The sequence below is a fragment of the Podarcis erhardii genome (genome assembly GCF_964252035.2).
Source record: "Podarcis erhardii genome assembly, chromosome: 11".
NCBI lineage: Eukaryota > Metazoa > Chordata > Lepidosauria > Squamata > Lacertidae > Podarcis > Podarcis erhardii.
This window is the reverse complement of record NC_138501.1, coordinates 41,739,271-41,870,113: the sequence shown is the minus strand read 5'-3', so window position 1 is coordinate 41,870,113 and position 130,843 is coordinate 41,739,271. Positions and strand designations below refer to the sequence as shown.

Here is a 130,843-nt window from a genome sequence, read left to right as displayed (position 1 = left end):
GCCGCCGCACCAGAATCTAGTTTCTCATAATGCAATTTTAAGTTGCACGGTTTGTAAAGTTGTGTGCGACTATAAAATTTCCAGGAACCCGAAAACAAAATCAGATGCAACGTGTTTGTTTTAAATTGTTATGGGAAATGTTAGGATCCTTCTGCCTTGGTCAGACCATACTGGAGTGCTGTGACCAGTTCTGGGCGCTCCAAATGATGAAGGATATTGACAAGGTGGAACGTGTGCAGAGGAAGGCAGCCAAAATGATCGAGGGTCTGGAAGCCCAGCACTAGGAGGGATGTTTGAAGGATGTGGACATGTTTAGCTTGGGAAAGAGGAGACTAAGAGGAGATATGATAGCCATCTTCAAATATCTGAAGGGCTGTCGCATAGATAGAGGATGGAGCAAACTTTAGTTGAGATTTCTGCATTGCAGGGGGTTGGACTAGATCACCCTTGTGATCCCTTGCAACTCTCCCTTTTCAGCCTGGCCAACCAACATCTATGGAAAGCCCACAAACACAATGTGAGTGCAAAAGCATTCTCGCCACTTGTGAACACCGGCAGGGGAGGTAGAACAGCCTTATGTTGCCCTTCAGGGTGCAATAAGGATGCAAATCAAAGCAATAAGAACAAAACCACACACACACACACACACACACACCAACAACTACATTCCTATTTAATGATATCTATACTGCTCTTCCATAGGAGTATTTCCAGGGTTGTTTGCAACAACTAATAAGCACTTTGCAATAAACTGAGGAAATAATCATGTCCCACCCCCGCTGCTGTAAAGTGCCAGTTGAAAAAATTATGTATAGCACTCAGAAGGGGGCCTCTAAGATTTTAATGCTGTATGTTGGCAGGTTGATAATTGCAGGTGCTCATTCAACTACTCAGGTTGTAAGGCTGCAACTGCCACCAGCTGAGCTTCCAGCTAGTATGGCCAATAATTATGGAAAGCCGTAGTTCAACAATACCTCAAAGGTCAAAGTTTCTCCATCCCTAATCTAGGGGGTTAATGGTAAGTAAATCAATTCTGCTTGGAAATAGAAGTCTTCTAGCCCAGGTGAGATGTGTTTGCAACACCTGGTCCCAATTAATAGCTCAGCAGCTGATTAATTTTGAGTTAATTGCCCCAGCTGTTTAGAAGGTTGTTTGGGAGACTTGCAGCTGTTTGGGAGTGGATAGGATGTGTAAGATGTTTTCACTTTTAATTAGAAATACAAAGATTGAATGTCACCCTGTTGGCAAAGAGCCTTTGTAAAACAAATTATCAATTTATGCAAAAGAATGAAAGTTTGCTACCACAACCTTCTCTCACTTTCTCTCTCCCTACTTCTCTTCTTCCCCAACCTTGTGCAGTCTATAACAATGTCTCTCACTGATGGCCAGATGATGGGAATTGTAGTTCAACAACATCTGGGGGAACAAAGGTTTTCCACGCCTGCTTTATATACTTAACTCTAGCAGGGATTTTGTATGCCAGACATTGGAAGAGTTAAAAAAAGAAACCAACCAAGAAAGAGCCAATTAGGAAGTTATAGGAACAGGAAGGAATACTTAAAGTAAGAACAATCATGGAAAAAAAGAAGACATGTAACAGAATTTTTAAATAATTTGGTCCCTTGAGTGATTTCATGATGCTCAATATATTAAGGAAAAGCTAGGTGTTTCATGTAGAGGGACACGGGTGGCGCTGTGGGTTAAACCACAGAGCCTAGGACTTGCTGATCAGAAGGTCAGCGGTTCAAATCCCTGTGATGGGGTGTTCCGTCCCTGCTCCTGCCAACCTAGCAGTTTGAAAGCACGTCAAAGTGCAACTAGATAAATAGGTACCACTCCAGCGGGAAGGTAAATGGTGTTTCCGTGCACTGCTCTGGTTCACCAGAAGCGGCTTAGTCATGCTGGCCACATGACCTGGAAGCTGTACGCCAGCTCCCTCGGCCAATAAAGCGAGATGAGCACCGCAACCCCAGAGTCAGTCACGACTAGACCTAATGGTCAGGGGTCCCTTTACCTTTAGGTGTTTCATGTAGTTTATTAAATGGTATTATCAAACATGATACTGCCTGTCTCTGCTGGGGTTTTTTGTGTTGTTCTGGCACTACAGTGGTACAGGATTTGTTGGGAGGAGACAATTGTGTTGGATAACAATCTGACCCTAAGTAGCACTAGGAAGAATGACAGAAATCATAAATATTAAGCAGAGTTATGAGTACCAAGAGCTGAGTCCTGGAATGTGTGCAGTAATACACCCGATTGTATGCAAATTCCTTTCCCTCCAACAGGTAAAGCTTTTGTATCACAGAATATGACCACCTGATAAGACTTGCACCATAGTGCCTCATATCAAGCAGTACATAATAGCATTGTAATATTATTATCAGATATCAAGCCTTTGTTTCCTGAAAAGCAGCCATTATGTCTGAAATTGACTTCTTCATTAAACTGGCAAGTAAGGAAAGTCAAAGTTTTACTCAGGTAGGATTACTTAAAACAGATGAGGTCTTGTTAACTGGAGAAATTTATCCAGCAATTAAAATAGGTTAATCACCTTGAAAATCTTGTTCTCATTCTATTGGAATTTGGAAACAGCATACTTAAGACTTAGGCTACAGTCCTGTACCCTTACCTGGAGGCGAACCCTGTAATGTGGGCAGAGTATACCAGGGCACATCTCCTCTAGAATATACAAAGCACAGAATAGTCTCCATTTCGCAGGAAGATGCAGTAGTTAACACCTTGATAGTCCATCATCTAACCTCCAAAAGGTTTCAGTCCCCCCACTTGGATCAGAAATAATTTCAATGATCACTGCCCGACTGTCCTTTGTCCTTCAAAGTCCCTCAGCTGACCATCTATTCTGCAACATGAGACCAGAAGTTTTTGTAAGTAGATGCAACAGTATAGGTTCTTTGCATTTTCTTGAAGCAACATTTGGCCTCCTCTTGTTTCTTCCGTCTTTTTCATCATAAACTAGGCTGTTGCAGTTACAGATAGGTAGCCGTGTTGGTCTGCCATGGTCAAAACAAAATAAAAAAATTCCTTCCAGTAGCACCTTAAAGACCAACTGAGTTAGTCCTAGGTATGAGCTTTCGTGTGCATGCACACTTCTTCAGATACACACTGTGTATCTGAAGAAGTGTGCATGCACACGAAAGCTCATACCTAGAACTAACTCAGTTGGTCTTTAAGGTGCTACTGGAAGGAATTTTTTTAGGCTGTTGCAGTCTTGGGTGTTCCCTCAGTTGACATTCCCCGCCCCACCTATGCCTCAAATGACTTGGTTCATGCTATGTGTGGGGGGTTTGACAGAGTAAAAACAAGCTACATTGGGCTCAGGGGACAGCCAGGTAGGCTGGGTGCTTTCAGCCTTCCCTCCTGTGTACGGTATTTGCCTCGGATTCCCAAAAATGCTCCCATCTGGGGGTAGAGGGAGCCCAAGCTGGTGTGTTGACAACCTACTTAAGTGTCTCTGCCACAACTGGCCTACCCAGACTGGTAGTCATGGGAAGGAATACAAGGCCCATTAAGCACAATGGGATTTCCCCCCAAATGGTCATGTAGAAGATTGCACTGTTAATTATTGCTCGGGTTACCAATGCTGTCTTAAATGATGGGCCAATGTTTAGCATACTCTGTTAAAAATAAACAGAACTTTGGCCTAAAATCTAAAGGCTGTGCATAAAAAAACACTACAACCTGCATGTATTATTATAGCGCACGAGTGTTGGAAAAAATCATTTAAAAATGTTACTCCATTGTTATAATGCTGAAGCAGCTGAAGAAACAGGATAATGTGAAGGCCAAAAAGAGAAATGTGAAGACATGGAAATATGTGACCACAGATTTTTTTTTTGGGGGGGGAGTAGCAACATGTTATGTGGCCTAAGATAGAAAAATGCCCCATGATTAGAAAAGTTGTGCGCTTCTAAAAACATCCCAGTCCCCTTACACTCAGATCACAACCAGCAGCATTTGAAGTCTCTGTGCTACCAAAACTGACGTCCAGGTACACTCACAACAATCTGCTAGCCAATATGATGCATCAAATCCTAAATGAGAATAAAATTTAATATTTTAGGTATAGTCATCATGGCTCAAAAGATTCAGCTTCGATACTTCCCCCTTTGTACAATATACTGCACTTACATGTCTGTTAATGAATGTTAAGAATTTAGAACAAATACAGCCTGAAGGCTTTGCAATTATCAAAAATTGAAGAGTGCCAGAACATGGCAGTCTCTGATGAAATCAGTCAACCATTTACAATTTCCTATTTCTCAAGAAATTTTAGGAACACCGGGCAACATAAATATCACATAGGTTCCCACTTACTGCAACCTCCTCTACAGTCTGGTCTGGAGGGTCCCCCTGAACTCTACAGAATCATATTTTGTACGTTGGAAGGGACCTCAAGGGCCACCTGGTTCAACCCCTGGCAATGCATCCATTACAGATGGCCATCCAACCTCTGCTAAAAAACCTCCAAAGAAGGAAAGTCTACCACCTCACAAGGAAGTCTGTTCCACTGTTGAACAGCACCTACTGTCAAAGTTCTTCCTGACGTTTAGTCAGAATCTCCTTTCTTGTAATTGGTTCGGATGGATGAATCTGTAGCAGATTTAGGGGGGAGGAAGGGAGGAAAGGGAAGCTGCCACTGTGGAAATATATTCCATTGGTGGACGGACACCACTGGTTGCCAGTGTTAAATCTATGTGCTGAAAACTAGCATAATCCACTCAGAAAGACAAAGCAAAGTGTATGTTCTCAGTGTATAATGAACGTTAAGTCATTTAATAGATTTTAGTTTTATTTGCAGATTCCACTGTAGTGTTGTAACAAATCACATCTGTGTACCAGAGCATACATCAACAGCCAGATGTAGACCTGAATTACAGCACTGCTATAATATTTAGTTGTTTGAAGGAGACATAAGCATACACTATGGCCACAAATAATTTTCTGCTATTTTCTTTAACAACCTTCAAATTTCCAGAAATATTGGTATCTACATTCAGGTTGTAGACCTAAAATGAAAGTTACTGAATAATTTGGTAAGGAAATAGCAAAAGGAGCAATCTCACAGGCACTGATATAGCAAACAATTATTTTAATTCAGAGCTACCATACTGATAAGCTCTCTGAAAACAAGTAGCCAACTCTTTCCCAAAGGGAAAAATGCCCTCTTAATGTTTTCGGCAAAATTTCAGAAATTTATTTTTTGGCCTTGCTATATCAAAGTCAATCATACAAAGACCTAGGCATGAAACCTAAATTGATACTTTTTTAAAGCCCTTCTATTAAAAACAAAGTCATGCAATTTTTAAAATCAATTATGCAGTTGCTAAAATTGCAGCAAAACCAAACTGTGTATGTTCAGCATTTATACTGCTAATGCATAACTAACAACAAACCTGATTAGAGTAACACAAATCTGTCTTAAGTACACCATTATATCACTAAAGAGACAAATGCCATGGATTTGGCAGAAACATTTAATTGAAAGCACTTAAATAGCAGGATAAGTTTGTGTTAACGCTTCACATTTAGGAGAAATAATATTGCAGACCCACTTTACAAAAAGTGTTCTTCTATAAAATATTAAGTGAAGGACTGTATTTACCATTTTCTAATACAAAGCAACTTACAGCTTGTGTCAATGGTAACTTAAAATTCTAAATAAAAGAGCAAAATACACAAAGCAACTGAAGCACAAAACACTGTATTAAATACAGTGGAATTTAAGTATACATTGTACTACTTAACGTAAAGAAGAGAAAACAAGAATCATACATTAGAAGTTAGAAACTAAACAATGAGGGATCCGCTAGAAGTCAGAATAGTTTCCATTTGTGATCTCTTTCTACCATAATTAGTCTGCACATCCTAAAAAAAATGGTGTGAATGCCACACAAAAAGCAATTTTTCTAACTTTTTTGGATGTATTTAACAGACATTGAGAAAAAAATCAGAGAACAAATGGCCTCTGTTAACACCAAACACAGTTTTCTTTTCTTTTTTTAAAAGTTATCATAATCTTTCTTGTCTTTCTTCCCCTCAGCTTCAAAGCCATCAACTCCATCACTGTCCCTTCTCCTTTTACGATTGTTGTGAATATTGAAGCGCTGGTTCATCTGGGGCAAGGGATCCATTCCTAAAACTTTGTGTATTTGACGGAATGCAAGGAGTCTCAATGCAAACTGTGGAGGAGGAAAAAGGTTATCAGAGTTATTTAAACTTCTAAAAATAGATGCATGTTCATTTTAGTAAGACACTTTCAAGACCATACGTATGAGTATTTAAGACTCTTCTATATATACCATACAGCTTTACCAAATTTTAGTTAATGATATAGCTTCTGAAAGTTTATTGAAAACAAAATGTTAGTTGTATAGTGAAGCAAAATTGGTCCCTGTGTAGAATATGTTGCAAAATGCTGTATTTCGTCTGCCTTCAGAAATGAAACTATCTAGAAGAGTAATGAGAACTTCTGCCCCACAGGTGGCTCACATGTGACATTGGTTTTTGGGCAGGTAAAAACATGGCTGCATACTGCAGCTGGAAAGGACTGAAGCAATGAGTTCAATCCTGCTTGGTTTGTGTGTGTAAACCAGATCAGGTGTGTTGGTGCACCCAAATCCTACAGGAAGCAAGAATGAATTTGTTGTGCATCAGCCGATGCTTGACAGTTTGGCTGCCTCATAACATCAGTGCTTGAGGGCCTCTTGAAACAGAACACGGAAATCCAAATGTCTATTAAGCAAGGCCAGCTGTGCTTCAGTAATCTCCTGGCCTACAGAAGAATGTGGGCTGGTTTAATAATTTACCTCATGAACTCATTTTACCTGGCGAGGCCTTTGATGCCAGCAGAGCCCCTTGCTAGGCACTGAAGGCGAAGTCTCTCGATTGGATCTGTAGTTTTGGCAAGGTCTCTTTTGGCCCGAATTGCCATCTCCCGGTCGTGTCTCGCTGTACCAGGCATCTAGGAGAGAAAAAAATGGCAAAAATGTTGGCAAGCGTACTCATAAGAAGGAGCTTCATTTACTAGAGTGAAGATGTTCTGTTTGTATGTCCACAAACATACATAAAAAGTGCATATACATATCTGAGTCTGGTTGCAAAGGCTTTTGCAAGGGGAGTTTTAAAAATAAAACAGAATGGATGAATGTAAAAATGCAATGGATGAATTCTGAGATGCAATGTGTGAGTCAGTCAAGTGAAGAAAAGGATTCAGTCACAATATTCGGCCACTTTTCCAGAATGTATAAGTTTTGTAGAATTTTATGTGCGTCGTTTGTCAGGCTTGGAGGGCGGCTTTCTCAAACCTGGCCGTGTCTCTGCAGCAACGGAGGTTCGGTGAATAGTAATTTACAAAGTATACAACCAGAGCTTCCGAATGTTTGCTTGAAAATGACTCCTCCTATATTTCACTGAAGCTTATTACCAAATCTGTGCATTATGTTGCAGCCTAAATGATTTAGGATCTCTTCACTTGGGAAATCTCTCATTTGGCACAGGACGGATCTGGCATAGATCTTTTCCCATCCATCACCAAGATTCCCTTTCGCTAAATAATCCAGAATATAAATCTCTGTGTGTGTTGGAGTGAAAAGAAAAGGAGGATTTCTTCAAGGTGTGTATGTACAACTCAAGAATGTTTGCAAAATATGCAAAATATGTTCTGCTGTTATATCTAGCTAGCAGTGAAATGTAGATTTCTTTTCCCCCCAAAACAGCCAATTAATGAATTCTCAGAAATGGTTTTGCAACCCTCTGATAGTATCAGTGCAAAAGGTCATTGTGCTAAACTGGAATTTCAACCTTCCCTTAAGAAGAAATACAAAGATCTACTAAGAACATAGTACAAACATATTAGGTTTTGAATAATGCACACATTTTTTCCTCAGTGTAGCAACACATCTTAGACTTGGAAACCCAAGACGCTGCTGTAAGTAGTATTTAAAAAGTGGAAATCTTCTCCAAAATGCTAATTAATAATATATACATATAATTTATAGGTTAAGATAGCCCCCCCCCAAACAGAAATGGACTGGACTGGCAGCTGAACCTTACTTCAACACTGGTGATGGAGCATCCTCCTCCACAAAACCTCAGACAGTAGGCCAAACAAGGGGTGCCAGGGCAAACCATTTGGGAATAGAAAGGGGGGTTTTCTACCCTGACTCAAAACAAAACATAATATTGATTTCCCCCCTTTCATGTGAAATTTCTGTGCTCCACAGACTCTTTTCACAGCACATTTAAAAACATCTTTCTTTTTTTACTATGTCCCTAGTCCATGTCAACTTCATTGTCAGCATACTCTCTTAAGTTTGTCAAATAATAATAATATTATAATAATTTATTACTTATACCCCGACCATCTGGCTGGGCCTCCTCAGTCACTCTGGGCAGCTTCCAACAGGATATTGAAAACACAATAAAACATCAAACATTAAAAACTTCCCATAACAGGGCTGCCTTCAGAGGTCTTCTAAAAGTCAGATAGTAGTTTATTTCCTTGACATCTGGTGGGAGGGCATTCCACAGGGAGGGCGCCACTACTGAGAAGGCCTTCTGCCTGGTCCTCCCTCATATATTTCTCTCTGCTTAATTTCTCCTTGGCCCAATCTTTTTCATATTGTGGAAGTCTCATTTTTCGTTTGTCTCTTGTATATTTTAAAAAATATTTATATTGTTCTTTTTTCTTTATACGTTTCTTGGACAAGACTTTTCTGACAAAACGTTTAATGTTTAAAAAGAAAGTACCATACTTTTCCATGTATAAGACTAGGTTTTTTTACTTTAAAATAAGGTAAAAAATCTGGGGGCATCTTATACACAGAGAGTGCATATGCCCATTTTCTAAATTTGGGGTCCCCAGAAGTAGGGGATGTCTTATACAAGGGTGCGCCTTATACACCGAAAAATACAGTAGTTTCCAAAGGGATTGTGCATATAATCCTGTGGCAATTTTTAAAAGAAAAGAAAAATGTTCAAAGCACTTCTGCACCTAAGAAACTTAACAACAACCCCATCCTTTTTTGTTGGGGTCAAGGGTTGATTTGGGCCGAGATGTTCCTTTGCTGAGCTTGGCTGGCCTCCACTTGCAGATTGATGCCAGCATCATTCCACTGGTGCTAAGATCCTGCTTCCATCCACTGAAGTTGCAGGTGGATCGAAGGCAGCCAGTGGAAAACCCTGAAATAGGATGTTTAGGGGTAGGGGTGAGAGCAGCAAGACAGCATCAGGCCTGAACTGGGTTCAATCACTATGCCAGCTTCAGATTGGTGCAGCAACCTGCCTGACCAGCTTCCACCACTACGTTAACCCACGCCAAGTGAGGATTGTACCCTAAGAAAGAAACATGGGAAGCAGTCCTATTCTGAGGCAGGCCTTCGGTCCATCAGGCCTAAGATTGGCTACTCTGGCCGTCACTCTTCAAGTGAAGATGCTAAGGACTGAACAGGGGAACTTTTGCATGCCATGCATGTGCCCTATCACTGAACCTCCTCTATAACAATTTGTTGTTAGTTTTTCTGGTGTCACAGTGTCTTTCTTGACTTTGCCTATACATGTCTATTCAGAATGAATTATGTGGGACTTACTCCCACATGCATGTACATATAGGACGGCAGCTTCAGTGGCCACGGAAAGCTATTAAATTTCTTCAAATGGAAACCTTCAAAAGCTGCGTGAGAGAGGCTTGGTGTTGCTTCCTTTTTTAAAGTTTTGTTTCCTAGTCAGTTGTTCCGTGGAGACGTTATTAAAGAGCATGGCCACCTAGGAAAGCATTTCCAAATGTGTGGCGAATAAAATAAAACTACTTATGGCCTTCAGGTTCTGATACTTCTGTTTTTAGAATGTGCATAGCTTTGAACACTGATGAATTTGCAGGAAATGTAGTATATAAATTAATTGATTAGTACTACAACTGGAATAGGGATGCGGGTGGTGCTGTGCATTAAACCACAGAGCCTAGGACTTGCCAATCAGAAGGTTGGCAGTTCGAATCCCTGTGACGGGGTGAGCTCCCGTTGCTCGGTCCCTGCTCCTGCCAACCTAGCAGTTTGAAAGCGCGTCAAAGTGCAAGTAGATAAATAGGTACCGCTCCGGCGGGAAGGTAAACGGCGTTTCCGTGTGCTGCTCTGGTTCGCCAGAAGCGAGTTAGTCATGCTGGCCACATGACCTGGAAGCTGTACGCCGGCTCCCTCGGCCAGTAAAGCGAGATGAGCGCCGCAACCCCAGAGTCGGTCACGACTGGGCCTAATTGCCAGGGGTCCCTTTACCTTACAACTGGAATAACATGGCCTCCAAGTATACGTAAGTCAGCCATTCCTCCTTTAAGTTTTGGCTCAGATGCACCAAAAAGAAAAAAGTTCCAGAAAGTAGATCCTTACATGAGCCATCTCACTTAATATGGCACAATTGTGCATGCCTTTACTTCTGATGTTTGTCTTCAACATGTGTTATCCATAGAGGCGCTGCCATTGAACATGGATGTTCCATTAAGTCATCATAGCTAATAAAGGGGTAGCACAGACCCTCTGTTTATCCATTCTTTAAAGCCATCTAATATTAGTGGGCATCAGCATATCTTGTGGCAGTGAATTCCGTAAGTGAATCATAGTTGAGGAATACAGGAGCTGCCTCAAAGAGGCCCCAGCTCTTAGTTCTTTGCTGGTTGATACCATTGGTCAGCATGGTGTGGCAGCATCTAGGGAACTGATGACGTGCTATAAATAAGTGAGTCTTAACTCCGTGATTTGGGAACAATGCATTAATAACCCAGTTGAAAAGGACCAGATTCATTGTCCTATGCACCAGCTTCTTAAATACTTATATAACAGCCGAAACCACATGGATGGCTATTGCCAGAAAGCAAAACTGTTTTGTCGAAAGAATCCCGTGGGAAGCTGCTGGCCTTGGCTGCAGCTATTTTTACTGTTCCAACACAGCCTCTCTTTTTGCACTGGCATGGTGAAAATCCCGAGTCGTGACAAAACTCTTCCAAACACCTTTCTACATAGTGCTGCACAACCCCTGACTCAACAGCCCTTCGAACGCCAAGTCTGATTTAGACAGATGGTCAATCAGGATGAACAGCTGCCTTTGCTTTGTCCCCCGACAGTAAGTCTGGTCTTAAATGAGGAAGCAGAAATGGGCAAGGTGGAAAACGTCTTTCTTTACACAGAATAATCCTGTGTACTTTCTTGTGCATTGATTTCCAAAAACATGCCATAAATCTCCCACTACATGGTCATATTTATTTACTGCTAATTCGACAGCCTGTTTGTTGCATTTTATTGTGTTTTGTCTATTGTATTTTTAATCTGGTCTTCACTGCTTTGGAGGCCTTTGGGCCCAAAAGCAGAATTCCAATGAAGTTTAATAATAATTTGGTGGTAAAAAAAGTAGAGATAAGCACACTCACAAACTCCGAAGGCAACATGAGGAGGTCCCATTCAAACCCAGCTTGGTTTCCTCCCCTAGCGCTAGAGCCAGATCGGTTCTTCCTCCAATTTTGTTCACAGAGCTTATTCTGTAAATATAAACAGCTTCCTCGCCCCAGAAGCATACCCTACTATATGCACTAACTTTTAAAATAGGTAGTATCTTTAAAAAGTAAAGAGCAGGGGAAAGCTGGATTATATCAACCTAAATTAAAGGATACTCTTCCTGAGCCAATCAATAAAGGAATGAAGAAAAAACCATTTACCTTTAATTTGTTACCTGTTGCTCCTAACCTGAAACTACAGACGCTCCCTTGTACAGTTTGGGGAAAGTGGGCCTGTCTCTTCCTAGCATCTCTTCCCGCCCCTGGTCTACACCTCCCCCTTCTGATTGGACAGACTGTGGTAATTAATGCAGAACCATGGAGAGCACCGAAGGGTGACTGGAAGACGGGAGTGTCCGTCCATCTCAGATTACTTGTTTACATAGTGCTACCCTGCCTAGAGTTTATCACCTTGTTTCCACGGAGACATGGCTTGCTGTGAAAGGCCTAGTGCAACCTGCCAGGGATTTCATTGTTCCTGCGCTTGCGATGCTCCTCCCAGCCCTCTCCCTTCACTTTGGCTTTGCTGTATTCAGGAAGAAAACGCTTTCTCTGAAACACAGGGGCAAAGCAGCGGAACAGAAGCCCTTGTGTGCTTTTTGTAAGAAATGTAGTATTGTGCTCAGGCACAGAGAGAGCTGGAGAGGTTTAAATGATCTATCCACTGCAATCAGACTGAACAAGTGTACAGAAGTACAGAAACTTAACACTGCTCCTTAGCACATTCCATATCTTATGTGGAAGTGCTTTCTTTCCCATGGGATGTCTGTCGGTAGCGAGTGTGTACAAGTCCAAATTTAGTACAATAGAGCAAAACACAAGTTTCAGCGATGTAAAAAATGAGTTGAAAGTGAGCTTCTTAAATGATATACAGTCGTACCTTGGTTTTCGGACAGCTTAGTTCTCGAACGTTTTGGCTCCTGAACACTGCAAACCTGGAAGTGACTGTTCTGGTTTGCAAACTATTTTTGGAAGCCGAACATCCGACGGGGCTTCCGCGGTTCCAATTGGCTGCAGGAGCTTTGATTTCTGAATGTTTTGGAAGTCGAACAGACTTCCGGAACGGATTCCATTTGACTTCCAAGGTACGACTGTATTTGGCTGGTACCAGTATGGCAAAGGGAACACTACAGATTCTTAAGAATTTACTGAGCTTGAAACATTGACAACTGCCAGAATACTCCTGGGAAGCAACAGGCGCAAAGAGAGAGAGGAAGAAAGGGTATTTAAAAATTTCAGTGTTAAGAGGTGGATATAGGTACTCTAAGAGCAGAAGAAGAGCCTTCAGGTCAATGGCCCATTTGTCTAATGGCCCACAATGGCTGACCAGATGCCCATGCAAGCAGGATTCAAGCTCAAGAGCAATCTCCCCTCCTGTGGTTTCAAGCAACTGGTATTCAGAAGTATTGCTCCCTCCAGCTGTGAACGCAGAACGCAGCCATTATGGCTGTTTATAGCCATTGACAGCCCTTTCCTCCATGAATTTGTCTAATCCTCTTTTAAAGCCACCCAAATTGGTGTCCATCACTGCCACATGTGGGAGCAAGTTCTACAGTTTGCACTACCCTGAATCTTTCATGCCCATGATTTCTAGCACTATGAGGGAGAAAAACTTTTCTCTATCCGTGGTCTCCACGCCATGCATAATTTTAAGTTTCAGTGGAATTCTGGAAAGCTTTTAGGTAACAAGTGACTAATAAGATGTAATAAATAATAATAATAATACTTTCATTTTTTAAAGTATTTAAATCTTGAAGGAAATGTTAGCATGAGAATAGCAAAAATAAAGATTATAGGTTGTCACCTGAATCACCTGTTAGACTTGATAGGAATCTTTACTCCCCTAAAACAATGCTTATTTCACTATTACTTTGGCTCCCAAAATATAAGCAGTAAGAATGAACAGTGGCTGGTATTCAACAAAGTTTTACTCAGAGTAGACCCATTGAAATTACTGGCCTAAATTTAGTCACGTTCATTAATCTCAGTGGGTCTACTGAGTAAAACATGAATACCACCCAATATTTGTCTGGTGATATTTTCAACACCCTTCAACTTGCAAGCATGCTAGAAGAAGAAGAAGAAGAGTTTGGATTTGATATCCCGCCTTTCACTCCCTTTAAGGAGTCTAGAAGATATTCATGTTACAAATGACATTCAGATAGGTATTCTTTGGAAGCATGATGAATAAGTCTCATTTTTTAAGAGTTTGTCTTAACACTTCCAGTCATAACGGAAGAAATATATACACCTGCTAATAATGACAAGTATATCCATATTTGTGTGAAGATTCTCTTTGAATACTGACAGCTATATACCCGAACTGCAGAAAATGTGATCTTTAAAACAGCTACAGTGGTACCTTGGTTCCCGAACGGCTTGGCTCCCGAACAAATTGGTTCCTGAACGCAAACCCGGAAGTAAGTGTTTCAGTTTGCGAATGTTTTTCAGAAGCCGAATATGCCCCGCAGCGTCTGATCGAGTGCAGGATCAGGACCTTGCAGGACCTTGGTTTTCGAACGGTTTTGGGAGTCGAACGGACTTTCAGAACGGATTAAGTTCAAGAACCAAGGTACCACTGTATTCTTTTGTCTGTTTAAAAATCAGCAATGTAGGTGGGGCTTAAGTTGAATTTATCTATACCATTTGGTTTATCAATAGGACCTTTTTTTTTATTAGGACAGCAAATATGTTCGTCCTATTTCTTTTTTTAAGGAAAAAACAAAAAAGTGCATGGATCCTGCTCATGAATACGACTCTCATTGCATCTTAAGACTATATGCTCTGCTAATTTACTGAATTATCTGTATTCAGTCCTGATAACCTTTCTGGCATTTCACAATTACACAGCAAACACTGACAAGGGAAGCATGATGTAATAAAGTTAATTTTAATTTCAACCAATATACAGCATTACATTTTAATTTATTAAGATAGTGATTCATATATCCCTTGTTAGATATAAATAATTATACACTGGCAGCAAATATACATCTCACTGTTCATGACTCCAAATCCTAATGCTGTTTACATAGCAGTTATTCCTGTTCCCAATAGGAGATCAACATGTACCTTAACCTATGAATGAGGCATTAACAGGGAAATAAATCAGTGACAGTAGCAAAGACAAGTGTTGCATGATTACAGAAGCTAAGAAAACTGTATTCTCGCTTATCTGAATTGAAACAAGAAATCTAAAAATTCTTATAAACACATTAAGTGTAAGGTTCCAGAAAAATATCACAAGTTCAAAAAAATTGGTCAGCATCACAAATATGTACACCACCATAGAATCTCAACACAGTCACATCCAAGTACCACTAGAATTTTTAGAAACTGTGACTTGAAAAACTACATTCCTGTGCATTATTCTGTTTGGTGGCCTGTTCTGCTACCACCAGTGTAGATAGAGAGCTCTAAGCAAAAGCAAGAATGTTTTCAAAACTTAGGTTTTGGTTTAAAGTTCCACAGCGGTGTATAAAGAGGAAGACACTAGAATCTTGGAAATATTAGCATCATGCAGTTTAAATCTCAGGGACATCACCCAAGCAGCCTTGGCCTCACTCTGAAAGTGACCTCAGACACAGGGCTGCCTTAGTATCACTGCCCCCCCCCCCAAGCCCCAGGCAGCTCCAGTGAGACACAGTGTGTTTTGTGATGTCAGTTCATCTCACTTGTATTGAAAATCATCCCATATCAACCAGTTTCAGAAGGACTTGCCCATCTTGCAGATATCCAGTAAACCTCTGCTTACCTTCCAAAACATGAGAGGTAAACTACAATTTGGCATTTCACCCATCATCGTCATCCAAATCAAGTACCAGGGAGCTTTCAGAAGTATCAATGCATGTGTTTTCTTATAACAATGTTTCCATCAGTTGAAAGTTGAGTTGGGGAACCTGTGGCTCTCCAGATGTTGATGGGCCCCCAATCTGCATCAGCCCCAGGTAGCAAAATTATTACTCAGGGGTGAAGGGGCTTGTCCAGCAACACCTGGAGGGTTAAAGGCTTCACAACCTTGTTCAAAATAAATGAACTATTAAAACATGACATCTCTGGTGCAATATTTCATATATCCCCCATATCGGTTTGCTGATTAGCACTAGTTAACAACATCATTAAAAGTCCCAGCATTTTCAACACATGAAAATCCTTTTTAATATCATAATCCATTATGTTTTCCATCAGTGTTTTGGAGAAATAAAACATTTAGGGCTTTTTATATTAAAAAAAAATATAGATTAAAAATATGTTCTGTGCCATGTTTAATGGATTATACAAACTTAGGATATATGAGGAGCCCACTGATTTTCAAAGAAGTGCATGCACTGGGATTCAGCATCAGACCACTTATTGGATCGAATTCCAACATTTATGAAAGTGAAATCACAGTTAATTGAAGGGACAGATAACATGCTTTCAACAGTCATTCACTTTCAACATATGCATTACTTAAATGACACTTCACTGAAGCTACTGTGAATCACATTAACACTGATTTCACGTACCCCCCCCAAAAAAACCCCCTAAATCCTAAAATGCTTAACTAAAATGTTATACGAGACATGGATAAATACCACTACTGTTCCCCCACTCCATTCCTTGTAACATCTGTGCATGACATCACATAGTCGTGCCATGCCTTGTCCTCGTGGCCAAGAGCCAATGGTGCAAGGCAGGACTGGAGCAATGCACAGTAATGGCATCACACATTCTTTGTTTAGGTATGAAGAAGGAGAAAGCAGCAGAGTCTACCCATGCCTAATAACATCTAGTTTAAGGACTGCAATCCTGCAGTGTTAGGCTCCTTAAGTCCTATAAAAATCAATGGAATTTGAACAGCCTGTCTGCAGGATTACAGCCATGCTATTCAATATACAAAGCACTCAAATCCTTTGCTTTCCTAAAATACCCAAGTGTCTTGTAATATGTTAAAAAGCTCCTCCTCATATATGAAACATGCTGGTAAGAAAGAGTGGATATCTGTCCTCGTAGCTTTACAATATATGGTCACGGCCAACCATTAGCCTTCATTTTAAGAAAGCAAGCAAGTGCAGTCCTATATGTGTCTACTCAAAAAGTAAACCCTATTGGGTTCAAGGGGACTTATTCCCAGGTGTCCTACGATACTGGCAAACATCCCTCAAAATGACATTTGCTTTTTATTTCCTCCAGCCCCATTTACAGTCACATATTTCCACCCAGGACTGATGAAGCCCGTTATGTAACGCATTCGCTGGCGTTTCCTGACAGACATTTCTGTTTGGAAAGAGGAAGCATTTTTTTTCTTTTGCAGTGAAAATCTGCGCTGAGTGCAAAAAGCACATGTATCATGAAAATGTGGATTCCTTGTAAAAGGCAAAAGAACTAGGTTGCCACTAGTGCTGTTCACTATTAAGGAATCTTACTCTGCAGAGAAGCTCACTTCTTCAAAAGGAAAGGTGCGGTTTCATACACTTCAAGAACTATTTGTACAGTGCATTATTTTTGAAGTGATGACTTTGCCTCCAGTAGAAATTAACACTTTGCACAGACAGAGCCACTAAGTGTGGTTTAGCTTAAATAGATTTTCATCTGCAGCTATTATACATAAAATCTCTGGTATATTTTTTCCTCTTCATTAAGCATGTGCCAGTATCTATGAATTTAAATCAGTGCTAGTGAACATTTAAGATTCTATTGGGTCTTTCCTATCATGCATGCTAATACCATTCAAATGCATATAAGGTGCTGACAGAAATCATTCTCGATTCAGATGGTTGATGTGCAGGCATTCCAGATGATGAAGGTATTTTGCAGAAATTTGCCCTTAAACCTCTCCAGCTTTTCCCAAACTTGAGGTGAAGGCCAGTCAATGATAGTCTATGACCTGACCAGAGTGGCTTATTTAATCACGCCCATGGTTTGAATTGAAGGTAGGCCATGCAATTGCATCAAGCTATGACTAAGTTGCACTTACAATGACCCAGCTGCACTGCGATATTTTTTTAAAGGGCAACATCCTTAAAAAAAGAAAAGAAAAAGAAAAAGGTAACAAAGGAAAGGGGACGGAAAGAAAACCCAAATAACCTTCAACATGTAAGAATGGTAACTCCAGCTGAGCCCTACATTTGTTTATTTAAAACTGAATCTACAGTGACGATTGACAGACTGAGAATTATTTCCCTGATTCAATTGTAAAAGACCCAACAGAACGCCTTTTTGTATCAGTGGCTGCCTACACACAAGTGAATCCAGCAGAGGATTCTAAGCAAAATCAACACAAGGTCTTCCAGTTCAGAGCAGATCATACCCAGAATAAGACTGACCCCCAATGGCTCACTGCCTAGCATCCCATTCCCACCCTCCAAATCCCTTCATATCCTTCCCTTCTGGGTCACTCTCTCTGTTGCCATACTGCTCTCTACCTATGGCTCACAATTCCCATATTATTGGGGGGGGGGCGGTATTCAAGGAGCAGGCAGAGAAGATGGGCAAGGCACAGCTGAGGTGGTTCCAGTTTCAGAAGCCAATGCTCTAGCCCAGCACATACTGGGCAATTAATTACACAAAGTGCATTTTTAAAGGGGGAAAGTTTCTTATTTCCCACATTCTGTTTTCTGTTTGTAAAGTGAGGTCATGTTGGTTGCAGAATACATTACTGAAAGGACATTCACCACAGCAATGGATGCAAGACTGTTGGTTTAGACATCGTCAAATATTCTGCTTCGCGACATCGACAGGTATCTTCCACCAGGCTGGTACCTGTAGAGTATATAAAGAAACTATATGAAGAACCTGTGTTAAACAACTGTAAGTTAGGAAACCTGAAAAGGAAGAACAAGCTATAATCTCTAAAAATTTATGCTCTAATTTTGCCTTATAAAAGATCCTAAATATAAGTTAGAATAAAATGATGGCTGGAGAGAAAGAATAAGATATTTATAGTTATGTGATCCCTTTGTATTTATTGCTGAATTTCTCACCTTCCTGAATCGGAGTCGAGAGGATCTTCACCAACTGAGTCAGCATTAAAGTCCAAAGGTTCTGCATCTTGAAGAAGCTCAACTCTGTCCCTTTCATTCCTTCCATTTGATCTGGTGTACTTAGAAGCTACTGCTGAAAGAAGAAAAATATTTTTAAACAAACAAACACATAAATAAATGGTACTGTCACTACGTCATCAGGGTTTCCAAAGCTTAGAGCAAATGGCTTTGAGGGGTTAAGAGCAGTTTTTTTCTCTTCTTCTTCAAAATGAGAATGTGTATTTTCCAAAATCAGCACAGCATATCAACTGGCTTTAAGGCAGCACTCAGCACTGGTTCATAAACTTATTTAATGATTTTCAAACTTGATTCCAAGTTGCTCATACCCAAGTCTCATCAAAATCTCTAGAAGGAAGACTAATCCACGTATAGCTGATTGCGGGACCGGAACCAAAATACAGAAGACTAGCCATGATCCTCAGATAAATAGAGGTGGTCAGGCCTGAACTAGCAGGTCACTCCTCACTTAAGAAAGAGAAGAGATCATTTGCCAGGAAAGAGGTGAAAATGCTCTTGTCTCGGTTGCATGACGTTAATACAGAATGTACAAGCGAGGAAAAAAGCTAGCAGGCAATGGCCCTATCTGGGCTATCCATTGAAAGCAGTATCACACCACTTTAAACAGTCAAAACTTCCCCCCAAGAACAGCATTAACTATACTTTCCAAAGGTGCTGAGAGTTGTTAAGAGACCTCTACTTCTCTCATAGAGCAACAATTCTCAAAGTTCCCTAGGAAGAGGGAATTGTGGCTCTGTGGGGGGGGGGCATAGAGGTCTCTTAATGACTCAGTACCCATTACAAACTAGTTACCCGGATTCTTTGGAGGAGGCTATGTTTGTTTAAAGTGCTAGGATGCTGGTTACACAATGGATAGTATAGATGCAGCCCAATTTACTGCAGTGCTGGAAAGTACCTAAAACTGAAATATAGAGGAGCACCATAATACCAGTACTACTTCTGTTAAGCAAAAGCCATGGCAAACAAGATAAGCTCTTACATCTAGTTGTATTAGTCTCTGTGAAGCTAGACTCTTTTTGGTCTGCTTGAACATTTCTGTTTCTAGAAGAATCTTCACGGTTGTTCCCATAGCGTTCTTTCCACTCCTGGTCAAAAACCAAACACATACAACAGATTGTATACATCCTCTAACACATGTAATAGCAGAATAATATTGTTTGACAATTATTCTTATTGCAATGATATTAAATCACTCTCTCCCATCTTCTGAAATCTTTATAGATCTCCGGGATCCTTATTAGAGATTAGTGGAAAGACTGGCCAGCATAACAGAGGGGTAGACCTGCCTGCTACAAGTCTAAAGCCTTTCCTGTTCCTTAAGTAGGCCTGTGGTTGAACTCTGTGGGGCACAACTTCAGCTGATAAAAAAATAGCACCGCCTTATTTTAAACCACAAAAGGTGAGCAACTGATGTTCTAGACAGAATGCAAGTTTCAAATGTGCAGTAATAACCTGGCGCACTCCTAAATAATATAACCAAGGCAGCAATCTTATACAAAGCTAGGCATGCCATCGAGGATAAGGCTACCTATGACTATAAACCACAATGGCTATGTTCTACCTCCAGTGTCAGAATCTGCACAATTCTAAATACCAGTTGATGGGGAGTGTCAACTGGAGAGAGGACTGTTGCACTCAGGTCCTGCTTGCAGGCTTTCCATGGACATCTGTTTGGCCACCGTGAGAACTAGGCAGGACACTGGCCTGAGCCATCAGGGCTCTTAGGTTTTTAAGTTTAACTCTGCACGTAATTGTACTGTGTTTCAATTCTGACGCTGTCTCTTACTGACTAGGGAAAAATAATGAGCTGTTCATATATACCCTTCTCCTGTTTTCACCATCTTCCTGTCTTTGCCGTTTTCTTTTTTCTAAAGAGAGAGAAAATACTTTCATTTACTTTTTATTCCTCTGTAGATTTAATGTGAACTTGTACTTTTTTTTTTTACTTATTTCTATGGATTCATATAAGCTTACAGAATTTCAAACAACAATGGTGGTTTTTGCTGTTTTTTCACTTTAACAGTGAAAAAAGACAATCAGAGAAATGGGCGGCAGAGAGAAAACACAAACTTTTATAAAATTCACTGCACCTTTGATTTCCAGTGTACAATATACTCATTTTTCCATTAATGCATTATCAGCCTGTCTTCTTTCCCCAACTAACAAAATTAAATAATTAAATCATGCACAAAATGTTTCAAATTTGCAGTAGCCCTGAAAAGTTGTTGGTTTATCTTTCTTTTCTCCAAATTTTGCTTGCAGAGGTACATATATAGTATTAGGTGCCATATTAGGTTACATTCCTAACCTCACTTGTGTGGGAGTAAACTTTATTGCATTCAATAGGACTCACTTCTGACTTGACATGGTTTGGACAGTGGTAATAGCTTCCAACTATTTCCCTACAGTCGCTTACAACAGTTTAAAAAATTAAAAACCATAAAATATTTTTTCTTCTTTTTACCTCTTCTGATTAACTCTTTTCCTTCATCAATTAAGTCCGAAGTCATCTCATTGTCTCCCATGAACTGCTGGAATCCCAAAAGATTCAAACATCGAGTGCCTAAACTGATAAAAGCGGGGGGGGGGGGGGAGGAGTTATTTCCATTGCCAAAAAATAAAAGCATAGATATCAGCCGCAAGGTGAGATGTGACCTACTGCCTTTTTGGGGGGTTGACTTCAAAACTGTTTTGACCTCAATCCTAGGGTGAGATTGGAAGGCAGCTGAGCTTATGACTTCTTTTTCCTGACCCCATCTCTGCTCTCTCAGCCAGAAAAAGAATAATATAATGAATGAAGGGGGGGCACTCCTATGTTAACATGAATGAAAATGCACTAGGTGATCTTTGGGGTTCCTTCCAACTCCACAATTCTAAAAACTGTGATTTGGGAAATGTGATCCCCTAACTGTTTCTCACTTCTAAAACGGAAATGAACATAAATTAAGTGAACATATATGGTGCATGTGGGGAAACTGTGGGGTTTTTTGGGGGAAATCTGAAGTCCAGTTGAATATTAAGAAATGAAAGGTGAGATCCTTTAAAATCCTTAAAATACATTTTATGCTGAAGTGTCTGTACCAAGAGCCATCATCAACTTATGAATACCTACAATAGAATACAACTGCTTGAGTCACAATTCGTAAAATATGGGAGAGGACACCAGTTATGGGGTAGGTAGAGTATAAAAGTAAAGGTAAAACGACCTCTGACCACTAGGTCCAGTCGTGACCAACTCTGGGGTTGCGGTGCTCATCTCGCTTTATTGGCCAAGGGAGCCGGTGTACAGCTTCCGCGTCATGTGGCCAGCATGACCAAGCCACTTCTGACGAACCAGAGCAGCGCACGGAAATGCCGTTTACCTTCCTGCTGGAGCAGTACCTATTTATCTACTTGCACTTTGACGTGCTTTCGAACTGCTAGGTTGGCAGGAGCTGGGACTGAACAACGGGAGCTCACCCCGTCGCGGGGATTCAAACTGCCGACCTTCTGATTGGCAAGTCCTAGGTTCTGTGGTTTAACCCACAGCGCTACCCGCGTCCCTAGGTAGAGTATAGCTTGCTCTAAATTCTATGGTACAAATTCATTCTGGTCACTTATTACCTGACTATGAGCTTGTCTTGCATCCTATCTTTTTCTACCCACGCTAACTCAGGAGGCTTACTCTGCTGGTAAACACTAAACCTGCTATCATAAACGAACTAACTGGAAGCAGTGTTACAAAAACAAAGGAGCATGGGCGACTAAGCATGTGAAGGTTGATGCTAACAAAGAAGGTTGGTATTTCTATTACTGTGCAAGGATGGCACCTGTTTAATTAAGTTTTCCCAACCTTTTTGGAAACACCCAAATATACAGGTGAAGGAATGGATTAGTCATTTCAAATATCCCAACAAACAAAATAAATCTGAATTACTTGTTACTTACCTAAAGTAAGTAGCAACACAAAGAATGACAACCAGCATGGGATAATAGATATAAAATCCGTCTGCAATGAAGGACAACACTTTCATGGATCCCATAATCTGGAAGGCAAAAAGCAACAGAGGTTTAATATGGCGATTTTGAGCACTGTTCAGGTGTTTTCGTTACTGCAACTTTTAGGCATTAGAACTTATATTGTACTAATATACATCATGCATATATTCCATCCTTCCTATGAAAATCACAGGGCAGGTTACCCTTCAAATTAAATCCACAGCCAACAAAAGCAAACAAAGCAGTAACAAAATCAGTAATTAAAACCCCAGATTGCCAGTGTAATTAGAGCTATGGTAGGCTAACAAATATCCTTCAAAGGCTTGGGCTAACAGGTATGTTTTTACTTGGCGCAACAGTGCTAACAATGCTGGTACCTGTTGTGCAATTCCATAATTGGGACATTGTAGTACTACTGGCAGCTACTTACCAAAGAACAAAACTGGATTATAATTTCCCACAGATGACAACCAGCAAGGTTGTTGGTTTTATGGTCTACTTCTTCATGAGCTTGTACCAATAAAATCAACTGGAATGGGAGGTCTGATGCCCATTTTAAATACACCAACTCAAAGTACTATTTTTTAAAAATATCTTTTTTATTAAAGATTTCTTGGTTTGCAAAAGTGTGTGCAATGTCTCTTTTTTTAAGTTACATTTTCTACAGCTCAGTTTCATTTGTTGAGACATTAGTGTTAGATTAGGAAGAAAAGGGGGGTGGAGGGGGCCATGGTGGGTGATCAACTTTTTTAACAGATAGCTTTTAGATACAGATCTAACAACTTGCTCTGTGCTGCCACCTGTTGGCAGAAAAGTGGCATGTTCCGTTTCCATGGCAGTCCCGATGCAGTTCAAGGAGCTGCTGCTAACTACTCAATGCCTCAAGTAGGTGGGGGCTGCATATTTCATTGCAATGACCTTGATCTCCTGCAAGTGCCATTTCATTATTCAGTTTAGACTCAAGCTGTGTACAACAAAGGTGACAAGAGGGGTGCTTTTGGTAGTTACTGTCAAACCACAGGACTCTAGAACTAGAATACATTCTTTTGTGGGGGCTGACCTTCAAGCAGGAAGGATAAGCTGCCATGGAGCCATTTTGCACATAGTATTTTATTGCACTGGTTTTTATTAAGAATTGGCAGGCTAGAAATCTATGATTATGCTAGATGCCTAATTAAATACAGCAAAAAGCGGTAGAGCAATCCAAATCATTGCACTGGACTTGGTGTTTGTGTTTATATTTATGTTTATAGGCATTCCTCCACCCAACTCTGCTGGCCTCTTGCCAGCCAGTAACAATGGAGTGATGCCGGCATCACTTTGCTAATAAAGGGCTCTCTCTCATGCTATCCAGGACAGGTGTGCCGCTGGGAGATCCTTTCAGGTGGCATTCCAGAGGTGGAGAGCGGCTGAGCTAGCTCAGGATCTATTCAGCTGCCTTTGTGTGGTAAGACCTGGGTGAATTATTGCACCAGCTCCTGGCTGGTGCAGAGATCACCCTCCCACTGCCCCATATTTCATTCTGCCACTATGTACAGCAGGGCTGTGTGCAAGGTCCTGTTGCTCCAAAAAGCCGCACAAGTCAGTGGCTGGGCTTTGGATTGTAGCTTCCCAGTTCATTCAGTGGAAGAGTTGGGCCTCTTCTATTGAGATTAATGCGATTTAAGAGCTTCGCTGTGGATGGATGTAATATTATGTAATGTAACGTAATATGTCAGTTACTGCTAGCAGAAACAATGTCCAGCGTAGGGGTACACATATGTGAACTAAAGATGAGCTTCTATCTGGTATAAAGCAGCCAAAAGAGAAGTCAGATAAAACCCAACAAAGTTGAAATCTTGAGCTGAAATCAACAATATCCAATTGCAGCATTCTTCTTGTGCAATGGACTTCCACGTGTGCAAAAGGAATTTTCCAAGCTTCTCCTTCCCAGTGGGGAGGCCTTCCAAAGCAGGATGGGTGTGTGCGCAGGAGGCAAGAAAGGACAGGCAGAACATCACTTCCGGAAAGTTGACTCTTACCCAATGAAACTTTCATTTTTGGCAAAACACTTTCAACTTTGATCTGTGAACACCATTTAACATCTACTGTTGGAACGCATTACAAGACATATTCTGTTTACTTACAGATGTATATGCAGTTGGCTGTTCTAAACTCTTTGCAATTGTTGAATCCATATGAGTCAAGCCCAAGAAATTCAGACACAGTGGAGGAGTCAAACGGCAAAACAGCCTGCATGAAAAGAGTTGGCAATTCTGAAGCATTTTCTTCTGCATTTGGCATCTCCATCTTCCTTCTACATTACTAAGATCTTATCAACCAATGCTAACTATCAAAACATCTAGGAGCTGTATCAATATTTTTCATGTATACCCATTGCATGTTTTGAGTACTCTTTGTCATAGATTCTTTCAATGCTTAGTAGTAAACAAAATAGCCAACATTTGTATCTGTTCAACATGCAATTGTCACCAACTATCAGCATTCATATATTGGGGTGGGAATCGATTTGGTTAGTTGGCCTGATGTCTAATTGAGGTCAGGACACTCATTTTCCTTTCCATGGAACTTTATGGATCCTGGTGATCAGCTGATTGGCATCGCCTGCAAATCCTGCTTTTAGCAGGAAGCTGTGTCTTCACCTGTCTCACATCTGACAACATACATGACATCTAGTGTAGGACAGGTGGGTGTGGCTTGGCCAAAATGGTATCATGGGCTAAATGGGAAGGCCTGGCAGACCTAATTAGGCTAATGGACAAGAGACTTCCCAACACTGATATACTGTATTTGAGGTGAATCCAAATCAATGAAGATAGTGTTCTCTGGATGTACCTGGGTTATGAACTAAGTATGTTATAGTGTAATTTTTGCATTGCCTCACCTCTATTTAAAGCTATCCAAGAAATGCATTAATTAACTACTCACATGCCACTGAAAAGCAAACTATATGCATCCGTCTGATGGTGAGAAGCTAAATAGTAATAGTTGAATACACGGATCCTGAAGACAGTAGAGTAAACACAGATACTGAGGAAAAAGATGGTCAAGAAACAAGCCATCTGCAAAACAGACAAAAATTGCATTCACAGTCAGGTAAGTATAATCTGATTTGTTAGCTGCTTTATAAACTGATCATGCATTCTTTATACAAAGAGTTATAGCATGAGAACAGACTGCAAATGCAAAGGTGTGAATAACACTGTTTGCATGGTGCACAAAACAAGGGCCTACCAATGACATGCTCTTTGGACTTATTCATACTTCTACAGATGTATCTTGGATCCCAAATGCCCTGGAACTTGGACATTTTTGCTCCCGAATGCCACAAACCCGGAAGTGATTGTTCTGGCTTGCAAACGTTCTTTTGGAACCCGAACAGGAGCTTCCTGCAGCCAATCAGAAGCTGCAATTTGGTTTTCAAACATTTTGGAAGTCGAACAGACTTCTGGAACAGATTTCGTTTGACTTCCAGGGTACAACTGTATATTTCTCTGCAAGGTCCCAAGTCACTGTACTTGATTGGATGGAGAAAAGTTAGTGAGAATAAGCCTGTACCATGGGATCAGCTGCCAATCAGCTGCCTGACCATTCTACTTTTTTCCGCCCAAAAGAAACAGCTATGAGATTACTATGTACAGACATTTCCTCGCTTACATGGGGGTAAAATTCCTGTACCACACAGATACATGAAATCACGTATTGTGAGGAACACCATCTGAAAAGCCAAACTCCACCCACAAAAATCCCCTGAACTCCACCACAATTGCTCCCTCCAAACGTCCTTTCTCAAACTCCAACTCTAAAACTATCAGAAGATACAAGCATTTAAGAAACAAGCAAACTACTCTAGAAGTCCCAAATGTCATTAAGAGTTGATAAACTGACCTCTATGTAGAAATAGTTGTAATTCTTCTCTGCCAGTTTTATGAAGACTGCAAACAGAGACAGAACTGGCCTTGTGCTGAAGAACGTGCATTCCGACCATACGACAATGATAGAAAATGTGGCCAAAATAATTGCAAGGATTCTGTGAAACCATGGCCTCAGCAGACACTCCCAGTACCACTCTGGAAAAATATACACGATTACTGAAGAAGTTATTAAACAAGGAAATAGCAAGGGAAGGAAATGTAAAAATCATTTCAAAGCAGCTCATTTCCTCTAACAGCTGCTGTAGAAATGAATAACTACTATTATGATGAGAAAGAGGACTTTAAGTTGGTGAAATGAACAGACATCCTTTTCTCCCGCAGCCTATTGTAACTGCTTGTGCATGGAGTGATCTGAGCAGTGTGCTGTGATGGACTTTAGCTTTTACTATTTGTTTTCTAGCATTTTGTATCCTATAATATGCAGAACAACACTTACCAACAGTTGGTGTATAAAGATACCGAGCAATCTTGTTTTCAGGTTCTTGAGATGGAAAAGTATGAACAAACTGATGAGTTGCACTGGTTTCATTTTTTGCCACATCCTCCAGGTAAAAGGCTTGCTCTAAAAGAATTCTCCACTGGACCTGGGTACGACGATGCCTTTGAACAGAATAAATTACCTACAGAAACAAAAACAACATTCCAATTATCTATGGCAATAGTTCCAGGGTGGCGGTAGAGAGATAAATAAACAGAACAAATGGCTCAAATATTCCACCAAATGAGGAAAGTACTCCTTCCTTAAAAATGCACATTTTATTATTATTCTATTGCCTTACTCATATATCTCAAAGCGATGTACAACACACACACACACACACACACACACCAAACTAAAACTGAACAGTTTCCCATGCACAGCAATGTCTATGGCCACCAGTTATGTCTTATGAATTCACAGTCCAAAGTTGCAAAGTAGAATTTGTGACATGCCATTAAACGCAGAGATTTCTCTTTCACTGTCAATTTTTTTGGATTTATTAGTCTTTGATTAATTTTCTACTGCCTCCCCTGCAGCACAAGTTTTTTAAACCGCATTGGAAATATTAAAAAAAAAAATTCAATTATTGGTTCAGATGCACACCAGCTCTATTAGAAAAACAAACTCTTTTGGAATGAGTATACAAACCACGTTAGTTGACTGCAGATGTGGATTCACCTAGAAATGGAATAGCTCTACATAAATTTAATACACATGTTTCAGTTAAGCTATCTAGTTACCTGCTTATGAAGTTTAGCCAGGTTTTTCTCTGTCGGATAAGTATTGGGCCTTTCTTCAAAGTCTTCATAGTCATCCATATTCCTACCCATTCTTTCCTGATACTCAACAGGACACTGAAATGAAAAGATAATAGTCTCAACACATATTAACAGCACTACACATCACCACAGCAAAGCTAGACTGAAACCCTCATAAACAGCAGCTGAAAGGACACTCGCCTCCTTCCTCTTTCTAGGTCAAGACTTTCCAGCCAGAAAGAGAGTAGGGGTTGCCTCTCATCTTCTCCTCCTGACCCTCTAAAGTGGCAACAGGAGCCAGAATAGCTCCCTGTGGAAAAGAGTGTGTTATAGGATAACACCATTTCAGCCAGAGAAATTGCTGTGATGAGTGCTGCAGCACTCTTCTTGGCTACAAGTGTTTGCTGCTGAGATGGGGTAGTAACAGGTAACAGCGATGCAACAGCTTTTTTGTGATTTGATTTTTGCTGCAAAAGCTGTTGGGAGGGGGACAGAATATTAAATCAATAAATGGAAAAACTACCTTCCATTCTTCCACACATTTTCCATGCATCCCGATTCCCCCAAACTACTTCTGCTTCTGCACCGTGACTGACTGACTGACTGACTGATTGATTGATTTAGGACAGACCCCTGCCAGTCAAGCAATGTCATGGCTTAAGGGACAATGGCTTAAGGGACAATGTCATGGCTTAAGGGAAAGAGGAGGGAGCAAACTCCTTGCCCTGGCAACTAGGCTGATAAGCCTTGCCATGCTGAGTGGTATTTTCATTACCCATGATAAAATGTAATATTCAATAATACTGCAAAGATCAATTTGTTACCTTTTTTAATATTGTGTCCACACATTTTCTTAAAGGGTGGTTGTATTTGAAGCTTTCATTAACTTTGCGAACCTCCTATTTAAAAGAGAGACCAGAAACACTTTTTAAAAGTATAAGGTGTAGTTGAGTCCCCACCACCACTTTCAATTCATGTGCAATTCAGCAAGATGCAATGCTGCTAAAGTTAAAAATATTTTTGAAAATAAGATTGCAGTAGGACTTCTATCAAACTGCCAGCAATGCATTCTTATTTATGACTTCATTTCATCCTGGCGGCAAAAAGTGGTGGAAAAAATGGTGGAGAATAAGGGCAGGGGGAGATGGGGGAAGACACAACTTGGCTGCTTTTGGCTTATGAAACAAACTGGAATATCAAACCATCGGGGAGCAGGGAATTCCCCTTGCATAAGTAAAGCATAGAATATAATCTGAGATATTTTGTGACTTTTTTGCTCTAATGTACCTTAATCTCCAAAGCAAATGAGGGTCTTATCTACCATCCACACTTAGGTTGCAGAATTAACTTGCCTCCATTATATCCTCCAAGTTTTCTTCTGCGTCTGCCTTCTCAGTCATCAGTTTAGCAGCCTTGAAATAAGTCTTCATAAGAAGGTAACCTTTCTTTGCTCCATTCCAGTGAGAGCGTGGAATTTCAACCAGGCCATACCCTAACAGCAGCACCAAAAGGAAAAGGCCCCAGGTGTTGGCAGCAGCTATTCCAATTGTCTGAAGTTGACTCCTAACATAGAAATAAGTACTAATGATCTTTATGCAAACAAAGCTCACTCATATATTTAAAAATAGAAATTCACTCTCTCCCCTTTGTTTTTTAATTTAGATATACATTTCTTTTGCAGATGACCCTCATTATGTGTGAAGCATTAAATCAGAGATGGGGACCCTTTTGCACACTAGGCCTGCCATCATTGTTGATTTGATCTGTGAGGTAGTTTCCCACCAGCTGTGTCCACCTGCTCCACATTTGAATAATAATAATAATAATAATAATAATAATAATAATAATAATAATACCCCACCCATGTCATATGTAAGGCCACAGACTTAGAGGAACAATTAGGAGCCTTATAATGCGTTTTTGAGTGTTCTTTTGTTTCTGGCTTGAATTACCACCCTTTGATTTTGGCAATGCAAGCCCTGCTTGGATTGGTTCTACTTGCAAACATGATTGGAGCTCCTGAGTGGAGTCGATCCCTGCTGAAAACAGAGCATGCCGTCAGCACTGAAATGAAATTTCAGGGGCAAGGGGAGTGACAAAACTTTGGCAATGCCCAAATTAGCTTTTGGTTCCCAGTCTGACAATTTCTGGAAAAATCCAATTTTATGAAAGTACTATATGTATTTCACTATATGTGACATAAAATATGTCCTCTAAATATAACCCCATAACATAGATTTAAATCAGCTTTGTACTAAAACAAAATCTTCAATATATAAAGATATAAAAGTGTATAGTAAATCTTACCATTGCAGGTTGAACTTTGGATTTATAGCCACATATATTAAGAATGCTCCAAATATCAGAAGGTATGTCCCATAGTAGATTGCATTTTCAATTAGTGCTGTTTTAATCTTTCCAGTAATGGAAAAGCCTCCTGACCTAGCATATGACTGCATAAAGGGTAACAGAATCCTAGAAACAAACAACAAAATTAATGAACAAAACCATTTCAACGTACCTATCCACTATTCATTTGTAAGCATAACATGCCTGAAACAAAACATAACTGTAGGCCTTGGAAAAACAGTGGCTATAACTTCTGAAATCTGAACATCTCCCATCTGCCCCAGCCAGCATGGTCAGGGATGTTGAGAGCTGTAGTCCAGCAACATCTGCAGGGCACTATATTGGCTAACCCTGGATTAAAGTAACCAAAAGTTCTACATTGAATGGTCAGCCACCTAGTACTACATATTAAACAATACTAAACAAAATGTTGTTCCTTTGAATGTATTCATTTGAGCTGTTTCAAATATTCCAGAAATTTCTCCAGTTCCTTACCATGTTAAGAACTGTGATGTCCAGTATACCACCCGCCAAAATATTGGCATAATTCCATCAGGAATATAACTCCATGGTTTGAAACATTCATGTTTTCTGTAAAGAAAGAAGGGCAGATTTACGTATAACAAAGAAGAAAGCATGGTTTTTTCTCCTAAAGTCATGTTTAGTTGTTTCAAAAAAAGATTATGTTATTGCAAAGTAACATTAATTATTTTGTTCAGAAAATCTCAAATTAGTCAGAAACGGAACACTGTGATATTCAGAAATCCATGCTGCTTTGTTTTTTAAAAAACCCCAGAAACAACAATCATAGAAGCCCTTTTAAAAAGGCCGAAGTAATTCACATAATGGGCACTATTTAAAAGTCATGAAAGCAATACATGCAAATTAAATTGATTTCTCTGAGTCAAGCTGAAGCTCAGAATAACATCTCGGCTATAATTATTCCATCATCACACATGAATGCAAATTTCCACCCTTCTCAATATGGGTTATACATCATAACTTGTGGATTACTCAGACTTTACAATGATTCTTTAACTTCAATCTTCTTCCTAAAATGCATGCCTATCATGTGTCATACGGCAGAGGAGGAATCAGAGAAGAAATTTGGTTCACAGTGATCCAGTGCTTACTCTGGCTTCCCACAGGTTTGCAGGTAACCTTACTAGCCAACTAAACCTACAAGCAACTGGTGTCAATGAGCTTCAACGTGCCAAAGGCTTTGCAGGCTATAAAAATTGCCTTCCCCCCACTATATATCCCATCACAATCATTAAGAATGGCATTTTGCCGCCTAGATCTCTTAGGTGCAGAGCATTTTCAGTAGCTACTCCACAAACTATAAACTGACTCTTCCTAGAGGGACACCAAGATAATCTTAGGCATTTGTGAAATGCTATGTGATACCTTTCCACTTTAAGATGTGGTAGTTAGGAAATAAGCCAGGGGAAGAGGGAAGGGATACTCTGACTAAACGTTCCCCCCCATCCAAATTTTCCAGTTAGAGCAGTACTTGAAATAATACAACTTCTAAAGCACAACCAGATTTTAAAATGCATAGAAACCTTTTAAAATGAGAGGTTTACCCTTTTCTCATTTGTGTACTGGTGAGTGCCCATGCCACACAGAAAGTGAACTTTAGAAAAGAGTAGATCTTTTACTTGTTTCATAAAGTAACTAAGGCATTTTCTAGTCACAGAAAAGAAGTAGTTTAAGATTGCTGTGCATAAGAACATAAGTACCTTGGAGCGGGAGTAGTGTATGAAACATTACTGGTGGTACTTTCAGGTGGACTAGAATTCAGATTAACCTTGCATCGATTGTATATAGTCTAGAGGACAACAACAACAACAAAAAAGAGTCAGCCATTAGAGAAAAGTGAAATGATATTTCTGGGTGGGGAGAAGGTTATAAAGAAGTCTGCTAATTTAGTTGCATATTTAAATCTAATACAGGCAACTCCCCATTTATGCATGCTCTATTTGCACGTGACTATGCACACATGCAGTGTTGGGATCCCGGAAACATCTTGGAGAGGAGTCCTAGCTTGTAAGGAGACTTTTCCCAGAGGACATCCTCTTCAGGCTATGGGGAGGGTCTTCTCGCAAGAAGGCTTCCCCACCTAACTGCTGACATGTGTGGTGGCGCAGCAGCAGTCGCTTCCCCACTCATCAACTGTGTGAGAGACACAACGTCCGTCCGCTCACACGCAAGAGCCAGGGGGACAGGGTGGCTCTCACACAGCTGATGGGTGGGAAAGGATCTTCTGCACTCATCAGCTGAGCTGATACAGGCAACTCCCCATTTTACGCGACTTCGCATATGCGCATGGGGGTTCGGAATGTAACCTCCATGTAAATGGGGAGTCACCTGTACTCATTTTCACCATAAGGTCACATAAATTAGCTTTACTTATAATGCGCCATTTCCAGGTATTTAATATGCAGCCATGTATTAGCATAGAACAGGCAAAGGCAAACTTGACACTCCAGATGTTTTGAGACTACAATTCCCATCATCCCTGACCACTGGTCCTGTTAGCTAGGGGTGATGGGAGTTGTAGTCCCAAAACATATGGAGGGCCGAGTTTGCCTATGCCTGGCATAGAAGGAATCCACTGATCAGAGCAGCAGAGTAAGGGTCTGCATGTCCAGACCCGGTCCTGTTTACTGTGAATCATAACCATCAGCAGTCATGCTCATGCTGGGGAAACCTCCTACATGCAGGCAACTTGTCAGAATGGGGAGGGTCTCAAGATGAGTCAAGGCCTTACTATAGGCCATGAGTGGCATTTCTAGGACCAAGAGAGCAGCTGTGCTCCTCCAGTGCTAGTTCAAATTAGTCCTGGCAAAAAGAGGGTACTGAACACTGCTGGAGAGCTTCAAAGAGGTAGGGCTGAGGGAAGCTGGTGAATTGTGCCTCATTTTAACCACTGTAACTTTTGTGGCATACAAGCTACAAAAGGGCTGGGGGGCTGTAAATACCAATGATCAAAATGGAGCCAAGCTCAAATTTAATTCTAGACAGAGCAATGGCATATAGTGGATGTCCAAATCCTCACTCACTTTTTATTTTTAATTGTTTCCAATATTGCCTGCTGACAAAGGATTATTTTGAAAATCAAAGCTTTTATGCAACTTGATACAACTTTTTATAAGCATCAGTACTGGCCACGTAATAAAAGAAAATCTGCCACTCCTACCTAGAACACTTTATGCATAATAATCAACTTTCATGCAAAGTGGGGAAATAAAATGAAATTCCTTACCGTTGTGACATCCAAAGGCAATATAAATACTATGAGAAAACAGAGGTGCCAAGCAAGTAGGGTAGCTACAATCACAAGCTTGTGCTGTTTTTTGAAGTCTCCATACCGATGTAGTATGATTAATGCCAGAAAGAAGACAACTACTATCTCAATGCCCAAAGCTGCACCACTCATTATTGTCCGTTGACTCCAACCAGGTCGTATAGCTCATCTATAATAATGTCATAGCTATAATAAAAACAAACAACGTTTAATTAAGTTCTCTGGTCGATGATTTGCAATAAACATCCTGGCTGCATTGAGAACACAACCTGGATTAATAGGTATGAATGAACCATAAGGCCATGCATGCAGTCACTTTGCTACTCCCTTCACACAAACAAACATTGAAGTCTCCCGTTACCTATAAGTTCCCTGTTTTATCAGAACCAGAAAATTATGATTAACAGCTTTAGATATTAAGCCGACTGCAAACCATGGCTTAATATCCTGGCTTGTTCTGTACCTGTTAATCATCACTGTGTGCACCCACCACAAAATACAGGTCTACTTTGAACCTAGCTATATTGTAGCATTTCAGATGAAATGCTAAGGAAATGAAGAGCTGATGGCCATAAATACATCAAAGTATCCCCAAACCCTTTACAGTTAGTAGATTTCATTGTTTGCCTAGTATTTAGTTTTGGACCACAATCTAAAGTGCTTTTTTTTTTTAAGGCTTAACTCATAGCTCTTGCCAATTTGACTTTGGGATGTGTATGATTGTGCTCTTAATCTGCATCTTGGCTGTTAATTCTCCCCCACGCTGCTTTACAGCACTTTAATTTGATTTCAAGTCACTTACATTATGATGAAACAGTAACAATGCCTTCAGAATGGCATTAATAGCCTTTAAGTGAAATTTAAGTCTCTAAAAACACTCACCCTGTCTATGGAAGTATGTTTGAAAATAAGCAGCATCACTAGAAGTCCCCTTCTATACATGTTTATTCTACTTGGCTTGGGGCACATAAGTGAAGTACCTTGCAATTCCCTGTCAGCTGAAGGAGTGGCCAATTTAAATGATAGCAAGGCAGAACAGAAGGAACATGCACTCTCTCCCAGTTTCTTACTCAAACCCACTTATTTTTAAGCTGTTTTTCTACCAGCAAGGCTACTGCCTGTTTAATAGCCCAGCTAGAGGGGGAAAGGCTTTCTACAAAGCAAGAGGGGTGTATAGGTTAAGCAAGGGTTCAGATTCCCAGCATGGTGTGCTCCAATCATTCCTCACTGCTTTATTTGGATTGTGGAAATAGACTTTTTTCTATGTTCAGAATGTTGCCATCATATCCAGGTTGGCCCCCAAAATGCTGTATAAACCTGAGTGGCTAACCTGTGGCCACCCAGATGTTGTTGAATAACAGCTCTCATCAGCTTCAGCCAACATGGCCAACAACCAGAGATAATAGCCCAACAACATCTGACAGGCCACAGGTTAGTCATCCCTACTCAGAACTTCAACACTGCAGACATACATGAGAGCGGAAAGAGTGGGAAATAGTTCACCTAAAGTGTAATGCAGGTTGAAGGCAGTACTGGAAGTTACAAAGAAAGCAATTCTGGACAATTTCCATAATTAAAATATGGTGTCCAAACATTTTCCAAACAGCTTCAGACCAGGATACCTAAAGAACTGCTTCCCACCATAGTAGCATGTTTACTCTCTGAGATTGTCTAAAGAGGCCCTATCACATATCCTGTTAATAGCTGAGGCTCATTTGACAAGAATGTGTAGTAAGGCTTTCCCTGCTGCTGTGCTCAGGTATCAGAATGCTTCAGGAGATCCATTTGGCTCCCTTCCCAGTGATATTCTGATCAAGACAGAAAACCTTTGGTCTTTTAAGATGCTTCAATTTCTGTTCCTGACTTTTTGCCTGTTGTTATTTGCTTTAGATTTGCAGTGGGTTTTGTGTTTCTTTTTAATGTTTACATTTTATCGAATTTTTCAACAGCCCAAAGTTGCTTCCACCTGTCAAAGCTTATTAAGTCATTATGCAATGACTGCAAATTGCAGTCAAATTATATAAACAAGGCATACTTGGGTTTACAAAGGCAGAATGGACATGAAATATTAAAGTCTGGTAACATATTTTTACTCTACCATTTTTACAGCACAACGAAAAGGTGATGCAAAAATGCTAAAAATATATTAACAGCCTTCACAATGGGATGTGTTCAGTGAAGGTTAAGTGATTGAAAGCTTTCTGAATTGTTGGGTGAAGATTTCAACACTCCTTACCTGTATATATTCTTTCCATGCTTGTGAAAAGGGGGTATCATACACACACATGAAAAAAATGCTAAAATTAGACCTATTGCCATTCTTTTATTTCTGTTCTGTATTTAACAACTAGCCTGCCAAGCTATAGGCAACCATGAATTCCATAGAAGTGCGTGAGCAGCTGTTTGGCAGAGGAAAAGACAGATTGCTTCATCCTCCTTCTGCCAGCAGGCCAGACAGAAGGCAATTTTGTTTACTAGCTTGCATTTACTGCCTGGGGAGAAGGGGATTCTGCTTCTCCAGTAAGCAAAGGCAGGCAACTAGCCTCTTGGTCGACTAGGGAAAAGGTGCAAGCTAGTAACCTTTGGCGGCTTTATTTATCAGGCTTGTTTTAGTCCCCTCTGGACTTCCAATATGAAACGTTTAAACTGAAACATCAAATTCCATGAGACCAAGGCAGCAATCCAAAGGGGCATATTTATCCACTTTTCATATGCATGTCCAATTTCCTGCCTTCACACAAGTTTGCCTTTCAGAAGATGCTCCTTAAGTTTCTCTGATCTGGGGAAAGGACTTTTCAAAGGGAGCATTTCCCTCCTTTGTGCCAGAACCTCTCCTTTAAAAATTCACTAATGTTTAGGTTAGCTTTTCTCCAATGTACACAGAGAGAGCTTTTACATGGGAAGAACTATGGGGGAAATAATAGGACCCACTTCCCCTAGTGCCTGAAGTGGTAAAGTTAGAATTTGACCTAATGCTTTGTAGGACAATCTTCTATGCTTGGCCTAGGCAAGCTACAGAAAGAGGGAGTGGATTGTGTGGCAGCAGAATAAGCTGTGCTATTTCGGAGTACTGATAAAGGAAATGTCATTTTTAAGAGATCCATCATGCTATTATGTATCCCACTACAACTAAAAAGTTAAAAGCACCATGGATAAAAGTTCAAGCTTACACTGCATACCTGCTCCACTAGTTTTCTACTTGTGGGAAGCTGGTGCCAAACTTTTTGCTCTGATTTCATTTGAACCACATCAGCGAGGCTGATCAGTGGGGTCTTGTCTTCTAGGCAGCCCAGGACCTCCATACACACTGCCCAGGCTTGTGCCCCAGAGAGGTCACTTAAGTGCTGCTAATTGGGGGGGGGGAATTGGGTTATTGGCTGGTGTTATCAGGTTATTGATCTTATTTTGATTTTATATATTGTGATCTTTTCTGTGAACCGCCCTGAAACCTCCGAGTATAGGGTGGTACATAAATTCAATAAATAAAATAAATAAAAATAAAATAATGCCGCTGTTTGACTTCATCCCTGGAGAAGCACTCCATTGTCTCTCAAGACAGATGGATGCCAACAATATATTATTACTATTACTATTCACCCTTCATCCTAAGTCCACAGGGCGGTTTGCAACATAAAACGGGGTGGGGGGAGCATTCAGAAATTCAGCAGGCAAGAGGCACAACCCATTTTGCTGCAGAGTGGCTGGTGTGTCCTCATTTTTACCTATTAGAACTGTTCTCTCTGTTGCAAAGGCTGTCAGGAGACAATACACAGCTTACAGATGTTCGCTACCAGAATTTAGAGTGGCCATACACCGATTGTTGTTGTTGTTATATTTAGATTTACGCAGTGGCGTAGCGTAGGGGGTGCAGGGGGGGCCGGCTGCACCGGGTGCAACATCTGGGGGTTAGGGTTAGGGGGCGCAAATCCACGGGTTAGGGGGCGCAAATTACTTGCCTTGCCCCGGGTGCTGACAACCCACGCTACGCCACTGGATTTACGTACCACCAGTCAATCTGAAGATCACAGGGCGATTTACAAGAGTACAAATTGAAAACACAAAATACACAACAACAACAACAACAACGCCCCCCCCCTCCCCTAAGCACAGCTCATCGACAGTGTTTTTTACCCCTGACTCACTCTTTCTGGCCCACATTCACAGGACCACGAAGACGAGGCAGTGAAGCGGTGCCCCGAAGCCGCCCACCCACAGGGAGAAAGCAGGCTGAGCGGGTGGCAGCCTCCGCCGCTCTGATGGAGGGGGCAAATCAGGGTCCCGCTTAAGACTCGTGGCATCTGTTTTCCACATTTGGGGAGAAACGTCTCTTCCCACCTGGGGAACTTACTCAGCGCTGACGGGGCGAGGCCTCTCCCGGCTCCATCGTCCGCCGCTCGCCTCTCAGCTGAGCCACTTGCGGGGCTCCGGCCTCCGCCAGGTTACCGCGCGACGAGTCGGCTTCCCCTCACAGCAGGCTCCGGCGTCTTTCGGCGGACTCTCCTCAGGCACCAGGCCCGGCTCTCGTCAGCGGAGCAGTAAAGCCGGCTGCCGGCAGAGCCACGGCCGCGCCTGACATTTCCTGTTTCGCCCAATGACTCGCCGCCGCCGCCGCCGCCTTCTCGTCACGACTCGGCCTCAAGCCCGTGAGGAAGTATGGGTAAACGGGAGAGACAGAGAGAGAGAGAGAGAGAAATCAACCCACACAAATATACATGGGAAAAAAATAAAAACCCTTTCACAGCACGGGACTACAACGCCCAGGAGCCATTGCGGGAGCTCCCCTGCTGTGCGCATGCGCAAGGAGTCTTACGGACCGTTCGGTTACGTAATAGGACTACAATGCCCAGGAGCCATCGCGAAAGCTGTTGTTGATGCCGTACCTATTTGGTTTAGTACTACGGCTGCAGCAGCCCTAAGCACGCTTACTTGAGTGTAAGCCCCATCTGAAGTGAACGTGGCTTGCTTGTAAGGTGTGCACGGGGTGGCCGTATGTCATAGATGCTTGAGTTGACATTCCAGCATTGCAGGGGGTTGGACTAGATGACCCTTGGGGATGCCTTCCAACTTTACAGATCTAGGATTGCATTGTGAGGCTGCAATCCTATGAGCATTTAACCTGGCAGGAAGCCTTGCGTGATATGCATGCGAGACTGCACTGCTATTCCTTACTTTCAAGCTGAATGCCAAAAGTGCATCTTCAGCAAAAGCTAAAGATCTGTATGGCAAGAGCATTTTGTTGTTGTTTAGTCGTTTAGTCGTGTCCGACTCTTCGTGACCCCATGGGCCAGAGCACGCCAGGCACTCCTGTCTTCCACTGCCTCCCGCAGTTTGGTCAGACTCACGTTAGTAGCTTCGAGAACACCATCCAACCATCTCGTCCTCTGTCGTCCCCTTCTCCTTGTGCCCTCCATCTTTCCCAACATCAGGGTCTTTGCCAGAGAGTCTTCTCTTCTCATGATGTGGCCAAAGTCTTGGAGCCTCAGCTTCACGATCTGTCCTTCCAGTGAGCACTCAGGGCTGATTTCCTTCAGAATGGAGAGGTTTGATCTTCTTGCAGTCCATGGGACTCTCAAGAGTCTCCTCCAGCACCATAATTCAAAAGCATCAATTCTTTGTGGCAAGAGCATATTTATATTTATATTCCAAAAAAACCCATGCCTTATTGTTGCTGGGGAGCAGGGACGCATATGGCAGCCCATTGGTTTTGTTTGTTTAACCTTTTAACAGATAGCAAAGCAGAAATGCGTTCCAAAGCTCTTTCCACCGCAAGGTACTACAACTCCCAGAAATCATTGCGGCAGCCGGGAGAACGTTGGCCCGGGCGGGTTGGGCGCGCGAGCTTCTGTTGATGAGATTTCCGGAGCTGCGGGGACCTGGGTTTTGCTGCGATCGGTGTTGCAACCGGCACTGCAGCGCAAGGCGCGGGAGCCAGGAAAGTGGAGGGATCGGGGATCCCAGCTCTCGGTGCATCATCGCTTCCGAGCGCCATGCACAGGTAAAGGCGGATAGGTAGGGGAGCGGATGCAGAGAAATATCAAGGGCAAGCAGATCCCGCCGAAAGCTTAAAGCAGCTTGCGCGCGCTTTTGTCTTTTCTTCCTCCGCTAGGTTCTTCCAGTTAAAGGCTGCAGCCGTCCACACACAGGATAGAGTAGTCCAGCTGCAAAGTGTAAGCCTGTATGCATAGGATCGGGCTGCAATTCATTTGCGGATTGCACCATCCCGCCCACACTCTGCTATTTCTGTAAACACGTTAGCTTCTCTAGATTGATAGCATCCATAAACATCCCTGTTTAAAGTCCTGTCATTCTCTGCAGTCTGCAAGTGCACAAAAGCTAGACTGCGTAGAGTGCTACCGGTCACACTTCAGAGCTGTTGCATTGCCACTGAGTGCCAAAGCTTGGTCAGGTTTTTAGAAAACAACAATAAATGTTTATCTGTACCTAAAGCTTAATGGTTGTGTGGCTGCTCTGTATGCTTTCCTTCTCCCCTTTTCTTACACACCAGTGGAAAATGTGCATATGGGAATCTACTCAGCAAAATAATAATAATAATTAGGAACAGATTGTGGGGGACCCTCTAAACCCTAGAAATTAATAAATGGTAGGATTTTAATGATTTGGGATGTGAAGGGAGAAATCTAAACTGCAAAGGAATACCTAAGCTAACTCATGCAAAACAACTTGGCCAAGCTAGGGCCATTAAGAAACAATACAAGGCTATTGAGGGCCATTGGCAATGCAAGAGAACTGCCCTCCCCCCTGCCCTGAGTTGTGAAGGGGGGGTGGAAGGTTGCCAGGGTTACTGTGTGTTTGAGGTGACAGGGAAAAGGGAGCAAGTGGTTCTGGGAAGAAAGCTGGGGTCCATGTTGGGCAGGCTGGCTGCAGGATGGCTTGGAGAGATGCCTTGGATTGGTCTCCAGGGCATGTGCTTTGGGGTACAAGCCTCTCTTGAAATAACCGCGCTGTAAGATCTGGTCTCCCTCCATGCAGACTGAAGGTATAAATAGGTGAATAAACCATATTTCGTAAAGCTACAACAGTCTCTGCCGTATCTCAATTCTCCAAAGGACCACGAACCCAGGGTGAGTGCCTGGAACCCCATGTGCTCTTGCTACCGCAAGGCACCCGACTTTTGTAACAATACAAAAATACTTTATGTGTGTGTCAGAGGCCTCAGAACACCTGTCTAAGGAGTCTGTGCAGTAGCTGTATGCACAAACCCTTGATTCCATTTCTTCAGGGACTACATGTTATGGGGATCATGCATACATGTATGTTGGTGTGTGCTGTCATATGTTACCTCCTATGTGAAATGAAATGGATGTTCTCATGCACTCAGGCCTACTGCATAATTGCATGGGATGCTATTTTATACTGAGTCATCCCCTTTATTTTATTTTTTTAATAATATTTATTAGAAATTTCCAATTACAACAAAATAAAAAGAACAAAACATCCCAATTTAAAATCTTATTTTCAATAACATCTTTCCAGGACTTCCCCTCCCTCCCCCCTCTTGTATTCCAATTCTTACAAATAAATTCAGCAAGTTCTTATCCCAGTTTTTGAACTTATTATCATTAGCCCAATTTTAAAAATATTTTCCCATCCCCTAAAATCGACCTGTTCCCTTCCGCGCGTTCCCTCCTTTAATATACAATACAGATTAAAATAATCAGATATAATTAATTAAAGTAAAATTATAAAATATAATTAAGATAATCAAATATAATTTTACGCCCTTTGGATTCCAAATTTCCCTCCCCCCTTTCCCGGTTGCGTTCCCAATGTTCTTCAATGTCTGATGTCTTCCTGGAGCTCCCACATCTATCTAGGCCATAGTCCTTTACCAGTCATCTTTAATTTCGAATGTCCAATCTTGGAAGGAGTCTATCTCAAAAAGGCCCATTTCTTCCATCCAGATTTTTATATTTAGGAGTAAAAGCTCCAATTTTATTTCTTTAGACCTTTCAAATCTGGATGTCCCAAATGTTCCCACTTCCAACTTTGTCCAATTCTTGTTGTTCTTGTTGGTCTCTCTCCTTTTTTTTTTTTTCCTGCTCTCCTGCACAAATGTTCTAATTCCAAAAGCTTCTAATTCCTCTGCAGAGGCTCTGTTATTCAGGAACAAAACATTATGCCAAGTCCCTTCCATTCTTCAATAGATAAATCTATTGTCTCCTTTAGTGTGTAGACCTCTGTAGACAAAATAGTGTTCCATTTCTGCAGTTTCCCAGGAGATAAAAAATTCTATTCAAGTTCCAAGCCAACAATACTTGTAATATCCCTCAGCTCCTCTAGGTGGATTGCAATAACTCAATTCCCTTCCAGATCACACCCACCAGTCAAAATAACTTGTTATTCCTTGTTTTAAACAATTTATATCCAATTTATAACAAATGTAACCGGCAAAGTCCTCGTAACAAAGTTCTCTTTTTTGTTCTTCCGCTTTGACAGCTCTTTGACAGCTGTCAAAACCTCTCTTTCTCTTCTCCCGGTGCTCTCACAAATCGCTCCCAGGATTCCGGGGGGGGGGGGGGAGTGCTTTTTAATTCAATTCCACTTTTCTCCTCCAGCTCAGTCTTATAATTTTCCATCGCGAAGTTAGTAACTTTGTCAAAATAGGGTTGCGCTCGATCTTAGTTGTCAAATCCTTTACTTTAACTCCTCTACGACAGGGGGGGGGGCTGACTTCCTTTTTGCGCCTCCCCCGTTCGCTCCGCATTTTTTAAAAAAAAATTATCCCCCTTTTTAGTCCAGGTTCCAATTACTCACGGGTTATTCTTTTAAGTCCAAATTTTCAATAGAAGAAGTCAGCGCTCTCCGTCGAATGGCATGCGGCTTCGCTCGGCAGGGGAAGCGGAGGACTCAAAGCACCCCCCCCCCGTCACCCGTTCCGCAGCCTTTAAAAAGGCTCCTTCGCGGGTCGGGGGGGCGCAAAAGGTGCCAGCCGAGTCACCATGTCCATGGGTTTCAGGGCCCATGGTTTTTGAGGGTCCCCGCGTCGCCGGCGCGGTAGGACCCAACCCCTGCCGAGCAGGCTCCCTCCGGAGCTCGGAGGGAGTCCGCCATTCGGCGATGGCGCCAACCCGGAAGTCTGAGTCATCCCCTTTAGCCTCTACTGCATGGGTAGGCAAACTAAGGCCGGGGGCCAGATCCAGCCCAATTGCCTTCTAAATCCGGCCTGTGACCGGTCTGGAACCAGCGTGTTTTTACATGAGTAGAATGTGTCTTTTTATTTAAAATGCACCTCTGGGTTATTTGTGGGACCTGCCTTGTGTTTTTACATGAGCAGAATTGGTGTTTTTATCTAAAATGCCTCTCTGAGTTATTTGTGGGGCATAGGAATTCGTTCATATTTTTTTTCATAATATAGTCCTGCCCACCCCCAAGGTCTGAGGGACAGTGGACTGGCCCCCTGCTGAAAAAGTTTGCTGACCCCTGCTCTACTGCAACAGACAGCAATTCTCCAAAATTCTCAAACACAAGCTTTTCTCAGTCCTGTGTCCTGAAGTCCCCTTAGCTGGAGATGCCAGGGTTTGAACTCAGAAACATCCAGGGTTAAAGACCATATTGCACCACTAACACATCCCTCCCTCATCCATCTATGAGTTCTGTCCAGCAACTCAGTCAGTGCAAGGGCTGTTCTTGAGACATGTGAAACAAGTCATCAAAAGGCAAAAAGGGTGATTCCCTCCTATTCAAAGCAAGTCCAACTATCGACTTGCTAGTTGAATGCCATATTGTGCAGTATTCAATGGGTTTGTTTTTTGGTGTGTTTTTTTGTGAGCAGGCAGCCTAACAGTTTTTCAGGCTGTCTAGGACATGTGTAAACGACCTGTCTAGTTTCATACAGTTCTAAAAAACGGATCCCTATTCTCTGCTCCCACCAGCATCTCGGCCAGTCCCTCTGGTACACCCAGTTTGCACAAGCAGTAAAGTCCTCATTGCCACATTTTGAAGAGCAAAAAAGAGGATGCTATGATGACTCATTTTAAATACCCCTACTATATGTAGGCTATAGAAGCTGTGATATATTGTTGAGGGGGGCAGGAGAAGAGAAGAGGAAAGCAATTCTTTAGTCATCAGTTATGTCTGTGTCTCATGCCAAAAGAGAAGACATATCCTAGAAAATTACGATTAATTTGACCACCATGGCTGGAATATTTGACCACCATGGCTGGAATGTGTGACTACTAGCCTCCAGAAGAAGACCACATTTCGCTTTCATGCAATTTTAGAAAACTATAATTTCAGAGGATATCTCTATAGCTCCTTTTTCTGCCCGTGTTGACATGTCTGCTGAATTGCAACCATGGCTTGATACTAAGAGTGTGTCAATCTGTGTCTGGGCCTTTTTATTTCTTGCAGGAGACATCTCCAGGAAATTCCAGATTCAGGCAGCAACGTCAGCGCTGGTTTCACATGGGGATGGGATCCCAGCAAGACTTCGGAGCTGCTCTCGGGCATGGGAGTGTCTGTCCTTAAGGATAAGCTAGGCAACGAGAACACCCCACAGGAACTGCTCATGTGCGTGGGACCACCCGCAAAACGGCAGAAAGTGAAGGAAAAGGAATTTAGTATTGCCCGCAGACCTAGGCTGCTTCGAGAGGCAGGAGCAGGTAAAATGCGATAACAACAATACATATTCAAGATATAGCTAATTGGTAATGTTAAAGATTAAATGGATGCAAACCTTGCTAAATAAATAAAAGAAGTTGTTCTCTATTTTGTTAATTGCAATACATCTAATGTTTTAATTATTTAGTATGTGTTTTTATTATTTTTAAAGGAAGATTTTATATTATTTTATGTCAACTGCTTTTGATTAAGCAACATATAAATCTTGTTAAATAAATGCATTTACAGAGCCCTTGGATGTGTGTGTGTGTGTGTGTGTGTGTGTGTGTGTGTGTGTGTAGGCTAAGGAGTGTAGGAGAACTTCACAGTTTGTGTTTTAACTGTATGAAATGTCTTTATTTTAAAGCTTTTAGCCTTAATAACAGTGTCCCCATTTACATTTTATGTATGGTATCTGTTTTCCCAAACTTCTGCACACAGGAGTCTCTTGGGATTCATTGCCTGATGAACTGCTTCTGGGAATTTTCTCCTATCTGTCCTTGACTGATCTGCTGAAAGTTCCACAGGTTTGCCGGAGGTGGCATCGCCTTTCGTAAGTGCTGGCTGAATACTTAACTCGTATTATTTATTTTTGAATTTATGCCCCAACTTTCTAATAATAATAATAATAATAATAATACACAAGTCAGTAGAGAGTGACTGACTGGGACTACTGCTAGCCAGTAGGGAATGCTTGCAGGGGCTGAGACCCAAGAATATCTGTTGGACCGCAAGTTCCCCATCTCTGCTTTAGTGCCTGAAAGAGGGCGTGCTCCGTATGCAAACAAAAACTCTAGAACTCAACCAGAATGGGAGAGCAGTGATCTACTTCCATCAGAAGTTTTAAGCAGTGAAGAGGAAGCCAGAGCTTTGCTATCAGAATTAGGCTGCAATCCTTAAACTAGGGAGTGAACCCCAATAGACACAACGAGGCTCAACTTCTGAGTAAATATGAAGAGGATACTGTTTCAAGAGCTTGCTAATGGCAACACCTGCCGAAGCTTCCAGTTTGTTTTCTAACCACCCCACAATTTTCCTCCTTTAGGATTGACGAGTCACTCTGGCAGACTCTTGACCTCGCAGGAAAGAATCTGCGGCCAGGTGTGATTGGCCATCTGCTGCCATTGGGTATAACTGCCTTCCGTTGTCCAAGGTCCTGTGTTGGCAACCCTTTGTTCAAAGCAAGCAGGTAATGCTGTTCCAAATACTCCTTTTCCCCAATTTTCTTGCCTTGTATTCAGGCCTGTGCTACCTACTCTCTTGCAAAATCATCATCATCATCATCATCATCTTTTATTTATACCCCGCCCTCCCCAGCCAAGACCGGGCTCAGGGCAGCTAACACCAAATATAAAACAATTGATTGAAATACAACTTAAAAAACAAGATTAAAATACAACATTAAAATGCAGCCTCATTTCAGCAGAAACTCAAAAACTTTTTCTGGGATGAAAACGTCAAGTCTTCACCAAGGCTAACTATCCAGACTGGTCCTACGTGGGCCAGAAAAAAGCCAGGGAAGTCCCCAAGTAGGAGTTCCGTCACAGAAGGAAAAAGGAAAAAAGAAAGAGGGGGAGGGGATCAAGTTAATTCCAAGCCAAAAGCCAGGCAGAACAACTCTGTCTTACAGGCCCTGCGGAAAGAAATCAGATCCTGCAGGGCCCTGGTCTCATGAGACAGAGCGTTCCACCAGGCCAGAGCCAGTGTTGAGAAGGCCGTGGCTCTGGTTGAGGCTAATCTGACTTCCTTAGGGCCCAGGACCACTAGGGTGTTGCTATTTATGGACCTTAAGGTCCTCCGTGGGGCATACTGGGAGAGGTGGTCCCGAAGGTACAAGGGTCCTAGGCTATAATAGCATAAAACCATAATAGTAGTTATATTCTACTACACTAGGAGCCTTAAGAGATCTTGTCTACATTTTGACACTGAGAACCAGTGTAGCATTTTGTGTTGGATGAGATAGTGACTGGCCCAAGGTCACCAGGGAGCTTCATGGACTGTTTGAATCTCTCTGGCCTTTGTCCCAAACTCTGACTACTGCACTACATTAATTGATGTTTCTAGATTAATGGTATTTCAATATTAATATGCATTAGCTTGTTGGGTGGCTCATTTTGAATCTTTTCATTGTGGACCCCACTTTGCTTTATGCAGCAAAATGAACTAGTGAAGGCCTGAGATCAGGATTCTGTATTCTACCGAGAAGAATACACCACTTCAGATTGCAAAGAGGGTGTGTGTGTGTCTTCTTTTTTTGATTATATTTTTAAATTGCATTCTAAAACTCATTTTGCTTTTCCCCATCTCCCTGCTTCTCCCTTTCTTTTGTAGACCTCTTCGGGTACAGCATCTAGACCTGTCGAATTGTACAATAAAAGTTGGAGATCTCCAAAGTATTCTGTGCAGGTGCCAGGAGCTACAGAACCTCAGCTTGGAAGGCCTTGAGCTTTCTGATGATATAATTAAGTGAGTGGGCAAAAAACCAATCTTTTAACCTTTTTGCACACGTAGACCTTACCAAATAAATCTGTGCTCTTGGGATTGCTGCATTTTAGGCACACAAGAATTAACAGATGAAAGCCCCAAAAACCCAGGAAGCATACAAGAATGTGGACCAAAAAGAAGAAGAAATGTACCGTATTTTTCGCACTATAGGACGCACCGTCCCATAAGGCGCACCTAGTTTTTTGGGGGTGAAATAAAGGGAAAAAAATTATTTACCCCCCAGGCGCAGGGCTGGGGCGGGGGAGGCCCGCCCGAGCTTCCCCAACCCCAGCCCCCAAACAGGCAGCTCTCTGCAAGCCGTGGGAGCCCAGGGCTGGCTCCCGCCGCTTGCGGAGAGGTCCGTGAAGCCTGGACGCGCTGAGCTCAGCGCGCGCAGGCTTCGGCATGCAGGCACCTCTCCGCAAGCGGCGGGAGCGCTCCCCCCGCTTGCGGAGAGGTCCGCGAAGCCTGGACGCGTTGAGCTCAGTGCGCGCAGGCTTCGGCATGCAGGCACCTCTCCGCAAGCGGCGGGAGCGCTCCCCCCGCTTGCGGAGAGGTCCGCGAAGCCTGGACGCGTTGAGCTCAGCGCGCGCACGCTTCGGCATGCAAGCAACTCTCCGCAAGCAGCGGGAGCGCTCCGCTGCTTGCGGAGAGGTCCGCGAAGCCTGGAGAGCAAGAGGGGTCTGTGCGCACCAACCCCCCTCGCTCTCCAGGCTTCAGCGAAAGCCTGCATTCGCCCCATAGGACGCACACACATTTCCCCTTCATTTTTTGAGGGGAAAAGTGCGTCTTATAGGGCGAAAAATACGGTATTTCAAAGATGCTAAAACAATGGAATAGTTTATTGTTGAACGTACCCAACACATTTTGGCAATAATGGCTTATTGTCTCACTTGTGTACAGACTGATCCCAAAATCTGTGTTTCAAAAAATATTGCAGGGCCAAAACCTTTCAAATTTTTGAAAAACAGGCTAAGCCAAGCTTGGGAAATTGTAGTTAGCTTAAACTATGGTTTGTTTAGGAGTTAGGATCAGAAACCATAGTTTAACCAAGAGTTCCTTTGAGGACATTCCCATCTCTTCCTCATTGTTGTGCCCCAATAATGGAGGAGAGTGGAGAGCATGAGAGCTCAAAGCTCATAGTTCATTACTATAGCACTAAACTGCCTTATGTAGAAATCAACCAGTGTTTGCCTATATCACAGGTGGGCAACTGTTTCTCTGTTGAGCACTACATTCACTTAGGGATACTCTTTAGAAGGGGAGAAGTCAGAGCCAAAAGTGAATGGGCACCTCTTTCTGCACCCTGTCTTTTCACCTGCTCCTTCCTCTGTACCCAGCAAGCTGCCAGGCCAGAGAAAGATCACACTCACAGATCTGAACTGCCAGCTTGCAGAGGGCTTTGGAAATATTCTGGCTTCAGAACATTGTAAAAAAGGTAAAGGGACCCCTGACCATTAGGTCCAGTCGTGGCCGACTCTGGGGTTGCGGCGCTCATCTCGCTTTATTGGCCGAGGGAGCCGGCCTACAGCTTCCAGGTCATGTGGCCAGCATGACTAAGCTGCTTCTGGCGAACCAGAGCAGCGCACGGAAACGCCGTTTACCTTCCCGCTGGAGTGGTACCTATTTATCTACTTGTACTTTGACGTGCTTTTGAACTGCTAGGTTGGCAGGAGCAGGGACCGAGCAACAGGAGCTCACGATTCAAACCACCAACCTTCTGATCAGAACATTGTAGTTAATGCTTAAAAATGTTTCCATGTGAAGGAGTGCAGTGTGGACATTGGAAGGTATATCATCAGCCTCTTTGAGGTGCTGGTCTGGAGACTGGCTTTGTGCACAGGCAGTTTAATGTCTTATTTTTTCTCACCTTTCAGAAATATAGCACACAACCCCTGTTTGGTGCGACTAAACCTGTCTGGATGCTCTGGGTTCTCTGCAGAAGCCTTGGAGACAATGCTGGACAGTTGCCCCAGGTAGTAAAAGTTCATTGACTTCTGCAAGAAGCAACAGTAGATTTAGCACTGGCACGATGCAGACAAACTGGATATTGCAGAAACTCTTAACCAAGAAATCTGTTTTCACTCTGCTGTCGTTCTGCTGAGCCATAAAATGAGTGTTAAATAGTTTTGTGTATACAGTGGTACCTCGGGTTAAGTACTTAATTCATTCCGGAGGCCCGTACTTAACCTGAAACTGTTCATAACCTGAAGCACCACTTTAGCTAATGGGGCCTCCTGCTGCCACCGCGCCACCGGAGCACGATTTCTGTTCTCATCCTGAAGCAAAGTTCTTAACCTAAAGCACTATTTCTGGGTTAGCAGAGTCTGTAACCTGAAGCATATGGAACCTGAAGTGTATGTAACCTGAGGTACCACTGTAGACTGTTCTTGCTTATTTCTGCAAAGTTTTCTGCAAATTTTATTTTTGCTCAACCTGTTTGTTCCTTTAAAGAAATCAGTTTTATTAAAGGCCTTCAACATATAATACAATATAAACCAAACAAAGCTAACATCTAAAAAGAGCAGAATAATAAAAAGGAAAAGAGGACACCCACCCAACTTGTTTGCTCTGAATAGTCTTTTAAAGTCGACACTTAGTTCTGATTAGGCTTGTTCATTCACTTTCCTGGCAATGAACATTTCATCCACTTATTGGTAGGAACAAATTAGCCCATTTCTCTGTAAGCTTAAGAGCAAATGCAGCTTTAACATCTGGTATTACTGGGGTAAGAGGGATTCTCATTTGCCTTAACAACATGACAGTGTCCTGGAACATAGGAGGCAGCTTTATACATAGCCTGGCAGTTTATCCATCTAGATTAATGCTACCTACACTTACTGGCAGCAGCTGTCCAGAATATCAGACTGGTTTCCCCTCAACCTTCCTTGGAAATGTTGAGGCTTGGTCCTTCTGAAAGCCCACAAGCAGGACAGGAAAGTGATAGCCCTCTCCTTTTGTTTGTAAGCAACAATTTGGAGACATGCTGCCTCTGATCCTATAGGTGAAAAGGCCATCCTGAATAATAGCCCTTGACAGCTTTCTCCTCCGTGAATTTGTCTCATGTCCTTTTGAAGCCATCAGATTAGTGGCCATCAACATGTCTTATGACAGTGAATTGTGTACCTTCATTATGTGTGGGGAACACTTTCTATCGATAAACTTTGTTGTATAAACCTGGGTGTGTATTTTTTTAAAAAAAGTTAGTTAAGATTTCCATTTATATCGTGTTTGGGTTTTTGTTTCTTTCCGGCACCTAGAAAATGGATAGTGAAGTTGTGTCCCTCCAGTCTTTTTCTAGATTACAATTTCCACCATCCCTGACCATTGGCATTGCTGGCTGGGCCTGATGGGAATTGGGAGTCCAGAACATCTATCTGGAAGGCCACAGATCCCCCCCACCATAATAAACAAATAATAAGTGAACATGTGTCTTGAAAGTAATGTTTTCTCAACTTGTACACAGGTTGGAAGAGCTGAACTTGGCCTGGTGTGACTTCACAGTTGATCACGTGAAAGCAGCAGTCAGCCACATTTCTCCAACGGTAACACAGCTGAACCTCAGTGGATACAGACAGAATCTACTGATGCCAGGTGAGAGGCCAGTTTCGGCTTGAAACTAGCTTGCTCAAGTAACCTACCATCCACACTTGGAAGCCAGGCGTGTGAATAACTCTAGTTTTCTATTACAGTAAATTTTGGGAATGAAGCAAACTTGCAAGAAGAAATGTTTTAAGATAATATGAAATGTATGCCTACAGCTGCAGAAACAAGAGTATCGAAATGCGTAACTTTAAGGCATTTTTATCTCTAGGCAAAAACTGTACTGCCTGTTGATGTGTGATGACCAGATTGCATTTGATTTTTCATTTCAGATATCAAAACATTAACTGAGAGGTGTTCCAGTCTAGTCCATTTAGATTTAAGGTAAGAATTTGAGTGTTAACAACACACACACACACACAGCCCCATAGTTGTGTCTCTGAAGTCCTGTGCTAAGGAATAAATCAAGGTCATCAACACAAGGATTCCTGCTAGTGCAATGGGACTTTCCTGTGCCCTCCCCTGATTTGCTCCAGAGGGTTGGGGGAACCCATTGAACAAATTTATGGGTTATGCAGTCGGCAGAGGGGGAGAATGTTCCACTGTGCAAAAGTAGAAACCATTGCACCAACAGAATGTTTACATAGCGCTACTTTCGGTGCAGCCCAGTAGTACTACAGTCGTACCTTGGATCTCGAACACCTTGCAGCTCAAACGTTTTGGTTCCTGGACGCCGCAAACCCAGAGGTGAGTGCTCCAGTTTGCGAACTTTTTTGGAAGCCCAACGTCCGACGCGGCTTCTGATTGAGTGCAGGAAGCTCCTGCAGCCAATTGGAAGCTACGCCTTGGTTGTCGAACATTTTTGGAAGTCGAATGGGCTTCCGGAACAGATTCCATTTGACAACCAAGGTATGACTGTATTTTGAGTCAAATCATATACCAAGTCTGAGTAGTAGAACAGGCTAAGGGCTGCATGGACTTGGGGTTCAACCCACAATGGTCTGTATGTCAAAGTGGGTGTGCACATTTAAAATAACATTCTGTTTTGAAAGTGACAGATCGGGGGGGGGGTTCATATAAACCTTTCAGCTGTACAGATTTACAGCAGGGGACTCATGGGGAGTGATAAGTAAAAACCTGTTTTCCCCCAAATTTTCTTTTTTTTAAAAAAAGGAATAGACAGATTTGTGAGGCCACAAAAAACCCTTTGGCATCGCAGGAGGGGAAGGGAAGCAAATGCCTGCAAGTTCCTGTGTGAGATTGGGAGGGGTGGCCAACGCAACTGTTTCTAAGCAGGCAGCGAGTGCCAGTCTTGCTGCTCAAAGCAACTGTGGACCCTCTCTTCTCCAAAGGAAATCTCCTATTTCCATCATCTCCCCAAAATCTGCATGAGAGCATACACAGCATGAGGAACTTTTAAATGGGGATTATTTTGGACATAGGAAGTGTCTTCTTGTGATGCCCACTTCCTCCAAGCCACCTTTTAAATGGATGAGAGGTTGCCCTTTAGTGATAGAGTGCCCTCCATAAAACGTCAGCTCCCATAGACCTCCCTTCTTCCAAGCAGTCTCCATAAATTCAGTTTCTGTACAGTAGTTGGGATAACTGGAAACTAGTCTGCAAAACTATGATTGTGCTAAATATGTTCCTTTATTATTCTTCTAGCCTGCCAAGCTTATATATGCAGAGGCTGGAGTTCTTAAATCAGTTGCTGTTTTTTATTACAGTGACAGTGTTATGTTGAAGCCCGATTGCTTTCAGTATTTCCACCATCTGGCATCTCTTGAACACCTGGGTCTTAGTCGATGCTATCAGATACCTCCTGCAGCCCTACTGTGAGTAATGTTAACTACTTCAAGTCAATAAAAGCAGGTGGTGTTATTCAACTAAATTTTACTTTGAGTATACCCAGTGAAAATAGACTGCTCCATCCTTTCATGCAAGCCATATCTGCTCCCCGCTTCCCACAATATTTGCGCTTTCTCTTTGTGCTAGCTTAGCAGGGACATCTCACCATTGAAAGGGCTGCTCATCACCTTAAATCTTTGCTGCCAACGCTTATTTCCTAGCCTGTTGCACCAAACCTTTTCCTGAGTTGTTTTATATCTTAAATCTGAGTAGATATGTATAAGACTGTGTTATTAAGGAACATGTAACAAGTTAATAAAAGGGTGTCCATAGGCCTGTTAGGAGTGCATAAGTGCGTTCTGCCATTATTTAGCATAGTGGGACCCAGTTCTCGTTGGCATGTCGTCCTCCAAATTTCCACTTCATTAGCAAAGCCCAAGCCACAAGGTACATACAGTGGTGCCCCGCAAGACGAACGCCTCACAAGACGGAAAACCCGCTAGACGAAAGGGTTTTCCGTTTTGGAGGCGCTTCGCAAAACGAATTTCCCTATGGGCTTGCTTCGCAAGACGAAATGTCTTGTGAGTTCCTGCAGGTTTTTTCCCCTTCCCCCCCTTTTCCTAAGCCGCTAAGCCGCTTATCAGCTGATCCGCTAAAAGCCGCTAAACCGCTAATAGCGCTAATCCGCTAAGCTGTCAATGGGCTTGCTTCGCAAGACGAAAAAACCGCTATACGAAGAGCCTCACGGAACGGATTAATTTCGTCTTGCGAGGCACCACTGTATTCATTGGTTTGCATGCCTAGTAATGTTGTTCGACAGATGGATGTTGGAGTTTCTGTAGCTTTGCTAACCTGTGAACCGCCTCCTGTTATGGGGCAACCAGAAATCTCAGTTTCTGCCTTCTTGATGGATGTTGGAGTTTCTGTAGCTTTGCTAACCTGTGAACCGCCTCCTGTTATGGGGCAACCAGAAATCTCAGTTTCTGCCTTCTGCTTCTTGTTCATTTTAAGAGGGGAGGAGAATGAATATTCACCTCTCAGTAACATATATATGAACCAAGCTGGTTACAAGGAATGGGGATGCTGCAGAGCAGGGTGGGTTTGGGGTATCTTGCCATCCTCCTGTCTTCCTTTGTTTTTGGCAGAGTATGACATGTGCTGCTGTACCCTTAATCCAACCCCCAAGATCACAAACTCCAGAAACACTGCAAAGCATTTGCCTGGGCGAGAACCCCCTTCTCATGCAACCTATTCTGTCATCTGGTAGTAAAATGGACCTTAGGCAAGGATGGTTAGGGGCACAGCGTTTGCTGTACGGCTCATGCTGCCACTGTATTTCAGATCTGACGAATTGCATTATCCAGTTCCCTGTGGTTCTCTTCACTTAACTTTCCTTTTGTTGTTGTTGTTATAGTGAACTTGGTGACATAGCCACACTCAAAACACTCCAGGTTTTTGGAATAGTGACTGCCAGCTCCCTTCAACTCTTGAAGGCAACACTTCCTCGCCTAAAGATCAACGTCTCCCATTTTACACCTATTGCAAGGCCCACCGTTGGCTGTAAAAGGAACGAACAGATTTGGGGGATCCAATGCAGACTGAGCTTGAAAAGTCCAGTTGGTTTTTAAAATGGCTTGAAAGACATTTTTAGCTACTACCAAGAGCTGTGATGCATCCTCGAAGGACGGTTGAGTTCATAGGTTGTGTTTTAATCTTGTTTTATTTTGTGACACGCGCTGCAGCTCACAACTTTCTAAATGGAGTTAAATGAGTTTGTGTGCAAGCGCTGTCAATCATACTTCTGCTGAACTGTATTAAAAACCTGCTAATTATGTACAAATAGTTGACGTTAAGCAACATGAACCCCATGCTTTTCGAAACACTATTGAAAAACAAGCTAAGTGTGATTTTTAAATATTAAAACGCTCAAAAATTTTATATACTGTTTCAGCTCTATAGCTAAACTACTCCTGTGGCAATCTTATCAATGGTCTCACACACAACTGCACTCTTTTAAGAAGGTGGCTTCAAGTTCTTGAAACTACCATTTTCAGAGGTTCTCCCCTCTTTTGTGGTTGAGATGATATATTGATCTGAGCTAGAGAATATTTGGAGGGAGTGGGGGGTAGTCTGTAGTTCTAACTGGCACTAGCATTTCTTACTGTGTTCAACCTTTTTCTCTGTGTGGAAAGTTAACTGAAGCCAACTTTGGAGGAGAACTGTGCACACAATCCCAATATAGTCTTAGGTGAAAGAATAGCAGGCTCTGTTAAATAAAATAAAATAAAATAAAATGGAAAGTAATGATGGAAGGCCTTTAAAACCACGTGAGATGAAACTTTACTGGCAATAATCTGAATATGTACTTTGAAGTTCGTGCTTGGAATAAGGCATTTAGCTGAACTCTTTTATTCAAAGCACCACTGAAATTTATGTTGCTCACTCCTCACTCATCCTTTGAAGTGTAATAGCTGTCAAATAGCCAACACTACTGCTCTTCTTTCTTAAGAGAGAGGAATTAGTGCTGTGTTCACTCTTCATATGCTTTATAATTCCTCAGAATGAGTTTATCTGTTTCCTAAATTCACAGATACACTGGGGCTATTTAAATCTTAGTCAGTGTTCAGTGATGGCAGTTGAACATCACATCATAGAAGAAGAAAAATTGCACAGATATGTGGCTGCTCTCTTTCCCTGCCTCCAAAATGAATAACAAAGATGTGGGAGGTAAAACTGAAAAGCGGTGGGCAGTGTAAGCATTTTCTTTAAGATCGATTTGTTCTCCCCAATCTAGACCAATCTGTGTAGAATACTTTTAATTGTATACTTTATACTGACAATTGATGAAGAATCACTATAGGGGTGGTTCCCCCCCCACACACTAGTAGCACTGACAAGTACATAATTTCAGTAGTAAAAGCAACTTTCACATTTAAGATAGTGCTATTGGGATTCATAAGGAACTGCATAGGTTTGTGTTTTTACCTTGTATTTTCATGTGAACTGCTCTGAAATTTACAGATGAAGGACAGTATTCTATCTATATCTACAACTGTATCTATATCTATATCTATATACCGTATTTTTCGCTCTATAACACGCATCTGACCATAACACGCACGTAGTTTTTAGAGGAGGAAAACAAGAAAAAAATATTCTGAACGAAACAGTGGGTGCATGATTTTTATGGTTCATGCTGTGGCCACAGACATGTGATCTGATGGTGAGTTTGGGGTAGCCCAATGCAAAAATCCTGAGGATCCATGTGGATCCATGCTTTGTAACCACGTTTTAAGTGGGGAGGGAAGGAAAAGCACTCAAGGGACAAGGAGCACGCATGGAGAAGGAGCTTTTCGGCGAGCTGAGCGGGGAGGAGGGAGGGAAAGAGCACTGTTGCTTTAAAGGTATACTTAAGGTACTTGCCCTGTGCCTGGGTTTTTTTCCATTTAACAGTTTGCAGCCTTTTCCTTCCGCTCCTTGTTTTGAGGCAGAATAGATTTGAGCAAGTGAGGAGGACTTGGATTGCAGGGGATTCACCATGAGCTGTGTAAAAGCGCTCCTCCTTGCAGCCTGAGTGCTAAGCAGCCACCAGCAGCAATAGAATGGAGCACAAAAAAGTGGTAGGGGCCCTAGGACCCAGACAATGCTCGAATCTATCCTGCCTGAAAACAAGCTGCTCCCTCCCAGCGGATCAGCTGAGACGCGGGGATTTGCAAAGTTTTCCCCTCCCTCACCCCCAGCCTTTTTTTTTTAACTTCCTGGTTTTCACTGCGTGGCTCAGAGCTCGAGGTTGGTTTTATTTTGCTGCTGGTTGCTTAAATTTTATCTTTCCTGCCGTCCCTCTGCAGCCTCATTGCTCTGTTTAGAGAGCGCACGGACCTTTGCTAGCGTCTGTCCCTCCTCCCGTGTAAGCGGCTGCTGCCCGCTTTGCTGCCATGGCTCTCCTTCCCTCCCTCCTCCCCGGCTCCAGGTCGCTTTAAAGCAAGCAAAGCGAGAGCCTCGTAGTGTGTGTAAGCGGCTCCCGCTTTGCTTGACTGACGGCAGCCATGGCTCCGATCCGTGCATTCGCTCCTTAACACGCACAGGCATTTCCCCTTACTTTCTAGGAGCAAAAAAGTGCGTGTTTTGGAGCGAAAACTACGGTATATATATGGCCAAGAACACTGTCTAACAAGTATTGGAGATTTACATCTGAAGTAGTATTCAAGCATCAGAGACACATAAAATACTTCCAAAACACTAGCTCACCTTTATTACATTAATTGTTATCCACCTCATACATTATTTCTCAGTAACACCAAATATCAACACCTTTATTTTTAGTAAGATGCGGAATCCTGGTTAAAATATTAACAGGAACACTTTAGTCCAGGATGCTAGAATTAGACCATTTTAGGAGGGGATAGGTTGGCTTTCATACTTGCACACATTTCACATATAAAATTGCCTTATCAGCTCCCTTAACACCAAACAATTTATATAGAAATACGTCTTTAAATAGCTTTAATTGTCTTTCTAAAGATTGTCTTGTTTTTATGAACATTCTTCACCCCCTGTTCCCATTAGAGCCAAAGTACATGTTAAGCTGTGAGACCTGTGATTGATCTGGATTTTTGTGTGCATTTTTTAATTACACCAAATATAGCCATGGTGGTTATAATTAGAGCAGTCCAACAGGGGACCAACACCACAACTGCCCACACCACTTTCACATGCTATATCCTACTTTGCAGGGCAAAAGGGGGGTGGGGGAAGAAACAGATGAGCCTGTACTGTAACCTGTATTTCCCCATTTCTTGGAACCAGATTTGTTGCATCTAGTCATCAGAACAAAGTAAGTGGATCCACTTCACAAGCAAACAATTTGGAAGGGTGGCGCTAGCACAAAGTACAGTCTCTTTCAAGCAAGGCTCAACACAAATTGTGGCTCATGTCCTACCTCTGTTCTTATACCACGCAGCACTCCTTTCCAAAGATTTCTTTTTTAAACTAGAGGGGAGAGAAGAGGTCAAAAAGCACCTCCATGCACACAGGAAAGTGCCCATGATTTGTAGCAGGAAATGCTCTAAGCATAATCTGCCGCCACATTCTCAAGTCCACGGGTACCTTTTCAATGGCTACTATCCCCACTCCCCATAATAATGATTTTTTTTGCTTAGGGAGGGGGTTGGCTGAAAGAGGAGTGGTTGATAAAGTTCAGGGTAAACCCCCAATAAGCTCACTAAAACAAAAAAACAACAACCCACACCTTATGATTTTATCAATGTTTGACACAGACACTCAAAAAACTCTAGTACAATGCTTGCCTGTCACAAACCAAGACAGTAGAGGGCACCCAGGAACACTTCAATTGTGCAATAATAGTATAGTATTTTATTTTGTCATCTGTGCAAATTCACATTTCAGATCACCCTGAAGGACAGCTATCATTTGATCTTTTTTCCGTTTGAAGGTCTGCATTACATTTAAACTATTGTTTTTGGCTAATAGGTTTGAGTAAGCAATTTCCCTTGCTTACAACTTTGTAAGCTTCTTGCCTAAGTACTTGTCTTTATATAAAACACTTTAAAGACTTCATCACTTTGGCACAGTAGAAGATAATAGAGTATTTTATTTTGAGAGCCATGATCTATTTGCCTCATGGGTACAGAATCCCCACACAGCCCTGCTTCCCCATCCCTTCACTTTATGTGTATTGGCAGTGGGACAGAACACAGGAAACATGGAGTATGTATATGTAGGGGAAGGCTCTGGTGAGATTTATCAGAATTTTTCAAGAACAGGCATTAGCCCCATGGTGTGGGTTGATCATGCTCCAAGTTTAGTCATTTAAAAAATTTAGATCGAGAAGTTCATAAAACAGTTGCAATCTCGGTAGACGAATTTCACAGCTTTCTCCATTTCAAATTATTACAGCACCTTTTCACATTCTGTGGTTACCATTCCTCATCTTAAATTGATTTACTTGGAAGCAGGTTCCACTGAATTCAGTGGACCCACTACATTTCCAAACAACCTGTAAAGCCCCAGCCGTACCAATACAGATCACTGGATACTTCGACTGATGGGAAATTTTGTACAATACATATTTTAAGTGGGAGCTTTCAAGACTCTATTAAGTTCTTCACAGTGCAGTTTAAGGAGCTAGTATAATGGCTTCACTTTTTCTTTTCTTAAAAGGTGGCCTTGTAAAATAGACTTACACCATCTTTTCAAAACTGCTTCTGAACTTTAACTTTTGATGTTATGTTCTGAAGACATAAGGTTATTTGAACTTCTTATTGTGTACTTTAAACAGGCCTCATCATTTACCTGACTCACGCCGAGGGTTCATTACCACTATTTAAAATGTAAACAGTGAATGCATTGGGCAGTATTCTCAAAAAACTGCACTGTGCATGGGTTTAGTAGCATCAACCAATAAACTACACAATACACTACTGAATACCGTGTTTGCAGATAATCATATGGCTAGTTCAAACAAACAATGGTGAGTAGTCAGCTCTAAGTCACAGTTCTATGGTTTGTAATGCCTCATCTACATAGCAAAAGAACATGAGTTCCAGCAATGTGAAATTTGCTCAAATTGGTCACAATCATGTACCTTTAAAAAACACTGAATACAGGCTGCATTGAAAAATAAATACTTTTCAAAATGTCCAAGTATTTCCTCAATGCACAAGTGGAGTCCCCCCCCCCTTGTACCCATTTCATAAAGCATTCAGTGTCTCACAAACTGCATTTTAAAAAGGAATGGTATGTATTTTCACTAATTAGCCCTGGTAAGCAGGGGACTTATTTGTGCGGGAAGGGATGGCAGAAAAGCATCCTTCTGACATGGCTGGGAGGCTTGTCACTTGGCTATGACATTGCTCACGCTCTTCCCCCAGCAAAAACAGGGCTTCAGCATGGACCACAGGAACTTCTCCCTTCTGGTCTACTCCTGGGTCATAACTTAGAGGCCCAATCAGGAACCCAGACAGTGCCGAATTAAATAAATGGAAGTTCAAGACCGAGTGCCAAAAATCATTACTATATGCTTTCTGGTGGGGAAATTTATCACAAATCTACCGTAACACATTTTTCAAACCACAGCTGAAACTGTTGGCAAGCCAGATTTTCAAGAGGTAGTGGGGATAATATCAAGTGAGTTTTATTCTTGCTATTGAACAGGTGGACAACCTGTGGCCCTCCAGATGTTGCTGGTCCCAGCCAGGGCTGATGGAAGTTGCAGCCCAGCAACATCTGGAAAGCCATAGGTTCCTCATATAGAAAGTAGGCACAACATTCAACTGGTGAGGTTGGGAAGCTTAGACACAAGATGCTGGGTTTATGGTACTGAACTGCAGAAAAACTAAAGCAATGGAAACCATTACAATCAAACATGACCAATCAGAAAAGTAAAATTCTTGGGTGTATACAAAAGGGTTACTTTTGGGTAGCTAAATTCAAAAACTGACCTAACCTTTTTGCTTAATTACTTTTAACATAATTTGCTTTTAGAAACCAATGAAATACATATGGGGGAGGGGGGAATCAAGGCATTTTGCAGAATCAGTACTAGATAGCTACTACAGAACTGTACAGTTTATTAACACCAACTTGTTCCAAGCCCTGTCTTAGGTTTTAAAGTATCATGCCAGATTCATTAAGATTTTGAAGAGTCACGATTTTGCTGGCTTCACAAACACTGGTGTTCCAAGAATTACTCATCCAAAAGGAATGAAAAGCCATTTAAATTGTTGCTTCCCAATGTCTGTCTATATGAAAGAGCAAGTTTCACATCTGAAATGAGGCAGCATCCCTTCTTTGAATTGTGAGTAGTTCAAACTTTGTCTTCATTCGTCTAGCAAAACAGTACGCAGTGCATCTTCTGTATTGATCAATATTGACGCTATTGCTCCATCATTAAATTCAAATGAAGTTCCTCCATCTACAACCATACAGGCATCCCAGCAACGAGAGCGAATGCAAACTCTGAAAATACATTTAAAGAACACTACTACAGACCTACAAATCAAGCAAACAGTTTCATTTACAATGGGAGCTAGAAGAAATACACTATTTTACAAAAATCATGCTTGAGTAATTTTATCACTATTAATCTCTACACTATTGGAAGTAAAATGAGGTCATACCTACTTAACCAATTAAAAATGAAAATCCATTTACTGGTATGCTAGTTTTAATATCTCATCTGTCAAATGACACCTACTCAGCTGGCCAATTTAACCCAACAGCAAAATACAGATACTATGTCAGAATCGTATTCCACAAATGTGCATTTGTTCCTAATAACTTATCTTTAAACTTTGTGGGGGGGGGGGCTGTTGAAAAGCTTAATGCTTCAGGATGTGTAGAAAGGAAAGCAGTATTAAATAAAGCTTCCAACCGTTGAGGGATTCATGACTGGTTCACATACATGTAGATGCATTTGGGATGAGCAACAGTATTAAACCTGCAGACTGAAAGTCCCTCAGAACTAATGCAAAGTAAGATCTCGCCATGCTGGCTGGGACTGATAGGAGACTAACAACATCTGGAGGGCCACAGGCTTCCCATCCCTGCTTTAAAACATTAAACCATATTAATATCTAATAATATAATTACTATTCTGTGTTTTGGATGAGGGGAGGGAACCCTGATGTAAAAACTATTCATCAGAAACACCAGGAAGGTATTTTCTGCTTCTCTATAACTAAGCTAAAATGAAGGAAAGATAATACTGGCAAAAATATTTTTTTGGGGGGGAGGCAGGATTATAGGATAAAGCTAATGTTAACAGCCCTGCCTTTAGACTTGCTAGGCAGAGCTACTCACTCTAAAATGGCCTTCTCCATAGATGCAGCAATACAAGATCTGGCCAACACCATTAGGAAGGAAAGATCCATGGAATGGTATACTATGAGTTAAGGAAACTCTAGATTTAACTTTTAAAACAGTATTTATTCCTCACAATTTCGAAGATGCAATGGGTCACCTTGATGCTTACTGGATAGCAGCGTCAGTCAAACTGGGAACCATGATTATGATATGGTAAAATAAAATAAAAAATCCATTTCAATCACAGGATTGAAAGTAGGATTCCTATTCTCTGAAAAACTGTAGTTACATATTTTGTCACAATCTTGAATTTAAACCAAACACCTGCAGTCAATACTTACTTTGAAGCAAAACCCCGTTGTCGACTACTTGAAAAAACGCGGTTTGAAATAGGTTCTCGTATACTAAAAAACATCTTGGGTTCCTCTGGACTATACAGTAGTGATTCATTATATCCATTTGTTACTGAAAGCACACAAATTAGATAATCAGCTTCTGCACGTGTGTGAAGCAATAAATAGTAAGTTCTCAAATCAGCTGAGCTTTTAATGGCTAGATTTTTGATTTTTAAATAACAAATGACTTACACTCCTATTCTGAAAGATTTGTGAAAATATATTTGCCTGCATATTCTATTTTCACTCTAATTATGAGGATTTAAAAAACTGTTAGCCTGTCCTATCAAAGAACTGAGTAACATTAGATGTGAAAGCTAAATACATAATATAATGTCCATTTCTACAATTCTGAAAAACAAAGTCCTGTGCAAAGGTAAAAGGAAACATATTGCCCATAAGCTCAGAAACTATGATAAAGTCAAATATACCTTTCTGTACAAGTTCCTTGTTCAATGGAAGCCTTAAGCTCTCATAACTTTTAGCTGTTGAAAAAAAAGGAAGAATTAGACACAATTCTTCTATTAGATACAATTATCTTTTGCATTTGCTGGTCAATAGTTATGGTGCTGGTAACTCACCAATCTTAAGGATTTCTTCCACAGCCTGATTGGCTACCTTGTTGATATTAAAAGACCTACAAACAGAAATAAAAACAAGGATTTTATTATACAGTATTTTTATATGGCCGCCCACCAACAAATGTTATTTGGGTAGCTTACTGAATAATATTAGGATACATTTAAAATGCAACAAAAACTGAATTTTACTGTCCAAAAAGCTTTGCACCAGTAAAATAAATAAATAAAATCATTAGCAGCTCAGATTAAAAGTTGTTTTTAAAGCCCTTCATCTGACACTAAAAAGATCACAGATGAAGTGCCAGGTGACCCCTCTTGGAGGCATATAATGTAGCTAGGATGCTACCATGGAGAAGATCTTCTCCCCAGTTGCCACCTGCTTCCTTTCACTTGGCAGGGACACACGGAGCAGGGCTTCTGAATAGAATATTCAGATACAGGAAGTATTTATGTGGAAGAAGGTACTTCTTAAGGACCTGGACTAGATCCAGCTGGGAGACTTCCCAAACCTTTCTCTAGCATTCTCTACTGTCTTAAATGTAGAGGATTTTAAAAACTGGGAGCCAATTTCTAGCTGAAAAGCAGGAGAGAAAAAATACTTGCATAACTTCAATGGAACAGATTTCATGTCAACTGGAAGCAACACTAACATTTCCTTTCAACCCCTTACTACAACTAACTTCTGACTTCAAAAAAACCCTAAACTTGAAATCTCCTAAACACTGGAAAGTATCAACCCAACAGGAATTTGAGCAGCGCACAGAAACGCTGTTTACCTTCCCGCCGGAGTGGTACCTATTTATCTACTTGCACTTGGACATGCTTTCGAACTGCTAGGTTGCATGGGGAGCATTCAAGCATCCTCACCTTAATTTTGAAGAACTACAGTCCCAGAGGTGTACCATGTATTAGCATTCAAATTGGTTATTTGTCTACACATGTAGCACACTCTAACGTTATTACAGAATTTAGAGACTAAAACCACAATTTAATGAATCACATAACTTTGGATACCCATTTTTAAAATTACCACCATCCCATTTTCTGTTTCCCTAACAACAGTAGCCACCAGTCCTGCATTAACGTAGTGCTTTGGAAGCTGGAATTTCAAAAGAAGCCACAATTTAGCATGGGGAAGTTGCATCCTTTGCAAAGAAAAAAAAAACCTGCTTGGCACCCAGAAGCCAAACAACTCAACACAATACATGCCAACTCAAAATTAAGATTCATTGGATTTAATGGATCTAATTTCCAGGCAAGTTTGTATAGAATTGCAGCTTGATAGAACTCAAGTGTACTAATTTCTTCAAGGTGGTACAACAATCTCCTATGAAAATGTGTTTACTCATTACTCCTATTGGAAAAGCCAAAGAACTAACATTTTAAGGCTACACCAAACTTACCAGGCTTTTGATCCTGTTCCAGTGCATATGTTGAGACCTGAGCTCTTTTGTTTCTCCCATGGACCACCATCAACTGATATTTCATAGTAAGAGGCCCTATGAAGGGAGAATTTAAAACTGGGTTTGCAGGACTTATAGTTCACCCTGAATAAGACAGAACACAGCCCCACATCAGGCACGTACAAATCTAAAAGGGCAATTTCAAACATGGCTGAAAATTTCACATTAAATTTAGTACAGCAGTTCTTTAATGAAGCAAGAAGGTTGATTTTTGATTGGTAAGTTTTCATCAATTTTCAAAAATACAGCAAATTGTTAGTAAGATAGCAAGCCATTTTGAAAGCCTTTTAGAATTTTCTACCTTAATTCTGTGGGTTCATCTGTAGTTAATAGGACAGGGTATAAGTATTTCCCACACTGCAGCATTAGTGCACACAGCTTTAGTAATTTCTTCCCATATGTATGTGCCATCGAAATCAAAAAGGAATTTTAAGACTGAACTGCAAATAATAGAATTTGTGCCTGTAACTTGTATACCTCTGGCCCTCCAAATACTGCTGGGCTACAGCTCCCATCAGTTTTCTCCACTACCTATGATGGCTGGAGCGGATGGGAGCTAGAATCCAGACACTTCTGGTGGAGCATGGGTTCTCCACCCCCAGTTTTGCTTTTCCAAACTATTCATTTTACTTAAACCAAGGCTAGTCAACATGATGCCTTCCACATATTGTTAGGCAATGACTTCCAGCAGCCCCAGCAAGCGTTGCTTATGGTCAGAGATGAGGGGAGCTGTAGTCCAACAGAATCTGAAGAGCATCAAACTGGCTACCAACAACCTAATACTCAATTTGGCATCTAAACAGATATTTCTACCACAATTCCCTACTACACTTCCCAAATTTACACCCCATAAAATATAAAATGTCTACCATGCCTAACATTCACCTTTTCATCCACCACTTGACCAAGCAATCCCATTCCATGATCATCATTCAGTCATCTCCACACACCTCAAATTCTCAACTCACAAAACACTTATGGGCCTGCTCATTCAAAACTCTTCAATAATCCCCATTATTAGATGGAACTGGTAGTATTGCTCCCATGCTTAATCCCTTCCAGCAAGGGAAAATGAATGATCTCCACAATCTTCCATGCCCTTCTGCTTAATATTTTTTGGGGGGAAGGGGAAGCAGCAAGCTTCAATTCTCCTTTCCTACATAAAACATACTGTGTTAGGAAGCATGAAGCAAGGAAGAACTGAAAGATGAAAAAGTGTCAGCAATTAAGAGAAATATGTCACAGTTTTGAACACCATGATTAAAAATCATTTCCCCATTTTTACTAATTACATACAAGGTGTTATATGTTTTAGACAGCAACATGCAGAAAGGTCTTGTCATACACTGTGGAAATGGGGGGTGACAAATAGTTAGTGTACTATTAGATAACCCTTCAGGTTGTTTTACAGTTTGAGCCAGTTACAAAAAATGGTTGGAGTCAGTGATAAACAATGAAGATCAGAACTTCAATAACATGCTTGATATGCAAGATGATACACTACATGCAGGAAAAGAATCCAAAGTCAAATTTGTGTGTCCAAATAAGTCCTCTTGAAACATGATAGGAAAATATATATGTAGAACTATGCTGCTTTCTCACAGATTTGGGAAATTGCAGAAATGTATAATTTGGATCCAGTAATTAAGTCTGAATATATTTGCATACATTATTAAACACAGAAGGGAAAAAAGGATATTGAAGTTTACAAACAGTCCCAAACAAAAATGCTTATGATTCTAGCATACCTGGATGAGAGAGATTCTCCAATAAACACTTCATTTAATGATCTCACTGGCAAGAGGTGTGGTTCAGATATCTGAGACCCTGCAAATATAGGCAAATCAGTGCTGACAGGCTAACAGGATAAGCATCACCAGAAACCAAAACGGTAAGATTATTATAGAGGTTTGTGTGAATAAACACAGATATGGAAGACTACCAGGAGCAAAATAAAGAGGTTCTTGATGTACACACTTGATGTGAAAGAACTCATTGTACAAAAGTCTGGCTATTCATTTATTGAAGAGGGCCTTGCACGTAATCGACGAGTTACCTTCTATTCTGAACATGTTTCTCTTACATATTTGAGATTAGCATTAACATCACATCTCAAGATTGAACAAAAGATCATTGCACACCAGTGAGTGGATTATATTTTAGGATTGAAACTATACTCACTTTGATCCTGAAATCTTCCATTAACATGGGCCCTGCTGTGCTGTTCTTGACTCAGCTGCTGTTCATGCAAGTCAACAGGGACAGGGTTAATGCCAGTCCCTTCAAGATATAAACGGATTCGTTGCCGCCACTGCCATCTTTAAAAAGGAGAAAATAGCACAAGAATCAAACAAACTGAAATGTATGGCAATTTTTCTGTATGAATCAATAGTTCAAGAAAATAAAATCTTTACTGGGCCAACCAAAATGTTACAAAATACAATGTAAGCTTTTAAACTCTAAAACTTACAAGACAGTGTGGGGGAAGTTATCAGACATTCAACAGAGACCATTCCAGGGGTTAGGTTTTTTAGTGCAGGAGATCCCAGGCTAGCTGTCAGCAAGCCCTGCTTTAAAGAGCCATCAGGAGTTTGTATGTTGTCAGATGTGGGCAAAGTCTGAGGGAAACAGTCTTGTGGTCCAAAGAAGGACTAGTGTCCAGCCTAATTAGGCCCATAAGCTGGAAATTCCCTGACCCTGAAATGGAGGGTTCCCCATCTCTCAAATCAACAACTAGTTGTAACTCAGTTCTGCCTCTGCCCCTAGGTGAAACAGAGAAGTTCTTTTGGTGAATATAAAGTTATAAAAAGAACCTGGGTAGTCCCTGATAATATCACCTAAAGGTTATCACTTATCTCTACCTCTGTTTCTTGCACACAACAATAAAGTTTTTTTTAAAAAAAATAACATTTATCATTATTGATCAAGTTATTTTTAAATTTAATATTTATCTTTACTGATTTTCATTACATACAAAACTTAGTAACATCAAACAAAACAAGTCCCAACTTCATTTATAAGATCACATTGCAGAAAGTCACCCTATTTAATTAACCAGTTTTATGGTAGTGGTGTTCAAGCTATACATATTAAACCAGTTGATAAAAAACAAAACCCAATCCCATTCATTCTATATGAAGGTATTATGACTGGTATAAAGTTAATGAGAAATCTGTGTCCCTCCAAACGTTGCTAGGCTACAATTCCCATCAGCCTTGGCTACTGGTCATGTAGGTTAGGGCTGAGGGAGTTTGAGTCCAGAAGCATTTGGAAGGATCACTTTCCTTTCCCATCCTCCTGAACAAACTGAGCTGTAATACTGGAAAAGGAGAGGAAGAACTCACTATCATTTAAAGCTATTTACAAGAGGGACCTGTTCAGCATTCCAGTCATGTCCTCCTCCACCACGCTCCATTCCACTCCCGCATGCCTTTACAGATTCTTGGAATTCTGTGATCACTGAGCATGCTTAGTCCTCCTTAGGCTGTTTTAGGGTTTCTTTTCTTCCTGTTTTAAACCACACACACACACCAATTCTTTTGTATTTTAGCTAATTCCGGGCTTCCTTTAAGTGTGTTGATAGCTCCCTCTTATTTGTCAGTGACCTGTATTGTCTATAATCCTGCTGGGCACTTACCAGCTGAGTTCACTTTCAGGAGTTACCGTATATCTACCGTTATGTGTACCTAACAGTTTGCACAAAAGAATCATATCTTGCTGTAAGGCAGGCTTCAAGAAAGGAAGGTCTGCTGTTGATGACACCCAACTCTATCTGTTGATGGATGGCCATCCTGACTCGGCCCCAGACACACTGACCAGATGCTTGGAAGCTGTGGCTGGATGGTTACATGGGAGCCGGTTGAAGCTAAATCCTTCGAAGACAGAGGTCCTGTGGCTGGGACGGGACAATATGGGATTGGGGGGGCAACTCCCATCTCTTGCGAGGGCGCAATTAGTGCCAGCACCGTCCGTTAAGAGTTTGGGTGTAATCTTCGACACCTCCCTTTCCATGGAGGCGCAGATTGCAGCTATAACAAAGGCGGCATTTTTCCATCTCCGCCAAGCTAAGCAGTTGGCTCCTTACCTCTCTCGCCCTGACCTAGCCACTGTGATCCACGTGACGGTCACCTCCAGACTGGATTATTGTAACTCGCTCTACGTGGGGCTGCCCTTGAGACTGACCCAGAAACTCCAGCGGGTGCAGAATGCTGCAGCGAGACTCCTTACGGGGTCTTCGCTGTGAGATCACATTCACCCGGTGCTATACCAGCTGCACTGGCTCCTGGTGGAGTACAGGATCAGGTTTAAGGTGCTGGTTTTAACCTTTAAAGCCCTATACGGCCTAGGACCCTCGTACCTACGGGACTGCCTCTCCTGGTATGCCCCACAGAGAAACTTACGGTCTACAAATAAAAACATCTTGAAGGTCCCGGGCCACAGAGAAGTTAGGCTGGCCTCAACTAGAGCCAGGGCTTTTTCGGCTGTGGCTCCGACCTGGTGGAACACTCTGTCACAAGAGACTAGGGCCCTGCGGGATTTGACATCTGTCCGCAGGGCCTGCAAGACAGGGCTGTTCCGCCAGGCCTTTGGCCAGGGCACAGCCTGACTCCCTCCCTTGGCAATCTTCGCGGAGCTCTGACCTATGGTGGCCAGTGGCTTGAATTTAATTAATTTTATAATGAATGATTTTAGAGTGTTGTTTGTGCTGTACATTTGTACTGTTTTATTGTTGTTAGCTGCCCTGAGCCCGGCTTCGGCTGGGGAGGGCGGGATATAAATAAATTTTATTATTATTATTATTATTATTATTATTATTATTATTATTATTATTATTACACTGTGGCCAGGCTGCTTGTAGGGTGAAGCATATATAAATATCTTATCTGTGAGATCTGCACTGGCTGCTTATCTGCTACTGGGCCAAATTCAGTATTATAGTACTAGTACAGAAAGGTCTATAAATGTATACACTTTATGTTTTAAATGCATTTTAATTTATAATTTAATTTATATACCATCCTTCATTCAAAGATCACAGAGTGGTTTAAAACATAAAAACACAAAATGATAAAAACAATAAAATAATCAGCCAAAGACCTGGCTGAGTATAAATGTTTTTGCACTACTTTGATATGGACTGCAGACTCAATAAATTCTAGGGATGTGTAGTGGCCCCTTGAATCTGAACATTAAAAAAAAAAATCTGCATCCGCATAACTCCTTTGGCTTTAATCTGTGCTCCCAGTTCCAAGCCATTCTGTATAAAACGGAAATGTGTGACTGTTCCACAAATCACACTAAGTACTGTTTTGGACACATTGGTTCCCACATTGATGCAGAGCTGGAACAAATAGTCTTCAGGTCTGTTCCCTACTATAGCTGTATTAATACAAAACATTACATTTCTTTAAAACAACTGTTTAGAGATACGTAAGCTCTAACCTACCTGAACTCACCACGATAGAGTTTCTGTAGAGCATCTGGAAATGAGTGTGTATATCGTACAGGTAAACACAAATGGCCTTCAGATCTGAATATAACATAACAAGGCAAGAATAAGGCATGAAATCACAGTATTCTGTTACCTCCTTCAGGCAAAGATCTGTTCCCTCTCACCCATTCTAAAAAAAGGGAATAAGTAATACAATACTGGATTACATTATCATAGCTAGCTGGGCAATTTTCACTTTTAGACAGCATTCTATGCAAGATATGCCTAGGCACTCTATTTTCCAACAATTGTTTTTCATGTATTGAAGTAACTAAAAACAACAAAATGGCTGCCATGGGGGCATAACGCTAAATTAGAGAGTGTACAATCATGGTGAAGCCTTTCACATAATTGTGTTTCCACACGAGAAAAGGATTAACCTGTTGAAATTCTGCCTAGAAAATAAGCAGGAAAAGTGTGTTAAATGGGAGGGGGAAACAGCAGCTCCTTGGGGTCCCAAGGATTCATATTGTGGGCTTTCTAAACAACTCATTTATCAATCACTGCTCTGACTTCACTCATTGGCTAAAAGCACTGACAGGCAGAAGCAGCCAGGCTTGCTCATTTTACAGAAATCACTTAGAAGTGTACCTGCACATTTTGCTTTATAACTTTCTTTGTAGGAGGTTTAAAGTCTTGCTATGTTTTAAAATGAAAGCTAGGGCCCTGCCTGGGGACAACAATGGAGACCTTTGCAGGCAGCATGGCACCTCTGGGCGCCAGTCTGGCAATCCCTGATCTACAGTCATAGTTAGCATACTACACAATAGCCCAGTTAAAATATATCCTAAATTAGCAGGACAGTATAGTTAAAATTCAATTTCTGTCCATGCTACTCTTACCTAACTTTGACCATTTATACCCATGCAGAAGTCACAAATATGCAATCAATTTTGTGAGAAACAAGGAAAAACTGTGAATAATGTACATAATAAACTGGCAAAGGAAGTCACTGTATGCATATCAATGACAGAAAATGCCCCACATGGCACTCACAGGCCACTAGACTTTTAATGATGCGGTTTACAATATGACAAGGTATCTGTAAGTCTTAGGCTCACCTATCTGGGTCTGTGTTTATTCCAATAACTGGTTTTAACCGGTCCAACACCTTACTGGCTGCCAAAAGCATTGTGCCATCACCTAGATGAAAAATAGTTTGAGATCAGATTACTTTTACATAAGATTTAAATATTCCAATGGAAGCATCAAGTACAGAGAATTTTGTGCTCAAACTTTTAAACCATTATTGTATAAAATTAAGAGTGAAAATAGATTCTGATGCGGAACTCAATTTGCCATAAGGGAATTATACCTTTGAAGAAAAAGAAAAACAGGTGCACAAAGCCTAGGTAACAACCTCTACAGAATGTTTCATAATTTGTACACAGGCAATGAGTGTTTTGTGCAAGGGTTACATTCCAGACCCCTGCGTGTGTTGACACTAAATCAACTTATTCTGGTAGTTCAGGTTAAGACTTATTTATTGATAAGCCAACTGATCAATTCTTCGTATTGCTAAACAATTATTCCTGCAAGTTTGTTGTAATTCAAAATACCCATCCCCACTCACAAGTTAATACCTCCTGCTGCTACAACAGCATCTGCCCACCGAACTGTCTCTTCATCATATTCTCTGCGCTTCACAAGTCGGACCTCAATCTTCTCATTCCTGAAGATTTATGGAAATGCAAGTGATTATTAGTCAGGTTTGAAGGGCTTAAAAGGAATGCAAACTGTCAAATTAAAAAGCTAGTTTATATAACTTTGATAATAACCTCAGGAAAGGGAAGCAAAACACACCACAAGTATGAATATTGGGTTATTGTGACTTTTTATATAGGATCTGATTGTTACTATTAATTTTGATGTTTTATTATGATTTTTGTGTGTGTGTTGGAAGCCGCCCAGAGTGGCCAGGGCAACCCAGCCAGATGGACGGGGTATAAATAAAAAAATATTATTATTATTAGTCCCATGGAAGATAACTATCACTTGCATCAAACTCTACTTAGCAGTTCCCTGAAAACTTCTAATTATTTTACACCAGGAACAGCTGGCTTGTGTCACTCCAGATATTGATAGACTACATCCCACCTTCCCTGTCTATCAGCCATGCTTGCTGTGGCTGAAGGGAGTTGGAGACCAACAACTTCAAGGCCAACAGACTAACTACTCTTGATTTACATAGAAGGGGTTTTGCTATAATGCTTCCCTTTCATCACCTTCCACTGCTAAATCTGATGTACTATCACAGGATTATGTATCAAAAGTTTTGGGGCTGTTATTCAGGAAGAGCTCAACCTAGTGTCAGCAAAACCTGCGCATATATATATATCAAAACCTGTAGTGTAAACTGTAGTTAAAATTGTAGTTAGATTATTGATGACTTTAATTATCTTTTGAATGCTTTTTAAACACCTGCTTCTAACCATCTTTTAGTAATTGTAGGGGTTTTTGTGTAAACCACTTGCAGGTTTTATGACAATCGTGTGTGTGTGTGTGTGTGTGTGTGTGTATTGTTGAAAGAAAAAAAACAAACAAAAATAGTTTGTGGTTGTTACTATGTTGTTCAATTGAAAACTAACTCAAAAGTGAGACTGCCGGTTATGTTCTACTGATTACAAGGTCAGTCAAAAACTCAACAATATCCTACTGTTGTCCAGTTTGGTTAAATGATGCAACAATAGCTTTGAATGCACACTGACACTTGTGTATGCAGAGAACTGTATACAGATAACCTTTGTACATCTTTTTCAACAGAGAACATAAGAGCCCTGTGGGATCAAGCCTAACGCTATTCTGGTCCAGGACTCTGTTCTCACAGTAGCCAAACAGATGGCCATGGGAAGACCATAAGCAGAACCTCAGTGCAACAGCGCTCTCCCCTCCTGCGATTCCCAGAAACTGGTATTCAAAGCAATACAGCAGGGGTAGAATATATCCACTGGTGGCTTTTTAAAAAGGATTAGATAAATTAATAGAAATAAAGCTATTCAAGTTGGTGGCAACCACAAGCTATTGTGGGAGCAAATTCCATGATTTAACTATGTGCTATGTGAAGTATTTTCTTTTTTTGATCCTGGATCTTCCAATATTCAGCTTCACTGTATGTCCCTGAGTTCTAGTATTATGTGGAAAGAATAATTTTGCTCTCTCCATTTTATCCACACCAAGTGTAATTTTATACACCATTATCATAAGTTTATACATCATTATCATGTCCCCTCCTCTAAACTAAAATGCCCCAACTATCTTGTCTGAACTACGAGAAACTTCTGAAACTGAATGTGGAGGGCTGCTAACAGAAAAAGAAGCAAAGAGTCAGTTTTCCCTTTCTTTTATATATACAGTCCCCTTCATATGTATTAGGGTTGGATGATAAATCACCTCAAACCGTCCATATTTTGATATCAATTTCATACTTTTTGACCTGGGAATATATCGTGAATCATGATGTGTGTGTTTATGTGTGCTAAGCAAAAATCACAATGTGGGAAAAACTGTGAAGCCAGCCAATGCTTCTCTCAACTCCTGCAGCCCGTTAACTCTGCCAGCTCAGCTCTCCCCTGCCTCCTGCAGGGTGCAGCAAATCAAAAGAGCAGGCACCAGCAAAAACCATGATGCAGGAAAAACCATGAAGCCTGCCAATGCCTCCACACAGCTCCATCCTTTTTTCAGACATTGTGATATATTGGTATATTGTGAAGTTTAGCTGGTGATATATCATGATTTGAAAACCAGATATCGCCCAGCCCAAATATGTATAAACATGGTTTACTGGATCAGAGTAATTATAATTTCATATACGGGGCATTAGAATTATATGCCAAACTCCTAGAACCTCTGCTCTCTGAAATCATTTATTATATTATTTATTTTTATTATAATCATTATTATTGATACATACCCTTACCTTAAACTATCTACTACATGCTCCACATTTTTTGTGTGAATCCGATGTCGCTCCAGTAGCCCACTGTAGTTAGAGCCTTTTAATGCAAGCTGTGAAAGACAAAAATCAAAATCTAATGAAGTTGGCAGTAATTTTCTAAGCATGTGAAAACAGTATGTAAACAGCTAAGCTTGAAAAAGCTAAATTTATTTATGGAAAATTGGAACTGTCAGAAACATGAAAATGGTTTATTCTCTAAAACCAAGCAAGCGAGAAAGTATTTAAATGTTGCTCAAAATTCAGAATCTGCATATAAGCATGTGGAACACTACCATTGTAATGAAAAGTTCCAGTATACATTCTATTCTACCAGCCATATGGATTCTGACATACCATTCAACCAGTGTTAGAAACTCAAATATATGAGCTAGGTGCAAAATGGCTCCTTAAACCAGGGTTATAGTTGCCAAAACGGAATGCCATTTGCGACAATTTGGTTCCTGAAATTCATTCTGATTGTGCAGATAAAATATAACGAATAGTATTATATAGGATGTGTTGTTAGTGTGTGAAAACAGCCAAGATCCGAGGCATGCACCTCCAGATCATTTGGTCACAAGTGGTCAATAGCCAGGTACAAAATGCGCCTGGTGAATTTCAAACGCTGCAATCAACTACTGTATAATAAGATATAACCTAAAATAAGTTTTACTAAGAGTTTTGAATTGGGATGAAATGAGAGCAGCAGTTTAGAACAAATTAGGAGCAGTATCTCCTGTCATGGTGCGTTATAGCATCGGACTGGCAACTGTTTCTAGTCACTAAAGAAGCTTGGCTTTGTTACTTCTCTATCTACTACAGTGGTGCCCCGCAAGACGAACGGCTCACAAGACGGAAAACCCGCTAGACGAAAGGGTTTTCTGTTTTGGAGGCACTTCGCAAAACGAATTTCCCTATGGGCTTGCTTTGCAAGACGAAAATGTCTTGCGAGTTCCTGTTGTTGTTTTTTCCCCTTTCCCCCCCCTTTTCCTAAGCCGCTAAGCCGCTTATCAGCTGATCCGCTGATAAACCGCTTAACAGCTGATCGCTAAAAGCCGCTAAACTGCTAATAGCGCTAATCCACTAAGCTGTCAATGGGCTTGCTTCACAAGACGAAAAAAACGTTATACGAAGAGCCTCACGGAACGGATTAATTTCGTCTTGCGAGGCACCACTGTACCTGGCAAGAGGATACTACACGAAAAGCACGATGACACCATACTGAAAGAGGCACTCTGTGTACCTATACTATTGCCAACTTTTAAAAAGTTCTTACTCCTGTGGTTGTGTATTTTGAGGTCTTTGTCCTCTAGTAAGAAAAATTTCTGGCCACCACTGGCAAGCCTTTCTGGGGACCACTGAATATACACAAAAAAAATTATTTAAGTAAATTTTTATCCCAGTATAACTCTTAGAAAAGTGCCCAAGGTGACAAAATGATCAAAAATAAGGAAAACATCAGCAATTAAACCACTAAATGCTTAAGAAAACTTGTAGAGAGTAGGGAGAAAACTTGTAGAAAGTTAGGAGTTTCACATGCATCGAAGAATAAAAACAGAGAAACATCCAGTGATGCTTGCAAGATTGCACAAATGATTTCTGTTTGCACAACATGACTACTTCTTTTTCTCCTCCGCTGCAGCATTCTGAGCACCCGAAAAATCAGCTCCAGAAAAGCCACCATCCTTCTGGAGCAGATTTTGGAGGAGCATGTATGGAGGAAAGAGGAAGTCTGTTCATGTGCCACTGAGTGTCACCCAAAACAAAATATAAAATAAAATCAAGTAAGTCACTGAGCTTACAGAAGAGGGAAACAAAATATGCCTAAATTCGTTTTTACGAATGTCACCATCTTTTGTGAGCACACTTCATTGTAATTCTCCTTAGCCTTCAGAATTTTGGCCTGCCAGCCTGTTTACTTGATTGCAATTCTCAGCAGGTTTCAATCTGCTTACAAATACTTGCTTGAATAAACTGAGAATTTTGTCCGAATTCTCTCAATACTGCATGTTTAAAGTAAGTTATATTCTTAACATACAAGCTGTACATGTTACAAACATATAGTGACAGCACATAGGTCTGTGGGAAGGTGGATGAAAAGCTGCCACTTAATTTTGTCTTAGCTCTGTAAGTGTTCATTAGAGTACAACATGCAACAGAGTACAATGAACGTCAGGGCAGGAACTAAACTGAAAAGACAGGAACAGAACCACCTGTTTCCTTCATGGCACATCTATGTTCTCTAAAAATCCAGCAAATGTATCACACTATACTCAGTGGGGAGGTGAGCAAAAAGCCACATGGCAGCAAGTTGTATAAACAAGGCGAGAATGAAATGGAACCATGTAACTAAATGAACCAATCTCTAAATTAATCCTTCCACAGGAATACCCCAACAGAAGTAACACACATACTACATTACATTCTCAATTGTTTTCGTCCCAAATAAAGAGGATTGGCAAGTTAAATTAAAGGAATATGCTGAAATGGCAAAATTGACAATGAAACTATGTTGATAAATAACAGAACCAAGGAAGGGACTAGAGGGAAGTCAATTTGTTTTGTTTTGTTTTTGTACTGTTGTTGTTTTTATTTTTGGAAAATTAGTAAAATGTTATAAAAAACAACATTCTCAATTGTTTTAAAAAAGAATTTTAGTGACCATAAAAATTCTGAACAAAAAAGGGGTGTGTGATAATGTGATGCTGATGACCAATACCAAGATGGTCTACCAGGCTTGCGTGCTGAGCCAGCTGCTGTGGACAACTTACACCCACCAGGAGCGATGCCTCAGTGCCTTCCAAATGCACTGCGCCAGGAAGATTTTGGGCATCACATGGCAGGACATTCCACAACCTTGTGTACAGCACCTTTGTTTAAAGAGAGTTGCCATGACAATAGTTTGAAGATCAAGTCAATTCATGTACGTCAAAAGATTCCAAAGATTGTCATTTCAGAGGTCAGTTTCTCAAACAAACCACACAATGAAATGAATTTTGTTCAGTGAAAATATTGCTTCACTTGAAAATGATGTCTTCAAAGAGCCTGAACGTTGGATTGTCCTGTCAGAAGACAATGTAAACACTCATTATCACAATCTTTTTCATGAACTGCGTATGTCCAAACCAAAGTAAACTCACAGTGTTAAGAATGTCCTGGCAGAAACAAACTCCAGAAAGGAAAGATCTATAAGAGAGTTCCAATCTTTCTGTAATCTATCCTATCATGTTCTGCTTTTAAGATGCTCAAGGAGGGACACAAGTGGAAAATTTGCAAGAAACCAAATCAGCAAGGTTAGCAAAGATTTTAAAATATTAGTTTACAGCGATGCTACATGCCAAGACAAATAAAATAAAATATGGAGCCTCTGTTCTTTTGCATAGTGTAGACTCCAGACGTATTTTTTAAAATCACCTTTTTTCTTTGCTTATTAGGTCTGCGTCTGCAACATTATTTCAGCAAAGTTAACAAGATAAAAGGGCACAATGTAAAAAACCAATCACAATATGTGCAAAGAACTGAATTAAGGTAACTTAAGAGCAAAAAGCCTGTGATATTCTGGGATACATCAAAATACCAAAAATATCAGTGGTGAATATGCTATGGAAGCACACTCACTATGTTTGCACTACATATATGAACTTCTTACCAGGATGGGATTTGCAGTCCAATTTACAGTACTGATTGGCTGGCCAATATATCAAGCAAAAAAACCGCAAGCCCTTCCCACCTAAAAGTTTATTTAGAAGGGCTGGGAGAGTGCTTTAAATTTTTTTTTGAAATGCTTCAAACAAGTTTTTGAACAGCCACAAAGCCAGGTACTTGCAACCCCTCAAAGCAGAACAGTCCATTGTAGGATAGGTATGATTAGAATAAGAAAAATTGAAATGTTTGACAATAACCAGTTGAGAGGCTAAGCATTCAGAGAAGTACATCACAAAATAACAAATACACACCTACGAAATTGGCTAAGAAATTGTATGAGGAACATGCAAGGTAGGAAGAAAAACTCTGTGCTTCTCTGTTAGTATGATGCAAGATAAGGAAAATATGTAAAGAGAAAACCACTGAGAACAATGAATACAGCAAACATTTCATAAGATAATGCAAAGAAGACTACAACAGTGTTCAAAGAAGTTACTTTTGTATCTACTTTGCCCGGAACTGAATATACAAAAGTGTTTCACATCAGTAAGAGAATTTCTAAGGCTGTGGGAAAAGAAAGCCTAAGAGATTTAGCCAACTGGCAGAATCAGAGCAGAATGAATATCACTGATTAAGAACTACTGTTTCCAAAGCCAAGGCAGCCTCTGAAGAGAATAGAATTTGAGGAGTTATACTACTTTAAAGGGCTGCCACCACAATCCCCTCTGCTGCCATCTCAAAAGCAGAGCAAGACTAGAATGACAAGAGCAAGCTTAATGGCACCATATTTCCTACAAAGAAGCCAGTCCTTGGCTCCATGGCAGCCAGTAACTGATGACTGTGTGAGAGTACTGCTCTATAGCAAGCCACTTATTTTGTAGAAAGAAATTGTTTTGACGCTCACAGAAAAGCAGTAGTCAAGCAACTGGAAAACCTAAAATTTCCAATTTCAAAGCAGTAGAAGCTGCTAGCAAATGACGTGGCAGAACAGTTTTATATGACAAAATGCCTGTTCACCGAGGTGGGCACTGTGTATGAACCTCCGCAATCCTATGCATGTTTGTTAAACATTTTGATTCTGCTGTTCATTTAAAAAGTATCACACGGATAAGACAGTCTGTGTTCCCAGGCTTAGAATGTAAAACACAAGACACAAAGGGGAAAGCATTAGGAGGGAGGCGGAAAAATAAGTTAAGCCTATTAAAGACAGATAAATGTGTATACATTTACACACTTAATTATAAACAGTGTGCATTAGCCTATTATACAGGATGCCGTTTCCTGGGAATAAAGGGCTGGATCCTAGTGCTCCCAGTATCAAGTCCACAGTGTAGTACAAGAGTTCCAAACAGCGAAGCTTCGTGCAGGTGGTCTGCAGTATGTCTGTAAAAGTACAATTAAAATCATCCAGCATCTAGCATAGTGCATTACAATTGCCACAACAGACAGGGAAGGGGGAAATCATTAAGTGGTCTGCAAAGACTCTCAGCAATTTCCAAATGGTCCCGGGGAGGGGGGGGAGCCTGAGAACCATTGCTAAAGTATATGACTAGTTATGTGACATTTATTATGCTTGACCATGCTTCTTCAGATACTTAGAAAAGCACACTTTAACCCTAATAGAGGGCCACTGATTCAGTGTTGAGATATTATAATAGTTTAGCATATTATGATTTAATTCTAACAAGCTATTATTTTTAAGCCTTCATTTTTATCCATTCTGATCAGAAGATATTATTTAGAAAACCTAATGATCATAACAATATATATTTCATAAAGAATGAACCAGGAAGCCTCGCTGACACTGCTGGAAGTTTCATGAATACAGGGTCTCTAGAGCAGTTTGATAGCTCATTCTGTATACTGACATGAACCAAGCTGCTCTCAATTTTTTTTCCAAACATGTAAACCCCACCTTCCCCCTAGCAATCTGATCATTGTTAAAGTGCCTAAAATTGTTAAAATAATTCGTGCCCTGCTCACAGACTCACTGTACAAAAGAAAGGACATAATACATTAGATGAAAAAGGGAAACAAGACAGAAAGTGGGTCAATCAGGAAAAAAGCAGGATGAACAGCTGTGTCTTTATAGATAATATAGCTGGAATTATCAGATTACTGGCTAACAACATAGTGAATCTGGCCTGTGATATAATTTTGCGTGGGTGGAATGAATCTTTGTCAGCAGCATACAGTAGTCTATGACTGCTATAGAGGAGGTGTGCTGAGATGGGATGAGGCAGTAAATGTATTACATAAACTATACTTATGTGATCAATTATCTCTTTTATAGCCTCAAAGTATATATTTAAGGCAGAAGGGTGAAAGACAGCACTATACACACATCAGGAGTATGCAACAGTTCATTTAACTTGCCTTCCCTTCAGAGCCAATAATTTTAGCCTCACATGGCTGCAAGTTAGGTAGTTGGACTGGGGCTGAGTGCTGCCAAAATAGATGGTACTTTCCTGAAGAGTAAATAATCATGATGAATCTGTGTTAGCAGTCACTGCCATGTGAACCTGTGGGTGTGGAAACATGTATAACTGCCACTTCCTTAATCAAGTGATTCTGTATTAAAGTCTTGATCTTTTGAAGCCCAAGCGCTGGCCAGATAAAACACCTATTTTCTTAGTAGTAAAAGTTATTAGATGCATCAAAGAGCAAATAGCTGATGGTACAAACATAATGTTGTGAATACTGACAGTTGACAATATCCTTGGAATAAATAAATCTGTATGCAATTAACCAAATAATAGATGGCATCATAAGGCCAAACTGCACAAGTGTTAATATTCTGTGGTCATTTTTTGTTCTTTTGTTTTATTAACCCTCAGATGCAGCCTTGAGTAGATAAAACCAGGAACAAAAGGATGAGGTATTTTCCGTATTAACTCATTTTCTGCTCCAGTTGTACACATGCCCTCCAAAAAAGTTGTAAGGGGGGAAAAGATGGGCAACCATATCCAAATGCAGTGGTACGTCAGGATGCGAATGGGATCCATTCTGGAGCCCCGTTTGCATCTTGAAGCGAACGCAACCTGCGACTGCACGTGCCGCGATTTGCCGCTTCCGCACATGCGTGTGACGTCATTTTGACAGTCTGCGCATGTGCGAGCGGTGAAACCCGGAAGTAACGCATTCCATTACTTCCGGGTTGCCGCAGAGCACAACCCGAAAGCGCTCAACCTGAATCAACTTCAACCCGAGGTATGACTGTATAAGTTTGGCCCTCCCCTTCTTGGAAAAGGTGCAAGGATGGTACTCCAAATTGTTTTGGTAGTTAGGAATTTGAACTCTGAACCACTCATCCCAAAAGTGTTCTCTGCCAAATTCTTGTACACTTAATGGGCAGACACATTTTTATTTGTTTCTCAAGTTAAACTGATTTATGGTAAGCATATAGATCATGGCTCTGGAACTTGTGTCCTTTCAGATGTTGCTGAACTACAATCTGACCATACTGGTTGGGGCAGACGGAGCTGGAATTCAACAAATTTGGAGGGCCACAGCTTTCCCATTTACCTGTTGATACTACACAGTCACTATAATAAGGAGGGAGTCAGTTTGGGTGGTCCCCACTACATTTATGCTTCTTTCATACTTAGTTAGTAGGTAGAATAAACAGGCAATCACCAAATACTGTTACTAAAAAGGAACTCCTCCCCAGCCACACACCAGCTTGACAAATTGCCACTACTACAAACCATAAAACAGTTGTTGATTGGGTGTTGTTTGGGGTGTTAAGTATCTGCCTCCTACGGTCACCTCCCTGTGCTAACTTACCTTGTTATCAGAGAAAGAGTGTGTGTTCATGTCAAGGTCTGGCTTATACATGCACAAAGATGAGGCTGCCTACTGGGCTACAAACACCAAGACTTATTGTGGTATAAACTTTTGTGCACTAAACCCATATTCAAGCAGATGCAGTTAAGTGGGCTTGCTCAATGAAAGCACATGCTACATCTGTTTGTATCTATGGCCTCTTTTTCTTGTATGGACACAACCTCTTCCCAACTTTTTCGCTTTAAGGGGAATATTCAGCACATACATAGCCTGCATTTCTCCCACCCGTGGAAGTCAAGGCCGTAACGGTTTCCAGGTGACATAGCTGCCAACGTTTCCCTTTTTTAAGGGAACTTCCCTTATTCTGAATAGGATTCCTCGCAAGAAAAGGGAAAAGTTGAAAGCTATGCCAGGTGGTCTCCCATCCAGCCTGAATAGCTCAGTTGGTGTGCGTGTGTGGTGCTGATAACGCCAAGGTTGCCGGTTCGATCCCCTTAAGGGACAACTGCACATTCCCTGCATTGCAGGGGGTTGGACTAGATGACCCCCAGGGTTCCCTTCCAACTCTGCCATTCTATGATCTCGGGTCATTTGCAGGCCGAAAGGGGAGATTTAAATCCCCGAGCACCTCCACTCACCAGCTGCTTGAGGTCCTCCTCGGAGAGCCCCGCGTACCGGTACCGCTGCTGCTCGAACTCGTAGCGGGTCGTCTTGGCCACCACCACCACCCGGGCCGGGCGGAACCCGCCGCCGCTTCCCGACCGCGAAGGGAGCTCCGAGGAAGCATCCGAGCTGAGGCAGCGCGGCGAGGCGGAAGGGGCGGACGGAGGCGGCGGCGGCGAAGACCCTCGCCCCGCCAGCGCTAACGGCTGAGAGGGGAGCCCGGACGCGGCGAAGGCGGCGGCGGCGGCTGAAGCCACCGACGCGGCCAGGCGGGCTGCGCTGGGCGCTAAGGCGAGGCGGCTGTGAGGCGGCGGCGGCGGCGGGGCAGGCGGCTGGTGCCTCCGGGAAGGCTTGAGCAAGGCGCGGAGGGCGGCGGAGGGACTGCCGCCGCTCAGGTAGCTCGGGAGGCAGGTCATAGCCCGGGCTCGCGGGGTTCCTGCTGGAGCCGCCGCGGCCGCCACAACCACCACAGCCGCGAGGCAGGCGAAGGGACAGAGCGGCGACCTTCCCTCGCCTCAGGTTTTTGCGCCACAACAGCGCGGCGCGCGCGCGCTCGGGAAAGTGGCGGGGGGGGGGCGGGGTAAGGCAAAGCAACACACAGGCACGCACGCAAGGCCCCGCCCCCTTCTGCTCAGCGCGCGCCGCCTGACGCACGGACGCATCCGACCCTCGCAGGCGTAAAGGGGAGGGGGGGGGTTGGTGAGCGGGAGGGAATCTCTCTCTCTCTCTCTCTCTCTCTCTCTCTCTCTCAATACTCGCCTTCGACGTCGACTCGCTTTCTGCGCCTGCGCAGCCGTCGCCCAATCCAGAAAACGCCCATTGGTTGCTCTCTCCTCTGTGCGACGTTATAGCCGCGCGAGGCACGAAACGGGCTCGAGCGCCTCCCGCCGCGCTTGACCAATAGGAAATGCCCTTGCCCAGAGCGCGCCGGCGCCGGCGGAGAAGGTTCCGCAGTTAGGAAAGGGATAAAGCGGGGAAGATTGGGAGAGGCGAAAGCGGCCGGTGGGTGGTGTGGGCCGTGCGTCGAGTCCCACGACCCGGTTCCACCTTCCTGCAGGAAGCTGCCGCCTTTATACAAAGTATTGATCTCCCTTGGTCTATCATCTAACTCAGTACAGTATTGCATGCACAGACTGGCAGCAGCTCTGCAGGGCTTCGCACACGGAGAAGGGAGGCTGTTCACTGAAAGAAAGGGAAATTCTCACAACCCAGAGCCAATTGTGATTGGAGCAAATCCCTCCCAGCCCTGAAAACCAGGGGCCGACATTAAGGATCACTGAAAGACACCAAGCCTAGGGTGGGTGGGCTGTTAAGAGTTTGGAGGCCATGCAAAATCTAGGTCGTTGGAGCCAGCAGTGCTATCACACAAATTGGCTGATGGTGCGCAAGCGTGTGTGGAACCATGAGTTACTTGCAGGAACAGGGTACAAAACTCGTTTTGATTATTATTATTTTTAATCCCCTGGACATATATTTCCAGACACAATAAAAGTATACCTTTATCATAAGCGACAGCCAAGTACTCAGTTTATTAGCACTGTACATTTCCTACCTAAGAGCTATTTTTACAATATAAAAATTCCTTCCAGTAGCACCTTAGAGACCCAACTAGGTGCTACTGGAAGGAATTTTTTAAAATTTTGTTTCTACTACGGCAGACCAACACGGCTACCTACCTGTAATATAAAAATTGTGAGAGATGCATGATGGAAATCTGCTTTGATTTTAAATAAAAAAAAACAACATTGTGGCTACAATCCAGAAAATGTGTTCGGTTTAATTATATCTTCCATGCTATAAACAAAGCACACATTCAACAGCCTTGCCGGTGATTTACAAGGTGACTAAATCCGGGCTGGATGAAAAATGCCACTTCACAATCTGAAAGGCCAGAACAAATTGAAGCTGTAACTTGCCATAGTTACAGTGATAAAAAGAGAGTCTGCCAACATTCTGGAGCAAAGAGAAATGTATGCCATAGGTCATTTGCTCATAATTCTTTTAAAAACTGCCTACTGAAGTTAAACAAATATCAACCAAGCAAAGGTGGAGCTCAAAAAAGTGATCCGTTGGCTTAAAACCAAGGGGAGAAGATTGCTCAATTAACCTTCATTTTCTGTATCCCTGTGATCATATATCTTAATGTGTGTGTTGTTGTTTTTTAAAAAAAGGAATACTTTCACACACTGTTAAAACTGAAAGAGGAAGGAAATGGGATTACAGCAAGGAGGGGAAGCAAGTTTTAACCATTGGAATGCATAAGCAATATGTTGCTGTTTTTCAAAATTACCAAGAGCATTCTTAGAGTCATCTGATGAGCTGGTGGAGATGAGACAAATGTTGCTCAGTAGCAGGGCAGGTGACAGGTTTTATACTACTGGAGGCCTCCAATACAGCCATACTCTGCCAGAGTTTGGAACCCAAGCAGAAGCATATTAGTGGTGCATCAAAGGAACGTAAGAAGCTGTCTTGTACAGTGGTACCTCGGGTTACATACGCTTCAGGTTACATACGCTTCAGGTTACATACGCTTCAGGTTACAGAGTCCGCTAACCCAGAAATATTACCTCGGGTTAAGAACTTTGCTTCAGGATGAGAACAGAAATCGTGCTCCGGTGGCGCGGCGGCAGCAAGAGGCCCCATTAGCTAAAATGGTGCTTCAGGTTGAGAACAGTTTCAGGTTAAGAACGGACCTCCAGAACAAATTAAGTACTTAACCAGAGGTACCGCTGTATTGTTATACATTGGGTTTATATCCCATCTTCTGCAAGGAGCCCAGGGCAGCAAACAGATACACAATTTTAAAACAAAAACATTCTAAAACAGTTAAAGCACTCTTTAAAAACCCAATAACAATTAAAGACATCTAAAAGCAGTTACAGATGAAAACTTTATTCCATCCAATGCTATTGGGGTTGCCAGGAAAAGTATTCTTCAGCCACCAGCTGATGGTTGAAAGTTGATGGTTGAATACAGTAGTAGAGTTAGGTGAACCTCACTAAGGAGGGTCTATTGGGGAAGGACGTTTTTTAGGAATAGTGGCTAAAATAGTGACTTGGACATCTGGTCCACCTAGTTCAGTATTATCTACACCAGGGTTGGGAAACTTCTCAGCCTCAGGTGGTAAAAAACTAAGTACCCTCACAGGTCACTTTGACAATTTAGGAAGTTCAGGGGGAACCACATACAGTACAGTGTTTAAAATGATGTATTTCAGAAAATAGACATGCTATATTTTATTGAAAATAAAAGCCAAGGCTTAATTTTGTCACTGTTATTTTTTATTGTTCTGTTTATTATATAATAATATCTAAAACACAGCATATGGAATACTTTCCTAACTTCTTGTATATGAATAATAGTATATGTTACCCTTTTAAAGACCTTCATAACAATGCAATAGTACTAAAGCAGCACTTTTTAAAAAAAGTATAAGATGGTCAAGAATAAAAGCTGATCCCATTCATGTAGGGACCTTTCAGCATAGTATTTTAACTTTTCCCATATAGTTAAAGTGTGGGGGCAAGTAGTAAAATATTTGCATTCCTCTGCAACCAGTACAAGTAGATTATTCAGTGTTAACCTACACTGATTTATTAGTTGGCTTCAGTGAGAAAATAACATGTATTTGGAACTAAGGATACACAGACCCATTAAAGTCCAGTCTATCCCAGTTCTGCATGGGTACAAGGCCATATCCATCTTCTTAATCCACCTTGTAAAGAAATCTGCTGAACTGCAGTTTCAGAAGTGCACTCATTATCCAATCCAAGTTACAGTCTGCCCAAACTGAATTACACGAGTTCAGCCAATTTCTGGAAGTAAGTGCAATTAAAATCTGTAAGACCAACTTTGTGTTTATTATTTAAATATTTTATTTAGGGACTAGAAATTTGTTAGAGTCCTATTCCTGGACTCTGGTAACTTAACAAATTCTGAATTAGGCTGAGAGGGCAGTGGAGACGCAGCTGAGAGACAGATTTGATGGACCATATCCTCAATATGACTGGTTACGAAATAAGCAGACCGTTTTGCTTTGCAAACATGGTTTATGGCTTTGCGTTTTGATAGGAACTGTTCAAAAACTGTTCTGGAATTAATCTGCTTGTTATGGGTGGCAGCTTCGACAGAAGGGACATAATGGTATGATCTAGTTGGGCTTTGCTTTTGCTATGTTTGATCGTCCATATACACATTTTAAAACTGTGGACCGCCTTTACAATTTGATAGTTGTGCTCTCCTTGTCAGTTTGGGGATGATAAGAGTAGAGTCCTTGTGGAAACTTAACAGCACTTAAGTCTTGCCAACATTATTTTTGGCCAAATATTTATTAAGCAAATATTATTTGACTAAGCACAAATAAAAAGTTTGTTTGAAAACACGTGTATCTTGATTGCCATTGTGGTTGCTGGCAGGAGGCTATTCTATTAACTATCCTACAGAAAGCGTGATTTGAAAAAGTAATGTTTGATGAAAAAAGTATTGCTCTGACAAACCACCCACCCCTTTCTAAATCGTTAATTTGTTAGAGGTAGATTACCTATAAGTTATCGAGAAGAGATCAACAAAATGTAACTGATTGTGTCTATATAATATTGCAGAGCGAGCTGATTGTGGCAGAGCTGGGTTATGAATTTGCTAGTTATTCTTGAGTAAATCACTCACTGTTAGATGTATGGGTTGTGTTAGCACCTGATAAGGCTGTATAGGACTCAAGACCCATAGATGCTTCAAGGGCTTTGCTCCTGTGCACCTAACATCAGGCTCTTCTGATTTCCCCCTAACAGTTGCATGAGCCACTTGTCCTTTTTACAGAGGATGCCTAGAGCAAATTATCCAAGACGAGAGGCTTGCAGGGAAGATGGATTAAGGATGACTAAAGCATGAAGCAAACAGTGCAGTCTTTCTTATTTTTAATAGGATTGCATATAGTTGAACTATGGAACTTACTGCCACAAGATGTAGTGATTTTGCTGGAGAATGCAGGTGGGGACAGTGCTCTTCTGCTCGGGTCCTGTTTGTGGGTTTCTCATAGGCATCTGGTTGGCCACTGTGAGAAAAGGATGCAGGAGTAGATGGACCACTGCCAAGAGGCTGTTCTATGTTCTTAAGTGACTTGGATGGCTTTATAAAAGATTTATAAAATTTCATGGAAGATAGGGTTGTTGACGACAACTAGTTGTGAATCATGGCTGTGTACTAATTCCAGTGCCACAGGCTATTTCTAAGGAGGCTTCCCCTGTTCCTATTTGGGGAAAGATCTATGTATATCAGTGGGTAGAATTACAGAATCATAGAATTATAGAGTTTGAAGGCAACACATGGGTCTTCTAGTCTAATGCCCTGTGATGCAGGAATCTTTTGCCCAATGTGGGGGTCAAACCCACAACCCTGAGATTAAGAGTCTCATGCTCTACCAACTGAGCTATCCCAGTGGCTGGGAAGCATGACTGTGGCACCCATAACCAGCTTGCACGCATCTTACATTCCTGTTAATAGCAGCCTCAATTCCTCACACAGCATGGATGATATTGGGGTTGCAATCCTGAACACATTTAACGAACACAGTGGGATCTGCTTCCAAGTCAAGAGGAGAAGGGTTGCACTGCATGAAACACTTTATATATGAAAGGTGTCCACAAACCGGAAATACCCAAGAAACCATGGCTCATTTAGAAACACACAGAGAGCACAGCCCTGAACATATTTCTTCCAAAAACACACAGCAACTTGTGGAATGATGGATACCAATACGAGCTTTGGAAATACTCTTTGGACTGTTTCATGTGCTAGGCTGACAGATACAGCCTTTGCAAACAAAAACTAGCTTTTAAGTGTTCATGTAGTTAATAATGAAGCTTTTACCTTTGGCAGCAGGATATCCCTCACACCAGGCAAAGTTTTCAGCAGGATTTCAGAAGCATTTTTGATGTGTTCCTTTTCATTGGAAAAATAGTTAACTGTCTACATATTTAATGATGGCAAATAGGTGCGTTGGCAAACATTTGTCTTGTTTCTTGCTGGTTTTGAAAGCTTGAGGTATGATTTTCAGAAAACGGTATTTATGCAAAATCTGGCCTCTGCTCTGTGAGAAAAGGTTACAATGTCGGGGGCTTTTTGGATGAGAAAAAGGCAAATCCAGGGTGTGAGGCATGAGGTATAAAGTGTGTAAGGTTATGCATGGCATGGAAAAAACAGACAAAATATTTTCTCCCTCTAATAATATGAAAACTCAGAATCATCCAATGAAGCTGAATGGTGGGAGATTCAGGACAGAGGAGAGGAAGTAATTCTTCATAAAGCACATAGTTAAACTATGGAACTGACTACTCCAAGATGTGGTGGTGGCCACCAGTTTAAATGGATTTACAAAGAGGTTGGATAAGGCTATAAAATGGCCACTGGTCATGATTGCTATATGCTCTCGCCAAGATCGAAAGAAGCAAATGATTGGCATGGTTGGTATATAATACTAAGCCATAGTTTGTTTTAACAAACCACGAGTTTACCATGCGTCAACCACAGAAGCTTGTCATTTCCAGCTGCTGTTGTCTCCTGCCTTTATAGTTTGGTGAGCACCTGAGACGGTTAAACAAACCATGGTTAAGGAAGGGTGCTGTTCCCATGTAACATAAGCCACTATTAAACCAAGGTTCACAAGCCAACAACAAGCCATAGATTCAGGTGTAAGACATGGTTCCCACATAACACTAAGGTAAAGGTAAAGGGACCCCTGACCATTAGGTCCAGTCGTGGCCGACTCTGGGGTTGCGGCGCTCATCTCGCTTTATTGGCCGAGGGAGCGCCACCTGCGTCCCCAGCGCCACATCTTAATAAACCACCAGTTTAGCCTTATGACTGAACCATGGTGAACACTACTTGCCAGAGAATAACAACAGGAGTTTATTGTGCTTATATACTACTTATGGGCTTTCCATAGGCATCTGATTGGCTGTTGTGGGAAGCAAGATAGATAGGCTGGCTAGAGAGGTCTTTGGCCTGATTCTGTACAGCTCTTCTTACATTTTTAATCCATGGCATGCAAGCTATGTATACCTTCTTATATGGTTACATATCTAAGGAAACAAAATGGCAATTAAGTGCAATTGTTGCTTAATTGTTGCTGGCTAATTTGCAAGCTTTTAGCATAATCCAGTGCTCAGATTAGTTGTTTTTCATTTATACAAAATTATTTTAGGGATTTTTGGCCCATTCCAGAATAGACTGCTATCCTCCCTAGTTTAAAAAACAAAAAAGTTCCCAGAGCAAAAGTTTTGGTTACATGGGGGATCCCTACGTCTGTTGTTGTGCATACATTACTAGGTTGCTGAATGCACACACACACACACCCCGCGCCCCACATACACACACACACACACACACACACACACACACACACACACACCAGATTTGTGCATATAGCACAACCAATTGCAACGAACTATTTCTACATTCATATTCTATTTTTCTGGATCTGGAAAGTTCCCTAAAACAGCTTACCATGCTGAAAACTCCACACAAATATCAGCTGCTGAATGCTATGCTGTGACTGCTAAGAAAAATATTTATTATATAGCTGTATATAATATTATATAGCTATATTTATTATATATAGATTTTTGTGGACAGTCATTGTGTAGATAAATCTATGTGGAATTAACGCAGTCAGTAATTCATGGATAAATGATGGATTCCATCAATATGATGAAGGAACTTCAATTAGGATTCTCTCTTTCTTTTAAATTGTCCTTAAAGATCATTTGTTCAAGAAACTGAAGTCTTTTTATTTAAAAAATTCTTAAAGAGCTGGGGCCATTCTCTAATTCCTGTTTAAGTAAAAGGAAGGACGACTGGAACCCATAAAGTGCTTGTTTCATGTATCCTCTGTGTGCGAAGTCAACCCTGAAAAGCTTTTGCCACTTAGTCATACAAAAAGTGCAGAATTTCCTCACACGCTGATGTTGTAAGAGCTTCTAGGGTATTTTTTTAAAAAGAAGAAGTTTCTGGGTTGTTTTTTTTACTTTGATTGGAGGTAGCAAGTTGTCACGAACAGACCACAGGCTGTCGGCGAATCCACTGAGAATGATCTGGAGAAGAATGGAAAGCGATTGGTTACTTCCATGGTAAGCGATTGGTACCACATCATATATATGTGCTAATATCACTTGGAGACTTCCAGAGCTTGTGCTTACGCAGCCCAAACAGCACCACTGATTCACGAGAGAGAAGGACAAGTACATTTGGGGTAATCTCAAAATAACCACAAGTACCAAAAGATTGTTTCTTTAAACCAAACCATCCCCACAGTGGTTTGGAATGTGGCTTGGAATGTGCACAATCATATTTTTCCTATGAGAAGAGGTTCTTCCTGACCTCAGCTGTTGAGAGAAAAGAAGAAGAGGAGTTTGGATTTGATATCTCGCTTTATCACTACCCGAAGGAGTCTCAAAGTGGCTAACAATCTCCTTTCCCTTCCTCCCCCACAACAAACACTCTGTGAGGTGAGTGGGGCTGAGAGACTTCAGAGAAGTGTGAGTAGCCCAAGGTCACCCAGCAGCTGCATGTGGAGGAGCAGAGACACGAACCCGGTTCACCAGATTATGAGTCTACTGCTCTTAACCAGTACACCACACAGGCTCTTAATTTGTGCAGAACATGGTGATATCTATCTATCTATCTATCTATCTATCTATCTATCTATCTATCTATCTAATCTATCGAGTCACACTGACTCATAGTCAACCCTTCAGGAACCACATCTTAAAGTGGGCATGACTGAAATGTAAAAAAGCAATTGAAGATTGATGGTTTTCTTATTTATATTTTTAAAAAATGGACAAATGGCGTCATTCCCAAAACTATGAAGAGAACTTATTCATAACCTGTGACATACATTTCTGACAGTGAAATAAACATGCAAATAAACAGCTACGAGATTCATTCCTCAAGGTGTAGTGATCTTTACAAATTTGGATGGCTTTAAAAATGAGGTTAGATAAATCAATGAAGGATCAGGCTATTATTGGTGACTAGCCAAAGGTGGCTGTGTACCAGCTGCAGTGTTGTAAGCAATATACTCCTGAAAAATACCACCTCCTGGGAATCACAAGTGAAAAGAGCGCTATTGCACTCAGGGTTGGCTTGTGGATTTCCCATGAGCCTCTGGTTGGCCACTGTGATAACAGGATGCTTAGCTAGATGGGACATGTTTTGATTCATCAGGGTTCTTTTTATGTTCAGGTGAAGGAAAGCTAATTTTGAAGGATGAGCTGATTAATCCTTTTTAGCACAGCCTAAGGGATCGATTTATTGAAAGAAAGCAAATAGAATTGCATAGAGTACATCTATATATAATAAGATGTTTCAACTGATGCCAACGTTTCGTGGAAGGGAAAGTTTCCAGCCACGTCACTGAAATAAAATGCTAACTTGAGTCCACTGCTTTCAGTGGATCTGCTCTGACCATAACTTCACGATATTGGTTGAAATCAGGACATAAAGAAAAATGAAGTGTAAGTAGTCATTTATCTGCAGGGAATTTTCTTTTTCTTTAATGCCATCAGCCTTACATGAAGTGTGGGGTTACTGATTATGCTTTTCAGGAAGAGTGTTTCATAAACAAGTGCACTGCTCTGGTTATTTTTTCCTGTGGGAACCTAGCAATGGGGGGGGGGGAATATAAACTTTTCATTGGTCAGCATACAGAAGCTGTTATACATGACTATTTTCAGATTAATGGGACTTTCCTGCATATCACAGTGCAGCCCAGTTGAAGCTATCTATTTACTAAAGCTATTTATTATTTATCCTTTTCTCTATTTTGCAACCTTTGCAGCCAAGTTTCCACTAGAAGAAGAAGGAGTTTGGATTTGATATTCCGCTTTATCACTACCCTAAGGAGTCTCAAAGCGGCTAACATTCTCCTTTCCCTTCCTCCCCCACAACAAACACTCTGTGAGGTGAGTGGGGCTGAGAGACTTCAGAGAAGTGTGACTAGCCCAAGGTCACCCAGCAGCTGCATGTGGAGGAGCGGGGAATCGAACCCAGTTCACCAGATTAACAGCTCACTTCCACCATTAATTTAAAAGTGGCTCAATCCTCAATCCCATACATTTTTACTATGCACTGTGTGCATAGGATTGCAACTTTAGTTTGACTGGCATCAGAAATAAGGCTGCCAACCAATCAGAAGAAAGAGGCATGGCTGGGATTTTGCTAGTTGCCAGAAAAGAAAGGGGGCAGTGCCAGAAATGGCAGAACTCTGGCACAGTCCTGCCTGAAACAACAGGGTTTTATTCCCTGGCTCCACCATAGACCTGAGTCCCTGGATGTCATCAACAGGGAAGTTTAGGGAAGATTTTAATGTGTGACATTTTAATGTATTTTTAATCTTTGTTGGAAGCCGCCCAGAGTGTCTGGGGAAACCCAGCCGGATGGGCAGGGTACAAATAAATTATTATTAATAATAATTAATAATAATAATATTAGAGCCCCCCAGGTACCATAATTTTTTTAAAATCTCAAGAGTTATCAGCTGCAGCCACATCTGCTGCTATGCTCACAGAACAACTTTGTTTTCAATTGTATCAGTGGTCTATTATGATTTCTGTTATACAGTGGTACCTCAGGTTAAGTACTTAATTCGTCCAGGAGGTCTGTACTAAACCTGAAACTGTTCTTAACCTGAAGCAGCACTTTAGCTAATGGGGCCTCCTGCTGCTGCCGTGCTGCCGGAGCCCGATTTCTGTTCTCATCCTGAAGCAAAGTTCTTAACCTGAAGCACTATTTCTGGGTTAGCGGAGTCTGTAACCTGAAGCGTATGTAACCTGAGGTACCTCTGTAGTTGCATTTTTACTTTATTTTTTCTGGTCCTTTATTAAAAATAAGTGTAATACAAACAAAACACATAATTATTATTCACGTGGCATAAAAGATTCCTGTATTGCAGGGGGTTGGACTAGATGACCCTTGTGGCCCCTTTCAGCGCTACAGCTCTATAATTCTATTATTGTAATAACAGAACTCAGTTCTCTGTATGCTGGCCCTTAGGTAGCCAAAACAGGACCATCCACACACAAGAGGGATATTTCAGCGAGCTCAAGGGAAACCAAAATTATAAATGGTACAAAATGTTTAGGAAAAACCCTAGTGTATAAGAGCCAAACAACCCAATAATGGTTAAGCATGCTGAATGGATATGGAATGCAGACTGGCCAGGAGGAGGGGGCGAAAAATGGAAAACCAGGAGTATCCAGGATTTCACACTGCCACATTTTGTTGCAGATCTCCCTTGTGTATAACCTACAGATATATAGCATAAAACAAGATCCGGATATAATCAAGGACAATAATAGTGTATCTTTGTAAATGGAGCAATGAGCAGGAGTATAGACTGTTGGGGCTTGTAAAAGGCAAATTTTCCAGACTGGAACAAAGGAACTCTTGAGAACAAAGCGAAGAGGAATTCTGAGCGCTCCAAGCATGTTGAACATTCTCGCCTGCCAGTTTTTTCAAAGACTTCATTCATCTCTTACCTCTCTCTCTCTCTCTTTGTATAACTTTTAGATTAGTAGTGGTTGTTTGTGCACTTTCAGGTGGTGCTCAAAGCACTTTAATAAAGGGGGGGGGAAAGAGTAAGAGCTTTCTTTGAAGTTTCCTGCCACATGCTGAAGAGGAAGAGGTTTTTTCTGTTTAATTTTAAAATGAAACAGCTTGCCTTGTCAGCAGCACAAGGGGCTGCTGTGGAAAACTTAGAGAAAACCCTGACTCTTTTTGTTCACGAACAAAAACAATCCCAAATATACACACAGATAGCTTCGGCAGATCGTAACCAAGGAGCTGAGTTTTAATTTGGAAGGATTTCAATTGTCATCTCATGTGGTGCTTCTTTTAGCTATAAACCAAAAGAAAATGTGGTGGTCCACAAACTTAGAAAATAGCCCTTATTGCACTAATGTTTCCACTCAGATGTACAATTATGAGACATCAATATGAGAGGCATTCTCAGAACTCACTCACTGGATTACTCCTCAATGTGATATATGCTTTCACTTGCAAACAATGCCATTCTTCCGTCTACAAGTCATTCTCAACAATAAAAATGACTTTTATCAGAAGTAAGGGTGGGAATATTTAGTCTCCCAGGATATTCTGCTGCTAGCCAGCAGGTCACATTATCTAGCAAAGGAACTTCAAAGGGTTCCTGCATGAAATTGCTAAACTAGAATTTATGGATACATTTGATTCTATTTGTTCAGGACCCAAGCCAGACAATGGTTGGCTTTCCCACTACAGTTGTTAAGAAAGAATAGCAAAGGTAGGGTGATTACTGTTGTGTACGCTCACTGTGCTTATCGTGTACATATTCATTTTGTTTCTTACATGCCCATTTCCCCATACTCATGTATGGGTTTCTCTGCCCCCAGCTACCCCCCCCCCCAATTTTATATCAAATTAATTTTAGGTTGTTGGTTAGTGTGAGCAACATTGACTAGCCCAGCACCACCCAATAAATTTCGTGGCTGTGTGGGGAATTGAATCTGGGTCGCCCCAATCCTAGTACAATATTGTATCCACTGTTGCACACTTGCTTTCTATTTAGCATTTTGGCTTCATTCTACAAAAGCTTATTTCCCAGGATACCTGGTTAGCTTTTCAGGTGTCTCAGCACTCTTGCCATTTTTGAGGCAATTGCCTAACACACCTGCCCCTCTGGTTGGACAACAATCCCCAAACAACTTATCCATTTTGGCTACCATAGCATGTCCCTGAATAAAGTCTGGGAAAAGACAGAGTTGTATTCCAAAGGCATTACAGGCATGTAGTAGCTGGGTAAACAGCCTGGAAGAGTAAAAATGAAGAGGAGCACAAGCAGTACCCACCCATTTCTTCCAGTATACCTGAAGGAGCATCTCCACCCCCATCGTTTAGCCCGGACACTGAGGTCCAGCACCAAGGGCCTTCTGGTGGTTCCTTTACTGTGAGAAGTGAGGTTACAGGGAACCAGGCAGAGGGCCTTCTCAGTAGTGGTGCCTGCCCTGTGGAATGCCCTCCCATCAAATGTCAAGGAAATAAAAAACTATCTGACTTTTAGAAGAAATATGATGGCAGCCCTGTTTAGGGCAGTTTTTAATGTTTGAAGTTTTATTCTGTTTTTAGTGTTCTGTTGGAGGCTGCCCAGAGTGGCTGGAGAAACCCAGCCAGATAGACGGGGTATAAATATTAATATTATTATTATTATTATTATTATTATTATTATTATTATTAGCCCCTTTTCAAACTGCAAAAAGAACATCATACATTAAATCAGAGCCATGTAAGTGACACTCGATGACTCCACTGCCCCAGTTTTTATCTACAGAGGGTTTTTTTAAAAAAATCTCTAATGAATAGAGTCAGAATCACCAAGTGAGCCTTTTCTTCTGGCATTGAGATGCATTAATGGGGAAAACTGCACCCACCCATGTCTACCTGCCATGCATCTACTGAAAACACAGAACATAACAAAAGATGGCAACTTTAGAGCAGCAGGAAACATTTTGCAAATGGTGTTTGGAGTGAAATCTCAGCAAAGGTTGGGCTGTGTACCTTGATAGTATTACAACAGGATCAGCTGGCATGAAAGATAAGCAGACTGAGGTGGACATAGTCAGGATAAATAAAATAAAGCAGGGGCCGTCAGAGGACCTGCCAAGGTTGCTTGATAACAGATGGGGCCTGGGTTGTCAGCTATCTCTGGGACCTGGATGGAAGAGGAATTTGGACTCACTGGCTGCAGGGAATTGTAAGGGTTTATATAACTTCACTCATTTTTTCTCATGCACCACACACACACACACACACACACACACACACACACACACACACCCTCACTACGAAGTTCATCACAGTGAAAAGAACGCTGTATGTACCACAGTTTGGATGTCCCTCAAGGACTGTGGCCTCAGTTATCATCACTGGCCACTGACCCTTAGCTGTTTTTCCCAAATCTGTGTCAGAGGCCTTCGCTTGTCAACATGATTGTTTAACTTGCAAGTCGGCACATAGATTGGAGAGTACCTTCAACTCGCAAATAAATTCCAGCCTTTTATTATCTCCCTCTGGGAAGTCACACAGACAAGTTGAAGGGGAGAGGTTCTGCATGAATGCTGACTGAAGCGGCTGCTGTTTGGTGGGCAGAGTGAGCTGTATATAGTATACCATAGTCACAGTTTAAAAATAAAAACGTTTGGTTCTTCAGGTTTATCGCAGGTCTTTTTGTGCCCTCCTTACACAAGCAATGGTTCAGCACACTCCTATGCATGTTTACCCGGAAGTAAGTCCCACTGTATTCCATAGGGCTTACTTCCAAGAGAGGGTCCATAAGATATGCATTTTTCCTTCAGAAAATAGCATAAAATCAGTGTGCAGTGGACAGGATCTTTGGATATAGTCAGTTCCTCTTCCATTCTTTTCACCTACTCAGTTCTCTGCTCTAGCACACATTTTTATATTGTCTCCTGTTGTAGCATGAGAACCACCATGTTGTGGTCACATGAAATGGTCTTTTGCTGTCCTTTTATACTGAGTGGTCTTTTCCTATCCTGCTACCAAGGACCCCTCTAACTGGAGAGGTCACAGATTCAGCTAAGCATGCACTCTGCCACTGGCTACTACTTCTACTTAACATTTGTTTAGTGCTTTCATGTGTTCAAATCATTTACATGCATCATCTTGTTGAAATCCTTCCGAAACTCTGTCAGTCTTATTGTCCCCATACTGCAGATTAGGAGAGAGTGGCCTAGTCAGTTCATGGAACAGATGAGATTCAAAACAAGGACTTCCGGATTTGTTCCCCAGTTTCTTAGCTACTGCTCACAAGCCATTTAAATAATGTGCTTCTTTCCCACATCAGTATCAAAAACTACATCATTCGTTTGAGCCACATGCTTCCTCTTTTGAGGAATTGCAGGTGTGTTTGGGGATCAGACCCAATGGAAATTGCCCCACAACAATAATGCATGTTGGGACGTCTTGGGTACAAATCCCCAGAGACACGGTGCGAGATTATGGCTCGAGCGCAAGCACATGCCTCACAAGCTGAACAGACGCCGAAAAGAAACATAGGAAGAGGACCAGAATGAAATTAATGGGAGTGGCATCAGTGAGGTCAACACTGTGCAGTACAACAGATGTGTAGCAGCTACTGAAACCAGCACACTTCTGGTAACACTTAGCAATACAAAACCTGCATTATTATGTGCTCTGAAATTCTCAGCCCCCTCAGAGCAGCAGCAGCAGTCAATGAAATGGAAGAATGATGAGGAAAGTCACAAATTTTGTATTGCTAGGCATTACATGGAAAAATGAAGGAGGAGTTGCTACATTTGGTGGTAGCCACATGTCTGATGTAACATCTGGCTGCACCAAGAGAACTATGAAGACCATCCAATCATGGTAACCATTCAGCAGACACTATTCACGTTGACAAAAACTAGGTTTTATCTTAGGAACGTAGAAAGTTGTTGTGTTCAGAGCCAGATAATGAGCCAGTATGGCTCAGTATTGTCCACACTGCCTGGGAAGAAGCTCCCCAGAGCTTCAGGCAATGAGTCTTTCTTTAGCCCTGCATGGATATGTGAGGGATTGGACCTGGGACCTTCTGCATGCAACGCAGATGTCCTACCACTGAGTTATGTGCCCTCATGGGAATGCTTGCAAAAATGTGTATAATAGTCAAATCTGCATACAAAAGTGTCTTTGTCAGGAGAAATTGACACTAAAATGTTGAAGAATTTCCAAGAGGAGTTAAAAATGGCAGATTGCTGCAGAAATGTGAAGAAGTGAATTTAAGAGTGGAAAAATTAGAAACAGAGAGAACATAAATGGACAGATCCTTCCATCCCTACTTCTCCGTGAAAGGACCTGCAGACATGGTGGTTTGTTTCTCTTTCAGGAACCAATAGGAGCGAGAACCAGAGACATAGTTGAAAGGAGTCCATAGCTGTCAATTTTTCCCTTTTCTTGCAAGGAATCCTATTCGGAATAAGGGAATTTCCCTTTAAAAAAAGGGAAACGTTGACAGCTATGAAGGAGTCATCCTCAGATAGTCTATCCAAGCAGGAAGCAGGAAGTGATGATGGAAAAGGAGTTCAGGGTAGAGGCAGATCAGAAAGGTGGGCTATGAATTCGACTAAAAAGAGAGCTTAAGGTCAAGGACAGGTGGAATGTTCACTCAAGGAAAGGAAATGGCAGATGGTTGGAAACCTTCAACAGTGGCCTATGCAAAGAAGCCACAGGTAGGAGCCAGCCAGGCAGAGACGTGAGGAACAATATGCCCTCTGGTGGCAAAGGTTCACAATTTCTAGTGACTTCTCTAAGGAAAAGAGTAATATTGAAGCTAGGATTCCATCACATACCAGCAAATTGAGGTTGCACAATTAAAACAGATTGGAGCTCCTCCTCCAAAACCAGATTTTTCACAGTAATTAAATTGATGGGGGAATGCACCAGAAAATATGGGACAACATTTCTTTCAGTCTAACCACAAACAGAATGAACGCTCAATAAGTAGTCAACCCTTTTTAATATTTACTTTGAAAAGCAGTTGCTTCAGAATATCTCTCACTCACCCTATTTTTTTCCGAAGCAGGAAACTTTCAGGAGTGGGGTAGCTGCTGTTTACATTCCTTATTTTGATTGGCAGCAAAATCCTAACCATGTTTACTCGGAAGTAAATCCTGCTATGGTTCAACGGGATTTAACCCCTTGAAAGGAGTGAAGCATATGATTTTAAATTAATATGACTCATTTTACCTTGCACTGATTTTCCCACTCCACTCCCAGAGGGTGATTTAATATTCATTCCCCATTTTTCTAGTAAAATATTACTCAAAATAGCTTCCAATCCAAAACAAAAATACAATATAGCACAACGACATAAAATACTGGATGCATTTATTGTTTTCTGTTTTCGCAAAGTCGTGATGAAGGCAGTGCAATCTGTTCTACTACCTCATTGTGCCTCTATGTTTTTGAAAAAAAGAAAATATTGGGGTGTGTATTGTTAAGTTGTGGGCGAACATATCAGACGACACAGCGATTCTTCCAAAGCAGCTCTTTATTTGTAAGCTGGAACAGAACTGAACTGAGGAGCTCAGTCAACCTGCTTATATAGAGCTCCAGAACAATTGTAACTGTTGCAACTTTCTAAAACTATCCAATCACTGAACGTCACTTTCGATCCTTCATTTGCATAACTATCTACAGTATCCCCCTGCTGGCCCAGGGTCAGAACATCAGTACATAACATGTATAACCCCCTTCTCCTCCGGCAATGCACATCCCACCAAGTTGTGGGTCTGGGAAAGGAATGTGAACAACAGCAGAGCTACTTCTCACTTTGCAGCAAAGCCAGCCCCCATTATTTTTTTTATGTAGATGGCTTTGGATAATGGTTATGGAAAATGCAGTCTTTGTCTGGTCCTGCAGAGAGCTTTGCTCACCTGATTTGTTGCTGCTCACTTGAGTTATTCTTTCATTCTCGTCCTCATCACTGTCATAATTCAGTGGTTGAATATCTGGCTCTTGCTCCACGTGGTTTACATCACATTCCTGATCAGCAAAGCTCCTCATTGCCACAAGGCGGTGGTGGATTGCTGCGTATAGAGAAGCTGCATCCTTTGAGCTTGCCTGTGTAATGCACAAGACAAATAGGTCTATTAGGTACTGTTTTCCGGTTGACCAGTGAAAAATTGAGCACACCAAAGAGATTCTAAAGTTCCTGAAAAGGAACTGGAGTGCCAGGTGTCCCTTCCAACTGCGCAATTCTGTGATTCTATGTTATTTATGCACTGCCTTCAAATGCTCAGTGTGGTTTTACATAGTAGAATTGTCAGGCATCGGAGTCAGCAGTAGGTCAGCATTCAAAATCACTGGTGTCAATGAAGTTAACTCATTATTCAAAGAAACCAAAACACTGCAGGCCTAGCGATCACAGCAACTCTTCCCAGTAGGTCTTGCCCCAATGCAGCAGTTGTGAGGATTGAAGGTCTCGGCTTCCCACTGCTCTCTAAGGCTCTCTAAGGTTCCTTCACTAGCAACCTAATATTCCGGCGTCTTGCCTCTCATTGCTTTACCCTCTTCATTCCTCTGCATGTTCTAGGAGACCAGCGGGGAGAGGAGCTGATCACACCAGGAGGGGGAGACTCCCTAGATTCTTCAGCAGCCTGCCTCACTTCTGTCGCCTGGCCAGTCTCCTCTTCTGCCTCCTCTTCTGCCTCTGAGTCTGGGCTGCTCTCTGCTACAGCCTCTTCCCACTCACTGAAGCTTGTTACCTCTTCAGCTTCCAACATCTCATCCTCCCCCTAGTCTGCTCCCTCTTCTCCCTCTGACCACTCATCATCACCCCACCACCAATCCCCTGGCTCTGAACCTTTCTTCCCCTGGGGGTTTCCTTGGGGGGTTCCCCAGCTGGAGCCTCCCACCACCCCTCTGCATCCAGCTAGTCCATGGCAAAAATGGGGCAACAGTTAAAACACCCTATGTAAGATTTCACTAAGACTCTTCTGGAATACAATAAAACAAGGTTTAGGCATGGATGGGGAACATGTGGTCCTCCTGATATCGCCCTCCAGATAAGAGGACAACTCCTATTATCTTCTTGACCATTGGGCTCTGCTGACTGGAGCTGATAATAGTTACACCCCAACATCTGGAGGGTCAAGTGTTCTGCATCCCTGTTGTAGGGGGTGGCAGCAGGCAGTGGTGGGGAACCAGCACCTTGGATACAAGTCATCAAAAAGCAATGAAACTACAGACAACAAAAATGCAAACAGAAGTGTGAAGCAATTAAAATTTTAAAGCTAAGGAAACAGAAAGGTCTCAGCTGAGAGGGTAGCAAAACAATCTGGCCAGGGACAGTGGTGGAGGAAGGGGGGTGCCGGGTGTGTGGGCCGCCCCGGGTGTCATCACTGAGTGGGTGGGGTGACAAAATGACAAAAATATTAGGGTTTTTAAAATAATAATTTAATTTTTTTTAATGGACTCACAAAACTTTTTAGTTCAGTCAACAAACGTAACAAAACATGGCTGGCACCGGGCGCCCCGAGGTGAGGGCCAGCACTTACCGCGGAGCCTGCAGTGTGCCCAAGCCACACGTCTCTCCTGGAAGTGACATGGTGGCTTGGGCGCCTGCAGGCTCCAGCTACAGCTGAGGGGGAGGCAGCGGAAAGACTCCACGCAATGCGCCCCATCCCCATGGGCAGCTCGCCCTGCCCCTGGCTGCAGGACGCTCACGCCGCACTGGGCACCCGAGCGGCTAGCTACACCACTAGCCAGGAATCAGTGAAGCAGCGTAGCAAATCAACACTGCATCCCAAACCTTGCTGCTTGTTCTGGCCAGGGCAGAAGGTGGAGGCGGGGAGGTTCAGGAATTTTTGCTGCAGCAGCTCCTGCTTGGCTCTACCTGTATTAGAAACACCTTGACACAAGAGTCCTCCAAATCTGTAGCTGTGATGCACAGACTCTTCCGGTTTGCTCTTTCTATGACCATCTGAGTCCAGAGTCTGGTGTTAAGAATGAGCCTCATGCTCCCATGATTTCGCATTACTATAAGCAGGAGAAAAGAAACATTAGAAAGAAAGGCAGATATTAAATCCCCTTTTCTTAATGGAGGGGATTTCATCTGGTAGCACTGCAAAACTCAAGTTACTCAACTTCTGAAACTTAAGAACATAAGAAGAGTCTGCTAGATCAAGCCAATGGCTCAACGAGTCCAGCATCCTGCTACCCTGGCTTTTAAAACCATGAGAAGTTTGGAATTCCCCATCTCCCCACCCCATCTGATGTCTGGGAATGCAATGGAGTAGAATAAATAAACTCAGTTATCCACTATTCCTAAATCGTCTAACTCAACTAGTCACCATTTGTGACAAACACTCCCATTTCTTGAGAATGTTCAGTGTTTTGAATATCTCCATAACCTGTCTGAATACATGATGGTGTACTATAAACCAAACTTTATGTCTGCAAATGACTCTCTCTAAAAGAGGAAGTACACAAAAATGATGAATATGTTCCTATCTGCACAATACATTCATTTTTTTAAAACCTACCCTTTATAAATGTTATAGTTTTGTCAATGAAGTATCCAAGTTGTTTATACGCAATTCATTTGTAATATATGTGATTCAATATGTATTAGAAATGAATTTCAAACAAATGACTCAGATACTCCATTAATAAAGTTGTAAAATTTATAAAGGTTAGGATTTTGTAAATGAATGTATTTTGCCAATACGAACATATTCATAACTTTTGCAAATGTAATTGTATGTAATTGTATGTGTTTAATGTTTGCACTATGCATAAGGAATGCCTTTTTTCTTGTGTATGTGTAAGTTTCTTGCATGTGTTTATTTACCTATTTGGAAAAAAAAATAAAAAATACTGCAGCTGAATCATATATAAACCATGATGTATGCAAGCTTCCCAAGGCATAGTGTGAACAATTAATAAATCAATTACTAAATGGGAGCTCATTTGATTAATTGGCTAACATATAGTTAAATGGATGAGACCCCCCCCCCAATTTAAACAAATAAAATGTCTGCTGGATTGTGACGTTTATATTCTAAATCCTTTGGCAATATGTTATAGCTGTAAATACAATTTGCTCCTCTTTTTTGCACATTTCCCACATTGATAATTGCCTATGGGGAAGAAGGACTTAATGGTGAAATTAATTCTTACTCAGTCTTGACTGCAGCATTCCACACTGATTGCTGGATGTATCATTAAGTCTCAGAGAGCCACTGCCTCTTTCAATCCAGGATGATGATACTTTATTAAATAAAAAGAGCCTGCAGTTGATCTAAAATGGGAAAAATTGATAAAATTGTCAATTTGGACATACACATTTTTTTTAAAAAAAAACCTAAAACTTCTGTGTCATTTATATTCTTACTATTAAATAAAAAGGTTTTTATTTTTAAAAAATAAATGGCAATTAAATGGATTACTTTAGCTTATTCACAAAACCTGAAAAGAAAAATAGAACAAATGTTGGAGAAACAACCTGTGGGTTATTTGATCACCTGTCAGACAACTATTGGGTACCTCATGGTTTGTTTTAACAAACCATGGCTTAGTGTTATGTGCAGACCAGGCCATGGCCTGTTTTTCAAATATAACAGAAATTCCCCACCAATAAATCTTTTAGGAAAAGATATACCTGTAAGACATTGTGCTCTGCTTCTTCTCCTGTAGTCACTGCAACTTTATCTAATAAATATCTTTGTGTCGGTTTGCTAGATACATAAGCAGCAGCTGATTCAGCTAGTGTTGTATCCTTGGCAAAAAATGGCGCTATAGAGAAAGGAGAATAATGAAAAATCCTCAGGTTTCTATGAAAGGAAAACCTTGCAGTTTTCTTGGCAGCCTGGCCACCATTTTGAATCCTCCACCTCCCTCTAGTACACTGGCTGAGACCCTACCTGCCTGAGCACTGTCCCACCAGAGCAGTACATGCTCTGATTATCTCTTGCTTGGACTGCTACAATGGGCTCTATGTGGGGCTACCTTTCAAGGTGACTCGGAAACTACAATCAATCCAGAATGCGGCTGCTAGACTGGTGACTGGAAGCAGCTGCTGGGACCATATAATACCAATCCTAAAAGATCTACAGTGGCTCCTAGTATGTTTCCAAGCGCAATTCTAATTCTAATAATATGTTGTTCTAATTCTAATGTGTTGTTCCTGGATGCCTGATTATCGTCTTCCAAAGCAACTACTCTATTCCGAACATAAAAATGGAAAGCGTAATGCTGGTGGTCAACAAAAGAAGTTTAAAGACTGTCTCAAGGCAAATCTAAAAAATGTAGTATAAACACCAACAATTGGGAAGCACTTGCCTGCAAGCACTCCAATTGGAGAACAGCCTTTACCAAAAGTGTCAAGGGCTTTGAAGACACTCAAACTCAGGACGCAAGGGAGAAATGTGCTAAGAGGAAGGCACGCGTGGCAAATCCACAACGTGATCAAGTCCCGCCCGGAAACCAGTGTCCCCACTGTGGAAGGACCTGTGGATCCAGAATTGACCTCCACAGTCACTTACGGACTCATTGTTAAAACTGTGTTTATGGAAGACAATCTTACTCGGTTACGAGTGATTGCCAAACAAGAAAAGGTACCGTCATACCTTGGGTTGAATGCACTTCAGGTTGAGCACATTCGGGTTGTGCTTCGCAGCAACCCGGAAGTAACAGAGTGTGTTACTTCCGGGTTTCGCTACTTGCGCATGCGCATGCGCAGAAGTGGCGAAAAGCGATGCGCATGTGCACAGACGTGCTATCGCTAGTTACGTTTGCTTCTATATACGAACGGGGCTCCGGAACGGATCCCGTTTGTATCCAATGGTACCACTGTATTGTTCTGAGGAGCTGGTGAATGGCAGCCACCTCACTGACAAAAATGCTGGAGAGTGTTCAAGTAAAATCCTGGAAAGTGGCTTTTTTCAGGGTGCGGGAAAGAAAGATTTCAGAAATTTTCTGATAAAAATGTCATCTGAGAAATTTCCACTCAGTTCTGAGAGAGAGAGAGCATGATTTGTATGCTCAGACCCCGGCATCTAGAGTCTGAAAAGGATCAAGCAGTGAGGGATGTGAAAGTCATTGGAAAGTCACTACCAGCTGGAGCAAAGAACACTGGTCTCAACTCTAGATTCCTGTAGAGAACCTTTGACCCTCCAGATGTTGCTGAAGAAAAAAACCCATCAGCCCTAGGAAGCATGGCCAGTGGCGAGGGATGTAGTTGTAGTTCAACAACATCTGGAGGGCTATAGGATCCCGACATCTGCTGGAGTTGAACAGCAGAACAGTCTGAGGGCAAATCCACACCAGAAACTTGAAGCACATCCCACATGTGACCTCACCCAAAGAAACTACATTTCCCAGGATTCTTTGGGGGAAAGTCACGTGCTTTTAAATGTGTTTTTGGCTATGCTTCATAATTAAGTGGGTCTTTTCTCTTGGATTACCAAATGCAATCACAACATCATGAAGTGCAAAATGAAAGCTGCATGCTAACAAGTTAATGTTATTTATTTGGTAAGAAAGATCACCTACTTGTCTGCAGAGACCTGGTATGAAAACCTATAGGAGACGTGGATTTTTTTCCATTGTTGCCACTTTCAGAATGCAGCTCTGGGGATTTCGCTGGCCTCTAGAAAAATTTCAGGAAGGCATTACAAGTGACAAAATCAGAACTACAACTGGGAGCATGTCAGATGCTGATATTTTACTTATTTTTAACAATTTAAAAATGAATGGCATTGTAAAATATGCAATGAGACAAGGAGCAGGTTATACTTGTATGATAGTATCCTGATTTTAATAAAGCAGGATAATGTGCAACTTTTACAAACATCCTGTAGTAAAATATTCTAGAAATACTTTAGTAGTAAAATAATTCAGCAGATAATTCTCCTCCACAAGAAGCCTTGGTATACATTAGATTCTGGCCTAGGTAAATTGAATTGGGTATCATTTTACTCTGATTTTAAAGTATGATTTGTTCACTGTACTAAGCCAAGCATTATATCAATCTTTGCACAGAATATGAATAGTATCCTGCCTTAACTAGAATTATGAGAGCTTTTTGAACTGTTCTAAATTAAGGCATATCTATGGTAAAGTCAGAACTTAGAAATTACTGTATTGGAATGTTGGATACAGACTCATCTAAGTCATTTTACATGGTTTTCCCTCCCCAGAATGAGACAAAAATCTTTAAAACATACCAAAACTCTTTCTACTATATTTTCTCCAAACACAAAGTCAGAATGCCTACTGCTTGAGAAAGTTCTGCCTTCAGGTAGTTGGTTGCTTAAAAAGGAAAAAGAAAGAACGAGTCAGGGGAGAAGAAGCCTAATCAACTTTTTTTTGGGGGGGGGGGGAATACAAGTAAATCTGATTCACATATATGTGTATCTGTGTTTGTTTTCCTGGAGTCCTGCCAGAAAAGTCTAGTGTCAACAATTATTATTTATTTTATGAATTGCTTATGATGGGGCATCCATTTCTTGAATGTGATTAAAGCAGATGGAAAACAATTGCATATATAAAAACCATTAAAACATTTGGCTAATACGAAAACAATTTAAAAATAAGGAAAAATAACATATAAAACAATTTTTAAAACCAACAGGTATGTATATATAATCAATTTCAATTCTAATACGGATATCAATACAAATATCAAATCCAATACAAATGCAGACTACTTTGAGTAGACCGTGCTGAAACCACTTGGATTTTATAGGACACCTCTTTAGGGCAATAGCTAGAGTGGCCAAGTTTCAAAGCCAGATGTTCTAAAGCCAGAGAAATGATAACTGGGCTGTTCAGAAGAGATCCCTCCATAGACTGATAGCCTCTGAGATCCTCTAGTCCAATCCTCTTGCTCAGCGCAGGACTCTGGCAACAAGAGTTTCCCTGACAGATGGACATCCAGCCTCTGCTTAAATACAGCACAGCACCTTCCAAGACAAACAGTTCTTGCCATTACACAGTTTCTCCTAATGTTCAGCAGAAATCTGCTTCCTTGCCGTTTCCACCCATGAGTTCTAGTCCCGCCATCTGGAGCAAAAGGGAACAAGTCTGTTCTGCCATCTGCAGTGACAGCCTTCCAGATAATTGAAGACAATGATCATATCTCCCCTTGATCACCTTGTTCTCCAGGCTAAATGTATTCAGCTCTTTCAACTGTTCCTCGTAGGACTTGGTTTGCCATCCTGGTCATCCTGTTTGCTTAATGTCTAGTTTGCCAACGACTCACATAACATGTAGCATCCAGAACGAGGCAGAATTCCATGCATTTAGTCAACACCTGGAAGCCGCATCAGGGCCAGAACCACCAATCTTGCCCCCAAATATTTCTGCTCAGGATGCCCACATACCACTGCAACGTCAGAAAAGGGGAGTCTTCATGTGTACAGTGCAATTGTACACCTGTAGGTTCTCCATATTATCAGGACCCCTGTGGGTTTGGGGTTTCTGATGGTGTGGGCAGCCTATGCATTTATAGCTCTTTGTGTGTGGACTTTGCTTTCTGATATTATGTGGATATATGGCAGTGTGGCAGGAATGTACACAGACAGTCATGGACAGTGCCCATTGGCAAAGGGGGTCTTTATTATTACAGAGATTTAAAAAGAAGTAGTAGGCTACTGGGGTGAATGTTTCGTTTCTTCCAGAACCATTTCCCACCCCAAAAATATTTCATTTAGCTTACCTTATTGTTTGAAGGCCTGAAATGTGAAGAGATGGAAGCGGCCTTTCTGAGTCATCTGCCCACAAACAGGTGTCTCCAGATACCTAAAAACAATTAAACCAATTTGGCTTTTCTTGTTTTCTGAAAGTGTACACCAGCGCTGGATATGGCGAGTGGCACCTTCAATTGCCCTACCATAGGGGTGTCGTGTTTGCGGGCCACTATCCCCCCCCTTTTTTCAAATTTTCAAATTAATTTTCCAAGTTTATAACAATTAAAACACACAAATAAAGAAAAAAGACATTACAATACTAAAAAAGGCAACAAAAACAAACATGTAAACACCTAATACTTTAAAACCTAATTTGATTTTCATTGTTAACTGACTTTTCGAATCCCGCCTTACTGAGTTTCATTGAATCACCTTTTTAACAGCTCTCCAATATCCTCTTTCTAATCAAATTGACACCTTTAATTTTCAATCTTCTTCTCTTTTCATAATTATCTAAATCCATAGTATTTTACAATTCATTCTTACTCCAGTCCTAGGCCCATTTGATACTTTCAGTTAACTTCTACTTATTGTATGTTACAATATTTGGCCAAATAGTCTTTAAATTTCTTCTAATCTTCTTGATATTCCTCTTCTTTCTGATCGCGGATTCTTCCAGTCAGGTCAGTTAGCTCCAAAAAGTCTAACATCTTCATCTGCCATCACTATCCATCCTTCTTAACCAGTCCTTGTGTTGAAAGTCACAAGCCAAATGGTATAAAGCTGCTGCCACAACCTCCTTTCCTGGGTCAACCCTTGAATGGGGTCCAAGGAGGAGAACCCCCCTTCGATATTTACCAGGTTGCCCAACCCTGTGTCACGTTTACCGTGATGCAGACAGAAATCCAACAGGTAGTGTGTATCAAGTGGTCAGGCACCAGTTCAGCTTCTCCAGCAAAAGGCACAAAATACAAAAGGCAAAAGTCCTTTTCCAAATTTATTGAAAAAGCCACTCAGCAAGTAAAAGGTTACAAACAAGAAAAATTTAAATGTTGCGCAGTATAACTGACTGAAACATTCTCACAAAGTAACAGTTCAAAACATGGCAGGTCATCAAAGTTTCTTTGCTGGTCAAGCACCCTCAGGCGCAAAACACCAGGGAATGGTGGTCTGCAATTTGCATCTCAATTGCTCAAACTTTTATCCCACTTTTTTTATTCCACTTGGAGAAGGGGTTTAGGGACCAATCATTTCATAGAATCATAGAATCATAGAGTTGGAAGAGACCACAAGGGCCATCGAGTCCAACCCCCTGCCAAGCAGGGAACACCATCAGAGCACTCCTGACATATGGTTGTCAAGCCTCTGCTTAAAGACCTCCAAAGAAGGAGACTCCACAACACTCCTTCGCAGCAAATTTCACTGTCGAACAGCTCTTACTGTCAGGAAGTTCTTCCTAATGTTTAGGTGGAATCTTTTTTCTTGTAGTTTGGAACCATTTCTTTTGGTTAATTACCAAATACCACTGGCTGTATGATGGGACTATAACTCCTGATTGTCAGCAGACCAAGGCAGCTGAACTTTGTTTATGCTCAAAGGACCTTGAGATCAAAAGGTACTCCCTTTGTTCCCAGACTTGTACCAGGCTTTTTGAGCTATAAATTGCCTGATAGCCTTTTCACACCCATTCCACATCTGAGCTCCCCAACTGTCAGAATTTACAAATCAGATAACATCTTCTTCCTGCCCAAAGACAGGAGGCAATTTGATTCTCACTTCTAAACACAGGGAGTCTGCAGTTAAGGAGACCAGACCTCTGTTTCCCAGAAATCCACAGCTTTACTCTCCCGCAATTCCTCACGCCTACATGAACCAAAGTTTTAACGTGCTAAGATTTCTCAACTTCACTACAAGGGGCATTAAAAATAAATGGAATGCTAGCCAGAACAGCTTTAAAATGCCATTCACACCAGAACACAAACTGGTCCCCTTATTTTAATGGAACTCAGGAAATACCGTATTTTTTGCTCTATAAGACTCACTTTTTCCCTCCTAAAAAGTAAGGGGGAATGTGTGTGCGTCTTATGGAGCGAATGCAGGCTGCGCAGCTATCCCAGAAGCCAGAACAGCAAGAGGGATTGCTGCTTTCACTGCGCAGCAATCCCTCTTGCTGTTCTGGCTTCTGAGATTCAGAATATTTTTTTTCTTGTTTTCCTCCTCCAAAGACGAGGTGCGTCTTGTGGTCTGCTGTGTATTATAGAGCGAAAAATACGGTACTTGGCTTGGGTTGGTCATCTGCCCCCACTGCCAGTTTGAGTGCCTTTAAGAACTGCATCTGCTGCATGAGCCTGTCGATTATGATCTATCTCAAAGCCAAACTACATGTGGATTCCATCACACGGTTTGCCCATCATTTTTCTTTTGCAAAGGGCCAGTGTGTGTCCCTCAATCTGGATCAGAAACAATGGCATGGAGATGCTTAAAAAAAGGAGGAGGATACAACTTTACTCCCTTTTGTGGTCCAGCTTCAGTAAAGGGGCTACATGAGTATCTTCAGCTCCCACTTCAGATCTTTGCCTACCACATGCCCTAACGGGGTGCAGCATGGCTTCACGTGGCTAATGTGTGAGTATTGCAATACTGAACTAGTACCCAGTCCTTGTACTTCTTTGCAAGACATCTGGGAGATAAAATCCCAATTCCATAAGGTATTATGAGCCATGTCTGGAACAAGGCTTCCTATGTGTGCTATATTTTACCTCAGTGTCTGATTCGTGTTTATCCTCCAGGACATTTTCAATCTCAATCTTCTCTACTGGTTTGTGCAAAGGAACTTGCGGTGGTTGTAAGATGGCAGGCCTTAAAACATCCCGTTGTACATTTGTTGAAGGAAGACCTTGCAGAATAGAGAGAAACAGGGATTTTAAAAAAATGGTTATTTCTTATTGCACACCCTTCTTGTACAAGGGTTTCTTAAAGTCACATGAATGAAGGAAAAACTAATCCTTCATTATGATAGTCATGCCAACTGAACTTCTGTCATATTTTCACACTAGGAACATTGCAGCTAGGTCACAGAATCACGAGGCTATACATATACAATATATTTGAATCACACATCCACGCTAGCTAAGAATCATGGGAACTGTAGTTTGTTAAGAGTTCTAGGAATTGTAGTTCTGTGAAGGGTAAACTACAATCCCCAAGATTATTTGGGGAGAATGTAATTAAATTGATGGTTTGTGCACTGCCATACAATGGTGCCTCGGGTTAAGTACTTAATTCGTTCCGGAGGTCCGTTCTTAACCTGAAACTGTCCTTAACCTGAAGCACCACTTTAGCTAATGGGGCCTCCTGCTGCTGCCGCGCTGCCGGAGCCCGATTTCTGTTCTTATCCTGAAGCAAATTTCTTAACCTGAAGCACTATTTCTGAGTTAGCGGAGTCTGTAACCTGAAGCATATGTAACCCGAGGTACCACTGTAATTTGAAGGGTTTTCAGCAGAGTCTGGGTGGACACTTATTAGGGAAACTCTAGTAGGAGGTTTCCTGCATGGGCATGCAGTTGAACTAGATGACCTTGAAGTGCCTTCTAACTCCATCCTAAGACTTTCTAGATTTTTGGAGGGAAGGTGGTTAAAAACATATTTTGCTCTTACATCTGTACACTAGAGCCGAAGCAAATTTTGCAAAATTTCAAAATCCCACATGAATGTAAAAACAAATAGGTCACAAATGGGGCGCATGGTATACATGGTAAATTGAGAGTTATATGATATGCCTGAACAATGGGTTTAATTGTTTGATTATTGTTTGATTGTTTGATTATTGTTAGCCGCCCTGAGCCCGGCTTCGGCTGGGGAGGGCGGGATATAAATAAAATTTATTATTATTATTATTATTATTATTATTATTATTATTATTAATTGAGGTTCATAACACCCTTTCTGCAGAATCTACAAGTCCTAGAAATTTCCTTCCAGTCTAGTTCCATGATCATCCACAAGCTAGGGGGCAGTGTGACATACATGGCAGGATTTCATGTACAATAGAGGCTTTTCCATAGTAATGCCCTCTATTTCCTTCACTTCTAGTCCATATAAAGGGGCCTACGTAATAGCCCCATATAATGGCTCCATTAAAGCGGTACCTATTTATCTACTTGCACTTTGACGTGCTTTCGAACTGCTAGGTTGGCAGGAGCAGGGACCGAGCAAAGGGAGCTCACCCCGTCACGGGGATTCAAACCGCTGACCTTCTGATCGGCAAGTCCTAGGCTCTGTGGTTTAACCCACAACGCCACCCGCGTCCCACAATGGTTCCATTGCACTATAATAACTGTACCTTTTTCTGTTTCTTTCACAGCAATGTTCTTTTGTAGTAGCGCTGAGGTCATGAATATGTTATTCTTCTTTACTGCAAAACAGTGCAAAGTGTTTAGCTAAATTGGTTTTCTTTTTTCCTCTTTCCTCTTCTTGTTCATTTTGTACTGAGTTTTACCAGTGAGTCAAAACTCCCTCAAGCACTGACAAAATAATAATAATAATACTATTCCGGCCTACTAAATCACTCTTTAGTCATACTTTAATTTACCTGGCTGGGGTGGTGGAAATGTTGGAAGGATGTTAAAGGAAGATGATCTTGCTCTTTTGGGGGAAAGAACATTTTCTGGAAACACAAGAAGCAAATCATAAATTTCCCCAAGGGTATTTTACACTTATAACTTAAGCAAAAGTAATTATGCTAGCATGTAAACACAATTATAGCACCATGTTTCTTTGATAAAAAAAACTTGACGGATATATAGACTAAGGCAGCCTTCCCAAACTTGGTATCTTCCCTATATTTTTGATTCCAACTCCTATCAACTGCAGTCAGGGTGACCATCCCCAGTGGTCAGGGATGATGGAAATTTTATCCAAAACATCTGGAGGACACTTGGTTGTGGAAAGCTGAACTAAGCATCAGATTATTCTTACAGTTTCTGTCCTACAACCATTCACATCCCACTGTTGTCCATTTCAAACTATGCTTAACTAACTACCTTTGAAATCAGTGGGAATTAAAACGTGCTGTTCAGCATTTAATTCCAACTGAGTGAGTACAATTTGAAACCTGGTAGAATAATGGGTTTACTCTTAATGTACAATTCAGTACTGGAAAGGGAAATGGGCTAAGAAGTCATACCTCTGTATGACTGGGAGTCGGACGTTTGAAAAGAAAAAGACGAAGATCTTGCACGTTTTCTGGAACAACCAGTGGAAACTAAAAGGGGGGAAAACACAGTACACATCATCATGCACTGCAATTCCTTTCAACCTCAGCAATACAACAGCCCAAAGGAATGAAACCCAAGGCTACACAGTGTGGCATAGTGGTTAGCTTGTCAGACTGGGATCTGGGAGACCAAGGTTCAAATCTTCCCACGGTGCACCGGGTGACCTTGGGCCAGCCATTGCCTCTCAGCCTAACATACCTCACAGGGCTGTTTGGGGGACTAAATGAGAACCATGTACAGTGGTACCTCGGGTTAAGTACTTAATTCATTCCGGAGGTCCATTCTTAACCTGAAACTGTTCTTAACCTGAAGCACCACTTTAGCTAATGGGGCCTCCTGCTGCCGCCGTGCCACCGGAGCACGATTTATGTTCTCATTCTGAAGCAAAGTTCTTAACCCGAGGTACTATTTCTGGGTAAGCGGAGTCTGTAACCTGAAGCGTATGTAACCTGAGGTACCACTGTATGAGACCTTGAGCTCCTTGGAGAAAAAGGTGGGAAATAAATGCAAAAAATAAAATAAAATAAGCAATAAAGACACTACAACCTGAAAAAAGAGACAAAGCATGTGGCTTTGTAACCCCCCCCCCCAAATCTTTTAATACAATTTATTCTTAAAATAAAAAAGATCCTTGCCACTTCCCCCAGGTGGTAAGGACCTATGTGATCAGTCCTCTACGTGGAGAGAGGTGGGGCTGTTGTGGGGATTAAATGATGAGCAGAAGAACCCTGTATGTCACCTTGAGCAGCTTGGGAAAAAAGATGGACTATAAATGCAATAGTAAATAAATAAATAAGGCTGTCTTGTGATTGTCAGAAGACGGCTGATAAATCAAGGGTTCTCCCTAAACAAGGGTAGATTATCCTAGGGTTACAAGTATATTATATTGGAATAATTAAATTATAATTAAAATCTATTGCGTGTTGAGGAAGTTGTCCAAGAGAGAGCACGCTCTTGTCCATATCCCACTGATGACTAAGATAATCACATGTCCTGGTCTGCAGAGGGCAGAGAACGGCCCTTTATTCAAAAGGCTGAATAAAACATGTTTTGTAGATATGGCTATTTTTTCATAGGAATGCAGGTGCTGGATGTGCAGGGACCTTACTTACAAAAAAAGGGGACAAGAATATATGTAGCTGCTTAGTCTCAGGTTTGATGCCATATCAGATTTGCTGCCAAACCAGAAGCAATACAGGTATTTATTGGCATGAAAAATCCTGAGGCAGAGGATTGAATCTAGGTGATATGTTGATGCCCTGGGTTGACTAAGGTGAATACCTATTGTCAGGGAACTGACATCAGAGCGAGAGGTGGAGGCAGGGCTCCAAAGCGATGCAGGAGAGGGGACCAGCAGGGGGGAAGGAATTCAGCGTAACACCAGTAGAGAAGAGCAGGAGATGGAGGATTTGGAGGCAGGTCTCCAAGACCCTTCACCAGAGACTAGTGGGGAGAGCGCTGACACGCCCCTGCCTTCCCCTTACTTGCGCAGACGAGTTCCGCGCAGGGAAAGTAGGAGGAGACTTGGCGTCAAACAGCTCTTATGCTGGAAAAGGTTCAAGAAACGCCCACTGACGGATTCTGCAAGTGACTGACCGGCCACGGAGTGTGAGCTGTCAGCCAAAGCATGGTTGGCCAGGCAATCTAACCAAAACTGAAGGCAACTTACGCACAAGTAACCCCTTACAACCATTACACCTATTTACTAAATAAAAATGATACTGTGTACTTTACAACCAGTTGGTGTTGGAAGCTTTCTTAACAAAAATAAATGATTACATTAAAAATACATATATTGTTATTATTTTATTTTTAATAAAGTAATAATAATAATTTTAAAAAATGTGAACCCCACCTTCAAGGCCATTATTTATCATAATTATCCTTTTTTCCAAAAATGTAACACTTCTTGGGATGGTTTGATCCCTTTCTGTTTTAACAATACAAATTCCACAAATCGTTTCCATATCTCCTCAAAGTCATTTCTCTTCCATATTCCCCTTCCTACTTTGACAGCACACGTTAATTTATCATTAATCGCTATATCCCACAATTCTTTATACTACTCTTCTATTTGGAATCCACCTTGCTTTCCCCATTTCCTAGCTAGGATAATTCTTGCTGCCTGATTACCTTTTTCGGTCTTGCACACAGGATCTTCTGCAGGCCTCTGGACAGAAAGAAAGAGTCGTCAGCCCTCAGTTGAGGATTGCCAGATGTCAGTTATTTTAAGAGAGACCCCTAGTTGGACACTGATTTTTGCCAGCCTTGGAAATATGTGTAACAGAATGCATAGCAGAAACTGAGGTTCAGTCTAGATCATGAACAGATGATGTTGGAGATCAGTTTTCATCAGCCCCACCTCAGCGGTAAAAGTAGACAGGGCAACAAATATGACTTTGAGCTACAGACTACAGTGGTACCTCAGGTTAAGAACTTAATTCGTTCCAGAGGTCCGTTCTTAACCTGAAACTGTTCTTAACCTGAAGCACCACTTTAGCTAATGGGGCCTCCCGCTGCTGCCACACGATTTCTGTTCTCATCCTGAAGCAAAGTTCTAAACCTGAGGTACTATTTCTGGGTTAGCGGAGTCTGTAACCTGAAGCATCTGTAACCGGAGGTACCACTGTCTTTTCTACATGCACTCACACTTTCATCTGTCTCCTCCATCCAGACCAGCAAGAGACATTAACAGAGCTTAACAACATATTCTAGCCACACAAAAACACTCAGTGTGTAGAATACAGTCACCAAGGGGACATGGGCTGGGGAGAGGGGAGTGTCCTAGGGGCAGAGACCTCGAGGGATGCATTTGCTCCCAAGACCTGAGATTCCCCACCGCTGCTCTGTATGCATTCAGAGTACAGTGGTACCTCGGGTTAAGAACTCGATTCGTTCCGGAGGTCCATTCTTAACCTGAAACTGCTCTTAACCTGAAGCACCACTTTAGCTAATAGGGCCTCCCACTGTTGCTGCGCCGCTACCGCGCAATTTCTGTTCTCATCCTGAAACAAAGTTCTTAACCCAAGGTACTATTTATGGGTAAACGAAGTCTGTAACCTGAAGCGTCTGTAACCTGAAGCGTCTGTAACCCGATGTACCACTGTACAGTCATACCTCAGGTTAAATATGCTTCAGGTTGAGCGTTTTCAGGTTACGCTCCATGGCGACCCAGAAGTAACGGAACAGATTACTTCCGGGTTTCGCCGCTCGCGCATGCACAGACGTGCAAAATGACATCACGCGAATGCACGGAAGCGGCGAATCGTGACCCGCACACGCGCAGATGTGGGTTGCGTTCGCTTCAGGATGTGAACAGGGCTTCGGAACGCATCCCGTTTGCATCACAAGGTACCACTGTAACTTCTAAACCAGGGGTAGGCAACCTAAGGCCCGTGGGCCGGATGCGGCCCAATCACCTTCTCAATCCAGCCCGCGGACGGTCTGGGAATCAGCATGTTTTTACACGAGTAGAATGTGTCCTTTTATTTAAAATGCATCTCTGGGTTATTTGTGGGGCCTGCCTAGTGTTTTTACATGAGCAGAATGTGTCCTTTTATTTAAAATGTATCTCTGGGTTATTTGTGGGGCATAGGAATTTGTTCATTCCCCCCCAAAAAATATATTCCGGCCCCCCACAAATTCTGAGGGATAGTGGACCACCCCCCTGCTGAAAAAGTTTGCTGACCCCTGTTCTAAATTCTACTACTATGGCTGGGAACCCAGGTTTTCCAGGATTCCTGATTACACATCTGCCCCAGGTGCGTACAGATGTATCTATGAATGCAGACTCTCTGCTGAACCCACCTTGTGCCCTGACTCACCCCAGATGTGTTGTCAGGAGAAATGCAAGAAGGGGAGGCTTCCATTCGTACCTTGCAAGGGCGTTCCTTCTTGAAAACAAATATGGGCTGTGCAATCACGGATCTGCCTTGGGAAAGAAGAAAGACTCCATATTAAACAGTGTGTGAATTCAAATAATGTTTCCTTTTGCACTATACAAATATAACATGTTTTCGTTGATTTGGGATTTCTGAACAGAACTCAGCTATTTTGGGAACGCAATATTTCATCTTTTGACACCATGCCCTCTTCAAATCCACACCATTGCTTTTTCTGTTATCTTTCGGGGATGCAGCTGTACTAGATGAAAAAATGTATTTATTGTTGTGTACTTTTATCTTTGGGTCACGGGTGGTGCTGTGGGTTAAACCACAAAGCCTAGGACTTGCCGATCAGAAGGTCGGCGGTTCGAATCCCCACGGCGGGGTAAGCTTCTGTTGCTCAGTCCCTGCTCCTGCCAACCTAGCAGTTTGAAAGCATGTCAAAGTGCAAGTAGATAAATAGGTACCGCTCCGGTGGGAAGGTAAACGACGTTTCCATGCACTGCTCTGGTTCGCCAGAAGCAGCTTAGTCCTGCTGGCCACATGACCCGGAAGCTGTACGCTCCCTCGGCCAATAAAGCGAGATGAGCGCCACAACCCCAGAGTCGGTCACGACTGGACCTAATGGCCAGGGGTCCCTTTACCTTTACCTTTTTACTTTTACCTTTGTATTCTCTAAAGCAGCTTTGTACTAGATGGGGGGGGGAATGTGTTTATTGTTGTGTACTTTGATGTTTCTATTCTCCAAAACAGGTTTGGGACCTTTACCTAATAATAGGGACGGTTCTGGTAGCAGGAGCAGCTTAGGGGGTGCTCCAGTTGCCCCATAATCACCTTGTTTCAACATAGGATGTGTGGTCCAATTCCGCCATTTGCCTGACTGGGGCCTCAGAAAGTGGCAGGGAAACAGCACCCAGAAACACCTCTTACAACGACTTGTTCATCTTGAAGGGCAAGTTGAGGCTCATCCTCTCAGCCTCAAAGAAGGTGCCTTTGCCCCACCTGTGCAACATTAACATACATCCACCCAATCGCTTGGCTGTTTCTTGGCCCACCAATTTCCTTTGCAGTGGAAACCTGCACTTCAGCCTAAGTCCATTGTCTCTGGCTTCTCTTTGGGAGTGCGTCCCATGCATGCACCCTCATTTCATCCTCACCCCACGGCATGGGATGCCTGCACAAACGTCCGATTTCCATGTCATACAAAACTATCCTATTTCAACATCATCTATAGGACCTTTTGCAGATACCATTTAAGCAGGTGATCCATTCAATAGACTATAGAAGGGTCGGCAAACTTTATCAGCAGGGGGCCGGTCCACTGTCCCTCAGACCTTGTGGGAGGCCGGACTATATTTTGGAAAAAAATATGATTGAATTCCTATGCCCCACAAATAACCCAGAGATGCATTTTAAATAAAAGCACACATTCTACTCATGTAAAAACATGCTGATTCCCCGACCGTCTGTGGGCCAGATTTAGAAGGCGACTGGGTCGGATCCAGCCCCAGGCCTTAATTTGCCTACCCATGCACTATAGGAATTGGGCCTTTAGTGTCCTGACACCTACCATGTGAAATTCTCTCCTGTTAAATGTTAGACAGGTCTAATACAGTCTGCATCTGTATTGGAACTATTTCCAGATGCTTTTAAGTGTATCAGTTAATGTTTTTGCTGCCCTGGGCCCCTACGGGAGGAAGGGCAGAATACGAATTTAATCAATAATGATAATGATAATGATAGTAAGTGTTGTTCTCAAATCAACAGCAAGCAATTTTAGGTGCTTCTCTTCATCTTCCTAAAAGTAACTTAATAGATGTAACGGCAGGGTTAAAACTGAGCAAGGATGCAATTATGGCCCATATACCCATCTTTAAACAAACCACAGTTTGGTTATATATGCAACTCTATTTAAAGAAAAGGAATAATGAACTATTTCTCCTGAGCTGTTAATGATTACAGCTCAGTCAAATTGCACAGAGGCAGAATTCTGCATGTGGAGGTAGTTATTGATAACTTAACCGCATGTTTAAAAAAACAGAGGTAGATTTGACTGCACCCCACAAAGGTATAATTTGTGAAGCCACCCACAAGCTTGTATAATTTATATGAGCATTGCTCAAGTGAAACTTATTAAAATATTCATCAATTCACCACACAGACAGTTAAGAAACTTTATATAGAGCTCGGCTTAGCTAGCACAACCATTTAATGTTGGAACATTCTGAAATAGTTGCCAAATACAGATTGGACACTTCCTTTCCAGGGTGTTTAAAAATATTTGTAAGATATATTTAATCTTTCAGTGTACAGTATATGTGTGCATATATGAATAGTCTCCAGAGTATCTGGGATCTTCCTTACAAAACCTATGCAATCAAATATATTCTGTTCTCATAAAACCAGCTGCAAAAATGTGTAATGGGTTGTTAATTATAACATGCCATATGAAATAATATTATAGCCCAATGGGGAAGTGACTATGCACAGCACTGCAGGAAAGCAATAAATCAGGCATTTGGTATTTGCCTATGCATGCTCAACTGTGTGTAGCATTCAGGTGTCCCATTTCATCAGATGGTAGAGTAATAATAATAATTTTAATAATAATTTATTATTTATACTCTGCCCATCTGGCTGGCTTTCCCCAGCCACTCTGGACAGCTCCCAACAGAATATTAAAGACACAATAAAACATCTAACATAAAAAAACTTCCCTAAACAGGGCTGCCTTCAGATGTCTTCTAAAAGTCAGATAGTTGTTTATTTCATTGACATCTGAAGGGAGGGCATTCCACAGGGAGGGCGCCACTACTGAGAAGGCCCTCTGCCTGGTTCCCTGTAACCTCACTTCTCTCAGTGAGGGAACCGCAATAAGGCCCTCAGAGCTGGACCTCAGTGTCCGGGCTGAACAATGGAGGTGGAGACACTCCTTCAGGTATACTGGACCAAGGCCGTTTAGAGCTTTAAAGGTCAGCGCCAACACTTTGAATTGTGCTCGAGAACGTACTGGGAGCTAATGTAGGTCTTTCAGGACTGGTGTTATATGGTCTCGGTGGCCACTCCCAGTCACCAGTCTAGCTGCTGCATTCTGGATTAGTTGTAATTTCTGGGTCACCTTCAAAGGTAGCCCCACGTAGAGGCAGAAACAGTGTGACAAGTGCATGACAAAGATGTTGAACTAGCCGGGCCTTTGGCTGATCCAGGGAGGCTCATCTTATGGTCTTAAAAATGCCTTTGTTTTTGTTAGTATCAATATGTCGAAAAATCATCGTAATGAACAAGGCGGTCTCCTCAGAAGGGAGCTTTCATTCTCATCTGCTCTTCCAATGACAAGTGCTTCTGCTGTGATCTAATGGGGGGCAACCGATATACAAGGCAGTCTGCATGCATACACACACTCTCAGATACTGTCTGGTCTCAGCCAAATGAAGGGAATCCTCTTCAATTTGTCAACCCACAAAGTTTTAAAGATCCTGCAGCAGGATGTAGGTGCTTCAGGGTGAAACCTGAAGTACGATCCTTAAACCCAAGTGTCTGCGACATCAGTCCTTTTTATATTCTCTGTAGCAACTTGCATACTAATATCCAAACCACCATAACCTGGAGTAAAATAAAATCTTTTTTTTTTTAATTAGTAGACACAAGTAGCTGAAGACGGTTAGAAATGGGTGGATCTGTCCATTTCAGTTTATCCTTTTTCCAATTTTAAGTTCCGTTCTCCGCATTTCCACATCACTTTGCATTTTTTTAAAAAAAAAACACAAAAATCCACGTGTGGATTTCTCCTAATACACATACTTTTTTTTTTTGCAAAGCAAACCATGTAGAAAATACTAATATAATGTATTTTCAACAATATGTGCGATTTTATGCCCTCCTTGCTCTGTGCACCTATGCATTTCTAGATACGTTACTTGGTTGCTTTGCAAAACTTCAGAGAAGAAGAAGTTCTGAAGGGTTTGTGTATTATTTTGCAAAGAGTGACTTCGGCGTGCTCTCCTTCAAACGCGACCTGAAACAAATTTCTCTACCGTGTCTACTTAGGCTAGAGCAGTTCTGGTGCTGTTCAAACTCAGCAGAGGGCAGCAGTGTCCAGCCCATTGCAGACAACTTACAATTTTCTCATCTTTGACTGTAACCTTAAAACTAGAATGGGGAAGCCGCAGGGAACCTCCAGCTGCTGTTGGATTCCAACTCCAGTTTCCTCCAGCCAGCACGGAATGATATTCAGGGATGATGGGAGTTGGAGTCTGACAACATCTAGAAGTCCGCAGGCCCCCTATGCTTACCTTTAAGGCTTACTAGCCTCATCACTCAGAGTTTTCTTTTAACAAGAACAAATTCTATCATCTTTCCCAGTGGTCTCTTTCTCCTGCTTTCTTTAGGAAGGCTAAAATTCAAGCATTAGATGGGACCACCCATTTTTATCATGGAACGTTTTAGCCTTGTGACTTTAAAACATATTGCACTAACAAAAAGCAAAACAAAACAAAATAAAGAGAAGGGGGAAAAAAGATGTGGGAAACCAAATAACAGACTCACTTTGGACAACCATGAGAGAATGACTGTTTACTAAAAGCTGGAAGGCCGTAGGAAGCTGGCAAGGATCAGAAATGTTCTGTGCCAGAATTAGGAGCAGGGGAAAACAAACTGTTGCAATAGCTGAAAGCTCAGATCTGGGAGGAACTGAGGGAGTGTTTCTGAGTGGCTGCATTTCTGACTGGCAGAAAAATCAGGAGACTAAGATATCACAGTATGTTATAAACAGTAAAGGACTTATTCTAGTCAGGGTGGGTGGGAGGAAACACATATGTCTAGGGTAGCCACTTATATATTACTTCCAAAAGGAAATGTATTATCAAAACAGAGGGCACATTAAATTTTCATATGCTAACATGCACATTGGTGCAAATATAGAAACAGGGCCCCTCCAGACCACTGGCGTATTGTTGGTAGATTCTGCAACATATTCTTCGCACAATGCATTAGTACATTAGTGGTGGATTTATTTTGCTTTATTTTTTTTCCTGCTGTCATGCATCCCCAACGCCACCTCCTTATTGCTACCTATAGCAGAACAAAAGCGGAACAAAAGTGAACCAAAAGATTTATGGTATAAAACGTGGCAGGGTCTCAGCAGGATATGCACCAACTGGAAATGAAGCAGTGTGTCCATCCCAAAATTTCTGCAGGTGCAAAGTATATGGAAAGCAGTATCTGGTATGACCACCCCAGTAGCATCATGAGCGCAAATCATCCAGAATGCATGATAACAATGGTATTCGGTCCATGATTACTCTAATTTAGAATGAAATGCAAAACATCTCACCACAGTGTGAGCAACTGAAACATGGCGGTAAACTGTTAGTTGTTTAGAGTATTATTATTGTGTATATATATATATATTTTAACAGGCAGGGAAAAGGAGAGGCGTTGTGGAATTTTCAACCCCAGGTGCCAAATTAAGTTGGCTGGCTTTGGGTACTGTGCACCTTTACCGGAAACAAGACTACCGTTTGCAAACAGTCTTGGGCCAAGCCAGGAAACATACAGGCACAAACCTGCCGGTACATTTTATATTATAATTAAAGCCCACATTCGCGAGCTCACAAAAGCATCAAGGTTATATAGGATTGCCGTGGTTACATAGGGTTGGACATAGCCAGGATTCAGCCTTTGGAAGCAGGATTCAGCAGAAATCGATAATATGTGCAGGAAAATCAGCATTTTTTTTGAGATTTTGCAAAACAACTTTGCCCCCAAAAAGTTCAACCAGTTTTGTGTCCGGATTTTCACTTTTTGAAATATGGCAACCCTAAAATAATTTTATCATTTTTACCCCGTAAAAAACAACAACAACCCAGTCTTGAGACAACCTAGCATGTGAGGAGGTGACCCCAGATGGCCAAAACAGTGAGGCAAGTCCGGTGCATCTATATCTATATGCACTGTGTTGCCAGCTGATTCTCCCATGCAAATATTCACATTCTCTCCATTGGGCTTGCTTCTGTTTTCTAAACCTCGCTGACAGGGACACAGGAAGCTGATTTTTAATGAGTCAGATTATTGGTCCATCTAGTTTGCTATTGTTTATACCAGGGGTAGCTAACCTGCTACCCTCCAGATGTCATTGAACCACAATCCCTGTCGTCCCTAACCATTGGCCATACTGGCTGGGGGTGATGGGAACTGCAGTCCATCCATATCTAGAGGACACCATGTTGGCTCCCAGAGATCTACTCTGGCTGGAGGTGGCTCTCCAGCGTTTCAGACATAGGTTTCTCCCAGCCATACCTGGAAATGCCCAGGATTGAAATTAGAAACCTTCTGCATGCACAGCAAATGCTCTCCCACTGAGCTTCTACAGCAAGCATGGCCTTAATATACATTTGGAGTGAATCTTTGTTCCAGAATGAGAACATCTCATGTGCATGGGGAGAAGAAAAGCGCTTTAGTGATGGCTGCAGAATGAAACTATGGTGGGACAGATGGAAGCAAACAGAAAGGACTGTTCTCCTTCTAACAGCGCCAGCTCACTTGGCATTCATCTGAGACTATCAGCCAGCTTTAAGGGAGGCAGAAGCGACACATGGCTTGATCTCTTTTGTTGACAAAAGCAGGAGTCGTCCACAAACAGGCACAGTCGCTCACAGAGGCACTCCGCCCTACGAGGACCCATAGGGAGCAAAAGGCAGTGAACGAGGCAAAGGCAAGGGGTGGAGGCAAAGGATACAGGGGCTGCTCCTCCTAGTCCTCCTCCTCCTCCTGAACAACAGCAGGACGCACACTCTCGGCAGGCTGGTTTCAAAACTGGTTGAGACCGGATTGCTCCAGTCCTGAGCAGCTCAGCTACTTTGAGTGCAGGAGGCTGCTGGAAAAGTCTCTGCAGAAGCCTGCCAAATGGGCCGCCTCTGGCTGGTGGGACTGGAATAACCCACCCCTTTCTGCCAAAAGAAGACCAGACCTCGTAAATAAAGCCAGCCTTGTAAACAATCCTGGCATAACAGGGCTCTTGTTTTTTTTTCTTCCTCCTCCTTCCTTTACATAAATATATTGTAGTAAACACATTTTCTTTGGTTGCAGATTTCCCCAACCGTGTGCCCTCAAGTTGTTTAAAACTACAATACCTATCAGGGCCACTAAGGCTGGGGAAGGCTGCTTTAGCAGAGAATAAAGAGGAGTGCAATTTACACCTGTGCTACTCAGACTCTCTCTCTCTGCATTCCTGTTCTCCCAAAAACAAAGATCATTTTCGCAGTACTTTGGGCATGGAACTCCCAATCCAAGAGCAGCTCATCAAGAAACCTCCTTGCCTTTTTATTTTATGAAGTGTTTGGAAGACATGGCTTTCGCGGGGGGCATGAGCTGTTTTATCTTGGTTTTATATTAATTTTATTAGTGATTTGTTAGCCTGGTTTATACATAGCACTAAGCCAGGGTTTCCCAATCTTGGCTCTCCAGCTGTTTTTGGACTACAGTTCCCATCACCCCTGACCACTGGTCCTACTAGATAGGGATGATGGGAGTTGTAGTCTAAAAAAACAAGTGGAGACCCAAGTTTAGGAAACCCTGCGCTAAACCCAACTTCCATCAGCCTCAACCAATATGGCTAATGGTCAAGGATGGTTGGAGTTGTGATCAAGCAACATCTGGAGGAGCATAGGCTCCACATCCCTGGTTTAAGCTATTCCTCCACTTGTACCCAACCTCTATATCTGTAAACATTACGAAATTCTAATAAGCCTCCAGTGACTTCCTTCCACAGGGACCAAACTCAGGGTAAGTGCTGTTTGACCCTGAAACTATTCAGTATTTGGGATGGAATTTGGTTCACCTTGGCTTTAAAGGTGATTGCACTAAAGTTGCACTTTCTAAAACAGTAAACAAATCGAAACACAGCCATACTTCACGAGTCACACTTTTACGAATTTTGCAATGCAGTTCTGCAACTAAGAATTGCATACCTAAAAGCATGTAATGGGGTGGTGTGCATATAAATGCATATATTAGTAAAAATAATGTACACAAATGCATTTGTATTAGGGGACGTTGTTTGCAAAATATGTATATTTGTTAAAAGTAAATACAAAAGAAAACCTTCTTGCGAGGAACTCGCACTACAATGCTGATGAATTTCCATCAGGATTTTTTTTTTTAAAAAAAAAGCAACCACAGGAATTTCTGCAGAAATATGTGGATCTGAATTTACGATTGGGGAAATGAGAAACTGAAAGAACAGAAAATTGAACAGTCCTCCTTGTAGACGTGGGCTGAGTGTCACAATATGTTACATATTGAGAGCTGGGGTTGCTCACAGCAGCTAAACTGCTTTCTTTGGCATCTCTCGGGGTGACCGCAGTGCGCATTCCAGCTGTTAGTAAGAACAGTGCCGGAGTTTGAGCATGTTAAGGGTTTGTTAAACTGAAGCAGCTGTTCATGAATTTGGTCCAGTTCACAAGAATATTGGGCTGAAGACTCTAGCATGACACAGCTATGGTAAGGGAGCAGTGCTTAAATGATACAGCGGCCAAGGTGGTACGTGGCCCCCTCAGCTACTGTTTTCAATAAAGTTGCATGGGGCATGGAGTTAGTGGGTTTCATTTAGTGTTCCCGATGCAGGTGGTGCTGTGGGTTAAACCACAGAGCCTAGGACTTGCCGATCAGAAGGTCGGCGGTTCGAATCCCCGCAACGGGGTGAGCTCCCGTTGCTCGGTCCCTGCTCCTGCCCACTAGCAGTTCGAAAGCATGTCAAAGTGCAAGTAGATAAATAGGTACCGCTCTGGTGGGAAGGTAAACGGCATTTCCGTATGCTGTTCTGGTTTGCCAGAAGTGGCTTAGTCATGCTGGCCACATGACCCGGAAGCTGTATGCCGGTTCCCTTGGCCAATAAAGTGAGATGAGCGCCGCAACCCCAAAGTCATTCGTGACTGGACCTAATGGTCAGGGGTCCCTTTACCTTTACCTTATCTATGTCCCCCTATAACTCAAGCACTGTAATGGAGAGCTGAAAGCAGATTGAAGAAGAATGGATAAGAAGTCCCCACTAGACCTTGGAGCCCTAAGATCAGAGGTTAACTAACCACTCATTTAAAATTTCCTTTAGCCTATATACTTGTGCTCGTCTTTTGTTGAACAGTCCCCAGTTCCCACTTCTGGAAGCCAGGTAGATTCGCCATGTGCCATACTTTACAGAGAAAAAATCCTCTATTTGAAAGGATGTTGTGTCCAGCCTGGAGCTAAAAAGCCATAAGAAGGGGGAGTAAGTTGCCTATCAACATTTAACACCTGGAGGGCAAGCAGACAGCCAGCCTGAACTAATAATAATAATAATAATAATAATAATAATAATAATAATAATAATTTATTTCTACCCCTCCCATCTGGCTGGGTTTCCCCAGCCTTTCTGGGCGGCTTCCAACAGAAGGTTAAAAATACATTAAACTAGGATGAGATACTGCTATTTTAATTACAGAAATTATTTATTAAGTTGCACCTAAACATCCGTATTAGCACATATCTTATGCAGATCTGTCTCCTTTTTTTTGGCAATGAATTGCCTCTTTTATTATGGTAAGGAAGGGGCCACCCTTGATGCCATCTGGGCAGAATCTTACCATTCCACTTGCACAATTAAATTTCTCTCCTCTTTCCCCCCTGTGGCCACCCCAGGCGCTCTCCAGATCTGCTCCAGATGGTTGAGGGAATCTCTAGAGCACATTTAGGGGCACACAGGGAGTGGAGAGGGGGAGAATGTCGTGCAAGCAGAAATCCTTGCAGTGACAAAACTGTCTCATTAGAACTACACTGGATCCCTCCCAATGTCTTTTGTTTGGTAACCAGCATCAGAGGCTGAAAGCTTGCAAATGGAATGTCCTATTATGCCTCCACTCCTAAGCTATCAAGTTCCTTTCTGGTTCTGTCCCAGACCAACCAGGTTCTTCCAGCCTCTACCCAGAACCTACCAAATCTTGCCTTGTCTCCAGTGTTCCACCTATCCCGGCCTTATCCACTGGGTTTCCCCAAAAGCCCAGTATTTTGAAAACAAAAACAAAAAATGGAAAGCATTCAGCCCAATGACCGACACAGGCTCCCTACCAGCTTCACAGATGAAATAACAGACACATGCATCAGCAAATCAAAAGCTGATTCAGCCATCAGTTTTGCCAACTCACTCACTTCGGAGAGGTAGCTTATGGATATCACAGCTGCCAACCAATCAACATCATCCATAGCTGACTTCTGATGCAAATATGTGGAGCTAGCTTTTTCAGAGCTTGACCTTACCTTTCAGAGGAAAGGTATTTCAAATGGGGACACTTCCAAAAGACCTGCCATGCGATAAAAACCGAGCATCTTTTTTTCCACCCATAAACACATTTACTTGGAAATAAGCCACACACTTCAATAGAACTTGCTTCTGAGTACAGTACATGGTGCATAGGATCACAGCCTTAGGATCAGAGAAGTACATTGTTTTCTTTCATCTCCTTCATGAAGCTCTGGTGTATGGTTGTCAGGAAAAATAGATTGCTTTCTAGGCACATGTCTCAGTGGTTTTCCACTTGCCCAACTCCTTTCCAAGGGGAAACTTGCTTTTTAGCAATAGATCGGAACAAATGGCAATCTAGGGGAAACTGGAATTGCCTTTTGCTCAAACTGAGCGCTAAAGAGCAGTTTTCCCCCAGGGAAAGCAGGGGAAGTGTAGATAAGCCCATATTTAGCATTCTGTTCAATGCATGCTACTTTGTTTGGTCTAATAGTGGTGCCTTTCTTTATCTTTTTAAAATAAAGATAGTAAGAAATAACACTAAACTTTTCAACATTTCCGTTTTGAAACTAAGCTGGTTGCGATGTATTCATGGCCTGCTTTGATGATTGAATTTTTAATATATTTCACCTTAGTGTTCTGCTGCTGCTGCTGAGTTTATTTCCCTTCCCCCTATTAATTTATGTGCTTATGGTTTTATGTAAGCCGCCACAGCCATCAAATGGTAAAGTATATATGTATAAAATAAATACATTAATTTCCAGTCTAAACTTGAAATACTCTCATAAATTGATTACAATTTATAACCATCTTGGTTCCGTTCCCATTCAGCTTGTAGAGAAGCCATCCCCTTTTCAAAAAGAGTTCTGATTGCTTTTACATTTAGCAGGTATTCAGGCATTTTAGTGCATTAGCTGCTGGTAGTTTGTGAAATAGTATATGTTTAGCTCGTTTTACCGACACCTACATTGTTGCCAAGAATCTCACTAAAGCCTTTGAGCTGAAAGCACGACTTGCCTAAACCTGTAGTGACACAGACAATAGGGTTTATTTTAGAGATGGTAATTAAACTTATCGCAAGGTAAAGACTATTATTACTTCTCATTCATGTGTGGCTACACTATTGATTACATCATATATTGTAAACTTATATTGTAAGGGACATTTAGGGTTACTAGACCAAAATGTCAAAAATATGGAACAATTGGAGTACAATGCAACTGAAATAAAGGACATTTATTGGGTTCGGAAGCTTGGTGCTGCTTTGAAATAGCCTTCTTCAACCTGGGGTACCCTAGATTTTGTTGCACTACAACTCCCATCATCCCTGGCCATCAAATCCAAAAGTTAGGGGTGATGGCAGTTGTAGTCCAACAACATTTGGGGAAGGTGAAGGTTGAAGAGCAACTATGACATTATTTTTAAAGCATACTTTAAAAATTCGATGCTAAAGAATTTAGATCCTTCAGCATGATATGCTGCAATATATGATGAAATTTGCAGTATATTCACACTTGGCAGGCAACGAACACTGTCAACTGCAATGCTTAATGAAGTGTTTGGGAGAACAGGTCGTCTTCTAATGATCAGAGATATTTTTGGATGCTGCATCAGAACATCATCATTTAATGAGAGGTGGTCTGACAGCACAAACTGGGCCACTAGATCACAGAGTTCATGCCAGACATGAAACAGGGAAGACTCTGACATCTACAGAATCACTAGGACTTTAAGTTTGACCTTGCATTGCAGCTTATCATGTCATGCTGAGAAATCTCAAATATATACTATAATGAGGTACCATAAGTCTAGAAAAAATTGGCACCATGCATTTGGTCCCAAGCATCATCAAACAATCAGGGAGCCAAAATATTCTATCATTGCACAAATCACAGTGAGCTTCAGAGCCAAGAGAAATTTAATGCTGGGTGTCTCTGTGTCTAGTCTTAGACCCTACCTTCTGCACTATATTGGTTTTCATCTTAGTGCAACTGGGCTATTCTTCCTTATCTGTGAACCCCATTGGGTATCTTTGGGCTAACCGCCATCTCTCTGCCTAAACTACCTCACAGGGTTGTTGTGGATATCCAACCTATGCTGTTCTAAACACCGTGGAAGAGAAGGAAAAAACATACTGTATTTAGCAGTACAATGGGCACATGTGCTGCAAAATATCTAGGACATGTTAGAAGACATCTTTTAGAAGACATCTGAAGGCAGCCCTGTTTAGGGAAGCTTTTAATGTTTGATGCATTACTGTATTTTAATATTTTGTTGGAAGCCGCCCAGAGTGGCTGGGGAAACCCAGCCAGATGGGCGGGGTATAAATAAATTATTATTATTATTATTATTATTATTATTATTAGAAGTTGGTGCTTGGCAATGATGAAAGAATGGCAGTCTGAACAGAACAGATTAACATTTGAAGAGGCAGACGAATCTTCTGAGTAAATGTCAATTTCCCTGACATAGCAAAATGGATCGAGGGGTTCATAGAAAATGGGCAATGCTAATCCATAAGGTGTTTAAATGAAGAAGAGTTGAAGAAAAAGAGTACCGTATATCCGTCCTCTTTGAATTTCCATTGTTAAGCACTTTCCATATAGATAACTGTATTTCTGGCTGTTAAAAACAGACTCTACTAATCTCATTATCCTAATCTCATTATCCTAATTAGAAGAGTATCAGAAGAATGTCAAGTTTCAATTTTTAAGGCATCTAGTTCTCATTGTTGTTGAAAAAGTCGCAATGGTGCAGATGGTGAGTCAAAACCATAAACCTACTGGCACTTTAAAGGTTCCCAACAGTTCCATTTTATTCCTTGTCCACTGATCAAGTTTTTTTTAATTAAAAAAAAAAATCACTTTCACTGAAAAAAAATAGAAGAAGCAACACAAATCATGCAAATGCATGTGTAGTTTATTCAAGAACTAAAGAGGTGCAGCAGGTGGAGATGAGCTGGAATGTGAAAGGTCAAGCGTCAAAACCCCGCTCAGGCATAAAACTGATGGAGTAGCCTTGGGCAAGCCATAATACGCAAACCAGGATCTTTAGAGTATTCCCATTACACCAGATCATGCCTGTGGCTTGTGGCAACTTCTTACTGGTCCATCTGGCACAGTATTATTTGTATTGACCGTCAGTAGATTTCATGGGTTTCTGAAGTTTTCCCTAGCCCTTCCTGGAGATGCTGGCAGTTGAAACTGGGTACTTCTGGTGTGCACAGTTTGTGCTCAGTTACTGAAATACAACCTTTTCAGTGGAAAGATGATTGATATAATTTATCGATAAATAAAGCAAGCTATCTCTCAAAGTAATTTGAGGACTGAAAGTCAGGGTTGCCCCACTGGATAAATGAAACTGCAAAAGTATACAGGGCTAAATTAGTCAACATCAAACACTTTTAAATCCTACTGATTTCAGTGGAAGAGTTAAGCATGGACTCCATTCAGGAAGAAACCATCACCCTCAATGCAATGAGAGCACAGCATAATCTTCTAATCTGAGTTAAGGTGCACAGGATTTCACCCTAAATCACTGGAATAAATGGGTTCTAAAAATGTTTAACTTTGGCTTTGCTATGTAGGCAAGCATAACCATAATCCAAATAGTGTTCACGTTAGTATATGTAATCTCCATAGTTTATTACGAGTACAAGGTATGATATTTATTTCTGCACAATCTGATTGTGATGGTCATCATTGAAGTATTGAAGTATTTGCCTTGGGAAAGCACACAAGGCTTGAGCTGCAAATGGGGAAAAAAGTCATTTTAAACAATTGAAAAAATAAAATGCTTACCTTCATCTTTGTGTTTACTGTTGTCCAGCGTGTGGAACATGTACACGTTCGTTGTGGCCTCAGCTGCTTGGTTCATGGTCCATGTGTCACTGGGATCTCTTCTTTTGATGAAATGAGACAATTGAGACCTGTGCTCCGTGCATGAAGCACCTATTCCTGTACACAAGTCATTTACCCTACTTGCAGGAATTTGCTGATTCCTCATCACTGAAGTCCATAGAGCTTTGCAAATGCAGCTGACAGAACACTGAAAAGATAAGACTTATTTTCTCGCCCTCTAAAAGCGGTGGCTGCAGCTTCCCAAGTAAGTAGCTGGCCAGATGTAACTTTGTGCAGTCGTCAGTGATGCTGCAACCTTCTCCAGAATCCCAAAGCAGCTTCTTGCAATTGAACGTTTAAAAAATAATAAAGCAACTTTAAAGGGCTGGAGGAATGTCGCAGTTCATAGGAGAGCAAGCTGCTCGCTCAGCAAGGTCTGCGCTTGCTGTTTCTGACAGCTCAGACTAGAGTACTTAAGAGAGAGGCAGAACTCTGGGAGGGGATATGTAAAGCCACGAAGATTAACATAAAGAGGGTGGGCCAGTAGGGAGACTTAGATTTCCTCTGCCCGGGATTTACCAGTGGTGAAGTGGGAGATCAGCTTTCTTGTTCTCTCAGCTGCAGATTTGATAGAGGAACGCCTTTGAAATTAATAGGGTTTTCTGGTTCCTTGCTTGTTGGAATTACTATAGTAAAATAATTGTGCATTCTGAAAAGGGAGGGCTTGGGCAAAGCTAATAACGTACAGGAACACCTGAAAACAAAATACCGTATTTTTTGCTCTATAAGACTCACTTTTTCCCTCCTAAAAAGTAAAGGGAAATGTGTGTGCGTCTTATGGAGCGAATGCAGGCTGCACAGCTATCCCAGAAGCCAGAACAGCAAGAGGGATTGTTGCTTTCACTGTGCAGCGATCCCTCTTGCTGTTCTGGCTTCTGAGATTCAGAATATTATTTTTCTTGTTTTCCTCCTCCAAAAACTAGGTGTGTCTTGTGGTCTGGTGCGTCTTATAGAGCGAAAAATACGGCACACACCCTCCAACCTTTTTCAGATATAATAGGAATATACACTCAGAACTCACCTAAGTGTACCATGTTTACAGATTGCTAACAGTTCTGCTACATCTATGGGTTGATCCAGACTTTCTTCTTGCACCATGCCTAGAAAGCGCAGTTTCCCACTTATCCTGCACTTTCTGGACACAGGTCCAAGCAGTTTTACCTTTGCCCCACCACTCTCCCCCAGAAAACTCATGATAAATCACAGCAGACGTCAATCCACAGAAAACCCGATTGACATTTGCTCCAATTCAGCTGGAGGATTGTTTCTGGGGAAGCTCCCTTGAAGGCATGAATAGCTCTTGTGTTTGCTCTGGATTCGGAGCAACTGAATATTTCAGTTGCAAGTGATGCAGCTGAGCAGAGCACTGTAGCGGGTCAGGGAGGAAAAGATTCCTCTCTTCTTCCATGGCCAGCTTATCATGAGTTTTCTGGGAGAAAGTGGAATGGAAGAGGCAGGAGGAGCCTTGGAAAGGGGTGTGGCCTGGGATCAGTACCTGGGGTTTAGAGGCCAGGTGTTCCCCACACCTGGAAGATGTCAGAACAGGAAGATGCAAGGGCATAAACATTGAAGTAGCTTTGAACATC

General features: G+C 41.7%; 4 protein-coding genes across 13 annotated transcripts; 1 reads left to right on the top strand and 3 right to left on the bottom strand.

Moving 5' to 3' along the window:
• Window positions 1–14,428: 14,428 nt before the first annotated feature.
• On the bottom strand, window positions 14,429–38,181 carry LMBRD2 (LMBR1 domain containing 2). 2 transcript variants are annotated; one of them, XM_081881486.1, is made up of 18 exons: window positions 37,760–38,181; window positions 33,370–33,597; window positions 31,844–31,932; window positions 30,597–30,692; window positions 30,060–30,227; window positions 29,105–29,315; window positions 28,577–28,651; window positions 27,735–27,848; window positions 26,950–27,133; window positions 26,467–26,648; window positions 25,507–25,640; window positions 24,705–24,810; window positions 22,528–22,625; window positions 21,065–21,168; window positions 20,422–20,468; window positions 19,580–19,685; window positions 18,523–18,655; window positions 14,429–18,301 (listed from the first exon to the last, which is right to left on the bottom strand). In XM_081881486.1, exons 2-18 carry the CDS (start codon window positions 33,541–33,543, stop codon window positions 18,241–18,243), a joined length of 2,082 nt encoding a protein of 693 aa, XP_081737612.1. In that variant the 5' UTR covers window positions 33,544–33,597; window positions 37,760–38,181; the 3' UTR covers window positions 14,429–18,240. The 2 variants fall into 2 exon arrangements, with proteins under 2 accessions (XP_081737612.1, XP_081737613.1); XM_081881487.1 differs by having other exon boundaries at window positions 18,523–18,652.
• A 1,007-nt stretch (window positions 38,182–39,188) lies between these two features.
• On the top strand, window positions 39,189–54,259 carry SKP2 (S-phase kinase associated protein 2). Of its 2 annotated transcripts, none has more exons than XM_081881593.1 (10): window positions 39,189–39,406; window positions 43,783–44,033; window positions 44,476–44,584; window positions 45,077–45,220; window positions 46,363–46,497; window positions 48,393–48,491; window positions 49,982–50,109; window positions 50,391–50,442; window positions 51,786–51,893; window positions 53,321–54,259. In XM_081881593.1, the coding sequence occupies exons 1-10, from the start codon at window positions 39,399–39,401 to the stop codon at window positions 53,532–53,534; spliced, it is 1,248 nt and encodes a 415-aa protein (XP_081737719.1). In that variant the 5' UTR covers window positions 39,189–39,398; the 3' UTR covers window positions 53,535–54,259. The 2 variants fall into 2 exon arrangements, with proteins under 2 accessions (XP_081737719.1, XP_081737718.1); XM_081881592.1 differs by having other exon boundaries at window positions 39,192–39,406; window positions 44,473–44,584.
• A 1,873-nt stretch (window positions 54,260–56,132) lies between these two features.
• On the bottom strand, window positions 56,133–81,103 carry NADK2 (NAD kinase 2, mitochondrial; the record flags this gene model as incomplete). Of its 3 annotated transcripts, none has more annotated exons than XM_081881544.1 (12): window positions 56,133–59,883; window positions 61,071–61,194; window positions 61,556–61,609; window positions 61,706–61,761; window positions 63,109–63,252; window positions 64,917–64,995; window positions 65,350–65,486; window positions 68,615–68,698; window positions 69,721–69,802; window positions 70,243–70,331; window positions 72,576–72,664; window positions 80,663–81,103. In XM_081881544.1, the coding sequence occupies 12 exons, from the start codon at window positions 81,101–81,103 to the stop codon at window positions 59,745–59,747; spliced, it is 1,518 nt and encodes a 505-aa protein (XP_081737670.1). In that variant the 3' UTR covers window positions 56,133–59,744. The 3 variants fall into 3 exon arrangements, with proteins under 3 accessions (XP_081737670.1, XP_081737671.1, XP_081737672.1); XM_081881545.1 differs by having other exon boundaries at window positions 63,109–63,204; XM_081881546.1 differs by lacking the exons at window positions 72,576–72,664; window positions 80,663–81,103 and having other exon boundaries at window positions 70,233–70,331.
• Window positions 81,104–88,681: 7,578 nt separating this feature from the next.
• On the bottom strand, window positions 88,682–129,668 carry RANBP3L (RAN binding protein 3 like). 6 transcript variants are annotated; one of them, XR_014161418.1, is made up of 16 exons: window positions 129,159–129,668; window positions 115,029–115,135; window positions 113,338–113,374; window positions 111,114–111,191; window positions 110,520–110,594; window positions 110,271–110,342; window positions 108,688–108,824; window positions 105,958–106,040; window positions 104,465–104,549; window positions 103,791–103,887; window positions 101,899–102,032; window positions 101,418–101,538; window positions 100,132–100,274; window positions 98,171–98,357; window positions 94,275–94,428; window positions 88,682–88,774 (listed from the first exon to the last, which is right to left on the bottom strand). XR_014161418.1 is itself a non-coding variant. In XM_081881532.1 (15 exons), the coding sequence occupies exons 1-15, from the start codon at window positions 129,361–129,363 to the stop codon at window positions 88,731–88,733; spliced, it is 1,605 nt and encodes a 534-aa protein (XP_081737658.1). In that variant the 5' UTR covers window positions 129,364–129,667; the 3' UTR covers window positions 88,682–88,730. The 6 variants fall into 6 exon arrangements, 5 of the variants coding, with proteins under 5 accessions (XP_081737658.1, XP_081737659.1, XP_081737660.1 ...); XM_081881532.1 differs by lacking the exon at window positions 94,275–94,428 and having other exon boundaries at window positions 129,159–129,667; XM_081881533.1 differs by lacking the exon at window positions 94,275–94,428 and having other exon boundaries at window positions 115,080–115,135; window positions 129,159–129,666.
• Window positions 129,669–130,843: the final 1,175 nt, after the last annotated feature.

Coding starts and splice junctions, on each gene's coding strand:
- LMBRD2 (XM_081881486.1), bottom strand. CDS start 33,543: ATGAGTGGTGCAGCTTTGGGCATTGAGATAGTAGTTGTCTTCTTTCTG. Junction 30,693..31,843: donor TACACTACTCCCGCTCCAAG/GTACTTATGTTC, acceptor CTTTCTTTACAG/AAAACATGAATGTTTCAAAC. Junction 20,469..21,064: donor AAAAGAGTTAATCAGAAGAG/GTAAAAAGAAGA, acceptor CTCTCTCTTTAG/AAAAAAGAAAACGGCAAAGA.
- SKP2 (XM_081881592.1), top strand. Junction 44,034..44,472: donor GCTTCGAGAGGCAGGAGCAG/GTAAAATGCGAT, acceptor TTCTGCACACAG/GAGTCTCTTGGGATTCATTG. Junction 45,221..46,362: donor CCTTTGTTCAAAGCAAGCAG/GTAATGCTGTTC, acceptor TTTCTTTTGTAG/ACCTCTTCGGGTACAGCATC.
- RANBP3L (XM_081881532.1), bottom strand. CDS start 129,363: ATGAGGAATCAGCAAATTCCTGCAAGTAGGGTAAATGACTTGTGTACA. Junction 115,136..129,158: donor CAGTAAACACAAAGATGAAG/GTAAGCATTTTA, acceptor TTCTTTCCCAAG/GCAGATCCGTGATTGCACAG. Junction 104,550..105,957: donor TCAGGCCTTCAAACAATAAG/GTAAGCTAAATG, acceptor TTCCTTTTTAAG/CAACCAACTACCTGAAGGCA.